General features: G+C 47.4%; 3 protein-coding genes across 4 annotated transcripts; 2 read left to right on the top strand and 1 right to left on the bottom strand.

The window, feature by feature from the left end:
• Window positions 1-44674: 44674 nt before the first annotated feature.
• LOC144174427 (uncharacterized) lies at window positions 44675-65504 on the top strand. 2 transcript variants are annotated; one of them, XM_077703138.1, is made up of 5 exons: window positions 44675-44868; window positions 50534-50680; window positions 53971-54056; window positions 60477-60733; window positions 64962-65504. In XM_077703138.1, the coding sequence occupies exons 1-5, from the start codon at window positions 44819-44821 to the stop codon at window positions 65004-65006; spliced, it is 585 nt and encodes a 194-aa protein (XP_077559264.1). In that variant the 5' UTR covers window positions 44675-44818; the 3' UTR covers window positions 65007-65504. The 2 variants fall into 2 exon arrangements, 1 of the variants encoding a protein (XP_077559264.1); XR_013323471.1 differs by lacking the exon at window positions 53971-54056 and having other exon boundaries at window positions 44676-44868.
• A 6969-nt stretch (window positions 65505-72473) lies between these two features.
• On the top strand, window positions 72474-94749 carry LOC144174426 (piwi-like protein 1). Its single transcript, XM_077703137.1, has 8 exons — window positions 72474-72994; window positions 78201-78848; window positions 79087-79299; window positions 80015-80155; window positions 81701-81907; window positions 87504-87863; window positions 91202-91585; window positions 94203-94749. Exons 1-8 carry the CDS (start codon window positions 72653-72655, stop codon window positions 94662-94664), a joined length of 2757 nt encoding a protein of 918 aa, XP_077559263.1. The 5' UTR covers window positions 72474-72652; the 3' UTR covers window positions 94665-94749.
• An 8169-nt stretch (window positions 94750-102918) lies between these two features.
• On the bottom strand, window positions 102919-137782 carry LOC144174425 (cytochrome P450 3A41-like). The gene is made up of 14 exons (XM_077703136.1): window positions 137671-137782; window positions 133456-133552; window positions 133258-133310; window positions 128264-128360; window positions 126415-126540; window positions 124250-124487; window positions 122965-123095; window positions 120884-120971; window positions 118125-118194; window positions 116285-116393; window positions 114721-114812; window positions 112806-112946; window positions 105972-106134; window positions 102919-103430 (listed from the first exon to the last, which is right to left on the bottom strand). Exons 1-14 carry the CDS (start codon window positions 137727-137729, stop codon window positions 103353-103355), a joined length of 1542 nt encoding a protein of 513 aa, XP_077559262.1. The 5' UTR covers window positions 137730-137782; the 3' UTR covers window positions 102919-103352.
• Window positions 137783-141920: the final 4138 nt, after the last annotated feature.

The raw sequence follows: 141920 nt of genomic DNA, 5'->3' as shown, positions 1-141920 counted from the left end.
GTACCGAACTGGTTCGCGAACCGGTTCGATGAGTTGAATTATCACTGAAATTAGAAAAAAAAACATTTGGTAGTTTAGAACGACAGTCAAATCAAAATAGAAACAAAAATTCAAAATGCTGCTCTTCCCCAAGGGAAGTGGCGCAATTGCTAAGCAAACTTTAAACAATTACGAGATATTAGAAAAACAGATGAAGTGGTGACGATTTATTACCTACTTTCTCGCCCAGACTTTTTGTTGTCGTAGCGACAATGCATAAAGCCGCCGCCAAGAGATATGACGGTTGGATATATTTTCTGCCCTTTCCTTTTTTGTTGAAATCGCAATCGTCACTATACAATCGCCAATCACGCTAACCTTGAAGCCTTAAATTTAGGCCTGCGTTGTGGCGCGTTCAAATACCAGCGCTTAATACCAATGACGCACATTTTTTATATTTGTCACAAAACAGAAAAATTCTACAACAGGCACATAAATACTACCAATGAATTAGAATATTTGGTCATCCTGAATAATTTGTTAGCTGTCACTTTATCGAATCTGTTAGCCACACTTTTGTTAAAAGTAAGCTGTATTTAACGCTCAGTCACTGCGTTATTGCTCTGACCACTGCAATTTCTTTTGTGATAGCTATACCGCATGTGTGCAACTCCTGACGGACAGGGGCCAGGAGTTGCTCGAGACATATGGGTCCCGTGAATAGGGAACCACCCCGTCTGGTGCCTGCGCGCACCATCAAATTTTCTAGCTCAATAAAGTTGATTCTCTCTCTCTGTGCATTACAATCAGTATGTCATCGTACCCCCTGACCTCCGGCCATCGTTCCTTGCGCTACATTGCGGAATCTTATAACAGATTATCCTGTTACAAAACAAAAGGGTAATTAGACGCGCGGAGCATGAGATGGAACTGTTTTGGGTAGACGCTCTTTAATTCGTCCACACCAGTACTCCCCTCCGGAACGAGTAGCAGTAGAAGTAATGTAGCGAGTTGGGCAGTCAGTACAAGTGTACCTTCGAAAAAAAAACAGATCTGAAAGCGACAAAAGTGCAGAACAAGTAGAAAAGATGATCGCTGGGCGAATGGGACAGTGTGAGGTACCAGCCTGCCTTTCGGCACGTGTCATCTTCTTTATTACTGTTTCTGCTTCCAAGACAAGGTCGAGGGCTGCAGTTTCTTGCCAGGGGGTTAAGTGCACACCTTAACAGTTTTCCCTGACATATCTGTTGTTATTTGTATCTGTAAAACATCGGACTTGTCCGCTGTACTGTCCTCAAAAACTGACCACGGAACTTACTTACGTCGCATTGATGACACGTTTGGTTGTGAAAGGCAGGGCAAAGAGATGTATAGAGCAATATCCACAATTTGGTGCGTTTTTTTTTTTACTTATTGGGTTATTTTACTGGCTGCGTAATATTTTAAAAGAACGTGATTAGCCTTTTCTTTTTTGTTGTTTTCCGTGTAAACACATTAAAAAAACTGGAGCATTTGATGCCCCGTTCTATATCTCTGCGCCGAGGCGCAGCTTATGTTGCAGGCCGGCATACTTGTTTTAACCAGCTGGTGATATTAAACGTAGATCAAAATCTCGATACACGGACGTTCTCGATTTCCATCTAGTTCAGAAAAACGGTCGTGGGGAAGGGAGTTCGAGGCCACTTGTGGTCAGCAGCAAACGGCTTAGCCACCGAGCAGCTCCTGCGGTCACACTTGTCAAGTATTACAATTTGCAGGTGTCGGACCTTTTAAGCAAATTATGAAATGCAAAAGTTTCCACACATAGGGTGTGGGCTTTCGCTGTTGCGCAGTGGAGTACTCCTGACGTCTGAGTGCTCCAATAAAGTCGCAGCTAGGGAAGGGCAAAGCCTATTTTATATCGCCTGCAATCTGCCGAGAATGACATTTCGTTTGGTCAACTTGCACTACAGACCATTGCTACATTGGTGCTAATTTATTTCCCCTGTTGTTACATAGAGCGTGATAGTGTTCAATGGTCTGGAGGGGAAAGTTCGCGAACGGGTATGAAGTTTATGGTAAGTGAAAGAAAAAATGCCTGAATTGCATTGAATGTGCAATATCAAGAACGGAGGGTCGAACCGTTCCGGCATGAACCGGTAACCGTTATTTTTTTTTCGGTTCAGTTCCGGTTCGGGTTCAGCGTGCTCAAAAAATAACGGTTCGGGTTCGGGTTCAGTTCCGGCAAAAATACCGGTTCAGTTCTGGTTTTCCGTTCGGTTCGGTTCCGGTTCAAAACCCGGCTATAGATATACGTGTATTATTTTTTATGCTCTCCATTCGGGCTCCTCCGCGTCCACTTCCGGCTTTCCCGTTTTTAGAAGAAGGTATTTATGATACGTAGATTATTCCGTTCGGCGAGCTAGACTAGTCCCCTCTATTATTCCTAAAACACAGACCATAGTTCCCCACTGCCTGGTCTCCATCCTGCTTCTTGCCTACTTTAGCATTGAAGTCTCCCATAACTCCGATGTACTGTGTCTTTACGTTAGCTACTGCCAGTCCCACATTTTCATGGAAGCGTTCAACTAGCTGGTTGCCACGGCTGCATGTTGGCGCGTAGCCCTGTACCACCATAAATTTGTACCATTTGTTAATCCTAATTACAAGACCGGCTCCTTTCGTTAATGCTATAGTATTCGTCTATGTTGCTAGCGATGCTTTCTTAACTAGAAATCCCACTCCCCGTTCTCTTCTGTCCACTAGACCTCGGTAACTATAGGACGAGTATGTTTTTCAGCACTGTAAAGGCTGCACCTGTCCTCCTAACCTTCCTCAGAACTATTATATCCCATTTATTGCCCTCTAATTTCTTGAACAGCACCCCTAGAGTCGCCTCGCTAGATAAATTGCTCGTGTTAAACGTTGCCAGATATAGATTCCAATGGCAGCCTGTCCGGATTCAGTGATCCTTAGCACCCTCTGTTCCGTCACAGGTCTGCCCGCGGCCTTATTCAGTTGCTTCAGAGCCGCTGGGGACTGAGGGCTGACAAATTATTAGCGTATTCATGGGAGGTTGTTGCCATTACTACACCAGGGGGCAGTATCTAATCGCTATAGGGTGCATCTAACCGTACGAGGTTTACAGTTACTCTCCTACGGGGCAGAAACGTGGAGGACTACTCAGCCAGCAATGGAACGAAAGATGATAGCTGTAACGTTAAGGAACAAAAGGAGAGCGAAGTGTGTCAGGGAACAAACATGTGTTAAGGACATATTAGTTAAAATTAGAAGAAAAAAATGGGTGCGGGCCGGGCATATAATGCGAATAAAAGGAAATCGTTGTTTATTAAGGGTGACAGAGTGTATTCCTAAAGAAGGGAAGCATGGCAGGGGGTGGCAGAAAGTTAGAAGCGCAGGTGAGATCAAGTTAGGAGGGGTAAATTGGTCGCAGTTAGCACAGGACCGGGAAAATTGGAGATCCTTGGGAGAGACACACACACGCGGAAAACATTAAAAAAGTAAAATTTTACTGACGTTTCAGGAAGAGGACTTCTATATGAAAAAAAGAAGTCGTGTTCCTGAAACGTCTGTAAACTAGCGCACGCGTTATGCGCACGCATAACGCGTGCGTTATGCGTATTTCCTAGCGCACGCGTTATGCGGAGATGTGGGTTCGACTCCCGCTCCCGGAAAAACGGCGGATTTTTTCTCGACTGATATTTTCGCCTATTTAGCACTGTATTAAAGAAACATGACAAACACACGTCATTCGGCACTATTAAATATCTCGGAAACAGCCGAATAGCACTGGCAATGACGACTGCAACCTTGATATGTATATATATATATATATATATATATATATATATATATATATATATATATATATATATATATATATATATATATATCTATATATATATATATATATATATATATATATATGTGTGTGTGTGTGTGTGTGTGTGTGTGTGTGTGTGTGTGTGTGTGTGTGTGTGTGTGTGTGTGTGTGTTGTAGAGGCACAAAGCTTTGAGAAAGAGGAGCTGCAAGCGCAGTCAGTGGCCAATCCATCAGCAGAGCGACGAGGGTGGCGGCTGGCTGGAAACGAAGGAAGAAGAAGCGAGGAGCTCTTTCATGAGGTGGATAAACACGACGTCCTGAGAGTCGGGCGTAATTCATTGCAAATGGCACAACCGACAAGCCTTCAACCCCCAGGAGACCCAGGCTCCACACCTGCTCCCTCGCGGCTATCCAGTCGCAGGGACGGCCCTCAGGAACGGCCAAGGCCCGGCACACCTTCTATCCCTGCTTCCTGATTTCATCGGTGGAGCCGCGGTCTCAGCCCGAGCGCCGAACGGAGATAACACCCAGCACCCATGCGATGAAGCCTTGGGTGCGTCTTTCGGAGTGGTCGACGCCTTATGGACTCGACACTGCTCCCACCATTTGCGCCGTGATTTCTGTCGCCCTGATATTTGCCGTCGAGAGTGACCAACCCTCCTAATGGCGACAGCTGATGTGAATGCCCGCCACCCTTCTTGGGATGTCAAGGTCCTCACAGAGATGTGTCAGCAGCTTCACGGCACCAATGCAGCCCGTTTCCATCGCCCGCCCGTGCGGTCTTCTCGGCCTTCTGAGGTTTCCAGGACAATGATGTTCCTTGGGTAGAGCTAATCGACGCCCTCGCCAACCCCCACGTGTGGCCTGACCACACAAATTGGTTAGTTGTCGCACAAGAACGCTGGCGTGGTGCTTCTTGAGCATAGAACCTTTAGAAATATCACTCCAATTTGTCCTGCGAAAGTTGGAGTCGAGCGTTAATCGGTGCATTCGGTAACTGGACTTCCAACTATGATGCTCGCTTCATTAAAAGGCGTGCTCGTCGCCAAGGCTATAGCGAAAACATCATCACCTACATCTACGACAAACTGCGGCTGCTGGCAGACTGTCTTCTTCTGGGTGTCTCCTTTTGCGAGGGAGTATGTCATTGACCACCTGGCCGACCCCACACATGCTGCAGTCTTGACCATGCAGCCGCCGGAAGAGAGCCCTCAAGCCTTATCCGCTGGCTTGAGCACAGCCGGGCAGCCACCGCAGCCTTACCTGCAACCCTCACCGCAGTCCCTAGTATTATCTGGTGGCCCCAAGCCGGAGGAGAGTAACACGTCACTGAATTCTCAAGACGGGATCAACGCTACGCCCTTGATAGTCACTGAAGAAGGAACACCGCATTCAAGATCTCTGTGCCAAACCAGTGACTCGCCAATTGTTTCCGCCGTCCAGACGCAGGCCTTTCTCGTTGGCGAGCCATCATCGGCGTATGCAGGACAGGGGCAGCTGGCGTTTCTGTAGAGCAAGCCTAGGCCGTCATGCAACTTCAGTTCACTGGGAAACCATCGAAATCAGGCGGAGGCCAAAGAGACCCAGAACCCCAACAGCTGCGTAGGTGAAGAGGGCTACCCGGAACTTCATCAGGGGAGTTGTACGCAGCTCAGCGACATCCGTAACATGAGTTGCAGTGGCACCAACAATTTGGCGCTTTCCCTGCCGGCATCCAAATGCCCAACGGAGCAGCGGCAGGATGGGGTAATGCTTCCGCTCATCCCCCCCAATAAACTAACCAAGGACAGATGTACCATTTGGTGGACATTACAACGACCGGTACCCGGAGAAGCCCCGCTAGCGGTTCCCAAACCTTCGGTCAGGGACAAGACATCATTTCCGGTCTGTCCTATGAGTCTGAGATTGAGAACATACCGGTATAAACTAGGGACGAGGTACCGTCAAGCATCTTAATGGATAACGAGGAGGGTGAAGGAAACAAGAAGCAATTGTCGAAGACAAGGACTTTTGAGAGACCCTCGTCGAAGTATACAACGGCAAAAAAAGGAGGAACACCCAAGAAAAGATGGTCACTCAGCAAGGGAAAAACCGAACAAAACAACAGCGACGGGACAAAACCCACAGAACATGATCATCCCATAAGCAGCCGGGGCTTTCTTTGCAACGAGAGAAAGAATATCCCCGGCACGAGCTGGAGAGGAAGCGATGAACCACAGAACTACGAGACCTGCCCAACGAGAAGAGACGTACAACAACCCTGGTGTCAAAGTGAAGGACCAACGCGAAGAGCTCGTTGATGCTTGCCATCACAGTTTCGCCGAATGTAGAGGCACGAAGGTTTGAGCAAGAAAAAACTCCCACCTCCCCTCGCGGGAACCCCTATGTAGATGCGACGCATAGACGGAGCGGCGAAGGGACCGCGTTTTATAGCGCGCATAACGTTGAGGGGACTGCGTAAGCCGGTCCCAGTCGATGACGACGTTGGCGTACTTGTAAAGCGGCGTGGACTGTAGGTGTTTGAGCCAAGCGTGGATGTTGCTTCGCCGGAGAACGGCACACCGGTTATATGCGCAGCGCGCCCGAAGGAGAGGAAACCGCGGAAGAGAGAGTACTGCACATGCGCCGGCCCCAGCGCGTCTGCCGCGGCTATGACGCAACACAATCCAACACAATCCACTTTAATCCAATCCAATCCAAATCCAATTCAATCCAATCCAATCCAATCCAAGCCAAGCCAAGCCAAGCCAAGCCAAGCCAAGCCAAGCCAATCCAATCGAATCCAATCCAAGCCAATCCAATCGAATCCAATCCAATGCCCCTCGCGAGAGAGTGTTCGCTATCGGAGAGGAGAGGGGGTGAGCGGCGGAGAGCGCAGCTGGCGCGGCGAGGAGAATGGGGGAGGGGCGGACAACGCCGACGACGACAACGACGACGACGACGACGACGCCGGAGGGACAAGGCGAGTGAATGAAATGCTCTGCATCTAAAAGCTGCAAGCCCAGTCAGCGGCCAATCCACCAGCAGACAGACGAGGACGGCGGCCGAATGGAAGCAAAGGAAGAAGCGCGGAGCTCGTTCAGGAGGAGAATGAACATGACGTCCTGAGAATCAGGCGTAGTTCCCGTTCCCGGGCGGTGGTCGCTGATCTATCTTCTCTTCCCCACTACCCCTTCCTTTTCCTACCTCAACCCATATTTCTACCCCCTCACCTTCCCTTTCCCTCCCTGCGATACATATTCGGTGCAGGCTGGGAACCTCTTTCCCTCTCACAGTCACCTCACGTCACCTCACACACACACACACACACACACACACACACACACACACACACACACACACACACACACACACACACACACACACACGCAAGCACGCGCGCATGCACACACACACACGCGCGCGCACGCACATACACACACACAAACACACGCACGCACGCATGCACATACACACACACGCACGCACATACACACACACACATACGCGCACGCTCACGCACACATACGCGAACGCACGCGCGCACGCACATGTATATATGCAGCGAATCAGAATAGGAGATGCGGTGCTCGTTGAATGAAGACAGAAATAAGGGTGCGGGACTGTATGTGGGCACAAGGTTTTGAATAGGTTAGCCGCGGCGTGGTTGAGGAGGAAGACAACAAACAAAATACAGCCAACGCAAGTATTTTGTTTGACACCTTAGTTAATATTACTGTCAAGACGTCAAATTGGCCAGATTTCTAACTTTTATCCCCACAACAGCTTGCACTCAGATGGTGACGCAGACTTCCATTGCAGGTGTGCTTGGGTCGTATGAGGTCATAACTTAATCAGCTGCCCAACTCTGGTGGTGACACAGGCACTTTGGTGACACGACGCCGCCGCAACACCTTTGAGATGTGTTCTTTCACCATCACACTGACCATGACTACATTAGTAAACGTACTAAAGGAATGTCACTAAGGGCAGCGTGAAATCATTGAAATGCGGGCGACAGCTAGGCAGAATGCGATAAATTTTGAAAGACGAGACAGCAGCCTTGTCCTATTGCGCTTATGATGGTATTCTTCCTGCGGTGTGAACATTTCTGACATGGAGCTCGGTACCCTGCGATGCACTAGCGTTCTAATTAGCTATTTGGCAATCTACCTTTGGTCCTTCCTTTTATTCCTGCTTTTTAGATGCGACTGCATCTCATTCACTCGCCTTGTCCCTCCATACGGCGTCGTTGTCCGTCCACACCCCTCCCCCATTCTCCTTGCCGCGCGAGCTGCGCTCTCCGCCGCTCACCCCCTCTCCTCTCTGATAGCGAACGCTCTCTCGCGAGGGGCGTTGGATTGGATTCGATTGGATTGGCTTGGCTTGGCTTGGCTTGGATTGGATTAAAGTGGATTGTGTTGGATTGTGTTGCGTCATAGCCGCGCCACGTTGCGTCATAGCCGCGGGAGGGGGCTCACGGCACGTTTCACGCGATGGGAGAATCAACCAAACAACGGAACACCCTATGCCTCGCATCTACACAGGAGTGCCCGCGAGGGGAGGTGGGAGTAATTTTAATTGGATGATATTAGAAGATGACCTTCAATGACACCGACATCGACACGAATAATAAAAACCCAAGGAAGACCAGAAGCAAACCAATGCGTACCGGTGGTGTATGAGAGGTGAATAATGATTACTACAGTTAATTGGTGATTGATTTGTGATTGGGAGTAGTGATTGGTGTAGAGGATTAAGGTGGGATTATGGTAGATTAAAATAACAAAGATGGACTAAAATGAATTAAGATAAATGTAGGTGGCCTAAGATGAATTAGGATGGTATAATATTTGATTAGTGAGTGATAGTGGAAGAATTCAGGTAGGCTAAGATGAATTAAGGACGGTAAAACATCCTGACTGCTGTGCACACAAGTGGCGTGTATAAAGAAGGTACCCATCCCAACAGTACGCCAGGCTTTCGCTTTCAACTAACGTAAGCAGACTGTTTTTCCCTTCCGTACACTGAAGTTGGGTTGGAAATTCCACCCAAGAGAAAATACGGGCTGCGAAAATTTTCCGGTTTTTTTATTTGAAGAAAGACCCCGGCTCTTTTTCTCTCTGTGTGGGAATTGCATTGCTTCTGCCTTCAAAATAGAGATACAGCAGTACGGAATCAGCGAAAATGGGAGAAAAGTTATGTAAGCCACACATTACCTTTTTTTTTAACTTTTCAAGGGATGTCGGGCGTTTGCGCAACAACTACGCAGTTTCTGCTCTCAAAATTCAGAGCGGTGCTGGTTTACTAGTATTTCAGCCTTTGGGACACCAATGCTTTGAAATTTGTTTAAAAAATGGGCCTAAAAATTTGAAAGAGCAGGCGAACATATTGTCACGGCATGGCCTGTTGCACGCGCCCGGCCACAAAGAACAAACGAAGAAAGGATTCCTCACGGAGCAACCAACCAATCAACAGCGGCCAACCAACTAAGCCACGTGCTGAAGAAGAAGGGACACGCGTGGCGGGCGAGAGAGAGCTCGGTGGCAGCGGAACTTGTGCCTCACAAAAAGGAACGCCCTAGTCCCGCTGCCACCGAGCTCTCTCTCGCCCTCCACGCGTGTCCCTCACAAACTCAAGAAGATGACGTTGGTGGTAAAAGGACAAACAGATTTATTAAAAGGCGAGCTTGTGCCTCACTAAAAGGAACACCCTAGTCCCCCTGCCACCGAGCTCTCTCTCGCCCGCCACGCGTGTCCCTTCTTCTTCTTCAGCACGTGGCTTAGTTGGTTGGCCGCTGTTGATTGGTTGGTTGCTCCGCGAGGAATCCTTTCTTTGTTTGTTCTTTGTGGCCGGGCGCGTGCAACAGGCCATGCCGTGACAATATGCCTGTCAGAAGCAAGCGTGCGCGGTTAATAAGCACGGTTAAAGCAAAAGAAGAAATTATAATATACGTTTGTCGCGTTTGTAACTGTCTCTTTGTTTGAGCACGTAGGACTGCTATTTCTGCAAAAAAATCTGTCTAGCCCCAGCTGTTTTTTTTTTCAGTATCGAAAGATGCATCATGTCAAAAGTGGGGAACATGCACGTGGATACCTGTCAAATTTGACGTTTGCGTTTTCATGAGTGGCAGAGGTAGGAGTACAAAAACATGACACACCGTATGTGCAAGCCTACTTGGCGATTAGAGTTCGGTGTTTTTATGGTTTTAATTAAAATGTAAGAAGGAAAGTCGCTGGAGTGCGCCGCAGGTGAGGTTTAGAGCTGAGACCTTCGCAACCCATGTTTTTTTTTTTTTTTTTTTTGCGAATGAGCTCGGCTCCAGTCTTTCCCGCACTGCTGAAGCGCCTGCCCACCGTTCTACGGGACTTCCTTGAGACATCCGGCGTACACAACTTTCTTAGCCTTGCTACCCCACTGAAGCCATTGCTTTATTTTTTCCAAATTCCCAAAACTCATTTCTGTTCCGTGGACACCCAAATTCGTCGAAGCGAAATATGGCGTATTTTTACATCTATACCTATAAAATGAAGTGCCCGACTCACTGACTGACTGACTGACTGACTGACTCACCAACGCCCAGCGAAAATTGATACATCTAGAGACTTGAAATTTCGGGAGTACATTTGCGACATGGCGTAGAGGATCACTAAGGGGGGACTTTTGGAAACTGTACCCCTGACCGAGGTAAAGGGGGTAATTGGGTTTTCTTAAATTCGTGATTACCAACTTCACCCGTGCACATTTTGAAGCGCTTTTTGCTGATATATGTAGCCCGTAAGAATAACTAAAAAGTAGTTTTTGGATTTCACCCTAACCTACACTATCGAGGTGACTCCGCATTCCGGGAAAAAATTGGAGTTCCTAAAGATTTTCCAATAAATCGTTCACTGATTTATTTATGCAACTGATTTTTGCTAGCATATAAACTCATACAGATGCAGCAAGCCGCTTTTAACGATTTCGCCCTGCGACGGCGCTAAAGGGGCCAAATTGTTTTTTTACAAATGACATGGATGACGAGACAAAAAGTCCTAACAGGTGATGTCCACGCCTAGCCAAACTCCTCTTTCAAACGGCTACAGATTTCGTGGGCACATTGCTATTACGGTGTTGGAGGTCAATATTGCTAAAAACGTTTTAAATTCCAACGTGGGGAGAGTGAAAAGCGGTAAAATAGTTTTCAAGATATCAATTTTTGTATTGCGCGCCATTTGAGATATTGAACTGGTTTTTATTGAGATAGGTAACTTACTCAGGTATCTAAACGCTGGTCTACAACATTTTTCTATGAAACCCACCAAATAGAGGAAAGCAGGATTTCGGTAAAACACTGTGTTTATACACATTCATCAATAACCACACAGCCAGTTGATATATCCCATTCGTTTCTGCTTGTAAATGCTGCCCATCCAATAGCCCAAAAATCAATTTCATGATTTTGTCCTAAGATGCGGATAAAAAGGCAAGCGAGGTTTTTTAATTCGCACCGCTCTAGACGTGGAATTCAATTGAATTTTTCCGCGTTCGCATAGCGCTCGCCATCTGTTGGCACTTTCTGCAACCACGAGCCTCCCGTCTTAGCCCTGACCTCTTAGCCTTAGCCCTTAACCTCTCATTTATCATAAATCTAAAAGAGAAGGCGGACCGCTAAAAAGTGCAAAGGTTAGTGCTCGCCATCTGTTTGGACTTCCTGCAACACCGCGCCTCCCGTAGTGAGCCCATGTCAGCTATGATAAAACTGTACCGATTAGCATCGTTCATATCTGCTGACATAGCACTTCTCATGAGGAAGAATACCCCTCACCCAGTCGGCCTCCATCGTGTATTCCCAGCGCAATCTCCTGCCAAACTCAAGTTGTGCTTACAACCTGGCCCTCTTCCTTATATCATATTAAGAGGTCAAGCAAAAGAACCTCCCCCTTCTCGCATCCACTCTCCCCGCCCTTGAGCTGTGGGAGAACCTGGTGACTAGCAGCGATCTGGATTTCCAGACAATTCTTCCTCCAGAGCGAAGGCTGCCCGCTCATCACATGGCTTTCTGAAATTGGGAATCACTCCCACTTCAGCGGCTCAATAAAACGTTTTTCACTCACTGACTCACTCGCTCGAGCGCTCGATCTTGGTGCAATTTGTTAGCGAGAGTTGGAGTAAAACACGAGTGCCAATCGTTTCACACTACCCCAACGCGCCTGCGGTTATAGCCCATGTATTGGACCCGCCGCTGTGGCTCAGTGGCTGAGGCGTTGTGCTGCTGAGCACGAGGTCGCGGGTTCGATTCCCGGCCGCGATGTCTGCTTTTCTGATGGAGGCGAAAAGCAAAAATGCCCGTGTGTCCGAGATTTCGGCGCACATTAAAGATCCCCATGTGGTCAAAATTAATCCGGAGCCCTCCACTACGGCGCGCCTCATCGCCTGCGCTGCGTCGGCGCGTAAAAGCCTGCAATCAGATCAGATCATCATCAGCCCATGTATTGGCAGCAGTCAGAAGCTCCTGAGCGTGTACCACTTCACGATGAACTAGCCAAATGTGACAACTAACAAAAAAATGAACACGTGTTATACCATTAGTGTCATTAATGTATACGCCCACCCGGGCACCGCCGTGTACTACCGCTAGTTGTGTAAGTAAAATAGGTGTTACCACCACGCGAACGCCGCCAAATCGCACGAATTTCCTGCGATGTTTCTGGTAAATGCACGAGAGTTGAGCGATCTGTTGGTAATACATTTTTTCTCCGAAACAAACGAGCTAAGTAGGACTAGACGGGGTACTTTTTTAAGGCGAAAAGCATTAAATGTCTCATAAAACGCGAACTGTGGCCGTCGTTATGGGCGTCAACACGAATGGTTCCAAAAGGCATGTGGCCACTGTTGTAAATCGTGTTTGAACCTCGCGCGGAAAGGTCGCGTAATTCCGAGGATCCACACAACGAGGCGGTCAAAGAAGGGCGGAATGTACGTGCAGCACGCAGCGCGTGCAGGGCATTTGTGCTTTTTGTCATCTTTAAAGAACAAGACGCTCGCTGATATGGATGCCTGATTCTGTGTCTTCTTTCTGCAACGCCAAGGGACGCCCAAGCGCAGTTTTAGTGGAAGCGATTTCTAAGCTCTTGGTTGCGCCATTTTGGAACAGAAAAAAATAGCAAAATAGAAGGCAAGTACTGAGTTCACGTTCGCGTGCGTCTCGTGAGGAGCGCCCGGCATCGTACAGGCTTGCGCGTAGGCCTGTGCACGTGAGGGGCTCACAAAAAGAAAAATACCGAGCCCACGTGAGCACGCGCATCGTGACGAGCGCCCGGCATCGTCCAACTCCGCCTTCGAAAAGTCTGCCCAGCGTGAGTGGCGGGATCTCTCGCGTGTTCATATGTTGCCTGTTTACGCTTAGTTCGCGAAGCCGGTTGCAGCGAGTTCTAGCCCGTGGTGGAGGAGGAGCTGGAGGAGAAACAGCGGAAAATGCTGTTCTGCGTGGCCGTCATAGTACGCATAGCCGCGATTCGCGGCAGCTGCTCCTAACTGCGACACCAGGTTATCCTGCATCTCTAGCAGACAGCAGGTCAGCTCGCACCCCCACTGCTCCAAGGAGGGGCAAGGAATAGACTTTGGGTGGTAGGGGCAGGACCAGATTATGTGGTATGCGGGACGGGGGGTTTTACAGGATGGTAATTCGCAAGGAGTACATGGTTTGTGATATATTGTGCAGAATTGTATGTCTGGGGTTGTAGTCGTTGCCAAAGGCTGCGTAGTTGGTGTTGAAAGACGGATGATGGGAGGGGTAGATGAGACCATTTCGACGGTAGTGGTATAAGATGTCAGTGTAACGACTCGGGACTTGGCGCACATTCCCACCAACTCCGAACGGCATATGAACACCGATACGTTCCGCAAATTCTCATACTAGCAACACCCTTAACTTAGTGGCATTTTTTTTACTCAAAGTTCTCTTGTACGTGCTGTCTAAATCTTCGAATCTGCTCCCCTTCTCGCCAACCCACACCCCTAATTTAGAACAACTAACTTTTCGAGGACACACATCAAGGACTTCATTCTACTCCTAGAGCACACCACGCAGGCCACGGACTCGTACGCTAAGATATAGTCAAACGAAGCAATTGAGGAAAGTTTTCCATGACCTTGGCCAACACACGCTATCTACGACAATTATGTTTTTGCTTTTGTCTCTGTATCCGTGACGGCCCGTAAAGACGTTATTCAAGATAGCGTAGTCTGAATTGCAATTAACCATTGCGACAGTTACCTATAGGCTCTTTGCGTCCATAATTGAACTTCGCATTGACTAAGCTTGCCTGCTGTTTGCAATATTTTCTTTGGCAGTGAGCAGTGGGCTACAGCATTACAGCACGCGAGGATCTGGCCAGCTAGAAATAAAAATGTGTGTTTATAGTCAATAAATGGCAGGGATATGTTCTGAATTAGGAGTAAAAGGAAGGTTATATAAATTCCTGGAATGACAATGTGCGATTATGTTTGTGGCCAAAAGGTTCGCCGGAATATTCCGACAAACATGTGCACGTATAGATATGCTGTATACGAGAAGGACGTCAAAGTATGATCGAGGTACATTAGCTGGATGCACATGAATTAGGCGGAAAAGAATTTTACAGCGAAAGCTTGCATCCTAATGCATTCGCGGACATAAAAAAAATGCTTGAGAACTCGACACCAATAATGTTCAATGCATCGCAACGCGTCATGTCATTCTTACGTGTACGGCTTTAATAGAGAGAGGATATGTTCAAAGTTCATATATGAACAGGTCTGCTTTATTTATTTACACATCACAGCTTATGCAGTTTTTTTTTGTTTAGGTAAATCCCTAATGTAAACATGCATACGTTATATTTTTTCGACACGTCAAGATTGCTGGAGAGAGCAAATTCCTGGGTAAGCTGAAACGGCATACTAACTATCACTTCCGGGTGTAGCATCCTCCTCAAGTCGGACGAAGTCGTAATAAAGTTCATTGCATACAAGAAGAAAAAAGACGAGGGGCTTGAGACTAATGACAGAGAAAGAAAGAGAGGGAATAATCTTTAATGATACTGGTGAGGCGAGCCTGGCCATGACGCCTAGCTTGCTACGCCAGATGAGGACGGAGGGAGAAAGAAAGCACGGAAATGCCGAGAGGTTAACCAGGTGTAGAGCCTCGTTTGCTACCGTGCAATGGGGGAATGAGGTTCAGGTGATAAAAGAGAGGGCGGGGGAAGAACAAAAAATTGGAGTGGGAAGGCGCACTCTCTAGTCCTGTTTTCGGCCCTACAGTATTTCTTGCAAATTCGTTTCTCCCAGGAGAAGTAAAAGGACTTTCGTCGCCTTCTGTGAAGTCGATGGTGTAGACCGGTGACATAGGATAGTCTTTACTGTAAGTGGTCGATTGTACAATCTGCTGAGCGCTATGGAAAGCACGCTTCGATCCGAAGAGTATTCGGGGCAGCGACACAGCACATGCTCTATAGTCTCTCCCACCGCACAGGCGTCACATTGGCCGCTGCTGGCCATCCCGATGAGGAAGGAGTAGGCTTTCGTGAAGGCCACTCCCAACCACAGTCTACAAAGTAAAGTCGACTGGGGTCGAAACAACCCATACGGAATACGGCGTTGAAGAAGTGGATCTTGAATATAGAGACGGTGATTCGAGAAGTCCAGAGAGTTTCATTGCTTCATGCGGATTCTGCGAGCAAAGGAGCGAAGCGTCCTTGCGGCATCGGTCTTTGAAAGCGGAAGCAGGATGGTACGTTTACTCTCGTGGCCTGTAGGAGCAGCTTCATGCACCAATACGTTACCGATGATTCCGCAGTCATCTGGAAGCCACTGGAATATTATGTCATGTCCGTTCGAGATGGCTTGATGGAATTTTTCTCTGATGTCTGCACCAGTTGGTGGAGGGAGCCGTAGCGCAGTGCTGCACGTAAGGTTTGTAAAACAGCTTTGGAGTCAGCAAAAATAGCCTACTTTTGAGTAGTAGCTCCGATAACGCGATGAGGAACCTCACGAATGGCTGAAAATTCTGTAGCTTTTTGTAGCAACACGGAATCGAGTTGCGGTAAAATCTGCTGGAAGACCCACCGCACCTGCCGAACTCGATGGCGTTACTGAGCCATCCGTGTACATACGTGCAGTAACAGCATTTTAAGCTTCTAAAGCGCCAATGATACCAAGGCGGCCTTTTTCCCGGTTCCCGGAGTGGTGAGATGGATCTCAGGCTGTGCCAGACACCACAACGAGGAGGACGATGTAACCGCAGGGGCGTACCTCGACGGGATTTCAGCCGTGTGCGTTGTGACAATTTCTGAAAACGTAGATTGCGGTCGATTCTGAGTGAGCTATGTCAGATGGTGATATCGCAGCCTCGTGAGGAGCCTGATGTACAGGTGCAGTGTTTGAGTAGCCGTATACGTCGCTATTGGGTGTTTCTGAGTGATGCAAATGGTACCCACTGTTGATGCACAACGCAGCAAACCAAGACACGTACGCAGAGCCTGCGCTTTGGTGCTCTGTATTACCCGAAGGTTAGTGGAGCAGGTATTGGAAATTGAAGGCGAGATGTAACGCAGGGCTCCTAAAAACAGTGCGGAGTATAGACCCTTTGCAAAAAGGCGGACAACACTGAGAATTCAGCGGTGGTAACACTGGTGGTGAACTCGACGACGCCATTAGAAAGGAAGCAGGTCGTAGCAACGCCGTTGCGGTTGCACGTTTTCGCCCACGGCTTCACGAGTCTGTTGCCCCACGACGCGTATGCAATTACGTGGACGGTGGACGGTATACCTACCCCATAGAAACTCTGTACTCGCAGCCTTCTCGCTTCCTTTCTAATGGCGGCGCAGCGGGTGCACAGTGTTGCCAGAGTGGCTTGCTGCTTTTCCGCCAACGATTTGGCCATTTTGCAAAGGGTCTATAGCTGCAGCATTCCTCTTACCGATGTTCCCCGCGTGTTTCCAGCAAGAAATCTGATTATGTGAGCAATGTCGGTGAGTTCATTCTTAAGGACAGTCACATGTGCTCTACATGAAATGTCTCTGTCGACGATAATGCCGATAAATTTGTGATTCCTGGAGTAGGGAACCAACCTTCCATCGATGTTGATTGAATATCGGGACATAGGCTTTCGGGTAAATTGGATAAGCGTGCTCTTGTCTTCGCAGAAAACATCCCGTGACATTAACCGCCTTTTGAAGTCGTGTCGGTAGCTGTGGTCGATTGATACCCGAAGCCCAGAGGCAAATGTCATTGGCATAAATGGAGAGGCAGACATTTTAGAGGAGAGCGGGCACAAGTCCGATGATCGCTAGATTGAAAAGAGTTGGGTTTAGCACCGCACCTTGAGGAACACCACGTTGGATAAGGTGCTGTAATGTTGGGCTGTCCTCTGTCATGACATAAAAAGATCTTCCGGACAAGAAGCTTTCTACCCATCGGTAAACTCACTGACCGAGTCCGAAGGGCTCCAGGGCGCCTAAAATAGCCTCATAAACGACATTGTCATAGGTGCCCTTAAAGTCAACGAAGAGGGCTGCGGACAGGCATTTCCGACTTTTTTCTTGCGGTGCAAACGTTACCAGGTCCACCACGCAGTCTATGGAGGAACTCGCGCGTCTGAAACCGGCCACTAACTTCAGGAGATATATTGTTGTATTCAAGGTACCACTGCACCGCGTGAGTATCATTCTTTTTATGACCTTGCAAAGGCAGCTTGCCAAGGCAATGGGACGAGTAAAGTTTGGTTCGTGAAGAGGTGGTTGGTGTCGTCGTGGAGGGTGGTGAAGGACCCGATGACGAGACGAGGCCAGTAGGTGATGAAGAAAAGTCTATTTACACGTATTTACAAGAGACGACGAAACATAGTACAAGACAAGAAAAACTGGATTAAAATTAAAAGGCGCCGCAGCGCGCAAGGGGGTATCGCGGCACGATCCCTGGTAGGGGCCCGGAGGCAAAAAGTGTGCCGAACCGCCGCACGGTTGGCGAGAATTTCGTGGGGATCTGGCGCCCAGAAAACCACCACGGGAGCAAGTCTTGGTGCGACCACTCTGGGCCGCAGCTCGGAACAAACTCGTCGAAGCGTGTGCGCGCAGGGCGCGAGCAATGCCGCCTCCCCCACAGCAGCGCACATGCCAAAAAGGGTTTTGACCTCCGCTCCCCCCCGGCCGTCCCCGAAGGTCAAGATGAAAGGAAAGCCTCCCCCGACGCCGCACAAAAGCCGCCGGCGAGGCCCAACAAAGGGTGCGACTCGCCTGCGTCGGCGGAGGCCGCCCAACATTCCGACACCGGATGGGGAGACCCAGCAAGGCCACGAGAAGGGAGGGGGGTCATCGTCAAGACGGGGGTCCATCGGCGCTGCAATCATTACAGCTCCCCTATCAAAAGCCTGTGTCAGGACTGCTTGGCCTACTACAGGCAACCCAACCAAGTGATTACAGCGCCGATACCCTCCCAAACAAGAACACTCGCGAAGAATAACACTGAAAATTGGAGGAATATCTCTTGAGGACTCAATGCGGGCAAGCGAAATTTCCGCGTGCAGGCAAAGCACCAAGACAAAAAAAGCACAAATGATGCATAACACGCCCGGGGCACATCATGCAAACCAGAAAAATACCCGCGTACGGGATACAACGACAAAGACAAAATTAAGACTGACTCGCGACAACAAGGGCAAGACATGAGCAGCGCAATCGTAAAACGAAGCAACAAAACACAGGGTGGACCGATAGTTTCCGCCCCAAGTACAGAGAAGAAAAAAAAAGAAACAGCAGCGTAATGAACCGCACACGAGCGTTCAATCAGTTCACCACAGTTCCTCCTCCATTTCGCCCGTAACACTCACTTAATCGGGCGCTGCTTCGAGGTGAGAGCCCACACCTTGGTTGTTGCGCCAACAGCGATACTTAGCGTTCGACGAGGCGCCAGGTGATCCGCCTCTGCAACCAGTGAGGGAAGCCCACAATGCCAGAACCACATGCATGGCCAGGAGCCGAAGTTGTAAGACGCCTCCGCTCTCATGCCCGCGTTTGACACTGTCCCCACCAGCGCATGCAACGTTGCTTTCCGCTGCCCCTTTGTCGACCCTCGCTCTCATTTCGGGCCCTCTATTTACTGCGTCCGCACACAGCAGTCTATCAGCGTTCGACGCTGTGGAGCTGCACCTAGACTTAGGAGACCCCAAAAGCCTGTCCAGCTCAACACTAGAGCCATTGCCACAGCTTGCCGCCGGCCTGTCAACGCTAATAAGCACTGGCGGACCGTGCTGAGGACGCGTACCAGCCAGTGCGGACAACGGCTCAGTGCCGTCGGAAGCCATGTCGCTCGCCAGGGCATCAACTGCCCGCGTTAGCCCGCTGCATACCGCCGCCTCGGTGCATGCCGTCTTTCCGCAACCGCAAATGCCTGAGGGCGCTACTGCCACCGGAAGCCCGTTTGAGCAGGCTCGGGCTTGATTCGGCAAAGATTCCCGAGCAGTGCGGTGCTCAAACACGTTCGACGCCACTGCGCCTCGTCTACGCCTGGGGGGACCAAAGAAGTCACCCGGTGTACGACGCAAGCCTCTCATTCTACTGTACAATGGCTTGTCGAAGCAAGGGAGCACTGGCGGGTATGCCTGGGCGCGAGCACCGGTTTGAGCGGACGGAAGCTGTATGGCGTGCAAGTCTGGGTCTCTCGACATGGCACAACCGTCCTGTCCCCGTACTCTGCCGTCAGCAGCCGTGCCTGCAGGAGCTTTATCACCGGAGCCGTCCGCGGTAGCGTCTGTCCCAAGCAAACCCTTTGGGCAGGGCCGGTCTTGATACGGCCGAGATTTTGAAGCACCCAAGTGCACGTTGGCTGTCTGACCGACCGCCTCTATTCCTACCGCCGTGGATCTCAGCGGAGCCGCCTCGGTATTGCCCGGCTCTTTTGCTTTGCCCGCACAGTCGCCGACCAAGCCCGCCACCACTTCCCCGGCGCATGCCTTCGCGGCGAGCGTGCCTGCCTGACCCGTGGCGTGCGCTGTCGACTCCGCTGCCCTTGGCTTTGTAGCCGAAGTGCCGCCTACAATAGCCCTCGACGGGATAAGAACCGCGGGGCTCGCGGTCGCGCCTTCACGGGAAGCCAGTGAGACGGATTTCACCGGCCTGGTCAGCTGATCAGGGGTGAAGATCCTTTTCAACACCGCAATTTTGTTCACTGCGTCGAGGCTCAGCTTGAAGGGCTTAGCGGAGACCCTAGGCCCCACTAGCCGGCCGTTCACCTTGTATGGCCGTCGTTTTGCGATTCCGGAAACCGCCGCAGTGACAAGATGCGGCTTTTCACATGCCTCGGAATCGGCTACTTCGACCAACCGTTCCCTCTGTGGGGGTGGACTGGCTTCGCGATCGAGATAGCGGTAACGGCGGCAGTCAGCGGACGAATGTGTTGTCTGACCACAACTGCAGCACGGCCGCACAACGTTCTCGTTTCCCGGACGCGCTAGGAATTCCGCTTCTGCCAACCTCACAAGCCGCTCCAGCTCTCGCGTTTTTGCGCGTTCCGCTTCGAGCACTTTGTCCCTAGCCATGCTGGGCTCTGGCAATGAGGATATCCCACCAAAAAAAAGAAAAGGTGCAGAGACGGACCACTCACCGTCGATGATACGGCCGCTCCGCTGCACCACACACGTCAGTCCCACACGTCCCGCGGGGATCGAAAGGTGCTGAAGTGAAGTTTCCCCGGCAGGAAAACTAATTCATCCGTTGTCTCGTAGGCGGCGCGCAGCCGCCCTGCTTCGTCGTTGTCCTTGCGTGTAGACGACTTTTTTCTTCTACTCTCGCGGTCACCTTTGGGTCACACTTCGTTCACGAGTTCGTCACTTGAAGCGACGAAGATATCCACGACGCTGTCGGGCTGCGCCAGTAAAGTTTGGTTCGTGAAGAGGTGGTTGGTGTCGTCGTGGAGGGTGGTGAAGGACCCGATGACGAGACGAGGCCAGTAGGTGATGAAGAAAAGTCTATTTACACGTATTTACAAGAGACGACGAAACATAGTACAAGACAAGAAAAACTGGATTAAAATTAAAAGGCGCCGCAGCGCGCAAGGGGGTATCGCGGCACGATCCCTGGTAGGGGCCCGGAGGCAAAAAGTGTGCCGAACCGCCGCACGGTTGGCGAGAATTTCGTGGGGATCTGGCGCCCAGAAAACCACCACGGGAGCAAGTCTTGGTGCGACCACTCTGGGCCGCAGCTCGGAACAAACTCGTCGAAGCGTGTGCGCGCAGGGCGCGAGCAATGCCGCCTCCCCCACAGCAGCGCACATGCCAAAAAGGGTTTTGACCTCCGCTCCCCCCCGGCCATCCCCGAAGGTCAAGATGAAAGGAAAGCCTCCCCCGACGCCGCACAAAAGCCGCCGGCGAGGCCCAACAAAGGGTGCGACTCGCCTGCGTCGGCGGAGGCCGCCCAACATTCCGACACCGGATGGGGAGACCCAGCAAGGCCACGAGAAGGGAGGGGGGTTATCGTCAAGACGGGGGTCCATCGGCGCTGCAATCATTACAGGACGATAGAACCGAAGGTCATGCCGAGATCTGCCAAGCTTAAGTATAGGAATCCGACGGCTTGTTTTCCCCTCCGGTGGAACGACGTCATTCATCAACGTCTTGTTAAAGATGTCCAAAATCGTTCGACGTGCTTGAAGCCCAAGGTGGCATAGTGTGGAGTATAGACCCCATAGGGACCCGAGGATGAGCTACGCCTGAAGGATGCCAGAGCTGCCTCTAACTCTTCCATGGAAAAGGGTACGTCCATGCGTTGATTGCGTGAGGTGGAAACTTCACGGATTCTTGTAGAAAGTTTGAAGCTAATGGGGGAGGAGCTTCAGCCTAAGGAAACCACAGGGATGTAATGGTTGTGCTTTCCTCTAGACGGCCAAGACGCAGGTAAAATCGAGGCGCATGAGGCACTAAGTAACGATAATTTCAGTTAGTTAACTCTTACATTTCAACAGCAAAACGTATGCTAAATATGTATTCATGTATTCAATGTCTATTCGCGGCGTATTCAACATGTATGTTGTAAATTGTATTTGCGTGAACCGTTTTAGGTTATAAGGGATAGACAATGAGTGGAAAGTGCAATCTCTAGGTGCAAAGTGTATAGCACTAGAGCTGCTGTACCCGTTAGAGGTGGGGGAGTTAACTTTGTCGGTCGCGGAGGATGTTGAAAATTGTATTTGAACCTCGTACCGACGAGGAGGATGAAGACGAAATGTACTTGACGCACGGAGCGTGTGCTGTGCCTTCTGGTTTTGTCATTTGGAAAAAACCTGACGCTCGTTGAAATGAATTGCTGGTTTTGCATCTCTTTTCTTGGGCGCCACTAACAGTCGAAACGCGGTTTTCCGGCAAAGTATATGTATACAATCCATTCAAGCTATATATTGTTGCCATGACGTAGCTTCATCTCTGAATTCCTGAGAAAAACTTTTGTGTTCCTGGTTATTCCTGATTCTGGAAAGATATTTTTCGCCTCGAACACTCGCTTTTGTACAGCTTACAGAACACCCTCTGTGCATAAAACAATGTATTGCTGCAGTTTAACAAATGGTTGCTATGCGCTTTGCCTTTCTCTATAAACTTGAGAATGTTAGTGTTGTTTTTACTTTTCTAACCAGCAGATGTGTATGTAATGGTTGAAAGGTGTGTCTGGGGTTAACGTAAACTAAAGAAATATGATTAATGATGGTAGAAAATTTACGCACCAGAAAATAAACAGTAGTTGTAACTATAATTATTCTATGATGAATAAACTGCGAAAGGGTAACCAAGTGCGAAGAATCCTGCCTGCGCATGAAGCACAACCTGAATAATGACGAAAATAGCTTGCTCTTTGCACACAGCATTTTCTATTAGCGTACAGCCCTGCACGAGTACCACAAAGCATTTTTTCGTGAAAAAAACCAGAAATACCATTATTAACTTGGCAGGAGGGCGATAACATACACACGAATTTATTAAGTTGTCTCTAAGAACATGCGTATTTTTGCAGTATGTCTACTGTCTACAGTATGTCTACTGACAGGGTGGAGTCAGTTCGTACAGGCGACAGTGAAACATGACTCATTTTTTAAACAATGCCTGGCACATGCGTGAGAACTGCGCTTTTCCTGCTTTCGAAAAAGAGGTCGATGTGAGGTTGCCGGCGTTCTGACGTTAGTCATGCTTCATCTTTAAAGTTTGTTTCAAAAAGGGGGTCCTGACGGCTTCCAAACAAAAGAAAAACAACGATGTTGTGGCTGCACACGCGCACGGATAATTGAGCCGGCCAATTCTCGTAAAAAAACGAAAAAGAAACACAATGCGCCGGACAAGTGTGCTGCGTTTTTAACAAATTGCCTTTGTGCGTGTAAGGCTGGTATTTGCGGGAAAAAACGGTCACTGTAGCTATATTTGTGCTTGTGGAATTCTTGCTGCATGGAAGAACGCATAGTGCCGCAAAAGGGAATACACGTATGTGTTTATCTGCAAGCTTTGACGTTGGCATGTCAAGGATGGTCATGAGTACCAGTACGGGAACGCAAGGATTGGTATGCGCATATAACGAATGGCGATCAGCGTATGCAGCAATGCATTTTCTATAAGGGTAGTCCTAAGTTCCGTAAAATTTTATGCTCTTACTGCCTGCTTTGCTGGCACGAAGAAAAGTCATGTGAATAAACATACACTACATGCAGTCGCGACAAATCACGCTGTGCCATTTGCCACCGCAGGCAAACCAAAAATGATCAGTAAATATCCCTGGTACCCCAGGAAATGTATTTTAACACGATATTGCTTTATCCTAGGGTACACCAAGATCTGAACGGCGTCATATCCGTCACGAAAATGGCGCCGCCAGAAAAAGCTCCATTGACGAGGCTTCGTTACAATTCCAGCCACGAACTCTGACACCGCAACGGGAGGTACCCAGCGCTCTGCCCACTGCGCTACGAATCAAGCGAAAGTATGTCTACGAACGTGCCTCATATCTTTCCCACTACTTTCTTCATTCAGATGGTGCTGCCGTCTACTTTATTCGTTCAAATGGGGCTGCCGTCTAGGAGATGTGAAGCGAAGTAGTTCATCATGGCACTAATGAGCGCCGACAATTGGCGCCTCGATGCCAGCGTCTTCGTGTACGCGTGGCGCGGGTGAAGTGAGGCACCCTCCAACACCTACTGCTTTTGCTGTCGGTTTGAGTTCAGTTTCGTTCGCTCTGTTTTTAAGGGGCTGTGGTTGATTGGGATTTATGCAATGTTTCGGCGCGTGCAATTCAGTATCTAACGTGAATGCGTCTAACCGACGTAATATAAATAGCGATGTGTAAGTTCATATGCATGCACAATAAACATTTAAATGCTCCTGTCAAGGCACATTTTACTTTCGTGTTTTACCGATTCCCATGAAAGAAGCATCAACCACATTTTTAAACTAAAAGAAAAACATTTTGTCTTCATGGCACAAGCATTCCCGTCCAGAGAAAATGTCTACTGCAGTCCCAAACCCTTAAGAGTTTGAAGACCATGAAGTAGGCATCACTATCAAGGAATCAAAACGGCGTACAATATATGCAGAGCCGACACATAAGTAGCCCTGAATATTGTACGAGTGGAAGGACATGCTCCAAAACAATTGGGACTCACTTCTGTTCAGTCGCCGTCTCGTCATTGTTATGAGCAACTGATGGACTATTCAATTTCACGCAGTTCGCCTGCCTTGAGATACAGCTATTATGAAGGCAGTTCGATCGCCAACCTCCATAGCACCGGTTATACAGGGCGAATAGCTGTAATTTAGGAACTCGAGTACGGGAACGGTAATAATTACGGGGGCGGTGATGACTAAGTGTGTGAAAAGGCAAGATGGCTGACAGAAAGTAGCAATGTGCGTGAGTTGTTAGTTGGCCTTAAATCGTAATATCTGCGATTTGCTGCTGCAGTAAAGACCTAATACGCCTCTACACGTTGCTTATTCTAAACAAAAGTTTGCTTGCAAAAGTGTAATGTGACATGATTTTATCGTCGTGGAACCTAAGCAGGTTTGCGACTATTTTTACGCGAGAGCCTTAATTTCTGCTTTCGTAACGTATTGTGCTACTGATGTGTTTTTAAAATTAGAAATTCAAATAAATAAATAAATAAATAAATTACTTTGGAATAATTGAACACGCAATGAACCGTTAAGAGCGCCAGCACGTAATGACAGTCATATGCCCTGGTGTGGCCACCTCGGAAGATTTACTGCGGCATGCTCGAGCCGAGAACGAGTTGACATCGCGACAAGTATGATGGTACTGAAGCTTGCACTGAAGGAGAAGTAAGTTCTAGCTTATTAGGATCTGGCCCACGTTGAGGGCGAAGGGGATTCCAGAAGGAGTAGTTGATGCAAGATTCAGTGCAGGAAGTCTGGACCTAAACTGAAATGAGTGACTAATACCTGCAACATTGGAGTATTGCGTCTTCACCGTATGCGGGTTGGGATATAACACCCGAAAACCCTTTAATAACAGGCTTTAAGATAACCGTAATTGTAGCTTCATTGCGTATAGACCTGGTTATGAGACCAGTTTAAAATTTAACTAAGCTTCGCACTTGGACTAGTTAGTCTTGTTGCATAAGACGAAACACAGCGCCTATACGTGGAGAAACAAACGGAATTTACAAACACCAGCCTTGTGAATCCCTTTTCTTGTCCTTGTATACCCGCTGTTTTTCCTATAAGACGGGTAACACAAATAAAGAAACAAACAAACAATAAAATTCCCACTCGCTTATTCAGTTCCAATCAGCTGCAAAAAGTTATATCCTAATGCTTGGCTCAAGAACGAAGGAGCATGTAAATTTCAATCTCCGCGGCTCTCTCCACGAACCCATGTATTCCCCCTTTGTTGCGCTTGCAGTGCTCTCATTTTCTGCCGCTTTAATCGCGTCAAAGGAAGCGAATACCGTACGGGTCATCCACTTTTGAACTCTAAGGCGTAATAACCTCTGCCGTCATTGATTTGAACAATGTGAAAAATAAGGGGGAAAAAATGCTTCGACGGCCACGCGAACACTGACAGGCATAAATATTAGCAAAAAGAACATACTAGCGGGCATTGACGCCTGCATTTAGTGTTGCACATAAAAGAGCCCGGAAAAAGTTGTAAGCGCAATTAACAACCGTCGGGATGAGTTCGTGGGTTGTAAAGGTATACTGTAGAGTCACTTGCTTACAATGTTCACAGATTAGCGCGAATGGGCAGCACAGTAAAAACTACATTAGACGCATAATCGGTGTAAACACGACAACGCCAGCTGCACATATTCGCTACCAGAGTCACAGTGGTTAGCAAATCGTATTGAGAACACTTTTTGTGAGTAAACAGGGAATGGCAGTGTGTAACACCGGACGTACCTGTTTTATTCCTTTACTCCTTGTTTGCTGTTGCTGTACTTCTTACCAAAGCTTCTCATTTTGTTATTATGGCATCCTTTAATATTGAAACATTATTGTAATTGCTGCAATAGGGCTCACGTGTAGGTGCATGAATACTGCTAGGTATGCGCGCACTTGTATTTTGTCCACCTGCCTCTATTTTGTGATGCACTGTGGGGTACAACACCACTGTCAGCCCACCCATGGTGCAGATTTTTTCCCGCGTGTTAGACTATTTGTTTGGGGTGAAACAAGTTCTAGTGTAATAACAAAGATGCTGCCTCACTGATACATCACTGTTTAACGCAAACGAGAAGGCGCGAAGACAATAAATATACAAGAAATAAAAGGCGTATTTAATAACCTTAAAATACTCAGGATTTTATCTTTATTAATGCGTAGCATTCTTTGCTGAGTGCCACACAGCCATGACTGTGTAACGCCCTGAACTTCTACAATAATGCAGGTTTCACGGAAGTTCCACCGTTAATCGTTGTAATAGCGTGAAAAGAGTTAATACAGTTGGTAGAGTTCGTCAAACACAATTCCGAAAAAGAAAAAAAATAAGAAAAATATACAAAAATTATGGTTTATCCTGATTTCATAGGAATCAGTAAAACAGGAAAGTGAAATGTACATTCACAAGAGCATTCGGATGATTACTGTGCATCAATATGACCTTGCACATCTCTATTTTTATTTCATCGGTATGGCACCGTTAGACGCATCAACATTAGACACTGGGTTACACGCGCCGAAGCATTGCGTACATCCGTCTGAAAACCCAGGCGCTTGCAAACAGTGCGAACAAATCCGAACGGGTTGTCAGCGAATCGTTAGGTGAAGTCACAGTACGCTACATCGAAAGGAGGATGATTTGCGGGTCGGCAGTAGTCTTGTGGGTGTGCTTGGCGAGCAACGTCCTGCTGGCGGGTCGTTTAGGCGAAGGTGCGACCACATTGGCCCTGCTCCGTGTTGTGTACTCCAGATTCCTTCGTTGCGACGAGCTCAGCTTGTGGAACGCGACGACGGCGTTCCACAAGCTGAGCTCGTCGCAACGCAGGCGTCATTCCACAAGCTCAGCGGCGTTCCACATAAGCGGCGGACGTGTAAACACAGCACCTTCGGCTGCTACACGCTGCCCTATCGAGGCAAAAACTATCGGCCCCCATTAGCGTCATGACGCCCTACTTGGCTTCACCTCTCCTAGATGGCAGCACCATCTGAATGAAGGAGTTAGAGGGAACGACATAGGGCGCGCTCGTTCGTTTATGGCTCAGTCGGTAGACCGTTTGACACCTCCCGATGCGGCCAGAGTGATCGTGGCCTCGAAACCTAGCGCTGCCGCGCCAATGGAACTTCTTCTGGTAACGTCATTTCTGTGATAGATATGGCGTCGTTGAGGTTTGTGTGCCCCGGCATAAAACACATTCGTGTTAATATACCAAAAAAATGGCGAACAGCGTAACGCCCTGCATTTCCACAACAACGGAGATTTCGTGGAAGTTCTGCCTTTAATCATTATAATAGTGTAAATGGGGATAATCGGTGGAACAGAATTTCGAAAAACCAAAAAATAAGAAAAATATACTAAATACTGAATGTGGCGACCCGTGTAACGCCCTGCGTTTATACAAAAATACAGATTCGGCGGAAATAACGCCCGTAATCGTTATGACAGCGTAAGTGGTCGAACATAATTGTGAAACACCCAGAAATAAGAAAAAAAGCTAGCGAAAATGGCGACCGTAGAACGCCCGGTATTTCAAGAAAAATGCAGATTCCGCGGAAGTTGCCCATTTATTCGTTATAAAGGCCGGGAGACAATTGGACAGACAGGATAACAAAAAAACAAAACGCAAAAAAATACAACAATAGTGAAAATGCAAGATAGATATAGCAAGAGATAGAAAGAACGCTTTAATGAAAACTGAAGAGGTTACCCGCCAAAGCGGCTTGGCTTGCTACTTCCGATGTGGTGAATTTAATGAGGCAAAAAAAAATAGGGGGCAGAATAAGAATGCATCAGAAAAAGGTTCGGAATGTAGAAAACTTGGAGCATTAGGAGAAAAAAACTGAGGATCTCGAGGTGACAGAAGCTAGAGTAATCCCGAGATAGACGAAAAAGTTAAAAGAGGCTTAATCCCTTGCGCAGCATCAGCGTGATTTTTCTTCGGACCAAGAAAGTAATGTAGTTATAAAGTGTCTCCGCGTTGAAGTCGCACAAGAGTTCTTTTCGCTCTTTCGCGTAAGGTTGCGTGATGCGGGCAGTAGCACAAAAGATGCGGTATTTGTACTTTCACAGAGCACGCCGAATACAATGGCGAGTCCGCCCAGCCGATCTTGAACAGAAAACTGGGAATGAAGGCAACGTTCGGGCGCAGACTGTGAAGGACACCGACAGTTTGTGTTGGTAGGACTCGCGGGAAGTGGAAATTGCACTGAGGTTCAATCGAACGCAGAGACAACGGAATCCTAAGAGGGTACTGCCAAGCTTACAGCTGCAGTTTCCATCCCAGTGCAGAGACGGCCGTAATGCTGTCTTCTCTGGAACGTGGGATTCGAACTGACACAAGCATATTGCGCGCCTTTCCTACTGCGTCAGAAACGTTCCCCTGGATGCCTGAATGACCTGGCAGCCACTAAAGCAAATTCGTTGCCAACCTCGTAATACAAGTGACTGTACTGTACACGGGTGCGTTCCTCGTTTTCATGATATCACCATCCTTTCTGTGCACGGCAATCAGATCAGTAGATAATTCATTGAGGCCTATCCTATTAGAAAAAGGGGGATGTGTGTATTTGCGCGCCGTCGATAACACTGCATGAGAAAGTATTTCGGTTTTTGGATTAATTCTTGTGTTAGTGATCAGTTTGTTATACTCTAGTTGTGCTTAAAGATGTAAAAACACGCGAGCTCGGTCGTAGTACTTATGTTTATATTGTGTTTTCAATAAAATTAGTTGTGAGTACAGCGTCGTCCTGTCGTCTTCTTTCCTTGTTGTCTTTTTTTGTACTCTGCCGTTCAGGATGTCCCACATATCTCCCACGCACTCTATGCGGACGATATTACAATCTGGACCTACAAAGGCTCTCCAGGCCTCCAACAAGACAATCTGCAGCAAGCTACCGACACCGCCACTTCATATCTCCGCACATGTGGTCTTCACTGCGCACCAGCCAAGTCGGCCTTCCTAATACTCCGAAGTATAACGAGGGGCCGCAAACGTATCGGGCCCGTAAAGGCAGTCCGTAAAGCGGAGCGCAGTCTTGGTCTGGCAACCATGGTAGCCCCGCGGAAAAATGGCGGGAAATTTTGCGGGTACGCCAGCCGAAATGCGCCTGCACAGCGACCGTGCGGCGAGCTCAGTGGGCTTTTCGTGCCTCCGGCGCGTTTTCGCATCCAATGGTAATATACAGTAATAGAAACAGAGTGCCTGGAATCGCTGTAGAACTTTGGTCGCGGCCAGCTGCCCAATTAGCTGACGAAATCACGGCGCCTCCACCGCCAACGATCGGGTCGTTCGTTCTCGAGAGCAGAAGCTCCGCCCTCCGGCCCTCCGATTGGAGCGGCGAGCAGGGCGAGCCGGCGAAAAACGCCGGCAGTGCGGAAGCGGCAAACACAAACTCGTGACGTATTTAAATGTTGTTTATTTACACCATATCCTCGGGATGTCGATTGCGCGTGCTCCTCTGCTGGCTGCTCGGTTGCGTTTCGCACACTTTAAAATTGATTTTAAATATGTTCTAGGCTGTATTCGCCGCTGATATTTTGCAGATGATGTATATGTGTTCCCACCAATCTATCTCCGAAGTTATCTCGCCTTCAAAATTTTGTGTCAGTGCCCTTTAAAATCGGGGGGTCTCCCAGGATGGAGCCCTGTGCCTCGGAGGTGTTGGATTCTGGCGTTTCTAAGACCTGAACAAGTCCACAACAGGTGTTCAACGCCAGCTTCTGGCGCAGGAGTCACACAGAAATGGCAGGTGTCCGCAAACGGGGCGTGGTATCGGGCAGGCCAAGCGTGAGTAACTGCTGGGGATAACGCCACCCCAACTCGAAGCCTTCGCAGCAAGACTTCCTTTTCACGCGGTGGAAGTAAAGCACGCGCGGCGCGGTGGAGGTTCTCTTTTTCTACCAGCAGTTCTTGTAGGGTAGGTACTCGAAGTAGCGGTAGTGGCCGTGGGAGGTCTCTTCGGTGGCTGGCGCGATCTACCGCAGTGTGGGCAGGAAGCATGTTGTTGAATAAAGAGAAAGAAGCGCTCCACGAGGTGTCTGCCAGCGTGGTTGCTTGCTAGGACGTAGTTTCGCCCTAGAGGTTTGGCGCTGCAGGTGATCGGCCAACCGTCAGGCGGTTTTTGTTTCTTTGGTAGTTTGTCGCTTCTCTGTGTTGCCTTCCAGGTGCACTTAGCTGCGCAGGGATGTCTCGTGACTCGCCGGGCTGGGGGAGTTCCCCCTGGGCGGCCTCCATTCGACCTCAGGACTTGCCGGTGGAGACTCTAAAGCGCAGTGGAGTGACTTGCATCCCGGTAGCTCTGGTCCCAGTGAGCGGCGTAGCCATCCGGTTAAAGAACCCCCGGATCATGCCGAGGTTCGGCCGTTTGGAAAGGGCGGCATCCTCTGTAAGTCATCAGATGAGACCTGTGTGGCAGACCTCCTCAAATGCACAACATTCGCTTCTCACCAGGTGAGTGCATTTGTTCCCCCCCCACTTGGCATGCGTGAAGGGCATTATTCGCGGTGTCGATGTCCAGATGACTCCGCACGAGATTCTCGAAGAGTTTGCGGTGGCAGGAGTGACATCAGTGTACCGTTGCAGCCGCGTTGTGGAGAGCAACAGGGTCCCAACAGAGTCCGTGATCGCCACATTTGTGGGCTCCTCATGCCCCACTGAGATTAAAGCTTGGCCTCTGGTTTACCGAGTCGAGCGCCTCTCTCCTCGGCCTCTTCAGTGTCTCAGTTGCTGGCGTTTTGGCCACACTGCAAAGGCGTGCAAATCGTCTACCCGCTGTCGTTCGTGCGGTGACAGCCATTCTGCCGACTCGTGCTCCTCTGAGAACGTCAAATGCTGTTTGTGTGGCGCTGGTCATCCAGCAGATTACTCCAATTGTCCTGTGAGGGCTCAAGAAGCCCAAGTGCTTGATATCATAGAAAAGCGCCGCTGCTCACGTAAGGAAGCGTTCGGCATTTTTAAAGAAAGGGCGCATGGCTACGCTGGAATAGCCGCCAAACAAACTTCATCGCTGACCGATCCCGCTGTGTTGAACGCCATCGGTGCGGCAGTTGAAAAAGCGGTGTCCAAGGTTCAACAGCCTTCGCTAGCTGATCCAGCTTTTGCTTCGCTTATAGCAGCGGCTGTAGAGAAAGTGGTGTCCTCAGTGGTGACTCAGTTAACAGGTAGCATCACGGAGTGTGTGTCCCGGACAGTAGTGGCTCAGATGGCGCCATTCCTGCCGCTGGCTCCGGCCACTTACAACTCTCCTCCAAATAGCATTCCACAGGTGTCCTCTATTGCGGACATTTCGTTACCGCCAGCAGAGTGTTCTGCCCCCAGCTCCGCTAACGAAGTACCGGTTCTCACGCCTCCAAGAGATGAACCCGCGCAGCTTCCTTGTTCAGATGCAGGCTCCTCGTCTTATCCCAAAACTGGCTCGGAGTGTTTACCTCCGGCTTCCCCCACTTCAGATTCGGACATGGAATTTCAAAGTTGGCCTCTGGGTTCAATCTCTCACTCCAGTAAACGATCGGGCTCCCCAGGTACTGGGCCCCTAGATACTCAACCGAAACCAAAGAACAAGAAAAATAAACCGCGAACAGTGATCAAAGAAAGCATATTAGACGCTGCAGTTGCAGCGGCTGGTCTCCCCGAGTCATAGGGTCCCTTAAAGTACTCCAATGGAACTGCAGATCTGTTACAGCCTGATTCGCGGACTTGCTTTGTCTGAGCTCCCAGTTCAATCCAGATCTAATTTTGCTTCAGGAAACCTGGCTCAATAGCAACCAAAGCTTTAGCTTATGTAATTACCACACGTTCAGACTAGACAGACTTTCACGAGGGGGAGGCGTTTTGATTCTAGTTTCAACAAAATTCGCTCATAAGACCAAAGTATCCTTCCAGCTTCGAAGATCAGATTGTGAAATTTTGGTAGTGGAGATCAGACTCCCTGGCTGTCTTCCTTTCGCTTTGGCGAACGTTTACTTTCCACTTGGGGTTATTGATTCGGAACCCCTAGATCTCGCTCTTGCTTCGGCTGTACCTCCCGTCGTTGTTGCGGGAGACTTTAATTCCCATCATATTTCTTGGGGCTACCGAACGGATTCCTGCGGTCTTCGCTTGTTAGATTGGATTACGGACAACAATTTGGCATGTATAAATTCAGGTTCTCCTACTTACATACAGGGAATAACTCGATCTGTTTTAGATTTAACTATTTGTTCTAGGGGTGTTAAAGTTTCTTCATGGTCTACTGTTGACAGCGGGACTAGCAGTGACCACATTCCAATATTGTTTGAGATTCAGTGCCCTGTTCGCTCTCTCGTCCGGCGAGGTTGCACTTTTGTAGATTATAAGAAATTCCAAATCTCTCTGAAGGAGGCCGTATCTTCTCTGCCTGCAGAAGACACAACTGAACGGGCGACGGGTCTTTGTGCTGCCCTAACCACTTCGGCGCAGTCCTCGTTATTTGAAGTACGGTCTAAGCGAGCTGTGTCACCTAGCCCCTGGTGGAATGAAGAATGTACACGCAACTTTAGACGCAGGAAGGCAGCCTGGAAGAAGCTTTGCTATAACCATTGCCCGCTGAACTGGAGCAATTATAAGTATCATTCCGCGATGTTCAAACGAGCAGTTTCTAATGCCAAACAGGCCTATGACTATCACCGCTGCTCAATTCTTTCTGAACCCACTAATAAGCGGGCCCTTTTTCGATTTCTTCGGTCTAGGAAAGCGGTTCTCCAATCTGATAATTTAGACTCTATAGTGTTATCTTCCAATGAAATCTCCGAGTCTCTAGAGTTGATTGCTAGGGGTCTGCAAATTCGTTTTTCGTCTGCTCTAGCTACCTCGCCTCCTCCACCTATAGTGGTAGAGGACTTCACAGAAATTACGCATGCAGAGCTTTTTGATGCTATGTCAAAAATGCCAGCAGCGGCCCCTGGTCCGGATCACATTACTACTGAAATGTTAAAACTACTATACGATCATGCACCGGATGACATGCTGAGTATGATTAATTATTCTCTCAGGAATGCATGGATTCCCGATGTGTGGCGGATAGCTAAAATACTTCCTATACCGAAGACTGTTGGTCAGGGCCTCGCTATTGATAATATCAGGCCTATCTCTCTGACTTCGAACGTAGTAAAACTAATTGAGCGGATTTTACTTCACCGAATTATGGAATTTTTGTCTGAGTATAATATCCTCAGCCCAAGTCAAATTGGATTTCGCCCAGGTTGTTCTATTTGGAGTGCCCACATCGACCTTGAAAGTCGTATAAAACTTGCCCGTCGATATAAACAGGTTGCGGCTCTAGTGACCTTGGATATAGCAAAAGCATACGACAGCGTGGAGTACCCTGTGTTAATGTCTCGCTTGCAGAAATTAAATTTCCCTAGATACATTATAGCATGGCTGCGTGAATTCCTAAAGGACAGGCAGTTCTGGTGTGTGAGGGGTAACATTTGTTCCTCTCGGCACTCACAGAAAAGAGGTGTACCACAGGGAGCTGTCCTTTCGCCGGTTCTTTTTAATATCCTGTTAAGCTCGGTCCCTGTGGTTTCGGATGTCCAGACTTATGTTTATGCCGACGATATCGCGTTTTTCGCGTCAGCTTCTGACATACACGATCTGTATGTATTAATGCAGTCATATCTGAATTCTTTAGATTCCTGGTTAGATAGCATCTCTCTCACAAAAAATGCCAGCAAATGCTCTGTGCTAGCTTTTCAGTCCACTTTTTCCTTTAATATCACTCTCTGTTACCGTCAGCACATCATACCCCAGGTTGATTCTTTAAAATACCTTGGGGTAGTATACACCAGCCAACTTGACTGGAGTCCACATATAGAGCGTATAGCTACTAAAGGAGCACGTGCTGTTGGCATGTTGAGGCGCCTCAGCCATAGAAAAAGGGGAATGCGCCGTGAATCTCTTCTGATGATATACCGTATGTACGTGCGGCCTATTTTAGAGTTCGGGTGTGTTCTATTCTCGGGTGCTGCTACGTATAAGCTCCATCGCCTAGTTCTCCTGGAACGCCAGGCTCTTCGCTGCTGTTTAGGGCTACCTAAAAATGCATCTAATGCGTTACTTTATTTGGAAGCCCGAGTTCCTCCTCTGATACACCGATTTAGAATACTCACTGTGGATACTTTCCTGAGAGCCTATGGCGCGGGGGTTAACAGGGCACAATTTATCTTTGTAGATGAACCAGCTGTGTTTTTGGCGGCCCAGTGGCCCAGGTCCTATCGACCGCAAGTTACTCTAGCACAAAGCTTGGTGTCTCCATTAGGGGTTGCGCTCAATAACGTACTTCCATCTCTTGATAGGGGTCATACGATAACGGTCAACTTCCAGAACAGATCTTTCCCCAAAATGCTAAAATGCTATCTGCCAGACTGCTCAATAGTATCCTACAAGATCATTTGGCCTCAATTCAGCAAGGTACTATCATATATACAGATGCTTCTCAACGAGATGAAAAATCCGGAATAGGTATAGTTTCCCCTTCCTTAAATTGGTACTTTTCGGTTCGTCTGGTGGATTTTATCCCTATATTCTATGCGGAATTCTTGGCAATTGTCTTGGCAATACGAAAGCTTGACATATCGGTGTCGTCTCCACTTATAATTACAGATTCCCTATCCGTAGGTTTAGCCCTTTCTTCTCCGAAAGACTCACCTCTTCTACGGACGTTTCGATCCCTTCTACCACCTCATATTACTGAAATTGACCTTCTTTGGGTCCCTGGGCATGCGGGAATCACCTTTAATGAAACCGCAGATTCACTGGCAAGGGTAGCACTCTCCGGGCCTGTTGTCGATGTCATTGAGACAACGCCTTTATTAGCCGCTGTAAGATTCCGTAGATTGTTGAAGCTGCAAGGGCAGCACGAATCAGTCTTATTGTCAATGCGAGATTTTTCTCATCTAAAATTCTCCTGGAATCCGAATTGGTGCCCCTCACGCGACCTGGAGGCGATTGTAACGAGCCTTCGATGTCGTGTGCCCCAGTTGAACAGATACCTCCACAGGTCTCGTCTGGCGCAGACTGCCATGTGCAGTTACTGTAATGAAGAAGAGTCTGTCGACCATTTCCTTTTGCCATGTCGGCGATTTTCAAGCCTCAGACGTCAGCTCCTTGAAGTGCCGCTTCATCGCCTGGGGTTGGTATTATCAGTGCCGGCTCTTTTATCATTTGGGGCTTCAGAAACGGGATATTGCCGCCGGGATGTTTGTTCTGCTCTTCTTCGCTTCATTGAAAATTCCAAAAGATTTACAACCTAATTCGTATCTTGTTCTGGATCCTCACCTGAGCCCTCCAAAAGCATCCATTTCTGATTTTTTTTATTCTCCTCCTCCCCCTCCTTCTTCTTCTTCCTCTTCTTATTTTTCTTTATTTAATTATTTATTTACTTATTTCCATTTTTTTTTTGTTTCAATATTAACCAAATTCCAAACTCAATTCCTCCAACACAAGAAAAAGAAAAGCTTCCAAATTTTTTATAATTTTCTTTGAATCATTCTAATTTTCTAATTTTCTTTGAATCTCATTCGAATTAACGACTGATGTTTGGCCGATCCCCTGATTGGGTATGCGTCAATATTCAAAGGAACAACAACAACAACAACAAGGCAGGCAGCGGGGGCTCGCTCCACGAGCGCGGCTCTCGCGGCAGTCGTTCGTAGGCATCGTTGATAGCCGGACGTCTGGTTTTCTGGTTCCCTTTCGCTACACATTTCTCTGGTGCCGTGAAACCCGGGAACGACGAACCAGCGTACTTCACAGCGCAACGCCTTCAAGGTAGTGCGTGGCCTCACGTACGTCGGATCTTCTCATTTCGGAGGCCTCACCCTTGAACGGTGCCTGCCATGGCTGCGTGCTGGACGCAGACCCCCAGCCTAGAACCCGGAGATGAGCCCCACCCATCGGACAATCCCGACCCTTGCTTCGCTGCGCTCCCTGGTTCTGATGACTGGCAGGTCGTAGAAAGACTTCGAATTTCGCGGGCCATCCTCCGGGCGGACATAACTGAATTAGCCAGTGCAACTGTTCGTGCCTTGCAATCGTCAGCACCGAATATCAGTATGCTTATGGATTTGTGCCGTGAGGTAGAACAAAAACAGGATTAACTTCGAAAGCTTGACGGGCTGATTCAGAACCTTCTCGACTTTGACACCTTCGTAAAGGACTTAGAAGAAGCCGACGAGTACTCATACACGGTCAGTCGCGCTAAGATTTCGCTAAAGGAGCGAATCTCTGAGGAAACTTCGAGAAAGGTGGGAACCGTGACGAAGACTTTGTCGCCACCTCAAAAGAAGAGGGGCCTCTCAGAGGTGGCACCTCCCTGAAAAAGGACGCGGCCAATACAGCACTCTCCTTCGCAACACGGGCTGCTTTCGAAACCGCAAGTTCGCCGTTTTTAGTGGAAGAGAGGGCGGAGCAGCACAGCGTCCCTACATTTGCAACGTCGTCGGTGAACCAGGCGGCGGGACGTAGCCGCAATACCGAGTTCGACGAAGCAGCCGGCGCCGTGCCATTCAGCCCAAGTGAGGAAAATACCATCCCAGACTCGCATGCTCTCGGGGTCAAGCCCAAAATGCCATCGCGCACGCGCAAAACTCAGATGAAGTCAACGGATAACAGAGAGAGGGAGAGATAAAACATTTATTATCATGTCCAGCAGTAGTGGGGTGGGGAAAGAAGGGATGGGGCGGCGAGGTGTGTGGTGGACCTCCCCGCTAAGGCCGCCTACTCACTGCGCGTCCCGGTGGAGACGGCGTTTTCGGCCGTTGCCGCGCGAGGATGTCCATCACCTGCCGGACCATGCCGCGTTGATGGCCGATGTCGTCGCTTCTTATGGCGAGTGCCATGCTTGGTGGCATTGGGTCTTGGGTGTCTTCTGGGGGCCTGCAGTCCCATAAAAGATGTGGTGTTGTAGCCCTGCCTGCGTTGCAGTGTTGACAGTGGTCGGTCGGGTAAACCGTGGGGCAGATGTGCTTGGCGAATACGGGGGTCCATTACGCTTCCGTTTGGAGTTGACGGAGTATCGTCGACTCCGCTCGTGGGAGGTCGGGGTGCGGCGGTGGGTGCTTTCGTCTGGTGTCGCGATACCAGGCTAGAATCTCACCGTATCTGAGGAGCGGCGTGGGTTTGGGGGGGGGGGGGGGGGGGGGGGGGGGGCTGTTGGACGGAACGTGCGGGGTCGTGTACGGCTGCGCGACTGGTGAGCGCGCGTGCCGTAGCGTCCGCCTCCGCATTCCTGTTAACAGTTCCGCCGTTCGGTAGGTCGGTGTGGACCGGGAACCATGTGAGCCGGGCGAGCTTTGCGGGTGCCCGGGAGGGGGTGCAGATCCGTAGGGTGGCGGGGGATAACTGATTGGTGGCGAAACGGAGGATTGCTAAGCGAGAGTCGCTGAGGATCGTGGTGCACGGAAGTTGGGTGAGGGCCAGAGCGATAGCGAACTCCTCGGCCAGAGTCGTGTGTGTTGTACGTATGCTTGCAGCTGTCTTGAGGGCTCCCGTGGCAGCTGATATGACGGCGACCGCTTATAACAGGTGTCCCGCGTGCAACGAGAAGACGTGTGCCAGCGTTACGAAACGAGTGGCTCGGCAGTAGGTCTCTGAAGACGCGAATTTAAGCACCTGAAAGACAAGCGTCCGCTCGACCGACTGAAAACAGAAAACGCAGATCCATTGCGACGATACAGATGCAAGTGGTTAAAACTCAGCCAGTGTGCAGAAAGGAACGTCGAAAGCGAACAGGAAAAGAAAAGGGCACCACTGACCAGAAGGTTCAGGCTGCATTCCGAATACGATTTGTCCATGTTCACTCGAGGACTAACTTTACTGCATCATTTATAATACAGCCCGACCCAAGCAAAACTTGGGGCTCCGTCCTACCCAAGAAAGTATCCAGAAGAAGGCATCGAGCCTCGAAGCATCGATGGAGGGTAAAGCAGGCGCAAACTGCCACTTGTCGTCTTCAAAGGAATGACACTGGACCACCCATCTATGGCAGAACCTATACTAACCTGTTCTGAACTTACCCAGTAATTAACAGCCGGCCCCTTATGTATATCTCGGCAGACGCGGCTGAGCCATACCCGCTGACCCCAGCGCACTTCTGGCTGGGCAAAAGCAACACGTGCCTGCCTCAGCAACTCGGCCTTCCAGAACCGCTGTCCACGGGCAGCGAGCTACGCAGACGAGCTCGGCACCGTCAAATCGTAACGGAGCGTCTTTGGCGTCGATGGAAACGAGAGTACCTCCTGTTGCTCCGATCCGTACACGAGGCAACAGCGCACCTTCCCTCCAGGCTGCAAGTGGGGGACGTAGTGCTCGTACAGGACAATTCGCCGCCGGCCTTCGGGCAATTTGGGCGCATTCTTCAACTATTTCCCGGACGCGACGGAGTTGTGCGCTCGTGTTCCCTACGCCTGTCATCGGGACGGGAAATACGTCGTCCAGTGCAGCGGCTGTGCTTTTTTGAAGCAAACCCCTGATCAACTTGGGGCCGCGGGAGTATGTTGAATAAAGAGAAAGAAGCGCTCCACGAGGCAGGCAGCGGGGGCTCGCTCCACGAGCGCGGCTCTCGCGGCAGTCGTTCGTATCGTTGATAGCCGGACGTCTGGTTTTCTGGTTCCCTTTCGCTACACATGTCCCGGTGAATCCACATGACACGGACAGTGCATGGGTAGGTGTCCATAATCGCATGAATGCATGCAGCGAGGCTTGTACACCACGCAACGCGACGTAAATCCCAAATCGCTGCCGTTGAGTCTGTGAAATTTTCTAGCTTCACCCCACTAGTCACTGTCGATGCAAGTGCCTGCAGACCATCCCGAATGGCAGTAAGTTCTGCTAGCAGGCTAGGTAGAGCACCGAGGGTCTCGTACACGCAGCGTTGATTCAAGGCTGGGTAAGACGGCCACGCCAAGGCCCTGGTGACGATCTTGCAATTTTGCGCAAAACGGGTGCAGTGTTGTACCTTCCCTCTCAAGCCGTAGGGCAATCTCTCGCAAAAAGCAGAAGAAGGGGGAATAAATGTTTAATGGAGCAGACAATGTTGTTCGGTTGACCGCCAGGTGGGGGACCCCTTTAGTCCAGGAAGGCCTGGGTCTTGGCGGCCTGTCTCGCCTGGTCTACCAGATGGTGTTAGTGATCCGGGTTGGAGCTGGTCAAGACCAGCTTCCACTGCAAAATTTCTCAAAAAAACAAAAAAACAAAAAGCGGACTGGAGCAGCTGCGCGTGACTGAAAAAAAAAAAAAGCATTTACCATAGCTTTATTTTACACGGTCTGGCGATACTCCACCCGGGTCTGCTGCCGTGATGCACTGAAGCGGAACAGAAGTAGTTTTAACAGAAGCACAGTGAACGAAGTGGCACGTGCCAGGATGTATGTCCTCAAGATCTTGTTCCTTTTGTCAAGAAAATGAATGCCTTGCTCTGGCGCTTAGGCCTGCTTTTGGCGCTTTCTGTGTTGTATTCCTGTACTCTCTTTCCTTCTTTTCTTTTTCTTTTTTGATAACCGTACTTGCGCATGGATAAAGTGCCTCAACGAACGCCGCCGCGTTTCCCAAACAGGGGAGGCATTAATCAGGGCACCCGCCTCGGTGGCTCAGTGGCTAAGGCATTGTGCTGCTGAGCCCAAGGACGCGGGTTCGATTCCCGGCCGCGGCGGCCGCTTTTCTGATGGAGGCGAAAAGCAAAAACGCCCATGTGTACGAGATTTCGGCGCACGTTAAAGATCCCCAGGTGGTCAAAATTAATCCGGAGCCCTCCCCTACGGCGCGCCTCATTGCCTGCGTTGCGTCGGCGCATTAATAAACCCCACAATCAACTATAAGTTAATCGGGGAACCTTAGTCACAGGGATGTGTGCAATGCCAACCACTCGCATATTTCGGGGTACATTAGTCCTGAAGTGCTTTGAGCTGATAAGCGCCCGTCCGCAACGTAACTAAAGGCCTTCATATTTAATTGGTATAAAGCTGGTCATATTTCTCCTGAAAAATCGACTTCCTAGCTATGCATTCGAGCGTTGTAGTGAAACCGACGTTAAAGAATGTAGCAGTTACCACCTATAATAACAAAAAAACTATAATAACAAAAAAAAGTATTTTGTGCCTAATAAGTTTTTGTGCCTGCCCTAAGCATCGCTAGCATTAAACCAAGAGTAAAAACATAGGTATATTATTCCTTTTGGTAAGATTACAAGTCATCGCCCCGCTACAAAGGGGAAACCAATAGCAATCATCATCAGCAGCAGCAGCTCCGGAGAATAAACGTGGGAGGCGACATTGGCCAGCGAGGCCTTGGAAGACCAGCGCCAGCTGATCGACAGGGCCTGGGCCCGGGCACAAGCTTCTGGGGCCCTGGAAAGAGGACTCCACCCAAGTTTTTCCCTTTAATCCCTTCCCCTACCTCAATAAAGTTTTACTGAACTGAACTCCCCGTATGAGTATCAGAATTGCTGTCTTCTCGCGCCAATATCCCTTTATCCAGGTTTGGCGGCCTGCACCAAGCGCCTGCCACCTAAGCAGTCATCGTCACACGGCTGGTACCCAAGCACCTTGCGACTTCTTTGGAAAAGTTGCGTAACCTGATCCACTACATTTGTCGTGACTTTAGTCTCAAGTTATTCGGCGAGAGCGTAGACTTTCAAAAAACGCGCTTGTGCGCTTAGAAAGCCTATCAATACCCAATGACAAATAAAAAAAATCAGAGCTATATTAACTTCAAACTATGCTGGCCTGACCATAATGTAATGCTGCTAAATTGTAATGGACATTTCTTTTTTATTCTGGGGCCCTATTCTCGACTTCACAAATTGCCGGCAATTCAGGCAATTTTCCGGAAGTCTTTTCTGATTGGCTTTCAATTTTGGTCACGTGCTTCCGGTTGACAAAGCGGTTGTGTGTGCTGTCGTCATTTTGACGTTTCATGTCGTCTACGGACACCAGTTCTAAAGTTTGCCTTATTTCTCGTTACTAAAGGCGCATAATTCTTGGCCGGGAATGAAAAACCAGACTAAATGCAGCGGACATGACAACGTAAGCCTGTCTTTGCTATTCAACAACAATACTGCTTGTAATTGGCGGTGAGATGTTTGAGTGGCGCCCCCTGGCTCTGACGTCAGCTTAGGGACTCGCGCCGCTGTCGTCTGCTACACTCCGCTTGTGAGGGGCAGCAATGTCTGTGCTAGAAATCTCCCGCTTTGTTGCTGTAGTGCATTAAAAAAGTGCATTTCTATAGTGCTTCAGTTACTTTGCCAGCTTCTGACGCATCTGAATAATTTGAAGCTGTATCCCCCACAAGTTTGCAACACATGAGGAGATAGAGAACAACTTTCTTCAGAGCATCGGTCAGAAGATCGCGCGTAACTCGTCCTTTCTGGCTTATTCGCGAGGATCAACGCTCAGAGCCCCTCGATAAGTATTCAAAATGCGAAGTCTTCCCTGCAGAATTTTTGAGGTGCTCTTATGAAGACCCAACAGTCTAATGCTGCCTACCAAGCAGCGCGGGCCCCTACACGCGCATCGCACGTACAGCAGGAAATAAAACGGCTGTCTTCTATTTCTTTTGTTGTTGTTTTCTTGTATCAGATTAATGTATCTTGTTGTTTTTTTGTGCCCGACGCATTAGTTTTTCTGCACCATCTCAAACGTGTTATTGGGAGGTTTGGGGGTGTTCGGGAGTCTCACAAAGATACTGTGGATATTTCGCTTAGGTTGTATGGCATACATTCCCTTTTTCACAAACTTGCTTTCACTACGGCTGCGTGCAAGAATGTGCATATCCGCTGCGTGCTTTGTTTATTCACATGGAAATACAATGAGGAGGTTTGTGCTGCGCCACCGTGATCGCGCCCCAAACAACGTTGTCCACATTACTCGAAGGCGGCTTTTGTGCCCCGAATTTGTTATCATACCATCGTTATCATAACGAACTGACTCTCAACCCGAACAATGATGACATGATTACGGCGTTGAAGGCATTATATACTCGCTAACTAACGCAATAAATAGTATACTTGCAAATAACACAAGAATCGAAACCGATGAATATTTCTAGGCAGGTCTTTATTGTTTTCCAACCATTCCAGGCGCAAAGAACAAATCCTATTCTACTCGGGATGGCGTTCTAAGAATTAAAGAAAATTGCTTTTACTCTCTTGTCCTTGACTGAGGACCCGGCCCACTAACCAGCTAGATATCATTGTTGGATAAAGTTTTCTCCTCCGTTCCCCCCCCCCCCCCCCCCCTCTTGAGGGCAGTTTTCCTATAACGCATATCCGAATATCGGGAGGATATGGCTGTGGAAAATGTACCGAAATATCCCTCCAGGTCTGAACAAACAGAGTGTTATTGTATCTTTAACGTAGACGGGACTCGTTTTGCTCAATGAACCTCCTACTGGTTAGAAGCCTCGTACAAACCAGCGCGCGCCTATAGACACAGTGGGTTATTTGGAACTCAACCTATAGTTTTTGCAGCCTATAGTGCAGGTCGGCAAACTTGCATGTCATGACAAAGTAAAGTGATGTGATACAATAAGACGTGGTACTTTCGAGCGTTCGGCAAGGTCGCAAAAACTGTTTTTCCATACATATGATTACCGGGAATCATAATGCCTTCTGCCAAAGCCGATAGCCCTGAAGGCCAGAATTTGTTTTGGTCTTTCATTTTCGCTGCTGTCGGTTATTGCTTAATACAGAAGCTGACGCCTAGCTCCGACTCGTCGCGTTACGCACACGACCGGCTTCGCAAGGAAGGGGGCGACGCCGGCAATGTTTCTTCCGTAGTGGTATCTAAAACTATACTTTAACTCACACTTTAAGCCTATTATTATGATAAAATGTTACACACACGCCAATTCTGGTGCGGTCAAGCATCGGACGTTGACCGAGCGCAAAGAAACAGCAGGGAGAGCGAGCCTGAGTGAAGCAGACGACAAATGCGAGAATCCCTAAGCTGACGTCACGGAGGCGTGCTCCGCAGCGCCGCCTGTGTTCGCGCTCACCGCCAATACACACCCCCTCTATGATTGGCTGAGAAGGCGTGACGTAATTTAAACAGTTGGCGGGAACGATTGCGTCATGCATTGGCAACTTCAGCCTGCGTAAAAGTGACGTAATGCTACGTAACAGCTTGAAAATGGCGGCTGTTTTTGTGGCAAAATACAAGCAAAATAGGGCACAATATTGCCCCGGCTTACGGCGCCGCGAAATGTGCGGCAATTTGCAGCAGGCGCAGTTTCGCATGCGCGCTGTTTAAAGCATGTTTCCTACCGAAACAAATTATAGTTTCAACTGCTTCCAAGTCAGCGATCATGGAACATACAAATAAAATGCAGTATTTTGCTTTTATGTTTGGCAATGAAATAAAAATTATTTGTTTGGCGTAACCGCAACATAAGAGGGCAGTACAGGCCTCTCCATGACAAAGAGAACCCAATGCATGACATTTGTCCATACTTGTCCTAGTGAGCTGTTGGGTCACATGATCGAACTCAAGAGATAAATAACAATGAAAAGTGACTATTTAGTTCATTACAGCGCTGATTGCAGTCAAGCTTGACGAATGAGTGAATCGGCGACATCGGTGCGCTCCGCGGTTATCAGGCGTAGCGCTTCGCTGCTCTTCTGTGTCATAGAAGCGATGGTCGCGGCCGTCTTTTTCTGTGATCACGCCATGTGATCACGCCATAAACATAGCAGCAGACGATGGCGTGGCGGCGGTGGCAGCAGGGAAGGTGATAACGCAACAAAGCTTGCATTGAAGCAGAGAGCCCAGCTATGTTAAAAAAAGCGATTGAAAGAAATAAATAGATACGGTAAAAATTGTGTGATGTTCTTTAGCTCGACATCCGCCTTTCGCTCGCTTTTGGATCAAGGTTACTCGATCGCCTTGTGGTGTTGGCGCCAAATTTGGCCTCCAGAAATGTGTTTTTCTTGTCAGCCTCAGCTACCGTCTTAATTTTTATAGTACATGTCAAGTGTTTTTATATCTTTCTTGCACAATACTTGATACCTTGGTAGCGATCTTTATGAGTGACTCGTCAAATTACACTGCATGTCGCAGCACGTCACTGATTGCTTACGTCGTGCTTACGCGAAAAACATGGGCGAAATGCCGGCAATTTGTGCAGTCGAGAACTCTGGTCGAGAATAGGGCCCCTGAAACACATTTTGAATTTTTCGCAAAATAAATCGGGAAGCGACAAATCCATGCAATGCCACCACAAGCCTATCCGGAAGCCGAGCTGTAGCCGAACGCGCTTGATTTCAGTGCGCGCAGTTGATCGTGCGTTTGGTTAATTTGATCGCGCACTTGCTTGCGCTGCTTCTTTACCTTTTTCCCACCTTCCTTTAATGTAGTAGTTGACATCGTCATGTTGGGAGCTACTACCGAAGCAAAGATGCCGGCGTCGGAAACATTCAGGTAAAAAAAAAAAAAAAAAAAAGCTGGCACCAGCTTGTTTGGCCCGACCGCGCGAAAATCCTCCTCCAAACGAACCGTTCAATCGTAACTGGTGTTTGAGTTACGGAGGTGGGCGATTGTTTCTGAGCGATCTGCCCGAAATAGCTGTGCGGGTATAAAAACCACGTCTTCGTAGGACGAAAAGCCGGGATACGTGCAAGAACCCAAACAAGTAGCGCCGCCGGGAGCGAAACGCAAGCGATGCATATTTGGCGTAAAATACGCCCGGTTGCATTTTCGGTAGTTGAAAGATCCTGAACTAACGGTGCCGAAGATTTCGGTGCACGTTAAAGATCACCGGGTGGTGGGAATGGTCTCTACTACAACGTGCCTCGTAACGTAGGCGCAGCTTCGACGCGCGAAGCCCACAATAAGACCCCTTTTTATAAGGCAGACGACTGCGTAATACCGGTCTTACAGACCGACGACAAAATAAACGTGGCCTTCAAGGCACCACAGTCAGCCGAATGCGCAAGAGTGATTTTTATTATTTGCAAAGCAACACATGTACTAGTCTTTTCAAGCAAGTTTAGTGGCCAACAAAGTTAATAAGCCTTTGGCCTACCATGGCAAACCGAATTATTTCCGCCGACTAATGGCGCGCAGTTTAAATGCCGCACGAGTGAATCATTTGGCGTTACTATACTGTATTAGAATCACCTTTTTGACCCAAAGGCTGCCCAAAAGTTCGATGACTATCAGCTTAAAAGCCCTTTATGTCTTGACTGCCCGTGCAGCCTAGCTGTCAGACAACCGCAGCTTTTAAACACGACTAGGCTGCTGTGCTTCTGTTGATGGCTGGCAGATGAGGCAGCATAAGTTGCATGCGTCATCCGTGTCTCAATCTATAGCTGCAGATTGCAAGAGATGTCTGACCTAAAAGACAACTTCCCTGTGGTGGCATGAGTTAACTTGCCAGTCCCAGACACTAGAGCACTGCACGGGCCGGAATTTCTAGGCCCGGCCCGACCCGGCCCGGTAGAGACACGGCCCGGGCCCGGCCCGGGCCCGACAAGTTTTTAAAACGGGAGCCCGAGCCCGGCCCGAGCCCGACAAATTTTTATAATGTGAGCCCGAGCCCGGCCCGAGCCCGACAAAAATTTAAAATAGCAGCCCGAGCCCGACCCGAGTCCGGTAGAATTTAAATGAAATAAGGCCGTGCCCGCCAGACTTTCTAAGTATCAGCCCGAGTCCAAAAGGCTATAAACATGAGCCCGAAAACGTTTGCTGTTTTTAACCTAAAAGCGTAAGCATAAAGCGACTACATAAAGCAATGAATGGGAAATACTGTGATCACAATAATATAATTAGGATTTTGTTAGTGTTGACTCAACAGACTACGTTTACGTACATTTACTGCTGGATAATTTGACAGCATTTTGCTTTTACTATCTGTTGCTAAAGGAACTCGGAGATTGCGCCACGGGTTCAATTCGGGTTCATACACGAACGCGCCTGAAATTTGAGCAGATGACGTGTCCGCTTTCATGACTTCATTTCTGTTTTTTCCTTCAGTGATGAAGGCAGCATTATTTTGTCTGCGTTTGTTTTCTTTTCTGCCTTGAATCATGGTTTTAAAACTTTTTATCCGAAACATTGGCTCTGCTTTGAAAATTGGTCCCCGAAAATATATGCACGGTTGTGACTACCGCCCATACGAAAACATGTGGGCGTCCGGCGTTCCTACTTTCAGCAAAAGAATGGGGATGTGCGGACCTTGAAGGCAGCAGCTGATGGCAACAAATCTTGTCTGCCTTGCCTCGACATTTTTGGGTGACAACTTGCTTTCCGAAGTGGAGGAACCGCTTCAGTAGGGTTTGGTTTCGCCCTCCACGGACCCGTACCCATAATCTAGTAACGTTGCCCGTACCATCCCGACGACGCTGCGGCCGCGCATGTGCGCTGTGACTGATCCATTTATTTTGTTCGACGACGACTTCGAGCCAGCCCGCCACCACCGGGGGGGGGGGGGGGTTCCGGCAACCGTTCGAGACAAAGCGACGACGCGGGCCGCACGACCCTTCGTGGAACTTCTGTGAGGCGGACCCCGGCGACGGAATCTTTACGGCTCCCAGCCTCAGGGGATGTGTTTGTGTTGTTTTGTGAATGACTGCTTCTCCCCGCGTCTCCTCTCTCGTGCCTATTCCACCAACCCCCATCCTGTACACAGCAGTGTATTCGACGTGTGCACTCAAAATAAAGAGCTGTACTCCCATTCTTCAGTCTCCCGCTTCTTGTGGAGGCCCAGGCGCTTGGAATGCAGGGCCACACGTCGTGACCGACGAGCCGCTTGCTACCACAGAGGTGGCAACAGTAGACAGTGCGAAGTCTATATTGCCATTGTTCTGTTTGTTTTATTTCAAAAAACATGTTGTATTGTGTGTCTGGAGTGCCCTCGTCTGGCCTGCTCTCTCCCACTATATATGCTGCCCAGACTGTCTGTTTTATAATTGATGTGAAGGCTTTCTGAGCAGAATCGTCTATTTATCATGTTTTTTTAACGGCGCCATAGCGACATTGCACTTCGCTTTTTTTTTTCTTTTCACTTAACCTCAAATATCAATGGGAAAACTTCTTGCTATCAACAATTTAGAATTAGCGTCACAACACTGCCGTGCCTCAGGCACTGCTCGGGCCGGCTCGGGCCGGCAAGGCCCGAAACATTTTTCGTTCAAGCCCGAGCCCGGCCCGGGCCCGAGAAAATGTGTGCTACCCGGCCCGAGCCCGGCCCGCGGGCCGGGCCGGGCTCGGGCTTTCGGGCCGGCCCGGGCCCGTGCAGTGCACTACCAGACACTCCACTTGGCCTGTTGTGTTTGGCGCAGCCCTTTTTCATTAAAAGAGCCAGACATCAAGCGGTGACTTTTGTCTGGACTAGCTGCAGCTTGATGTGGGACAGTTGGTGCAACACGACCGAAAAGGTTTAAAGGCACAACAAAACACGGACACGGTGAGCTGAAGTTCAACGGTGATTCAGTTTGATGATTTATTTATTTATTTAATTTTTGTGCAGCGCCACAAGATTTGTATAGGGTCTGAGCTTGCGCCCATTTTATCAGACATGTTTCTGAGTGCTTTTGATCAGTGCGGAAGTGCCAGTCTGGGTGATGGCAGCGACTAAACAATTATTAAACATGTGTATGATTTTGTTGTTATTGTGAATGGTGTCGCAGTGGAAAATGCAGGAGGCACTGTGACCAATCTGTTGACTTGTTTAGGGAGTTGTCTGATGCGCTGAAGTTTTTCAGGTGGGAGATGCCAGTCAGAAACGAAATTTGTTTTCTAGATTTGCTGATTGCGATTCAGGACACCTACGTGTGCTGGCAGGATCACCCGCACGCCAGCAATCGACTTATCCCCTTTGACTGGGCACACTCAAAATTTATAAAAAGAGCCGTAGCTGTTAATTGCCTGACGGCTACATTGAACAGATCGTGTACAAGCCAAGTACAATCCAGCTTTCACCGTCAGAGTGGACGACTCGACGAAGCAGGGTTTCCGTCTTTGGTTTTGTCTGGCATATGTGAGGCACTTTTGCAGGAAGTGAAGCACAAAGGGAAAAATTAAAGGTGTTCCACTCAACGTGAAAGCTGTCAGAAGTGCAGAGCAGTGATTCGCCATAATCGGCTGTAGCGCCGTTGTCCGCCCACTGCTACCACCCAATGCATTTCGAAAATCCCACCTTCGCAGTGCCCGTGCGCCCCTGCCTGAAACAGCGCCAGCAGGAGTTCTGTTCTTTTGTGCTTGCTTTTCCTCCCGCGCGTGCCAGCGTTGCACTGCCACTTCTTTTTGCTTGCTATAGTAAAAACCAACCCAATGAGCGTTCCTAACTAAAGGAACACGGACGCTGCCGGTTAATTACGTATATTTTGCCTCAAATGTACCTGCAGTTTTCTTTGCTCTAAACAATGGGGAGATGTATGACAAGCACCAGCGGTTCACGAGTTTCGAACGCTTATGACTATATAAGCCGCTTGGTTTTCGAAGCCTCTGTGGGATGCCGCAATGACAGCCGCTACGACAGAACGCCATGTGGCTCTACTTGGGTCCAGCGAGTGAGCTACGACGACAAGGCAAGCCCCCAAAGTGCTCTGCACATGAAAAGGAGGGTGAGCAAGGAAAGATAGACAAAAAAGAAGAAGGTTCACGTTATCCCCTACAGGAACCGAGTGTCACATGGCATAAAAAATGTAGCGCAGAGATATGGTGTGAATGTTGCCTTTAGCACGCGTGGCAAGTTGTCAAAGATTTGCCCGATATTGTGAAAGACAAAGGCCCCACAGTCCTCAAAGAAGTATGAGACGCAGACTACTGAGTGCGCAAAGAATGTTTTGTATCAAGTCCCATTCTGCTTCAAAGTTTACATCGGGCAGAATGGTTGCTGTTTTAATAAAACAGCACGGTAACACAATTGGGCTGTGAAAAATAAAGCTGGAGGGCACATATCTGACCATTGTAAAAAATGCAAGTGTGTACCAAGGTGAAAGCAAACAAAATTTTTCCACGAGGCTAGTGATGGGCTTGAGAGAGAAATTACCGAAACGTTCTTAAAGGAGCACTGACACGAAAATTTTATGTGACACTTCTATTGCTTTTATTAATGCTTAATGGCCTGGTGAACCTGAAACAGCACTTCAAATACTTCTTCCCGGCCGCGGCGGCCGCTTTTCTGATGGAGGCGAAAAGCAAAAACGCCCGTGTGTACGAGATTTCGGCGCACGTTAAAGATCCGCAGGTGGTCAAAATTAATCCGGAGCCCTCCACTACGGCGCGCCTCATCGCCTGCGTTGCGTCGGCGCGTTAAACCCTATACAATCGAACTTCAAATACTTCAGCGCGCAATAGTTAATGACATTGAATGGCCTGAAAATCGTTTGTTTCAAATTCCCGCGCTTTCATCCCGAACGGCGCATATGACAGAATCCCTGCCTGACCTCACCGCTTTGTGCGGACGTCACCGGCGCCCGCTCGCCGCTCGTCGGGACGTGCGCATGAAGTGACGTCACGAGCTTTTGACGAGCGCTGCCGCGTTACTTCTTTTGGCTCTCCCTGGATGATGTCACGCTGATGTCCATTTGCAGAGTGCCGCTCCGCGCGCTACTCCGTCGGCGCGATAACTGAGATCCAATTGAACTATGTTCTTCGCGTCGCAGGCAGCTCATATTTCGGCCAGGGTATTCTGTTGAGTGAAGGAAGCGAATTGTGCAATAATATTAACGCTGAAAATTGGTGTCAGTGCTCCTTTAACCAAAAAAACCGGGCCACAAGTGAATAAGCAATCCATCTAGTATTGCACTTTTAGCAAGAGAGACTGAATTCCTGCATAGCAGACCAGAATGCAATGGGTGACGTTATGCGTGAATAACATATGAATGCAGTTTTTTCATTCATAAATTTCAGTTGGCAGTGGTACCTTATCTGTCTCATTTGCTTTCTCGTCGTGTCCTCGTTTTGCTGCGCCTTTAAACCTTCTCAGTCATGGCTTTTGTCATTTGACGCATTCATTGGTTTGAACATTTGTCTGCTTAGAACAGGAAGGGCTGCAAGTTTTTGTGTCAGATGTGTGTTTTTGCTCCGTTTTCGCAACAACCGATCTGACTGTCCATTGCATGTCCTCATGCTCTACCAGGTGGTGCATCAGAAGGCAGATGAAGCAGTCAGGCATGTCCAGACGGTACGGATGGAGTCAAGACTCAGGGCAGTCACGTTCGAGTGCACGTGCGGCGGCCCCTTGGAAACTAGCGTCAAGGACTGCAGAATTTGACTCTAAGCAAAGGTGAGAACACGGAACTATGCAAATCGCAGGGGCAAAATCAAAGTAAAATATTATAAAGGTGAACTGAAGAGACCATCAAAAAATATTCGTTCAGCATGTCGGATGCTCGACCCCAGCGTTTGAAACGTGTGCAGCTGGTTCGGAGTTCCACAGAGGAGGACGGTGCCAAACCTATTTAGGGGACCCGACTGGGTCTGAAGGACAACTGTTCGCCCTCCCTTATTTTCCTTGCACTGGTTTGATGCCTTGTGCTGTGAGCAAAATAAAAAAAAACTTGAAACACTTGCACAATGTACAAGTTGAGTTACAACTGCAGTTTGGTCTTGTGAGAGACGTCGTTAACAAGCTTAGCAACCAATTACGCATTGCCATCCAACCTAAGGTATGGTGAAAAAAACCATACACACTGAAAGCAGAGAAAGACGCTCATTCACGTCACAAACGAATGGGTGAGAAGTGGGAGGGAGTATCGCCATCTTCGGAAGGCTCGACAGTCAGCTCAAAAGAGAATCAAATACCAGTGCCACGTGAGGAGTAGACTAATGCTGTATTGCAAATGTAACTTTATGCCAACACATTGTTACGGGAAGCAGCACTGGACACTGGCACATAGCTCCGAGGATCCCATGCCGCCGCCGAAACACCGGGTGGCACGGATTTACTTCGAGCTGTCATGGCCGCATTGTGAATAGATTCCTTGGCGCTGTAAATAGATCGTTTCACCACTAACCATCACTCGTCTTTTCAGTCCTGCCACCGGGTAACAATATTGTCGAACCAACCACCCTCGACATGTGGTCAGACCTAAAGTGAGGTCGACAGCATCCTGTAGCATTATCTGCAAAGTCAATTGGTGGGGGAAAAAAATGACAGTGACCGTGTGGAAGCTAGGTAGCCTTTCTGGCCTTTAGCATACCCCTTAACCAGTTCGCACATCCCCTTGTCCCTGTCCTGCCAGTGTGCATGTATCGTCCTGCTACAGTAATACCAGTACCACATGTACATGAAAAATGACATTGTTTAAGGCCTTCAGATATCAAATGACATTATTTGGGCAGCCCATGCTACACGTGAAAACGCAAAGGTATTCAGTGTGTTAGGCATGATGGTGGTAATGACCAAAAAGAGAAATGCGCTCATATTTTGGGAGTTTTTAACAAAAAGAAAAAAGTCTTACAAGGGTAAAAATGTTTTTTTGTGAAAGAAAACGTTATGAGAAGTAGTATTTTCTAAAAAAAATGGTGTGAGCCATTTCTAAAAGTGGCTTCAGCAGCTGCATGCCATCGCCTGCCAGCGGTAGCCATATCCGAAAAATTCAAAACGACGAGTGACACGATGTTTTGCCTCTTGCCGCTGTTTTAGTGAACTTCATCTTTCTCAGAAATTCACCACCAAGAGTGCACAAAAAATCGTATAATTTCGAAGTTCAGCTACGTTTCCGCGTCAGAACTCTAGTGCTGAGAGTGTCGTTGGTTTCATTTGGTGCTCATCACCGTTCGAGAGTAGTCAGATTTAAGGCGTTCAGGCGTATGAGTTGTGCGGAACTCCTCAAACGAAAAATGACATCAGAGCGAATGGCATTAGATTGTTGCAGGTAGCAGCGAATTAATGGCATTAAAGCTTAAGGCTTAAGCACTTAATGTTATTTTTCGTGTACGTGTGGCATGGGCATAAACTTCTTTCTACACGTGCTTCCACAGTGTTCGCCGATGCTTGGCCCATCGTTACATCAAAGCATGGGACACATAAGTGGTGACTCCCATTGGGTGGGGCCTTTGTAATTCAGTCACATGGGCAATATGGATTAACAACCTATAGGTACGAGCTGGTTGGTACTCCATTATAACTCTATTAAGCACAGCAAAGGAAACACAGGTCATTTCGAAAGCACAGGACACGCTCAACTGACACTTAGCAGTCATTCGAGCATGTTCTTCTTTTCTATTTATATGTCCCATTATAGTTATTAAAATTCAGTTGTAAGTAGCGTTGGTCCTTATCTCCCATGTCCTAAGTTTTTTTTTTTTTTTTTGCTGCACTTAAAGGGGCACACTGATGGGCTTAAACCAAAAATGTTTATTTTTTTATTTTTACAGTTATGATGATAAATATTGGAGGACGTATGTAGTTTTTCATTATGATTATGGGTATAAAATTTGTTTTTGTGTAAAACGACTACATTTATATTTAATCGGATTTTTTTGACAGCTTTTGTAAAAAAAAAAACTGCTGGAGTGATGCAGCTGAACAAGTCACCAGTGAAGTGTGCACGAATCAAGGAGTGCAATAAGGCTACCAGTATCGTTCTATCTGGTCTGCAGCAGAAGTTACGACCATTTGAAGTTTGGGCTTGGAAGGTGGGAACCAGAAAAACCGGTTTTGCCACGAGACAAACCGGTTTTGACAAAACCACGCTACCCGCAGATTCTATGGGATAAATATTCCCTAAAAAGCCACCCATGCAGCTGCCTCCGTAGCGCTGTGGTATAGTACTTGGATTCAAACGTGAAGGCGCAGGTTCGAGTCCGACATTGCGATGTTCTTTTGTTTTTTTAGCTTTCGCAATTTTTCGGTCATTATGATTTTTTTAATGTTTTTCTTACTCTGATTTTTACTTTATCAAGAGATCGACGTGCAGGACTTCTATAATGGGTTGAATTACGTTTAACATAGATGTGTTCTGTGTCAATGGGCTGGGTTAGATTACCTAGGTTTGTTGCAGTTGGGCTGGATTCAGGTCAGTTACGAAGCGTTCGGTCAGGTTACGTTAGGTTCGGTGAGGTTATGTTGTTTCAGGTTACGTTGGGACATAATATTATTCAGTAAATTTTAGGCCAGCCAGCTTTTACGGAAACTGCCGGGAGAATTTCTCGTTGCCGTGAGATTGGATGCAGCCTATTTTTAATGCCTTTGTTACCAAAACTCAATCGCACCATGCCTAAACGTCAATTTAATTAAAGTTTTTACAAGAATGCCATATAAACTTCAGTGTTTCAATTCAATATAAGCCAAATACAAACTTATCACCCCGATATTGCTCAAACTGATGGCCTAATTTTTAATTACTCGTGGCCATAAGCGTCCCCTCACTCACATGCCAAATACATCACATAATGGCTTTGATGGCGTTGCATTTAGGTCCGGTAACAAACTTCCACTTGTTGCTCAAATTCGCGTCAGGTGGATCTGGCTCATTTCGGGGGGGGGGGGGGGGGGGGGGGAAAACAAAACAAAAAAAAAACACTCGAAGTGTTCACTCATCCTCATCGTCCCGCTCGTGTACATTTCAGGATGAAGGCCTCTCCCTCATTTCTCCAGCCGTTCCCTGTCTTGCAAGTACCCTTGTCCAGTCTTGACCTCCAATCCCTCCTTCTGGGTAAGGGTCTTTCTCTGCTTCTAGCTCCATCTCTTGGCAGCCACTCGGATACCCTGGCGGTAGTCGGTTCTGTGAATTACATGCCTAGCCCGAGTGCACTTCTCTTCCTCAATTTCAACTACCGCAACTCTACGCGAGTTTGTTTTCTAATACAGAATGCTAAGTGTTCCTCCATCCCCCTTCCCTCCACTGCCCGAGTTTTACTTCAAGGCGCTTAGGCTTCACATTTTTGCCCCATAAGCCATCCCTGGCAGTATGCATTGGCTGTATACCTTTCCTTTCAGTGGTAGATGCCGAATTTCATTTTCGCAGTTGAAATCGGCACTGTCAACTTGTTTAATATAATTATATTCATCGACCTCTTCAAGCATTCCTTTACCTACACTGAAGATGAGGATTTCCGCATTTCCGCTTATTCGAATCATTCATGTGCTCTATTTAAATGGTGATGGTTAAGGGGGAACACGGGTCTTAAAACAATTTCTTTTAATTTTCAAGTAAACTTTGTGAAACTCGTCAGCCTTGCTGTTTTTTTCCCACTGATTTCGAATATGCCATTGTTTTTTTTCAGTTGGTCAATTAGTTCCCAAGATAATTAGGGATAATTAGCCATTTTTTATGAAACAATAGACAAAACAGTGTTGGTCATAAAATTGTAATTTTCATATTTTCCAACAATATGAACCCTGATGAGTGTAGTAATCAAAGAAAATTTTTGATGCATCTCTTGGAACTAATTTTAGTGCTCATTAAACTTTGGTGTTTGAAATGGGCACTCAAAATGGTTCCTTGCTACTGGTGCCACCAAGGTTTAATGAGCTGTAAAATTAGTTCATGAGACATTGTGCAACTTTCCCATTTTTTGTGGCAGTATGTATCTGAGCCTGAATCACCAGATGGCCTGGCAACCTCCGAGGGGCATCTGAAGTGGACGGCACCTACGGAAGCACTCGAGTTTCGCTGCCTGTCACTGTCGCCTCTGTAAGTGTTCCCGTTTTGTTCTTACTGAACCAGGCAAAACCTACCCTGGACAAGGAGCATCTATTACCTCCAAAGGAACGTGGCGCCTTTTCCTAAGCAGAAGTTCTGTGCTCACTACTCAAAAAGACACAAACGCAGGATTCAAGTTCAAGGGAACTTCCGTTGTGTGAGAGACACAGCCGCTACGGTGCATGAAGAAGACATGCTTTGTCAGAACTGTTTCCGCCGTTTTAAAGAGGGTACCCGAAGCACGCCAGAGGAATTTCACCTCGCAATTGACAACTTTCAGCCTGGAGAAGTTGTTGTCGCAAACCTAAATGACTTCGTCAGCAGGCGCTTAGTAGTCTCGCCACTAAAGGGACCAAATGCTGTGCGGAAGCGCCTCAGGGCTTCCTACGTGAAGAGGAAGCAGGAGGAAATTCATGATGACATGGTCACTGAAATCAACATGAACATTCGGGCGGCGTATAATGTCCCAGGCACATCCACAATGCCACACGGAAGCTGCAATGACTGTGACAAAAGGCAGCATGCGCCACGCACCTCCTTTCAAATGCACCTCCTTTCAGGAGCGGTGCCGCTTGCTGACTTTGCTGCCACCCGCCATGACCGCAAAGGAAGTGCAAAGGGTAATCCCAGAGGCATCTAGGCGCATCATCAAGAAGTAAAAAGAACTCGCAGATTCTCAAGGCGTGCGGTCTACCGTGGAGGCCTACAGTAGACACAGAGTGAGTGAACAAGACATCCATACAGTGCTCTCTTACTACACCGCTGATGAACTGGACTGCTCAAGGCGAAGCCCCAACAAAAAGGATGTGGTCCGCGCTAAGGTCGACGGTGAGCAACAATGGACGTCTAAGCGCTTCATGACATGCTCCTTGCAAGAAGCTTACTGTATATACAAGCTCGCTCACTCTACTTCCAGAGTTGGGATAACTAAGTTCATTTCACTGCGTCCTAACTGGGTAAGGTGCACTCCATATTGCCAGGTACGTGTGTGCATATATTGCACCAACTTTCACCTGGCCCTAGTAGCCCTCCAAAATGCAAGTGGACGTTTGTTTTCAAGTGAAATTGTGCAGGACCTTTACACATGTCCGCAGCCTACAGCCACGTGTTTTGTTGGAGATTGGGAACGCTGCCTGAAAGCGGAAAACTTGACCTTGGACAAGCTCTGTATTGACTTTGAAGAGGAGGTGGTCATGGCTTCCTGGGAATCTGGCTATCTTATTAAAAAAACGATGACCACCCCTACATACCTTGAAGAGCACCAAAGGTTGACTGAAAAATTGGTGCCACACAACTTCACAGGATGTGTGCAAGCCAGAGCAATACGTGATGCGAAGCAGAACTGCGAGAGGAGCGCGGTAGTGCTACACTTTGAGTTTGCTGAGAACTGGACGATTGTGCTGCCCGACGAAGCACAAGGTCACCACTGGCACAAAAGGCAAATAAGTGTATTCACTTGTATTGTAATGTCCAGAAAGACGACAAGGAATTTTGCCATCATTTGCGACGACCTTAGTCATGACCTTACCTCGGCAAAGTTGATGCGGCTCACTCAAACTCACTAACAAATTTTTTTCCGAATCACCACTCACTCAAACTCAGACTCATCGCTTAGCAGCACATCTGCGCTCACTTAAACTCAAACTCACAGTGCGCGCAAAATTCGGAACTCACTCGGGCTCAAAACTCAAAATGTACTCAAACTCAAAATGTACTCAGCACTCAAAATGTGCTCAAAACTCAAAATGGACTCAGAACTCACTCGGTCTCAGGCGTACTGAAACTCAGTCGGGCTCAAACTCACCATGCTACACTAGCCTCACGCTCACTCAAACTCAAACTCACGTGCGAGTTTGAGTCCAAACGAGTCTGAGTGAGTGGACTCATGAGTGAGTCCGCCGACCTCTGGTCATGACTCTGCGCATGCGTGCTTGGCCCTCATCAAAATCAAGCAGCATCTCGAAGACAACGCACCATTATACATCATGCTTACATATGTAAGTGATGGTGCTGCTGCCCATTTTAAAAACAAATACCGGTTCCACGAGATGCAGAGCAGTGAATGTAAGGAGACGAAGTGGATTTTCACCTCCACTGGACATGGAAAAAATGCGTGCGACGACGTGGGTGGCCTTGTGAAGCACCAAGCTACGGCGCAGAATTTGCGTTCAGCGGCCGATGAAGCCATACAAAGCGCAAAGGAGTTCGTGGACACGCTTGCAGGAAAAGTGAAAAATGTCATCCTGATGCATATGGACAACAGCGAAATCGCCACATTCAGAGAGATGAACAAAGAGGAGTGGAAAAGTGTCAAGCCAGTACCCGGCATCCAGTCTTCTCACATGTGGAGGAGTGTGACACCACATGAAGGAAATTTTATGTATACAGCACGCAACGCGGCAGGGTTCGCACAGGTCCTTGAAAACCCTTGAATTTAGAAGTGTCAATTTCAAGGCCTGGAAAGTCCTGGAATTTTTAAATGGTCCTTGAATACCCTTGATTTTTCTGGAGAGAATCAATGGCCCTGCCTTTTCACAAGAATTTAAAGTGTTTTTCATGGATTTTAGGTGTTAACAAATGTAAAGAAACATTGTAACAATCAAGTGTCAGTGTATTGCGTGAAATTACAAGTTTGGTGGATTTTCATTATTACAAGGCAACATTGGGAGCAGGCACTTGTCAATCCAATCCATATCATGATACAATCCAGTGAAAGCCAGCTTCTGTTCTCTATCTTGCATCTTCCATCTAGTCTGTGCCTCATACGCTCCATCTACGTTTGCTTTTACGTGCAAATGGTGGACGTGCACATAGTTCATCCTGCCTTGAAGCAACACTTGCTCCAGCTGATGCTCTTGCTGACAAAACGGGAGATGCAGGCAACATGAACTAAGTTTCGAAATCAAACAGCCTCAGAAAAACACAAAGAAAAAAGAAAAACCTGTAAATACCAGCCATGAAATAAAAAAAATAAAGCTGGGGGAGCATTCACGAACCTGTTAGCGCCTATCTAAATGTGCACTAATGTGCTTAGGAATTGGGCAATAACGGAATTTTGCATTGTGTTGAAAAAGTTGTAAATAATCCCGTATAAAACATTAGATGGGGGACTTGGAAATGTGTTTTCTGGTCCTTGAAATTCCTTGAATACCCATGAATTTTTTCTTTTGAAGCCTGTACGAACCCTGCGCGGACTGAGTGGCAGCGACGATTTTGAACAGAGGTTGTGGACGCTTTCAAGGACCTTTAAAGGACCAAGCGGCACCTTCCTTTTAACATTTATGGATCCTATGTTAAAGTACAAAGTTTTGTAGGGGTATAAAAGTTTGCCTTTCTTTCCCTTTCTGAGGACACAAATCAGGATTTTAAAAAGCGAATCATTCTATAATTCTCGGCAGCCTAAATGGCGGATAATTGAAAAAGCTTGTCTTTCAAATTAGAACTTGACACGCAGCAGACAAAATGAAAATACACCCTGACCACGACGACTGCCTGCCCCACCTATGTACCTGCAGTGTGGCTACTTGTTTGCAACAGGGCTAACTTTACATTATTTGTGATTAAGCAAAATCAGAAATGTAAAATATGGGTTTCGGACAGGAAATTTATGAAAAAATGGCACATTGTTATTGCCGCAGAAAATTGAACATATAGGAACTGTTGAGTCAGCATGAATACTAAGAAGTTGTTTTATGAATACCGCAATTAACAAGTTGAAGTATGGCTAAATATGATTGCACAGACCAGTTTTTTTTGTCATTCACATAATATTTTTTGAAGCTGTAAGAACAGTCCCAATTATTTGCTTGTGTTCATTGCGCGCTGCTATTCTCCTATCGATCGGACAAAAACTCGTGTCGGATATGACTTCATTTTCCTAAGTTACAACAAAAATAATGCAATACATTTTTACTACTTCAGAATATTCATTCATTGAGGCACAGTTTGGAAAAATTTCAAGAAAATTGAGACAAAATTTTTTTTAAATCACGTCGAAAGTTTGCTTTTTTTTCAGATTTTCATTTTTCTGTGTACTTGGCAGCATTTCGAAAAGTTTGGTTTCTACAGAAATGAAAAGGGAACAAAATGTTCACCTGCCTTTGGTAAACTACTAGACAAAAAAATTGAGAGCTCAGACTTTAAGCCAATGTGTAAATTTTTTTTTCAAAAGTTCCATTTTTGAGAACGACATTGCTTTTCCGACTAATTTCGGGATGATATTTTCTGAAGATATGCGAGTACGAACCAGTCAAGCTTACTGAATTCAACAGAAAAGTTTGCAAATATTTGGTGCAAGAAATATGAAGATTCAGAAAATTTTTCTTCTTGTTTTATAGGCCACCAAAGTTGCCACGCCAGGCACACTGAGAAGTGGCCTTGCCCAGTCGTGTCCTACTATTTTTTCTCTTAGTTCACCAAGTATGGTGTTCCTCGCTGAGATAGTGTCAGATCCTCGGTGAGGACACAATATTGTGTGCACGCTAAAAGCTTCGCTCGAAACAAAAATTGGTCATGGCACCACTTCGGCTGTGCTTATGTGAACACACCCCTGAGCAAGAGCAACCTTCTGTCAGTTAATTTGGGTGGTGCACTGATTAAATTGGTTGGCACTTGGATTAAATTCGCTGGCGCCTGGATTAAATTGTATGGCGATCGGACTAAACTGAGCGGGCAAACCTGCAGTAGTTTGGGTGAAATGCTTCAAGCACGCTGCCCAAATGACTAGTGATGGCTTGTCACACGTAAACTGGGGCTAAGAGCTACCACTTGCATCAGCCAAACAGCAGAAAAACTGCCCCTAAGCTCTGCTAAAATCTGGGTTCGTAACTTGCACCTAGCCTCGTCTCAATTCAACAGCAGAGCTCCGGTTTTTTAAAGTGCAGAGCACTTTAGGGGCCTGCCTTGCCGTAGCTCCCTCGCTGGACCCAAGTAGAGCCACACGGTGTTGTGTCGTCGCAGCGTAACCCAAAGGCTTCGAAAGCCAAGCGGCTTATATAGTCATAAGCGTTCGAAACTTGTGAAACGCTGGCGCTTGTCATACATCTCCCCGTTGTTTAGTTGTTTAGCGCAAACAAAACTGCAGGTACATTTGAGGCAAAATATACGTAATTAGCTGGCAGTGCCCGCATTGATTTAGTTAGGTACACTCGTTGGGTTGGTTTTTACGATAGTAAGCGAGAAAAAGTGGCAGTGCAACGCCGGCATGTGCAGGGGAAAAAGCAAGCACAAAACGAGCAAAACTGCCGCTGGCGCAGTTTCAGGCAGGGGGCGCGCGGGCACTGCGAGGGCGGGAAATCGGATTTGCATTGGGTGGCAGCAGCGAACGGATAACGGCACTACAGCCCATTATGGCGAATCACTGCTCTGCACTTCCGACAGCTTTCACGTTGAGTGAAACGGCTTTGATTTTTTTTCTAAAACATTTTGCAGGTAATCACGGCGTGTGCCATACCTACAGCAATACGTATCATGACTCATGTGGAGGGAGAGACGTGATCGGTCACTTTGTGTCCAACACTGACCACACTTACAAGCTGTGGTACTTGGGGCCTCTACTCACCGGTCAACGGGAACACACTGGCTGTGAGTCTGCTGTACAAACCAGACTGCTCAACGGTGAAGATGCTGCCCCCCTGAGGAGATCTGTGTCTTCCGCAATCGTCACTTTGGCGATGAGCTCCTGCAAGGTATGGCCATGTTTTCTTGTGTCACTGCCTGGTTTATTTCACCACATTTTATGAGTGTGCCATGTTTGCTGGCTAAAATACTGCTGCAAACGAGATAACAACAGCGTAAAGAGTTGTCTTATCATCTACTGTCTCGTACCGTTAATTTTAGCGGTACTTGTGAGATCACACAAAATGTACAGCTAGGCTAACAGAGCTGGCATGACTTATATAAGATTTCAGGTTGAAAAACCAGACCGACAAAGTCTGGTTTCAAGAAACCGCACGGCGGAAAGAAGGCAGCTGATGAGCTACAAAGCTTACCATGCTGAGTGTCAATAGAACGCAAACAACAGGACCCAAGTGGTGACTGATGTCATTCTGCGGCACCGTGTGGCTAAAAATTATATGGAAATCGTGATGCGAGCTCTTGGTACGACATTCCAGTGCTTATGGGTGACCTGGCTCTGACAATTGCAACTTTTTACAGAAAACGCCAGGGAAGACAGCAGTAGGTTTCTGTGAACACGTCCGAAATCCATGGCAGCCCGGTCTGGCTTTTTTGAAGTTTAGCAGTGATCAATGCTAGGTGTCAAGCATCGGTAAGAGAGAGTGAGAGAACAATTTTATTTTGGATCCACTTACAATTCGTACTGAGTAGCGCGGTCTCCCAAATCATCGGTTTTGTTATTTACATCGATGAAAGAAGCCTTTGTCACTCCTTGTATTGTTCTACGATTCTATTCACGCCCTCATCCCACACATTTTAACACGAAAGTGTTTTTTGCCGGGGTCCACCAGATCTAACTGACGTCATATCCGTCAAGGAAATGACACCTCCAGAAAAACTTCAATTGACGCAGCTGCACCGGGATTCGAGCCACGAACTCTTTCATCGCAATGGGAGGAACGAAACGTGCTCCCGACTGCGCTATGAAAAGACGTGTCAATAGGATGACGAAAGCGCCTATATCTGACTGACTAAACAAACTTTATTGAGGAGTAGGAAAAGGAAAGAATGGGGTAGGGGATAGAGGGAGTGGAACTTATGGGTGGAACCCTAGGTCCAGGGCCCCAGTGGCTAGTGCGCGTGTCTTCGCTCTCTCCAGCAGGTTGAGTTGGTCCTGTCAGGGCCGCTTGCCAGGGCCGCCTTCCGCGTATCCAGTGTAGTAGGCTGTGTTGAGGTGTTGCTGGTGCCTGTTCCCCATATTATTGGGGAACGGGCGCCATGTGGTGTGGAACAGCGTGGCTGTCTCGCCGCATTTCTTACAGTATTCGTCAAGGTCTCGATTTTGGCGTCGCAGCATCCTGTACCATCTGGATCTGTGTATGTATGTATTGGTCTGGATCTTTTGCAAGATTTGCGTTTCCGAGGCCGTGAGGTCTTTGTGTGGACGTGAATATTGAACCCTCAGTTGCCGGGCTATGCATAGAGTTTCACCATAGGTGGGCGCCGTGTAAGGACGCCTGATGGTCCCGTCGGCTGCGTGCTATGTGAGTGCACATGCAGCCGCATTGGCCGCCTCATTCCCTTCCAGTCCTTCATGTCCCGGGGTCCATGAGACATTGTGGAACTTTCCCATTTTTTCCGGCAGTATGTATCTGAGCTGTTTCGGTATTCTGCTAGTGGTGATTATAGTCTTACCGCATCTTGGGAGTCCGTTACGATGTTAAGGCTTCTTTGTTCGTTTTCTCCCAGCCGAATAGCCCAAAGTATTGCACCCACTTTGGCTTGTTTGACTGTGGCGTTTCTCTGGGAGAGGCAGTCTAAAATTTCTCCTTCTTTGGTGGTTACCACCGAGACCATCGTAGTGGCATTGTAGCTTGCTGCGTTGACATACGCTGTATTGTCATGATTGTTAAATCTCCGGATGAAGTCCGTCCTAGCCTTCCTTCTCTCTTTGTTAACATCATCATACGAAGTACCTACAAGGGAGCCCTAAACCTTCCCCGTTTCACCGCAACTGAGAAAATGAATAAACTGGGCCTTTGTAACACCACTGCAGAAATAAGGGATTCCACCCTCTCAGCTCAGAAACGTCTGGGGAAGACAAAAGCAGGACGAGCCGCACTGTGGGCAGTTGGAGACCCACCGGAACGAGAAATCCTAAAGCAGGAGCGCTATCTAGTGCCAGAGCAGTGGAAACACATAGAGACCTTGGCCCTCCCTACGAGGATTCCCCTTATACCCTTTCTTTCAGATGGTGCAATCTAGAAGAGGTGAAGCGAAGTAGTGCATCATGACGCTAATGAGTGCCGACTGTTGGCACCTCGGTGATAGCGCCTACGTGTACAAGGGACGCGCAGCATAAGCTGCGGAGAAGCCGGCTTGCGGATGTCGCGCTCGTGGCTCGTGATGCGGTCCACTGCTCTTTTCGCTGCAGCGAACCGTGTGTTCACCAAACGATTCGTTGACAACCAGTTTGGTTTCGTTCACACGGACGGTTTGCGAGCGCCTGTGGTTGCAGTCAAATTTATACAATGCTGCGGCGCATGCAATCCAGTGTCTAACGTTGATGCGCATAACGGTGTCATTCTGACAAAATATAAATAGCGTTGTGCTAGTTCATTGATTGATTGATTGTAGGGTTTAACACGCCGACGCAACGCAGGCGATGAGGCGAGCCGTAGTGGAGGGCTCCGGATTAATTTTTACCACCTGGGGATCTTTAATGTGCGCTGTAATCTTGTACACACGGGCGTTTTTCCTTTCCGCCTCCGTCAGAAAAGTGGCCGTCACGGCCGGGAATCGAACTCGCGACCTCGTGCTCAGCAGTGCCACGCCTTAGTTACTGGGCCACTGTGGCGGGTAATGTGCAAGTTCATATCTATGCACAATAAGCATTCAACTGCTGCTGTGAAGGCACATTTCACTTTCGTGTTTTACCGGTTCTTGAGGAAGAGCGAACAACCACATTTTTTTTGCTTCCCCCCCTGTAGTGCACATGTCGAAAGTAAGCTATCACTAGTCATTTCTGGCTGCCCACTTTTACAAATTGCCTCACCAGCAACTTCATGTTTGCGCGTGTGCCCTTTGAGTTGTTAAGCATTTCAGCTTGAAGTAATTGTAATTCCATGCAGGGTACCATAGCTCGGTCAGACTGCGGAAATTTATCCAGCTGTTGTTGGACTGTGGAGATAATCCAGCTCAGGCATGATACGAGTGTCTGCACATCACGAGTAGGCTGTTCAAATCCCAACTTCTTGAAAGAATGAGCATCATCGTCAGCTGAGTAAATCACTGAACTTGTCACCCATTCAGTAGCAGAGCACAAACATACCGTTGTCACTGCTGTTGCAGCAACGGTCGGATCTATTTGTGTTAGATCCACTGTTATATTCGTGCCACACGTACACGAAAAATGACATTAGGTGTTTAAGGCCTTAAGATAACGAATGACATTATTTGGGCGGGTGTGCTATACACGAAAACGCAAAGGCATTAAGTGTGTTAGGCATGATGGTCATAATGATCAAAAAGAGAAATGCACTCATATTTTAGAAGTTTTTAACGTAGAGAAAACTGTCTTGCAAGGGTTTGAAATGTTTTTGTCAAAGAAAACGTAATGAGAAAAAACGTTTTCTGAAAAATGGTGTGAGCCGTTTCTAGAAGCGGCTTCAGCAGCTGCCGTTGTCTGCCAGAGGTAGCCAAATCCGAAAAATTCAAAACAGATGATACATACCAGGTTTTGCCTTTTTCCGCTGTTTTAATGTTCTTCGTCTTCTTCGGAACTTCGCCGCCGAGAGCACAAAAAATCGTCCTATTCAAAGTTCAGCTACGTTTCCGTGTCAACACTCTGGTGCTGAAAGTTTCATGTTTAAAGCGCAGACGGACGATACACAAGAAGAGGACAACGTCTGTCTGCCCTTAAAACATGAATCAGATCCAACTAGCTCAACTTTGCATTCTACTGAGATTTTCGTTGGCTGCATTTGGTGCTCGTCGCGTTTGAGAGTAGGCAGATTTTTTAATATGGCGTTTGTGATGGCGAAGGAGAGTTGTGCGGAACTGCCTAAACCAAAAATGACATTAAAGCGAATGGTATTATACTTTTGCATGTGGCAGCGAATTAATGGCATTAAGCACTTAATGTCATTTTTCATGTACGTGTGGCATGGGTATAATTCTTTCGTGTGCCCACAATGCTCAGTTTTTCTTGTTTCCAGTGGGGTATCAGGCATTATTTGGCATTGTTACCTCGGACAGACAACCAGAATTCTTTTCATTGTTTTTTATGCACCACTGCAGGTTGAGAATGTCCACACCGTGACAACACTGCAAACGACGTCCTAGGACCAAGGACACAAACTGGCCTTGGTGATCATTACCAAGCACGCTTCAATGTGCCTCCATTGCGATGGCGTGATCAGGCAACTTCAACAATCCTCAGCCATCGACTGTGGTCGACAATGAATGAATGAATGAATGAAGACAGCCCAGGTGCTGCGCATACTTTCCAAAGTCTAAGAGCTAACGGCAAAACACCTTGACCCCCACTCTACAGTAGACAGCCAGCCACAAGCTGGATTGCATGCAACAGCTGTTCTGCAAGCCAACACCTGCCTCTATATCAGCTAGCCAGTGCATCTACAAGTTCCAAATGCAGTGCTAAGCTCTCTTCTACCATCAAACTGTTCGTTCCTATGAAGTCACCTTGTTATCACTGCCTGATCATCAAGGGATGCTTTTGTAGGGTGCAACAGTCAACAGTTGGGAGTGCGTACTGTAGGATGCTGGTAAAATATGTCGCTTTGTTTCACAATAAAGGGAAATTTACCTGCTTTTGCGGAATATGCTCACTGAATCAAACTTTGCCGGTCCAGGCACTTTCCTTGCACTTTGTCAGGCATGTACATTAAAGGGATATGGACCCAAGCAGGTTCGTTGCATAGTGGCATGTTTGACAAAGGAAGTGAAGAAAACAAGACTTGACAGAATTTCTTCACTAACCTCATGGTGTCATTTAAGCTGGGCTTAGAGAGTGCAAGTGAACAGTCTATACCACACTTGGGCTGTCCTCTTCTCCCGAGTTCTTCAACAGCTTCAAAGCTACTGCAGTGCTTTGCTATTTGCCTCAATGGGCTTACTGTTTTCTGCATTTAAATTATTCTAAACCACCAATTGTTAAGTCAAGTTTGGAGGTTATTCCTGATAACTTCCTGATATGTGAATGGCAACCTCTACGGCGCAACCCAGCATCACTCTGCCAAATCAAAATGTAGGCCTGTGAATTGCGGCTCTGCATAAAATGGTAGTTCACGATTTTCAAGGCTTGCCCCCCGGTGGTGACCGTGATGTCGTGAAGACTGTGCAGACTTTACACCTAGCAACAAAATCTTCACTCTTGTGGATCTCCTGCTCGAGGCATGCTGCTAGAGGCATTTCTTGGGCGGCAATGCAACCTTCTGTAGTGGAGCCCAAGCCATGCTATTTTAAAGAGCCTGCAAAACCCAACTTTTTAAAAAGGAAACGTCAATCTCTGCTGCTTATAGTTGCCCAAAAAAGATCTGGCATATTCAGCGTGGCGTGTTTGACTGATGGCTACAGCAAAAGGAAAAAAAAACTCGGATTAAGAAAGAAAAGGTAGACTTGACCTGGAAACGTAATGGAACGAAATGACAACCCATGAGCCAACAGGATAACAACAGCTTCCAAGAAAAGGGACAAGTTAGAAGTAGTAGATTGGGTAGTTAACTTGACAAAGGAACGAAATAAGAAAATTTAGGGGAGAAGAAGAGCCTTAGGTAGCATAAGACAGGGGTCTACGGGAGAGGCCTTCTTCCAGCAGTGGACATAGGCTGATGATGGTGGCTGGCCATTGCTCATCCACTGTCTTCATTGGCAGTGTTGTTTCATTGCCGAAATCGGCAGATGCTAAAGAGGGCCAGAGCTGTTCGATTACGTAGATGCTTTCATAATTACGTAACTGGACACACCTCTGTGGTTGCTCTTGCATTTTCACAATCGTCGCCACAAAGCCACCTGGATTATATATTTTGCAACCGACCGTGCCACACTCCGCTGGCATCACACTCGATCATTCTTTTGAGGCTGTCATCACAGTGGTGCATTTTTTCCAGAAAAGGGAGAACCAAGGACGGGGGCAAAAAGGAGGGCAAAGCTTGAGACCTCACGAATCACGGAGGGGAAAATGTGTGTCACTTGATTTTAAACACTACGACTTCAACGCTGGCCAGGTCACCTCGCTTCTAGTGCAATGCTGCGGAGGATGTGGACGCTGAGTCCACCTTGGTGTCTGGTTCAAGGCGGTACTACTGGAACCGGCACTCTGTGACACCGCAACTGGTAAGCCCCCTCTCATGAAGTCATCCACTTAGTCCCGGTATTGGAGGTCCAACGTATGACCCATCACTTCTATTTTGTGGAGCCAATTATGCACGTGGCAAGGACAAGAACTGACTTCGTTCAGGCCCCTTTTACTCCCAGACAGGACCAAAAGGCCCTGACGTCACCAGAAAGCATGACTGCACCCAAACCTTGCTTGAGTCTTTCTAGGGGATCTTAGAGGGCAGAGCTATGCCGAGGCAACGAGGCGTACTGTAGTGGATTGGTACAGACTGATGGTATATCACCTAGGGTTACTTAAAGGGGCCATGCAGACAAAATACAAGCTTGTTTTAATTGAAAGATTTTGTGTTTTATAGTGCCCCCAGAACTTGTCCAGCAGCAAATGGTGGCGTCAGAAATTAATCAATTTAGGTTAAAATTTTGATTCTCGTAAACAATATTTTTTTTTAGCACACGGAAGTATGTGCTGCTGCTCCTCTTTAATTTTTGAAGGTCTGGGATCCTTTGTCTGTCGATAGACAGTGTTAAATGTAAAAAAAAAAAAAAACACGAACTGCGAGAGAAAAAAAATATTGTTTGAGTTGTTGCTCCTGACCAACACTGGGCATGAAAGGCTTAGGTCACACTTGTCTTCAGCACTTGCCATTCTTAGTCAAGGGTTCTCATTTGTTTGTTATATCCAGATTGTTGTGCTTATCCTGAGTGAACCTATTTTTTTGTCCTTGTTTAGTGGATCGTTTAGTGAAACATGGTGCTCGCTCGACAAATATGGTCACGTAAGACACCGTCGTTTGCATATATCGGTCAGTGCCATCAGAGACAACCCCAAAGCTCTGCAGTGCTGCACATCTAAACGAAGCATAGTGCGTTCAGTACCAACAGCACTATGCATCGGTACTTCTATGCATACGTGCGCATTCGTAACTTCCACTGTTTGTCCCACCATTCTTACTGATATAAAAAGAATGTGCCCTAAATTTAAGCGCAATAGCTCGTTGGCAAGCAGCTCTGCCTAATTTGCGTTCGCTTTTTCCAGCCTCCGCCAATCCCAGAGCTGGCTGGTATGACATCATAGGTTCTGTTGCGGGAAATGAGCTAGTGGGTCGTATGGCCATTCCCATTTTTCCCCAATTATACAGCTTATTTGAGAGAATTTTACATTAAAAGTGGTGTCAGCATCATTCCAACGAGGCAATCTTTTGAATGAACCAAACTTGCATTTTGTCTTCATGGCCCCTTGAAGCCATGTGTTACTGCTAACTTAGTGAGGTGGAATTTCAACCGTTGCTTATTTCAAATGTAAAGTTAGAGCAAACCTAGTGTTTGGACACAGGCTGAAGCCCACGAGCTAACTTTGGATTTTTAAGAGTTTTAAGGACCCAGTGCCTAGGTACAAACTTCGAACATTCTAGGGAATGCGGTGTTAAATCAGTGTAAAACCATAGACAAAAGGGCGTAAGCAAGTGGCTTCTGGTAGCTCTCGGTATAAGCCCTTCTTATCCCCTTTTGCAACCTTTAATATCGTGCCCTATTTTTACACCCAAATAATAAAAAAATTATCAAGGTAGTAACATTTGGAGGAAAGGTTAGGGAGGGTCTTCGTAGTGCGTGGCCAGAAAGGAGTGCCAAGCGCCTAAGGTTTAACAGTGCCTGATCAGAGGGCGCTTGGGAGAAGCGATTCCTAAACTATCTGTGAGGGCTCATTTAGGTTCTTGCGCATAACTTAACCCCCCCCCCCTCCCCCCCACTTTACCCCATTGTGCTTCCGGCCACACTGCATGCAGTAACTAGTGCACTATGCGTGTGTAGTGACCTGAATAACTATCCAGAATAGTTTTTTTTTTTTTTTACACATGCATTGGTCGTTGTCTAAAGTAACAGCATCTCGAGAGACTGAGCGATAGGAATCGAGGAATCTCCAATTAGTATGATGTTTGTTGTCAGGAGTGTCTTTTTTTTTTTTTTTTGCGGCAACGATTATTTCCCGAGGGTAAGCCATCTACACAAAATGTTTTTCGATTTTACTAAGCTCGATTTTTGCGAAAAATTTTGATGTTCCTGCGAACTTGGTAAGGTAGACTTCCCAGTTGCTTATTTCGACGGAAGAAATTTTCGGCCCATGGCATTTTCGGCACATTTTTTTTAGACCACATGGCATCTCGCGAACGTAACCTACGAATGCCAACTATTTACGGTTTCAAACTTCATACAAACTGGCAAAAGGGGAATAAACAACGGGCACGGCCACCCGCTCTCGCCAAAATCGTCAACGCAGTTCTTGAAGGAAGGCAAGCGCGCGAATGGACGGACGTACACACTTGTACCAAACGTACGGCTCCGACGGTTGAAACGCAGGTTGAAGTTTGAGCCGCTGAAACTCAAACTCGTCGACGAGTCGAGAGAAAGCGGGACAACGTGCGAAGAAAGCGAACAACAACCGCACCATTCCGAGCGCAAAGCGTGCGCAACCGCGTAGCTTCCTGCGTACGAGGGTAGCAAAATCCGCCAATCAGGAGCCGGAAAGACAACTTTTGAATCGTTCAGACAGGTCGTTTGGGAAAGGTGGCGAATATTTTTTTCGTCTACTGTTTAAGCGAAAAGAAATTGCTGCATGTCAGTAATTTATGTTCACACCGTCTCAAAAATCGCTGTGGGTTTCTGCTCCGGCGGCGTCAGCCGTGGCGCGAGCTTTTGCGCGGAAGGTTTGTCCGGAAAGTCTGTGCGGAAAATGTCTTCACCCATGCCTGCAACGTTCAACCAGTTCAACGGAAACATCGTTTTCTTATGGAGTTACAGTCCGGATGGTAACGACGAAGGATTACAACCGCCGAAGGTTGTGCAAAGTGTGTGTGTGCGTGTGTGTTGGAAGTGGATACGGTGAAATGCCGTGGCTACATTCGACGCAACAGTCATGCAAGTACCGTTAGTTTTCAGACTTTATTTTCTTTTTGTACGTTTTGTAAAATGCATGTGCATATAACGCCGCAGGTCCTGCGGAGTTACGAGTCACTTGTATTTTACGCATTCTTTTGCGTCTTAGACGTGCGACGTGTTCTTCGACAACATTACGGTTGGGTGACGCGAAAAGCCGTTGCGCCAATGCGTCTTGGTTCTTTACAAATACTAGCTGGTGCGGAATAATTGTTTCAGCGGAAAATCAGTTTTTGGCGACCGCCAGAGTAACTGCGCGCCGATTTCACGCGTTATTGTAAGTTGTCAGGCTCGGATAGTTTGCACGCTAAATGTGCCTTTACAGGCGGCTTCCCTGCAACACATGCTGCTGTAGGCGAAGGCTACTTCCAGGCAACGGCTTTCTTAGTTGTATTGATGGCGTTCTGTCAAAAATTGATGCATTTCCCCGTGGACCGGTTGGTCGACGGGAAAACTCTGGTAAGATCTCTGGACACGCGGCGCGTGCGTGGTAGGGGGTTTTGCATTGTGTCAAAGCGGTTACTTGAAAATTGCGAAGGAGTAACCAGGTTCAAGATAAGACAACACACCCATCGACCACGAAGGGGTACAATTTATACATTTGTCTCATAAACCACGTATGGGTCATAAACCACGTATTTACATCGCTCGTAGATACGTTTACTTAGTGCGCGAAAAATCGGAACGTGGGTTCGTTTTCGTTTGCTATTTGGGTCTTTGAGGCTTGAGAATTAACAGTGACTCTGGCTAATCAGTGAGTTATTGCTAGTGACGCTGGCTACCCAGTGGGCGGAAGCGGTTTGGCCGATTGCGTAAAAATCAAGACAGGCTGCTTCCATCCACTACAGCAAGCCGTCCTCGTTGGTGCCGTTTCGCGACGGCAAATGACCAGTCTGACTTGATTTTGCCCGCCCAAACAAAGCGCTTCCGCTCACTGACTAGCGAGCAAATAATTAACAATGATTCTGGCTAGTAAGTGAGCGGAAGCGGTTGGTCCCGTTGGGTGAAACCAACTATGGCGACCAAGAGGCGACACTAATTAGACCACTAATTAGCCTGTATGGCGTTTCCTCTCTTTACCAGGCGTGTTCTGTCCACGAATAAACGTTTCTTTAAAGATGGCTCTGAATATATTTTTTTGCGATGTGGGATTTAGAGATCCGAGTTCGTTCAGCGAGCTTCTCTGTCTGCGTTCGGCGTAACGCGAACAGGAACTTTACCTTCGCGTTTATTACTCAACAAACGCGCGTTCCTTGGAGGCGACGTTCGTTTTTCAATGCCCCGAAAGAACCATTCGGGGCTTCTGTACTTTGAAGGTCTACTGCGTTGCGGTTCCTCCTCAAATTTCGACGAGAACGTAGCATTCTTTATAACCGTAACGAAGGAGGCCATGACAACAAATAGTGGCGTCCGTTCGTCGCCTCATTGCCAATCAAACGTCCAATGCACCGAAACAAACATCAGGGGCTTCTGTACTTCGAACGTTTACTGCGTTGCGGTTCCTCCTCAAATTTAGACGAGAACGTACCCTCCTTTATAACCGCAACAAAGGAGGCTATGGCGAATAATCGTGGCGTCCATTTGTCGCTTCACTGCCAGTTAAACGCTGTTTCATCAGCTGGTTTTCCGGGCAGCATTATTTTTGCTGCGCGCTTATGAGAGCTCTAGTAAGAAATCGAGAGGAGGCTCTTTTCGAAACCTCGTGCCCCCTTATTCCTCGCAGTGCTGTGATCGTGTTTCTTAGCCGAAGTGACCGAGGCGCGTTCTGAAAGCGGCCCTAGGCGCCATATTTGTAGACGGCGATTTTGGTGACCCCACCCGAAAAGCGACGTCACGTTATCGAGTGCCTCGCGACTACAACGGTTGTATATGAGGCCGTATACAACCGGTTGCATACGAGTACCTTTGCGGGTGTACTAGCGGTTATAGTCCAACCTGCCCCACTCGTTCTTTCCACCCGAGGCGTAAATATTTTGTTTTCGTTTCACTCATTTGTTGCACAAGCACAGCTCTGCGCGATCGGTGTTAGAATTAGCCAGCCTGTTATGGTGTTTTACGTGCACGCAAAACTATGCAGCCGCTGACTTGCTTACCTCAAATACTACCAGCAGTTCGTGAAACCCACCCAGGCTTAGAAGATTTCTCGCAGTATATGTATCAATAGGTGCCTTTCGGAACGAAAAAAAACGCTTTATTTCGTAGTTTCGAGATGTGTGAAGAGGTATCGTGCACGTCCCAACGCGGGCAGCTTATTGGGGTGTGCGCGTTTCGATCTTGGAATTGCGTACGTGATTTCGCTTTTTTTTAACCAAGGTTACGAATCTGGCAGCCATGTTTGACTACACGGCGGCTTTCTCCCTTCTTGGGTCCGACCACGTGGGGGGGTCGGACCCCACGTGTTCGCACTTGCCGTCCGTTCATTTGCCGAAGCTCACGCGCAACGTTTGATTTCTGCCAATCGAATGGCGTTGAACTTTTAATTGGATGATTTTCGCGAGCGCTGCGCCTCCTAGAAACGTCGTGTGAGCTTGCGTCGGGCGCACGGAGGCGTTCAGATTCGTCCAAGTCACAGGAGCGAGCAGACACACATCTTGCGTTGTCCGAGCACCCTTCTTGCGTCGGTCTAGTCGCGTTGTGTAGGCTATCATTTACCCTTGTGTAGGCTATCATTTTCCTTTTCTCCGGTCAAGCTTATCAACATGGCAAGTGGGGATGCTTCCAACCCTGGACGTGTTCGTGGTCGGGGCCGCTCTCGCGGCGTCCGCCGCCCTACGGATCAAGAGCTCGGCGGGTTGTCGTCAGCGTCGGCATCGGGGTATGCGACGGCTGCGTCGGGCTATTCGACGCCCGGAGCCGTGGCGATGCCGCCGGGAACCCAGCAGACTTGGGCGTACGCGCCGCCGCCACCCGTCGCTCCGTCACCGGCGCCGTCGACAGGCTCGGCGATGTCGATGTGGTCGACGGGCACAGCAGGTCTGGCGCCGGCCATGGACGCTCTGTCGCTCGGCGACGGGCCGGGCGTGGGCGCCAGAATGGTCGAGGTAAATGGACTCTCTTCATCTCTCCGGAGTCCTGTATCCTCCAGGCCTTTTTTTTTTTTTTTTCGAGCGCCTTACTTTTTTTCGCGAGGATAGCAGCAATCCAATATGGCGCTGCGAGGTTGGGACCACGTGGTCTTTTAGGCTTGTTTAGACGGGCTGGCAGCCATGTCTAAAGGCCTATGCCTCTTTGTTTGCGAGCCTTGGGTTTGGGTGGCTAGGCTTAGGGTTGAAACGCCATGCCTGCGCTGCAAGGACGGCTTGGCGGACTTTTGGAAATATTGAGGAAGTTCCGCGATTCTAAGAATTCAGTTTGGATTGCTTTTTAACAAGGCGGAAGTTCCGCGTTTTTTTTTAAGAATGCAGTTTGGATTTGTATTTTTGACGGACTTTTCGCATTACTCCTTTGCTGCGCGCGCACGTGGCTTCTTGTCAAATGGGGAAACGTAACTGTATTTTAATCTCCGTTTTGCAATGAAGTATCTAGTTATTTTCAGCGAATTTTATTCGCATGTTCGGTTAAAAAAAATCGAGTGGCATTTACGCGGAGATTTCGCTTCGATACTGAACAGTGTCCACTTGTTTTCGAACGTTTTCGCTTGCGAGCGCAGCCATACGCGCACTTCGAGGATGTGTTCGATTCGATATTAGCAACCTCCCCGAGCATTTGATAGGATTTGAAAAGTTTAGTTCGTTGCAAGCAGCTGTATCCGGGGTAGTTCGACCACGTGGTCGATTCGACATTCGAAACTTCCCGAATATTCGGCATGTTTCGGAAAGTTTCGCTTAACGCATGCGGCCGTATCCGCGGTAGCGATGACTTGTCCGATTCACTCACTGGTGAGTACTCTCATTAGTACTCATTTGTACTCACGAGTGGGCGCGATGATGAGGGAGTGCAGACCCATACAAAAAAAAAAAAAACTTGTTGATTCCTCCTGTCATAGGAATCAGTAAAACACGACAGTGAAATGTGCAGCGAAATCTGCAGCTGAGCATGATTTGCGGGCCGGCGGCTGTCTTGTGGGTGTGCTTGGCGAGCAACGTCCTGCTGGCGGGTCGCTTCGGGAAAGGTGCACTGGCGTCATTTCCGTGACGGATATGACGGTCAGTGAAATCTTGGTGTATCCCGGCACAAAACACTGTTGTGTTAAAATATAAAACCCGAGACAGGGGTGAGACAGCTTTTCATATTGCGCAGTTTTGATACAAATGTGTTTCCCTGCGCCAGGCTGCTCCAAAAGCTTGAAAATTGCAAAAACTGCGCCAAACTGCTCCAAAACAGTCTGAGAGCCAAGGATCTAAACGCTCCCTTCAGTTTCAGTGGGGGAAAATTGTTACTGACGGCACACTTTTCCAGCATCTCCAAGTTGATGGTGTTTGTAAAGGTTCAATTAATTAATTGAACATTCAATAAATGATAATGAATAAATCTTTATTTGTCAAGCTGGTGCAGATGTTAGGGCACCCGCCCGGTGGGGGGCTTCCCTATTCCGGTATACCCTGAGCTCTGCTGGCGGTCCAGGCCCTCTTCACTTGTTCACGCTGGATCTCAAGGTCCGGGCTCGTCAGGCGGTTCACCCACTGTTTGTAGAAGGGGGAGGTTATTGGGGCAAGGCCTGGGGTCTTCTGGCACTCCCAAATCTGGCGGTACAGTGTACCGGGCGTTGGACAGAAATTGCAGGTAGACGGGTATTGGGTGGGGTAAATCGCATGGGGTAGGGTTATGTGGGGGTACGTATTTGTCTGTAGTCTTCGAAGGGTGGTGGCTTCTGCTCTTGTTAACTGGGAATGCAGAGTCGGGAAGTTTCTTCAGCCTTGACGGTAGTAAATGAGAATGTCAGCATACCTGACAAGCGGTTCTGTTTTGGGGGCCGCAAGTGGTGTTTGTCCCTCTATGGTAATGGCCCGGTGTATAAGCGTGCGGGCAGCGGCGTGAGCCGCCTCATTACCTTCGAGAGATTCGTGACCAGGTATCCAGATGAGCGGTGTTTCAGGTATGTGGGCAGTATTCTTAAGAATTTGAAGTGCCATTTTGCTGATGCGGCCTCGTTGGTAACCGCAGCACGCCGTCAAAATTGTAATTGCATCCTTTCCCGTCGTGATGGCCAGGGCAATAGCGGCTTCTTCAGCAGCTTCTGTTGATGTTGTGCTGACGGTGCGGGCGGTTGTTACTTGCCCTGCTGCATTGGTGACACACACGACGTGGGCTGGCTTGTTTCTGTATGGAGACGCGTCCGTATACCTTGTTGTGGGATTGTCGCCGTATTTATTATTCATGGCTCGCACTCTTGCTATGCGTCGAGCTTAGTTGTGTAGTGGGTGCATGTTTCTTGAGATGGGGGCTACCCTGATAGCTTGTCTGAGTTGGAGTGGAACCCGCTCCTTATGGTCTTGCAGTGGCGATATGGCATATCCCTAGGCATCAATAAAAACCCGCATAAAATGGTCCCTGAGATAGTTTTTTTAAAGTCACAATGTTTTGGTTGCACATGTTATATTCTGTTAGTTTCCTATCTAAAACCACTGCGAAGTCCTGTAGAAAAAATACTTATGTGTGTGTGTACTGAGGCGACAAGCTACTTGTGCAAGTTGATGAAAAAACAGCAATTTTCGGAGCGCCGGATCTCCAGAACATTACTGGGCGCCGCCATCTTGGTGTGGTAAAGACTGGGAAACATGGCCGCCAGGCGAAGCAGGTGCTCATGGCTCAGGCAGAGTGTTCTTCGCCGATTTCTACCGTGGTTCTGGTTATCTGGAGTGGCTGGGTTTACATTTAGTCGTTTGATAAATGTGGTGCCCGTGAATTCACCGTGTTTCGGTCTTGAGTGTGAGGCGCAGTGCTTGCTTGATGGGAAATCTTGGACTCATTGCAGGAGTTATTGCTGCCTTTGACTGAGAGCTTGCGAGCGGTGGGAATGGGACGATTGGCACTGCAGAAGTGGCGGCGCAGGCTACATCGCCGTAGAATGTTCAAGCAATGTCCGATAGCGGGACGGGCGCTATTATCGCACGCTATTAATAATGATTCATCTATCTGAAGTGAAATTCAATGCCAAAGGGAGGGGGCTAAACATACTAACGTTACTCAAATTACGATCGTAGTGAACGCGCACCTTGGGGATTGGTATGGGAGCGCTGCTGGGGTGCGACGACTGTCACCTTGCTAATTTCGGCATTCACATGGTAATAAAAATGCCTTTCGAGTGCATAGTTTTTCAATTCGATATTTTCAACGGAAGTAAAAATGCCCTTCGAGTGCATAGTTTTTCAATTCGATATTTTCAACGGAAAACCACGCTATCTATGCAAAAATGGTGTGTAAAAAGGTAGTGCAGTTTGTACCTTGTGATATTCTGGTAGAAGAAACTTTATTAAAAGCATGTTTCAGTGTTATTTATGTTCCAAACCGTTAAAAAGTGCACTTTTCCCCCAGAGTTGCCAAAAATTTGATATTCAGGCTCCTAAGGTGAGATAATGAATGTCGTTCTACTCCACATCAAGGTTTTCTGCTCCAAAACCGAGATTTCGCTGCTCCAAAAACTGCTCCCAAATCTGATTGAGCTGTCTCACCCCTGCCGAGAATGAACAACCCTAGGTATAATGTACTCTAGTATTAAAGGTTGCTTTCCCGCAAGAAGATCCTGTGTGCAGGGGTGCACCCTTTACAGGCCGCTTGCTTCGTTGTACTAGCGTCACTTCCGTGACGGATATGACGTCAGCGAAATCTTCGTGTATTCGGGAATAAAACACTTCTGTGTTAATAATGAGTATGATAAGAGTACGGGCCCAGAAGAGTGCGATGATCGGTGAGTACAGACGTGCGTACTTGCACTCGCGATTACTGAACTCGTGTTGAGTAGTACTCAACAGTACACTACTCGTGAGTACAAACTTGCGAGTGATCGCGTACTCGAATCGCTACATGCGTGCACGAGACTCGGGGGATTTTGCAGCGGCCCTCTTAAGGAGGGTAAAATGACGTGATAAAGGGGAAAACTGCCGTTGTCATTCCCTCTTCCACGGTGTTTCTCTACTCTGCACTCACCACGGAGTTGCCGTAGTGACACTAAAGCAAGGGCAGACATGTGGCTTCACTGGAATTGCTCCATTCAAATATAGGTCAGTTGGCCCAGTTCAGTGCATGAATTAGTAGAAACTTTTTACTGCGAGTAAATTTGAGTACAGATTGAATACGAGTAATTGTGAGGACTAATGAGTGAGTACATATTGAGTATAAGTGAGTACAGATGAGTTGAGTACAGATTGAGTACGAGTACTTGTGAGGACTAATGAGTTCGAGTAGATAGTATGAGTGCGAGTACAGATGAGTTGAGTACGAGTACTCACGAGGCACAGCAGTTTGAGATAGGTGGCGAGGCACTGGAACTGGTAAGCGAATATATCTACTTAGGCCAAGTTGTGACCCCAGATCCCAACCATGAGGCAGAGATAATTAGAAGGATCAGAATGGGGTGGGGTGCATATGGCAGACATTCTCAGATAATGAATAGCAGCCTACCATTGTCGCTGAAGAAGAAAGTGTATGAGAGCTGCATCTTACCGGTACTCACCTACGGGGCAGAAACTTGGAGGCTCACTAAGAGGGTTAAACTTAAATTGAGAACGACTCAGCGGGCAATGGAGCGGAAAATGATAGGTGTAACATTAAGGGACAAGAAGAGAGCGGAGTGGGTCAGGGAGCAAACTGGTGTTAAAGACATATTAGTAGAAATTAAGAAAAAGAAATGGACGTGGGCAGGGCATGTAATGCGAAGGCAAGATAACCGCTGGTCATTAAGGGTAACAGAGTGGATCCCTAGAGAAGGCAAGCATTGCAGGGGGCGGCAGAAAGTTAGATGGGCAGATGAGATCAAGAAGTTTGCGGGGATAAATTGGTCACAGTTGGCACAGGACCGAGATAATTGGAGAATAATGGGAGAGGCCTTTGCCCTGCAGTGGGCGTAGATAGGCTGGTGATGATGATGATGAACTCACGAGGACTAATGAATGAGTACAGGTTGAGTATGAGTACGAGCGAGTACAGACGAGTTGAGTACGAGTACTCATGAGTACTAATGAGTTTGAAAACAGATGAGTATGATTACAAATGAGTATTAGATGAGCGAGTACGAGTGGCTTGAGTACATCGTTAAGGGAAAAAATTGTGATTGAGTTTGAGTGAGTTTACTGTTTTGCCTACCTGCAGCCCCAGCAGTTCGATGACCTGCCCCACGTCGGTGGGGTGGAGGTGGCCGTGGCGTGCAGCGGCCGCGGGGCACGTCGCGGGCGGCGCGAGGAGCTTGCCCTGCTGTGCACGCGGCCCTCGCACGTGCAGGGCGACAAGTCGGGCGCTGTGGGCCAGCCCCTTGAGGTTCTGAGCAACTACTACCGCCTGGAGTCGATGCCTAACTGGTGCGTGTACCAGTACCACCTCGACTTCGTGCCCTCGGTGGAGTCTAGCAAGATGCGGCGCGCGCTGGTGCTCGAGCACCGCGAGATGTTCGGCAACGCGTATGTCTTTGACGGCATGTCTGACCTGAAGATGACCAAGCGGCTGGACAGCCTGGTGACCGAGGTGCACTCTCGACGGCCGACGGACGGCACGGACATCACGGTCCGCATCAAGCGTGTCCAAGAGCTGGCGCCCAACAACCCCGAGATCCTGCGCCTGTTCAACACGCAGATGCGCCGCAACCTGGAGCAGCTGGACTTCGTGCAGATCAACCGGCACTTCTTCGACAAGAACTGCGTGTCGGCCATTCCCCAGCACGGCCTCGAGCTGTGGCAGGGTGTTGTGACGGCCATTGGGCAGCACGACGGCGGCGTGCTCATGGTCATGGACACGTTGCACAAGGTGGGTTCCCACCAATGACTTGTGGTGGGACAGCTGGTAGCATGTAGTTTGCCCCCCACCCACTGCGTTCATCTTGAAACCTAGTGTGGGTTTTCTTGCCGCGGGTTGCGTCGGGTGGAGCGGGGACGAGGGGACCTGTGTCGGCAGCAACTCTAGGCTATTTTTGCCAGCACCCGCGCGTCGACAAGCAGTGTGCGTGAAGTGAGTGCTGTTGTTTTTGCGTGGTCCTCCCTCCCAGGTGCTGCGGCGGGACAGCGTCCTGGACATCTTCATGACCATTCGCTCGGCGGCTGACTACCGTGGCGAGGCCACCCGGCGAATCGTGGGCGCCATCGTCATGACCCCGTACAACAACCGGACGTACCGCGTGGACGACATCGACTGGGACCGCACCCCCCGGAGCACTTTCAAGCAGGACGGTCAAGATAAATCGTTCATCCAGTACTTCCAGGTGTGTGGGCTCGGGTTACCAGGAGGGAGGGTTGATTGATTCATTGATTGATTGATTGTGGGGTTTAATGTGCTGACGCAGCGCAGGCAATGAGGTGCACTGTAGTGGAGGGCTCCAGATTAATTTTGACCACCTGGGGATCTTTAACGGGGGCCGAAACCTCATACACACGGGCGTACCAGGAGAGAGGAGGCATTCCTGAACCTGGCAGCCAGTGCTGAGCTGAGCTGGACAGCCAGCAACTACTGGTTTCACTTAATCTCTTTGACTCCTGGTGATAAAGTTCTCTTCTACTGCTACTACTAGAAAGCGTCTGGGTTTTTGCGGTTCTTCCAGCCAGTGCTGTACAGGTTCAAATGTAAAAGGGTTTGGTTTGAAATCCTCCTGTGTGATGTGGTGAAAGGCACTGTTGTGGATTGTTGTGAAGGTCGGATGTTTTTTAAAAAGCTCCTTCGGAGAACTAGTGGGGGTAATGCAAGTCTTGCGAGAATGTGGCATTTGCGGTCAACCTTGGTGGTTGGTGCCTGTGGCTGAAAATGGGCCCTGGAGGGGTTGGTTGACTGAAGTCAGTTGCACCTTTCTCGTGACTATTGTGCAGTTTGCAGAGGCAGCACTTGTGTGGTTTCGGAGAAATGAGTAGCGGAGTCAGGTGGCCCGCATTGGCACCTCTTGGCATCCAAGCTGTGACAGTCACAGCCTGCGGTCCCCCTCGCAGGAGCACTACGGCAAGAGGATCCAGGACGCGAACCAGCCGCTGTTGGTGTGCCGTCCCAAGGAGAAGGACCGTCGTGCCGGTCGCACCGAGAACACCTTCCTCGTGCCCGAGCTCTGCGTGCTCACCGGGCTGACCGACGAGGTTTGTCTCCTGTGGCCCGGCCAGCTGGCTTCGCTTGGTGGCTTCGCTTGGCTCAGTGTCTTTCGCTAGTTCCACTGCAATCCCTGCACATTTGGCTAGTCCACTGTTTGAGGCCATCGGCAGGCTCCTTTTTGTGATGAAAGCTTCAGGCAGCCTCTGTGTTATTGGCCCTTTGTGCTGTTTAAAAATTAAGGCAATTTACAATGGCAAGTTATTAGAACAGCAATTCAATTCCTAAAAACACTGTTGTGCGCTGCAGGGGCGGGTGGTCGGCTGGTGTGCCGTCTTTTGTTTGCATTTATCCCTGCGATGATTCGCCGTTGTAATGCAAAACTGGCCCGTGGCAGGCTAGCCAATTTTCTACTGACGACAGTTTGACCTTATTGGGCAAGGTTCTGCTCCCTTGTGGGTACGAGCCAGGCATTTCCTGTTCGCACTCAGTGCCATCTGCTGCTTCCCTTGGAGCACTAATCTTTAATGCAACTGCCAAAACAGCTCCGCTGTTCTTCCTTGGTAGCCTGGGGGTGCAATCGTGGGTTTCGAAATGAACGCCCCAAATTGGAGCCCCACGACTTTCTTGTTCTGTTTTGGAAAACATCCTCTTAACTATATTCTGTGCTTTCATTTTTGTAAATAAAAGTAGTTCGTTACCCTTTAGGTAAGTGTGGGGCACAGCATGCGAACATTTTTAGAGGGGCCATGCAGACAAAATACAAGTTTGTTTTTCTTGAAAGTTTACGTGTTTTATAGTGCCCCCAGCGCTTGTCTGGCCGCAAATAACGCCGTATTCACCCAGAAATTCATCATTTTAAAATTTTGATTCTCCCACCAAATAATGTGTTTTTTTGACGTCTGCAATGAAGTCATGAGGGCAGGCATTCAAACGAACTTCCAGTGCGTCATTCAGTTCTGCAGCCTCCCTTGCCATCAGTTCTCCCAGGTGGCGCTACCATACTCATCCATAGATCAATGTCTGCTGTTGCTTTGTTTTTGACCATGTTTGCAGCTGGGTTGTTCTTGTTACTGTAGAAAGTAATTGTTTCATGAAACATGGGGTATCCCCGACAAACAAGGGGACGAAGACGTCGCTTACGCCAATCGGCGGCCTGCTGTGTAGCTTAATCAATCATAGTGCACCCAGTGCCAACAGCAGTGCACATTGTAACTTTCATTGTTTACCCCACCATTCTTACTGATATAAAACGAATGTGCAATTTTATTTAAGCGCAAATAGCTCGTTGGGCAAGCTTATAAGGCGTGCCTGATTTGCGTTTGCTTTTGGCAGCTTCCGCCAATCGCAGAGCTGGGTGCATGTGGCATCATAGGTTCTGTTGCGGGAAATGAGCTAGTGGGTCGCGTGGCCATTTCCATTTTTCCTTATTATACAGCTTATTTTAGTGAAGTGTGCATTGAAAGTGGTGTCGGTGTCATTGTAACGAGCCAGTCTCTCGAATGAACCAGACTGTGTTTGTCTGCGCGGCCCCCGTAATGTGTATTGCACTGCACTGGAAGCGCAGAATGTGGGGCGGTCGTTCTGGTGCGCAGATGCGGGCCAACTTCACGGTGATGCGGGACCTGGCGACCCACACGCGGGTGGAGCCACCCAAGCGGGTGAAGAACCTGCTCGAGTTCATTGCCCGCATCAACGGCTCCGAGGCGGTGCAGCGAGACATGCAGGCGTGGGGCATGAAGTTCAGTGACGAGCTGGTCTCCATCAAGGCCCGCGTGCTGCCTACCGAGAAGGTCATCCAGGTGGGTATCGAGGAAGTCATCAAGCCTGTTGTGCTGGTTAAAGGGGCCCTGCACCACTCTGAATGTATTTTGGGGTAAAATCTATTGTCCCAGCAATCTCTTCCCGCAGCAATTATGAAAATCCATTCTCTATCACCGAAACTACGCGCAATGAAAAATCGCACATAATTGTTCCCTCTCAACTCGACCGCGGACAACGCGACGAAAGCTGTGCGCTCTCTCCCGGAGAGGGGGGCGGCTCATGGCGTCTTCTCCGGCGGCCTTCGATATATGACAGGCCGGGGAGTTTTCTCCTTTTTTCTGCAACATGGAGGGGTCTATTTCCGGTCTGGTGCCACAAAAAAGCAGGCATTGCTGCCTGCTCGCAAGCGCACGCTCAGGCTAGTAGGGCGTCTTTGAAGCAATAAACGTTTGTTGGCGAGTGGTCTCGTTGATGAAAGGGGAGAATTGAGTCCGCCACTCAAGCTCTGCGTGCACTCAAAACACAAAAGAGAAGCCAAAACTCTGCGTACAGGTTCAGGCATAGAAGAGGTTGGTACACAGCGCCGATGATCGCGGATCATCGCAGGTAATGCAGGAAACAAGCCGCGAAGTTGACCAGCGGCTGCCAATAGGACAGCCATGGCCGCAATGACGTTGTTTATGTCATACCAAGGGTGCACAATGAGGAAAATTGGAGAAAGCACAGTTGGTTTTTCTGGGTCTTTCACAGCGATTCAAGCGCTCACCTTTTCCTGTGCACATTTCTGACAACAGATCTTTAACTAATTTTATTAAAAGATTAACAAACCAAAAAAGTAACAAACTGATTAAAAAATCAGTGCCACTTTGCACAGGTCGGTTGTTTTTGGGTGGTCCAGGAAGTTTGATAGATGCCAAAGTGTAGGTTATGATATGATAAAGGGAGAATGGAGCTTTCCAACAGTAATAATTTCAAACAACAGATACATTGGGAATTTTATCAAAAATTGTGAAAACAAAGAAAAAGCAAAAAGAAAAAAAATTGATAACCTCACTGCTACTTTGCACACGGTAGACGTTGTGGGAACCCTTGTTTCCTTACGCCTCGCCTGCACATGTTTCCGCGAGCTGGGTGCCGCCATTTTGGGTAGCCGGCGCGTCACGTAGGTCGTGTCCTCTTCATGACCCCGCGGGATGCGCCGAACCGGCTTGCCGCGAACGTGTGCGGAGAGCGAGGGGGAAGGAGGACCGGTTGTCGCCTTCTCCCTCGCCGCCCTCTCCTCGAGCGCCTGGGGAGACCTCCTCTCCCCCCGAGCCGACCTGCGGGACGCGCGAATGGTCCGCGTGGACTCTGCCGAGAGATTCTGTCCTGATCGGTCGCCTCGGGATGCCTCCCCTGCTCCCGCGGCCGTGATGACGGCTATCGAGGTCTGAGCCCAGCGGCTTCCCTAGCAAAAATTCTGATACAAATTCTAATACACGTATATGCTTATTGCCACTAATAGACCTATCAGTCTGTATTAGTCTATTAGGTCTATCAGTTTGTATCAGCCTATTAGTCCTATCAGTCTGTATTAGTCTATTAGGTGTATTAGTCTGTATTAGTCTATTAGGTCTATCAGTGTGTATTAGTCTGGTAGGTCTATCAGACTGTATTAGTCTGATAGGTCTACCAGAGTGTACTAGTTCTATCAGAACCAGTGCAAGTTCGAACAAAGCAATGGAACATGGCAACACATTTTATTATCAGGGTACACAGGCAAATTCCTCTGGCTGACAGAAATCTGGCTGAATAATTTAATGTTACATAGTTCGTAACCTGATTAAGAACGAATGAATAAATTGCAATGCGAATCCACAAAATAGCTGCAGCATGCAATCAGAAAAGCTTGTCAAACCTGTACGGTCCAGCCGTAGGTACATATCGAGCGCATTAATGGCCGATTGAACACCATTCCCATTTCGATTCAACTTCAAAACGGCATTCACCTTTCCGCAAAACGCGATTCGAATGGAGTCTTTTCTTCGTGAGGCATTCCGTTGAGAATGAACAAAGGAGTCCGAAGCGGCGAGGTGACGGGTCAAAGATGGGTCGGGCGGCGGCCCGGATCACATTTGTCAATGTTCGGCGGGCGCTAGACACATCGCCAACACTTCTGGATGACGTGATGCACACGCTTTCTTCGATGTCAGGCGTTCGTTAAACAGCATAGCAGACAGAGCAAAGATGTCCGGAGCCGCGAGGTGACGGGTCCATGATGGATCGCGCTGCGGCCTGGTTCATACTTGCCAAAGTTATACGGGCGTTAGACACATCTCCAACACTTCTAGATGACGCGATGCACACGCGTCTGATGTGAAATAACGCTAGAAGCCGCTTCCTTCTAACCGTCTTCTTCCCGAACGTACACACACGCCAGCCGCACTTTGATACCGTCGCCATATTGGCTACCTAACGAAGACCATTGGCATGGCTTGGCTTGACTTCGTTGCAGTTTTTTCGGCTTCGTTAGATTTCTTGCTGCTCTTCTTGCAGCCTCGCAGGTACGGTCAGGTTAAAGTCCTATCATCTGCTTTTAACGCCGATCAAGGGCCTTTAGGTCAGGTTAGCGTCACTAAATAAAGGCGTAGCTTATTTAGTGACGCTAGGTCAGGTAAGGTGGCTTATCGCTGGCGCAGCACTCCCAGCTCCCATCAGCGCTCTTAATGTAGCGCATTTTTTAGGAGAGAAAATGAAAAAAAAAAGTTGAACTATTTTGCATAAGAATTTGGTCAGAGATTTACGGAGATTTGTTAGTGAACAAAACGCTTCATAATAATATACCAAATAAACATTATTGCTCAAGGGCGATCATTTCAACCTTTTTTGGCTTGTGATTTTCCAGAAAAAATAAAAATTCAGGAAATCGCACTTTGCGGGTCCATTTGTATTAGTTTTTATTAAAACCAATACGTCTCTATTAGTTCGTATTAGACTCAGGTCTATCAGATCTATTAGTATTTGTAAACTAATACAAACTAATAGGTGTATTTGTATTAGACTAATACAACTTGTATATGAAACTTATAAAACTGATACAAGTTTGTATAAGACTAATACATGTCTTATACACCTAATACAAAAATGTATAAGACTAATACAAGTTTCTATCAGAATTTTTGCTAGGGTTGAGCGAGCGACAGGAGCCACTGTCTCCCCGCGAGCGATAGTCGTGTTGTCTGGTGTATGCACTGTACCTGCCAGGCAATAAAGCCTCACTTTGGATTGCCGGAGCCTGTCTACCGCATGTGAGTACTCGAACCCGTGCGTGAGTCTTCGGATTCCGCAGGGATAGTGTACGGCACGTAGCGTTCTCTAGCAAAGCTAGCCGGGGTCCTCTGCTATCCCGTACGTTAGCCCACAACATAAATACAATTTGAAATATACACTTTGAACATAAAACGCTTATATGCAAATATGAGCGGTGTAAGTACAAAAGTTGTTTACGTACAAAAATATAAATATAAACACTGCTAAACTGTAGGTTATGATATGATAAAGGGAGAATGGAGCTTTCCAACAGTATTAATTTCAAACTACATATACATTGGGAATTTTAGCAAAAATTGTGAAAACAAAGAAAAAGCAAAAAGAAAAAAAATTTATAACCTCACTGCTACTTTGCACACGGTAGACATAAATACAATTTGAAATATACACTTTGAACATAAAATGCTTATATGCAAATATGAGCGGTGTAAGTACAAAAGTTGTTTACGTACAAAAATATAAACACGAACAGCCATGCGCTGTTTTGGGGCGCTACGCCGAGGTCAATTCCGGGCCGTCTTTGTGGAGAAAAGTCGACTCTGCACAGTCGGCGTGAAATGCTCTTGCCTGAACGAAGTCGACACCCTGCAGATAAGAGCTGTCGCCTTTAGAACAGGGCTGGATTTGTTTATAACACGCGCCCGCATTAGAGGGACCGGAGAAGGAAGCGAAACTCAAGGGCGCACACCTGGTGATGGTCCCGGGTGGCTTGACGCACTTTTGCTGACTGTAGGAAAGTCTGACAAATCGAAGTCGTCTGTAGTGTCTGTGCTGCTACCATAGTGCACAGATTCAAGCTCAGTTACATCGAAATTCGTCGTTCACGCTAAGCATCGGTGAGCAGTGGCAACGCCAAAACTGAAACCAGGTGAGCTCATCTCCCCGGCAGCAAAGGACATTTAAAAATCCCCCACGCGGTGGAAAAAGGAAACTCAGAAGCGCTCGGAGAGCGCCTAAATTTGAAATTTGCATTCATCGATGGCATACTATCGACGGGAATAGTCGCGGTCACGAAAGTGCTAAAGCGAAAGCTTTCTCGGTGGTACGGACAGTGTCTTGTCAAAAACTAATGCATTTCCCCACAGACTGGTTGGTCGACCGAAAATCTGACATCTCTGGACACGTGGTGTGGGCGTGAAACCGGGCTTCCATTGTTGTGTCAGAGCGGTTACTTGAAAAAAGTGAACAGTTCTAGATAGACACACATCAATCGTGAAGGATATCTTTATCTTGTGAACCACATATGGGTGTGCATTTAGATCGTTCGTAGATGTATTTAATTAGTGAATTAGTGCGTGAAAAATTGTCGTGTGGGTTCTTTCCCCATTTGGCAATTTGGCTCCTTGAAGGTTCGATGACCGATGGGACGCACTTTCAGTGAAGGTTTGATGCGCTTTTAGCAAAGGTTTTGATGCAGTTGTGATGTCAGAAATCTTTCGCAATTCTCTCAAGTTTCTTTAGGAAAGGATGGTGAAGTTTTTTGTATGCAGCACACATTGTCTCCCAGACCCAGTTCCTGCTACTCAAGGCCTTCAGTGCTGTCGACTTTTTCTAGTGGTTTGGTGTGTTTTTTTAGGGCTTTAGCTATTGATGTTGCCTCGGCTGGATTGCCCGTATAATCTCCAATATGTCCAATATTCTCAAATTAATTTACTTTGTAATCAGAATGTTTATTACGATTCCAATACCTACTGAAATATGTTACTCCTTACAGCAGTTGCTGTTTTTGTACTGGAAAACTACGCTGTTTTTCAGGCGAAGCTTGCATTGGTGGTGGCATTTCATTAATGGGTAAAGCTCAGTGAAATAACAGGGTTTCGTTTTGGTGGATCAATGGCTTTGACTTTGGTCATCGGATTTCGATTGTATGCGAAGTGTTTTCGCTTTCGCTGAGCTTAATTGTGCTTCGCGAGCGCCCGCATTTTCAGAGGGAAAAGGTTTTGTCACCGTTTTGCTGAGTGTGGCACTGAATTTGATTGATTGTAGGGTTCAATGCGCTTACGCGGGCAATGAGGTGCCCCGTAGTGGAGGGCTCCCGATTAATTTTGAACACCTGGGGATCTTGAACGTTCGCCGAAATCTCGTACACACGGATGTTTTTGCTTTCACCCTCCACCAGAAAAGCGGCCACCGCGGCCGGGAATCGAACCAGCGACCTCGTGGTCAGCAGCACAGCGCCTTAGCCACTGAGCCAGTCTTTAGCCCTATAGTTCCCCCCCACAGGTGTCGCAATTCGGACAGGTAGACAACTCGTCACATAGTTAAAATTGCTGAAGCGTGATAAGATCCCCGGTAATTCATCGTCCGCTGTTTCCATCCTTGCAGGACAGCGCTGTGCACCGGTACAGCGCGACGACGGCGGACTTTTCGCGCGAGATCCGTGACCACCAGATGCACGTGACGGTGAGCATTGACAGGTGGCTGGTGGTGTGCCCGCAGCGCGAGTCGCGCGCCTGCAACGACTTCATCAAGCAGCTGGTGGACGTGGGCCGCCCCATCGGGGTCGCCATGAGCCTTCCCCAGACCGTGTGGCTGGAGGACGACCGCACGGGCTCGTACGTGCGCGAGCTGCGTGACAAGGGCGCCAGCATGCAGCTGGTGCTGCTGGTGGTGCCCAACAACCGCAAGGAGCGCTACGACCTGATCAAGAAGCAGGCCTGCTGCGAGATCGGCATCCCCACCCAGGTCTGCTCGTTTCTCTCTGCTGGATTGAGCTTGTGCAGGCGTCTGAGGCTGCATTTGGGAATGCTTGAATGGGGTGGTTGGTTGGGGCGATGAAGCGTGGTACAAACAGCGCAGCTATGGACAGGACGCAAGGACCAGCGCTGGACACCAACGGAGTAAACTTTACCACACACGAAAAAGGTGCGTGGTAAAGTTTAGTCAGTAAAGATTACTCACTTGATGTCCAGCGCTGGTCCTGTGTCTTTCTTCCCTTGTGTCCTGTCCCTAGCCCTGCTGTTTGTACCATGCTTCATTGTATACATTATATTTGGGAGTTGTTTCTTGTTTTGTATGTTTTTTTTTTTTTTTGGAAAAGCAGCATTTGGTTATGTGGGTATACAGTGGAATCTCGGTGATACGAATATCAAAGGGCGATAAAAATATTCGTATCACCAGAAAACGAGAAAACTGTCCTCTGCACGTGGAAACGTGTAGTGCATGCAACAGGCGGTGGCAGCATGGCGTCGGCTCCTGCCGTGAAGCTCCAGTAGCTCCAGTGACCGCTTCTAAGCTTTTGTTAAAACGCAGCTCAAGGCAAAAACTGAACTGCTAATGCGAGGAAGGAGTTGACGGTGTGGGCGGAAACTGCACTATAAAATGTCATTTGCCCCACATGTCCGCCGCAGAGGTGCCCAGCCAGCTGTTGTGAGTGTTTCGAAATTGCTGCTATTAGATGCGTGTCTCTCCATCGGCTCAAGTCATGAGGCCTCCCACTGCCACGTGCAGCAACTGGAGCAAGCTTCCACCACGGTGCCAGGCTGAATCGCCAATGCAGGCGTCAAAAGAACACGCTCATCGCCGACACGCACGAGTATGGTGCAAAAAATGTGGCTGATGCTTCTTTCATAGGAATCGGTACAACACGAAAGTTACATGTGCCATCATGGTAGCATTTAAAGGTTTATTGTGCATCGATGTGAACTTGCACATTGCTATTTATATGTTGTCAATATGGCACCGTTGGACGCATCAACAGTAGACACAGGATTGCACGCGCCGGAACATTGCGTAAATCAGACTGAAACCACAGCCCCTTGAAAACCGTGCGAATAAAATATAACCGAAACCGAAAGCAGTAGGTGGCGGCGGGTGCCTCAATTCACTCGCGTCCCACGTACACGGAGGTGCTGGCATCGAGGCGCCAACTGCCGGCGCTCATTAGCGTCATGATGAGCTACTTCGCTTCGCCTCTCCTAGACTGCAGCGCCATCTGAATAAAGAAGGTAGTGGGAAAGACATAAGGCGCGTTCGTAGACCTACTTGCGTTTGAATTCATAGCGCAGTTGGCAGGCCGCTGCGTACCTCCTGTTGCGGTGAGAGAGTTCATGGCTCAAATCCTGGCGGAGCCATGTCAAGGGACCTTTTTCTGGCGATGTCATTTTCGTGATGCCTCCTACGGAGGTGAGATCTTGGTGTACGTGGGCGTAAAACACTTTCGTGTTAAAACGAGCCATGTGGTTTGCTTTGACGCGCAAGTGGTGTAGGGAACGCAGCGAGGCAACGACAGGACGGCCTAAGTGCAAGGCATAGAGGGAAGGGAGGCATGTGGAGGAGGCGAAATGGCAAGAGTGCTCACCGTCAAATGAGGGGGAGAGCCTGGTCACGACTCCCGCCGTGGTTTATTCAAAAAGGAAGCTCGAGGCACTCGAGCTGCAGCCAGCGGAAGCAAATGGGACAGCGAGGAGAGAATGTAGCAGATGTGGGGAGGGAGAATGAACAGACGTAGAGAGGGTGAAACGTTCTGTTTGTTCGGAGCAGCACCTTTCTTGCCGCTATTGTAAACTCCCCATGAAGAGGATTACCATTGGTGGGCGAGGACTAATGCCGTAATGCTTGTGTTCCTGCGCGCACAAGCAAGGCCTTGATATGCAAGGCAAGCAGCTATACCTATGCAAACATTTGATGTGCAAGGTAAGTAGGTATACCTACTTGCCTTCAAATAATCTCCTGTGCCTAGTCAAGCTCGGTGCGTCCCTGAGAGACCGTCCCATTTTCTGTGCGCTTTCCAGAAAATAAGTTTCGCCTGTAATGTGTCAGAAGCTGAAGGGAAGCTGTGTGCATTGCGATTGCGGTAAGGAACCTCTGGGTTCATTTTGGACTGCGACGTATACCGGCTGGCGCCGTCTAGCGGAGGAACGTTGTTCAGCAAGCTGGTACTTGGTTATGGTGCACGTAACTGTACGAAAGGGAAATGAAGGCTTAGAATACTCGGGGCAGCGCCTTTTCCAGTTGTCTTCAAAATCTTTCTTCACTTTTCACGCAGTTTTGTAGAACCACAAGTGCTCGCCGGTATGGGTGCTGTTGCTCTGAATTGCCACTTGCTTCAGGCACATGTTTTGGCAACTAAGACAAACGTTCATGTCGTCTGTGGTGTGCACGTGCACATTTCAAACTGTAAAACTGGATGTACTGTGAACAAGTTTGGGTGTGCCTGGAGCAAATTCACCAATGCCGAGACTGTACATGGCTGTTGAGTTGTTTCCTGTCTTCTCCACGAAATTGCATAGCCCTCTTTGTTTAGCGTCCGTAATCTGTCTTTTCCATGGGCTTGCTTCAACATTCACCAGGGTTACCGAGTATCCCCAGTTGTGATATTTTCAAGTGGAAATTTGAGCGCAAAAATTCGACAGACACAGAAAGACCAGACGGGACTAGCGCTAGTCCTGTCTGGTCTTCCTGTGTCTGTCGAATTTTCGCGCTCAAATTTCCACTTGAAAACATGAACCAACTAGCCCAACAACAAGTTCTACCAGTTGTGATACTCACCATAGGCCCCATGTAGCAAAAAGTCTGCGGTTGGCCTGCCTGTCCTGAAAGCAAACAGGGCAAGTTGACTAACCTGTTGTGTGTTGCCAGAAGTACTCGAGTGCTTTTGGCTGCTGCCGTAAGTCATAAAAGAGAAACCGTGGGAACATGAGCAAGCAGTACCTTAGGGGGGACACTGGTCTTGAAACAACTTCTTTTAATTTTCAAGTAAACTTTGTGAAACTTGTCAGTCTTGGTGCCTTTTTCCCACTGACTTCGAATATGCCGTTGTTTTTTCAGTTGGTCAGTTCCCAATATAATTAGGGATAATTGGCTACTTTTGGTGAAACAATAGACAGAACAGTGTTGGTTACAAAAGTGTAATCTTTGTATTTTCCAATGCTATGAACCCGGGTGAATGCAATAATCGAAGCATTTTATTGTTGCATTGCTCAGAACTAATTTTACAGCTCATTAAACTTTGGTAGCGCCAGTGGCAAGGTGTACACTGGGGAACTCTGGACGTTTGGGTGGGGTGTTGTGGTTTCGCGCAGGTGGTGCTGGCGCGCACCATCTCGAACCAGAAGAACCTGCGCTCGGTGGCCACCAAGGTGGCCATCCAGCTGAACTGCAAGCTGGGCGGCGAGGCGTGGTGCCTGGAGATCCCGCTGAACAACACCATGATCATCGGCTACGACACGTACCACGACTCGGGCAGCAAGGGCCAGTCGGCAGGCGCCTTCGTGGCCAGCATGAACCGCACCTTCACCCGCTGGTACTCGCGCGTCGCCTTCCACAAGACCCACCAGGAGCTGGGCAACACGCTCGCCAAGAACCTGCAGGACGCCATCGGCCGCTACAGCAAGGTCAATGGCGGTGCCGTCCCCGAACGCATCATCTTCTTCCGCGACGGTGTCTCCGACGGGCAGATCCCACAGGTGCGTGCTGTTATCACCCGACTGGTACATACACTGGGTGGTTCGGTCTGCGCCACGAGGATTGACCTGTTGGCACAACGTACTGAATGCACTTTCTGTATACTGGTAGTATTTAGCCTGTTGGCCCCACGTACCTTGACATGCTTGGTCTGTACAGGGTGTTACGATAATTGGAACACTTCGAATTTTTTTCCTGAGCGAACCACTGCTTGGTCCGTGCTCAAACTTCACACAAAGGTCGCATTTTGTGGTCTCTTTTGTTTAAACGGGAACAACGACGGTGCGTACCTGTTTATTCTGAAAATAAATAAAAACAATTTTCGTCTCCGGGGAAAACGGCGGCCGATTTGGGCATAAAAGGCAGTACAAGCTGATCTTCGAACGACGGGCCCACCTGGGGCATGCACAGCGGAACGGACGATGGGGATTCATGCTCCTTCTATGGCAGGATGGATCCAAATGGGGTTGCAGGCGATCAGAAAATGTGAAAGCAGGTGAGGAAAACAAGTTTGGGGATGTTTTATGATTGGTATCAGCTGTTATTCAACTCTTTGTGATCATACTAAATGGGGATGAAAGGGATAGTCTGCTAGCTCATTTGGCTACTTCCTACCATGAATCCCCATCACCCATTTCGCTCTGCCTGCATGCCCCAGGTGCGCCGTCGTTCCAAGGTCAGCTTGCACTGGCTCGTCCGTCCAAATCGGCTGTCACTTTTCATATAGGCGAAAATCGTATTTATTTCCAGAATAAACAGGTAAGTACCATCATTGTTTCCGGTGTCAATCAAAACAGGCCACGAAATGCGACCTTCGTGTGAATTTTGAGCGGGAACAGAGTGGTGGTTCGCTCAGGGAAACTTGTGTTCCAGTTGTCGTTGTAACACCCTGAATACTGGTAGGTTCGTTGGCCCAATTTATCTGACATGGTACCAGCATGCTTGGTCTGCGTACCGAAAGATACCGTATGTGCCAACAAGGTGGACCTGTTGGTCCAAAGCACCTGACACAGCCTGTATATCGGTCTGTTCCAACAAGATTGCGACCTGTTGACACACATCTGCACTTTGGCGGATGCCTAAACGGCTTTGGTGCTGCCCACACGCACTGTTCTATTGGCGGGCATTTTTAATGTGGTGTGAAGACCACGCTGTGGTGAGCAGTTTTAAAGTGAAGCTTTCAGCATCTCGCTGCTGATGTCCGTGCACAGAAATGTGCTGCAGTGAAGCCCACTTTCTCTGGCAATGATAGCATGGAAAAAGTAAGACGCTTCCATGTGAAGCTTGGCGACAACTCCGTTAGCCCCCTCTGCCAAATGCAGAGGGAAGAGGGGATGCAGGCGTGAGATGATGCAATGTGTATAGGCCTAACGTCATGTTCCTATCTGACGTTGCCCTGCATGCTGTAAGGCCGTTAGCCACAGGACATTGCATTCTGAGATTTAGGACATTAGGCCTAGCATCATATTTTGAGGTTTACACTTCAAAGGGCGATGCTGCTTTTAAGATTCCTTTTAATTGTTAAGTAAACTCTCTAACTTGTCGGTCATGTTGCTTTTTTTCCCACCGATTTCAAATATGCCATTATTTTTTGAGTAAGTCAATTAGTGGAACAATTAGCAAAACAGTGTTGGTCATAGCACCTTACATTTTCCAATACTATGAACACTGGTGAATGCAATAAGAGAAGCGGTTTCTTGATGCACCGCTTGGAACTCGTTTTAAAGCTCATGAAACTTTGGTAGCACCAGTGGCAGGGAGCCATTTCGAATGGCCATTTCAAACACCAAATATTAAAGAGCTTTAAAATTAATTCCAAGCGGTGCATCAAGAAACCGCTTCTCTTATTTCATTCACCAGTGTTCATAGTATTAGAAACTGTAAAGTTTACAATGCTATGACCAACACTAGCTGTTTTGCTAATTGTTCCACCAAAAATGGCTGCCCCTAATCTTGGGAACTAATTGACTTACTCAAAAAATAATGGCATATTTGAAATCAGTGGGAGGAGAACGCAACACGATTCCCAAGTTACATAGAGTTGACGTAAAAATTAAAAGAAATTGCTTTAAAGAGCCATATCCTCCCTTAGACAGACACCCACTCGAAGAAGTACTCACTGTAAGCCAAGCAGCGGGCACCGATTCACGCCGTAGAGCCCAAACCCAAACGCAAAGCCTATGAAGCGCATGCCAAAAAGTTGCTGCGATTATTCTAGAAAATTGGGGCAAACCTTCAGAGGCGAACATAGCCGCAGTGTGGGATTGGACATCATGAGAAAGCTTCTTAGACGGGGGGTGTGCATCATTTTTGGAATGCTGCAATGATTGTAGTGGCTGGCAAAAAAGTTAACTTTCTCTACTTTTCACTTACTTTCTCTGTCACCCGCTGCTGTGGCTCAGTGGCTAAAAAAGCGTTGTGCTGCTGAGCCCAAGGTCGCGGGTTCGATTCCCAGCTGCGGCGGCCGCTTTTCTGATGGAGGCGGAAAGCAAAAATGCCCATGTGTTCAGTGCCTGTTAAAGATCCCCAGGTGTTCCAAATTAATCTGGAGCCCTCCACTACAGTGCGCCTCATAACCTGCGGCTCGTTGAACCCCACGATCAATCAAATGCCACGCAGGTGAGGGAGTGGGAGATCGACCAGATCGTGTCGTCCATGCGAGCGCTGTTCCCGGAGACCCACCAGCTGAAGCTGGCCTTCGTGGTAGTGACCAAGCGCATCTCGACGCGCTTCTTTGCCCGCCCCAACCAGGCGGGCACGATCAGCAACCCGCCGCCCGGCACGGTAGTCGACTCGGAGGTGACGCGCCCCGAGCGCTACGACTTCTTCCTGGTGTCGCAGAGCGTGCGCCAGGGCACCGTGGCGCCCACCCACTACAACATCATCCACGACACGACGGGCCTCAAGCCGGACCACATGCAGCGGCTGGCCTACAAGCTGACCCACCTGTACTTCAACTGGCCCGGCACTGTGCGCGTGCCCGCTCCGTGCCAGTACGCCCACAAGCTGGCCTTTCTGGCCGGCACCAGCCTGCACGCCGAGCCGCACAACAAGCTGTCCACGACGCTCTTCTACCTTTGATTTCCTCCGCCGAGTTGTTTTGCTAGTGGGGCTCAAATTGGGCCGGTGTATGCATGCTCGTTTGATTTGCCAATAAAGGATTTGTGCCGGAGTTCTGTTTTGGCCAATCCCCCTACCCCCTGTTCACTTGGGAGGAGGAAGAAAAACTTTATTTGACTGAAGAGCTGGTAGGTGGGCGGGGTCGTTAGTCCAGGACTCCATCAATTCTACCCACCCACCGTCTTCGCTCTTTCGGTCAGCCATAGCTGCCTATTTGGGTCAGAGCTGGCAGGTTCACTCTCCCACTGCTCGTAAGTAGGGCTGGGAATTGGTTTCAAGCCTGGGTTTCTCTCGCACTCCCAGATAGAGTATAGGGCACTGGCTGTAGCAATTGCACAGGGGGGTATAGAGTGTGGGGTGAATGGGACGGGAGGTCACTTGTTCTTGATACTGTGAGGATAGCCTGTAGTGTTATGTCGCTGAAAGTAGTGAAAGGGTGATCCTCCCAACAGTCCCCGGTTTTCAGGACATTGGGCGAACGCATGGGCTGCTTGATTGCTGCGGAGTAACAAATGGGTGAGCCGTCCAAATTGATGTCTTTTGGGGGGCTTCTGGGCTAGAACCTGCATTGCTTTTTTTGGAAACTTCTCCCGCTAGTACGCACAAGCGGCTTGGGAGTCTGCGATGGTACTGGCTTGAGTCTGCACAATGGCTAATGTGATCGCTGTCTCTCCCACTTGGAGGGTGGTGCACTGCGTTAGACTTGTGCTTGTGCAGAGGGCAGTGGGGAGGCTTGTTGGTGTGAGGAGCTTGTTTTTATGATGTCACGAGGTGATACATTGGTAAAGGTGCGCCACTTTCGGGAAAATTTGTATTACAGTCAAACCTGGTTATATCGAATTCGCAAAAAAAAAACAAAAAACGCCCATCAGTTTGATATAGCAGATAATTCGATATAAGCAAGCTAAGTTGACAGCTGCTATCCCAAAATGGTGATAACACTGGCCAGTTTCTTCATTGTTAAGTTTTCCTGAGGCACTGCCAATAATGCTAACAACAATTTTATCACAAACTTCAAATAATGACCAAATTACATCTCGGGGACTTTGTGCAATTGCAGCCACTGACCTAAGCTATGTATACCACTAAGAAACATTAGGCTTATGTGGTGGGGCCTTTGGTTTTGTTCAATCATATCACAAGGATGTTAACGTGAACTTGAAACACTGATCACATTTTTAGTGCTGGCCTCTACTGCATCACTGCTGCCAAGATTGCGCCACTGTAGCGTGATAATTTAATTTTTCAATATTTCTTGCATTTATTCAGTTCAAAAAACCCGTTTTGGATAGAATGAAGCTGAGTGAGTTTCCGAAACCTCATTCTTTCATATTGAAGTTCCTTTCTGTCCTCTCTGCCCCTTCCATTAATCGAAGACATTAATAGTTTTTTTCTGCCTTTCTTATTTGCCAGTCCTTGTGCAGTCGAGAATTCGAAATATAAATTCAATAGAAAACAAGGTCTTAAAACAACGTTTATTAATTTTCAAGTAAACTCCGTGAAACTTGTCAATCTTCCTGATTTTGTTTCCAGTGATTTCAAATGTGCCATGATTTTTTTCAGTTAGTCAATTACTTCTCGAGATAATTAGCCATTTTTGGTGGAATAATAAACAGCCATGTCGGTCATAACACTGTGATCTTTAAATTTTCCAATACTTTGAACCCTGGTGAGTGCAATAGAAGAATCGGTATTTTGGTGCACAGCTTGGAGCTAATTATACAGCTCATTAAACTTTGGTGGCACCAGTGGCAAGGAACCATTTCAAATGCCCATTTCAAACACCACAGTTTAATGAGCTGTAAAATGAGTTCCAAGCGGTGCATCAAGAAACCTATTCTCTTATTGCACTCACCAGAGTTGATACAAAGATTGGCACAAAGGAAAATACAAAGTGACCAACACTGTTTTGTCTATTGTTCCAGCAAAAATGGCTGATTATTGCTAATTGTCTTGGGAATTAACTGACCAACTGAAAAGCTAATGGCGTATTTGAATGAGTAGGAAAAAGACAGGAAGTCTGACAAGTTTCACAAAGTTTACTTGAAAATTAAAAGAAATTGTTTTAAGACTTTACTTAAGACAAGTTTAACACTTGTTGAAGTTTTTTTTAAGACCTTAAGGGGGGGCTGCTCACCGGGAAATCGTTATATTAACATTGCTCTTTAAAAAAAACTTCAATTTTTAAGTAAAGTGTTAAACTTGTGAGTCTTGCTGTGTTTTCCCCACTGATCTCAAATGTGGCATTATTTTTTCATTAGGTCAATTAGTTCCCGAGATAATTACAGATAGCCATTTTTGGAGGAAGAATAGACAAAATAGTGTTAGTCATAGCAGTGTAATCTTTACATTATCCGATACTATATATGAACTAGTTTAATACCATTTTTTGAGTGCCCATTTCAAACTCCATTTTATTGAGCTTGTAAAATTAGTTCCAAGCAGTGCACCAGAAAACTGATTCTCTAATTGCACTCACCAGGGTTCATAGTATTGGAAAATACAAAGGTTGCAGTTTTTATGACCAACACTGTTTTGCCTATTGTTCTACCTGAAATGGCTGGTTATTGCTAATTATCTTAACTGACCAACTGATAAAATACTGGCATTTGAAATCACAGGAGACAAGTTTCACAAAGTTTACTTGAAAATTACAAGAAATTGTTGCAAGACCAGTGTTCCCCCTTAAAGCAGTTGTGGGCAGTAAAATGACACCAAACTTAAGAGAGCGAGCTTTGTACAAGGGTCGCTTTTGAGCGGGATGGGCGCATCTGCATCAGTGTAGGAGTACTTTTTATAGTGAACTCATCGCATGGCTGGTATGCTTGGCAGTGACAGCTAGCTCAGGTGTTGGTCTGCCGGCAAAGTCATGCCTGCAGTCGACACTACCAGCTTTCTTAGGCCTGAATAGCTCTAGCAAAAATGGGTGATTGCATAAAAGGGCCTTGGTAGTAGCTACTGGAATCCACCGATGGGAATCCTTTGATGTGCAAGGCCACCATAGCTGGAATTGCTTTGTCCTCAAGACGTTCGGTTTTTTGTCTGCAACCAGGACTATGGTCGTACAGGTAAGCAGTGAAGTGACCACTCCAAGAAATGGCGAGCGCTTCTTTTCCCAGCTCCGGCTAGTTAACCTCTACGGTTGTGAAAGTTCCCCATGTCAATTCCAGCAGCTCTGAATCATTTTCAAACCCTGGTGACAGCAGCGCGCCTCCCCTGCTGTTGCATTGCAACTAAGCACCTTCAATAGGTCAGAATGAACATGCGTGTTAGCTTGCAAAATGACTTGTTTACTTCTAACAGTGCCAGAGAGATCATGCTTCCATTTCCCTTCAGCAGTTTTAAGAATCCGAACTTCTCGCAAAGATCAGCATAGGCAGCCTTTCGCACTCGCAGAGCCTAGACAGTCAAGTCCAGGCGAAAAAAACAATTGGAGGACCATTTGGACCTGTCGAAAACACAACTGGTTCAAATGGAACCATTTGAAAATGCAAATGGTTCCATTTGCCCCAATTGTGTATTCGGCAGGTGCAATTGGGCCACCAATTGTTTTTTTCGCCTGGGCTACATTATTGGTCTCTGCAAGAAACTTTTTTTCTACCACGCAGCGTACTACTGCTTTTCCCATCCGGGTATTTACTCAAAGCGATACGTTTGCCCTCATCCTGATAACACTGACTAGAACTCGGCGTGCATGCTCTCGCCTCGAAGGTATCAAAAAGAGGTCACAACGAATCAACAAAGCCTTCCAGAGAGCTCAGAAGATCTACAGCAGTTGAAATGTTTAGGCCTGGTTTCTGAAGTGCTACGCTCGTTTTGTCAAAATGTTCCCAAGATTTCACACCAGAAAATCGCCATGAATGTCGTCTCCAGTTTTGCCATTTTCTTAAGGAGCGAGCATGCTTCATTCCTATTGTCACTGTTTTCTTCCTTGTTCTTCGCGATTTTTCATAATAGCCTTGCATGATTCAGCATGTCTTGACCACCTGGTTTGAGAAAGACTTTTCAGTACGAGGTGTTCCCCAGTGGAATCCATGCTGTCCAGAAGACATTTCCACTGCTTGGGGCCGCGGATCTGTCAGCCCGCTCTGGTTCAAACCCATACGCGCTCGCGCCGCGGGCTCGAGCTCGAGCTAGGGTCACCACGAGCTTTGAGCTCGTCACCACGGGAGGTACTGCAAACATATTTGGGCCCGTAAAGGCCGCGGATCTGTCAGCCCCGCTCTGCAAACAAACCCCTGCGCGCTCGCGCCGTGGCTCGGGCTCGGGCCCGGCTTCCTTCTTTTTTTTTCTCGCTTCGTCCCTAGGGGAGGTACTGCAAACGTATGGGGCCCGTAAAGGCAGTCCGTAAAGCGGAGCGCAGTCTTGGTCTGGCAACCATGGTAGCCCCGCGGAAAAATGGCGGGAAATTCTGCGGGTACGCCAGCCGAAATGCTACCCCGCCCCCCTACAACCAACACCAGGCCCCGAAATATCCATCGATGGCCAACCAGCCCCTAAAGTACCCACACTACTCATCCTCGGAGTGCAATATCACCACGATGGAACGGGGGCAGCATTCCTCCCACGCCTGCAGAAAACGGTGGCTCAACTCACGCACCAATACAACGGGTATGCTCTCGCCGCCACGGCCTCAAAGAGGCAGACACGTGTCGCATACTTCAAGCCATGCTCACAAGCCGCATTACTTACGGAGCACCTTATCTGGCATTGAAACGACAAGAATCAGCAAAGATTGACATCCTCATACGCAAAGCATACAAGTCAGCGCTAGGCCTACTGGCCTACACATCCACAGATCTTCTCCTCCAGCTTGGGCTCCACAATACCCTGTCGGAACTGATTGAAGCCCACACTACCAGCCAGCTTCAATGACTTCAAATCATGGACAACACCTCCTGAAACGCCTGGGCCACCCTACAGCTCCCACCCCCGAAACCTTCTGCAGCCTTTCTACACCAGCCCGAGATGCTATTCATGTTCTTCCACTACCCAAACATATGCGCCCCGTCTACAACGTAGGTCGCCGACAACATCGCGCACGCCTACTCCTCAAGAAGTACGGCGCCGTCCCCGATACCTACTACACTGACGCAGCCCCATACCGCACATACCCGGCCCATGCCAAAGCAGTAATCCACTCAAGCAACACCACCACAGCCTCTGCCACAATACCGACCACATCCATCGATACCGCAGAGGAGGCTGCAATCGCTTCGGCCATCATCAACGCAGCTTCATCGGACATCACAGTGCTGACCGACTCCCAGTCCGCTTGCCGCCGCTACGCCACGGGACGCATCACTCGCATCAGCTCCAACATTCTAGCACGCCGATCATCGCTCCCAACGACCCGTATAGTGTGGAACCCTGGCGCCCTGGCCACACATCTCTTCCTGGGAACGAGGTTGCACACGCCACCGCCCACGAACTCACTTACCGGGCATTCCCAGAAAAGACCAACGACGTACCGGCCAACGAAGACCTAACCCTCCACCCCCTGTCCCCAACGTTCTCCGACATCTTAGTCCACTACCGGAATTCCCGACGACTCTATCCCCCCCCCCCCCCCCCCCCCCCCACACCCCTATCTCACAACCACCGACGCCCGCATATGGCGCCACCTATAAACACAGACGTACCACAATCACACTCGCCTTCACTATGTATCCCCCACCCTCTACCCGCTCAACTGTCCACACTGCAACTCTCCCAACACCACCACCCACCTAGTTTGGACATGTCCGTCCGATCCCCCCCTCCCCCCTCCTCTCTCCCCCTCTCCTGAGCATTGGGAGCGCGCGCTGCGCCGCAGCCAGCTCGAGGAACAGGAAGCCCTGATTCTCCGGGCGAAGACTGCAGCCACAGCCCGCGGCCTACCGGAATAGGATGGCCACCCAGTGCTCTACTTTTTAACCCAACTCGCCTCCCCTCTTTTGTTAATAAACGTTTTCAACAACAACAACAACAACAACGTTCAAGATGCCTAACTTGTATCAACTCATTCAAATGTCGATCCTTTTACGGAAATGGTGAACCGTGTAACGCCCTGCATATACAGTAATGCAGATTTCGGGGACGTTCAACATTTACTTGTAACAATAGTGTAAATGGAAATAATTGATCCAACAGAATTGTGAAAAACCAAGAAATTGAAAAAATTACAAAAAATAGCGGCAATGCAAACCGTGTCGCCGTTTATTCACACAAAAATGCAAATTTGGCGGAAGTAACATCTGCAATCGTAATGACAGCGTGGACGGAGATAATTCGTCGGTCAGATTTTAGAAAAACTAAAAAAAATGCGCTATAAAGAACGCACACCAAGACAAGCGACATGAGCATGCTACGCATCAGTGAACAATTATCTGAAGTTGTACAGATTTTTCTACAATTACGTCATGTTTAGAATTCCTCACAATTTATCTCATATGATGTGTTAGTACAACTGCAGATAGTGCGCAAAAGTCATATGCTAAACAAAATTTATTAGAGGGCACTACTAGTAAAAATGAAGATAGAAAAATAGCTGACCGTAAAGCAGCATTGGATGGGAACAATGCCTGTCGTCGTAAATCGTTAAAATAAAGGCCGTGTTACATGCATTTTAAACGTATATTAGCACCGGTCTAGATACATTGATGTTGCAGTAACGCCGCATGCATAACTTTGTCTCTCGCGTCAGCGAATAATGACGAAACAGCCACTTTCCTGCTGCTGTTTAGTGCCCTTATCCGCAGGCTAGCCTTTCTAGGTGCTGCCAGCCTGATTACTGTCCGCCAGGCAGCGCCGCTTCACGAAAATTATAAAAATTGCTTTACAGGGTTCGTCGAACCTTCTAAAACTGGCGGTCCTGGGCCTTCATCAGCGGCGGAGCGCGCGAGCGCGCGCCCCCGCACTAGCCTGGCCGCTGCCATGCCCGGGCGCGTAATTTTTCCGCTGATCCGCGGTGTGGCGAGCGCCGGCGGACGTGTTTCAGGCATCCCTATCTGCTCAATTGTAAAGCGGCTGCCGCGAGTAATGACGGGCCAAGTTATACTGGTGGCGTTGGTTGGAGCTCAGTCTCTTCTAGAAACATCCAATCACATAGAAAGCATTGCCTATCGTGCCAGAATAACCTCACTGAGTGTGGAGCGCGTTACGCTCTTTCCTTTTTAAACAAGATAGCCGGGCGCGGTCTGACGCAGTCGAGGATCAGTGGATGTGTTTTTGTTTTCTGCTTAAGGACAGATAAATGCCTGGCTAAGCATTGGTAATAAAGCAATGATAAATGAAATTCGAGGACACCTCCTCACTGCTGAAATGCCGATGATGCGGAAGAATTAGGGTTGATTAGTGGAACATATATACGACGTGTTGTGTGTGGCTACACTTCACTCCTGCTGTTGATATAGACGATTAAGAGTTAATCACCGTATCACCGCAAGGATGAGATGTACAGAAAAAATTGGAGCGTGGGGGACGACGCGGTGGATAAATTTTCGCGGACAGTTTCTGAACTTCGCGTTGCAACAGGCGCCACTCAAATAAAGAACAGTTATTAATGAGTGGAAAAGAGCATTTCCAACAGCAAGAATAACTCATCCATAAATAACAAGTTCAAAGTCTAACTGTGTCTACGAGTTACTAATGCTTCTTATGTTTCTGTGTTTACACATTAGGCGAAACGGACGCAAATTTTTTTACGTGAATGATGCGTTCGCTTACATCAGTAACAAAGTGCTGGCGAAAAACGAGGCCTGAGTTTCATAGCTATGCCTAGTAAGATAAGCAGATCGAGCTGAAAAATGGTCTTTGACTGGCGATGTACTATCGGCGTCAAACGAAACGCGAATGCGAAACATGAACCTAAACACACTAATAGCGCGATTTCTTTACATGCATGCCAAAATGACGCGCGGCTTAGTTACAAAAACACAGTTGGGAAAAGTGGATATCCAACCATACCAATGGCAAACCATTATATGAACTCTACGAACATGTAGTATTTTTGAATTTTCCACGTTCTGCTTCATATTTTCGTGTTCGCGTTTCATTTGACGCCGATAGTACTTTCGTTAATAATGATGTGACCAGCGGTGGAAGCAGGGCATAATGTGTTACGCCGGACACCTGACATTTTGTGCTGCTTGTTTTTTTTTTTTTTTTTTCACAGTTCTCGTGGGACTGTTTTGCATATTACGAAAAATAAACGCGTGCGTAGCAGTGGTACATCCATAGGCAATGGGAGAGGTTGGACCCTCTACGTCATCTCCGCCTGCCGCGTATTTAGCATAATGTTAGCGGGAAATACTACGTGCGTGTCATTAAACCTACAGGCATGATGTGCTCCTGCGCATCCACAATGTGATATGAAGAAAGAGCGTACACCTAAGTTCCATAGAATTTTATTACACAGCCCAAGAATGTAATCTTACAACTCCTCTATCAAATGGCACGGGCCATGCGATTCTATTTACAATGATATTAAAACGAGAAACTATGAACACAGTATGAAAGCAGTTTTGTGCACAATTCAAGAAGAGTTGTGGATATGCAGGCAGGTCTTGACGGGTTATCCAGATTTATTTTACATCACTTCGATATGCAACATTCTTTATTTACACTTGTTTACTAGAGACAAAAATGTTTAAGCTTGGGTAGTTTTCTTCACAGTCGGTGAAGTACAATCCACGGGCCTCTCCCTGGTTTCGACACAAAACTATGTGAACCCATCTTCATTTCACCCTGAAAAGACCACGCACAGGACACATTACGCACGATGCGAGGCAGTGAGTTCTCGGTTTTTCACGTGTGCAGAAACAACTCGAAGAGACACCTCCAAGTACGACATGTAGTGTTTCAACCAAAGAGGCGATCTGCCGCGGTCCATGTAGGCGGAAAGTAGTCCCTACCGACCACATAAGCGGTAGTTCTGGAGTAAAAGGCAGTGCCGATTGTTCTACAGCGCCGCAAAACATCAACTCTCGCAGCCGTAGGAAGGCGCGCGCGCAACTAGTCGCACGGATAATGCTTGCGTGTAAATGTAACTACAGGCAGCTTTGAGTTACAGTGTAGCCCGGTTATAACGAAGTAAGCGGGAATCTGAAATTTCTTCGCTATAACCGCTTTTTCGCTATATCTGGACTATTATAAGACCGCTATAATTGGGACGGGAAATCAAGATCACTTCGTTATAACCGCTATATCGCTGTAAGTGGGTTCGTTATAAATGGGCTACACTGTAGTTCCTTATAGGCGATAACAAAGTATTTTGACCGAAGAGCGGGAATTTGTTCTCCTAATGTATTTCCAAGAAATGGTGTTGATGAGCATGGGCGATGGAGGAATGCTTCGTGGACGTGTCGAAATGGCACGCCGTGTATTAGAGGCACACACTGTGCTTGTTTTCTGTTGTAAAGTTGGGATAGGAGGAGGTGTGAAGCGTGCGGCGTTTCGATTTTCTTTTGTTTTTATGATTTTTTGTTTATCTTGTCCTGTATCATCTACATAAATGTGTGTTTTATTGCTTCCTTTCTTACACACCGAGCTGCAGTTCTAGCGCGTGTTTCGTCCCATCTTTGACTTTGACCCGTGAAATGTGGGCTACTGCGATAAATTGGGTATTATACCTTCCATTTGCATATATTTTCATCTTCAAGAAGTATAATCTGCAGTAATTAAAAAGTGCGCTTCATAATGCAGTAATGTTTCAGAAGGAATGCACCGATCTTTGAACTGTTCATGCTAGAGGAAGAACTGCTTGTATAATGCAAAACCAGCTAGTACACGCCGTACTAATATGTACTAGCCTCAGAACAGTATAATTATGGCACGTTCGCTTGTTTTTACTGCAAAGCGTCTATAATTATCGCTCGCCAAACAGAAACGAGCAGCAGAGGGAGACCAGGGCGAAAGTTGAGGTTAATGCTGCATCTCCATTCTTTGAGAGGGCTTGAGACCGGAGGGAGTTAGTAGCTCCTTGCGTATTTCGAAAACCTACATTTGGGCTCTGCTATATTAGGGGCCTCTTTGAACAGGAGCAAAATTGACAATATTTTCCGTAAAAGAACATACTTTTAATGCAATGTCCAGGCTGCATTGGCTACATTATTTATAGAAAGTAGTGGGATGTGACGCATAGTCACAACCGGCTATGTGCATTTGGCGAAAGGGAAAAAGGCGGAAGGGCGAAGCGTTTGCTAATCGAAACATTTCTACCTACCGAGGGATGTTGCTAGCACGGCGGCATCAATAACTACTTCCCAAACAGAGCTGCAGCCTTTCCGCGCATAGCGACTGCGGCCTACTTACTAGTTTCAGCCCGTTCAAGAGCAATCAAGCCTCATGACGACATAAAAGGGCCAAAGAAATGGCTTGCAGTTTGTAGTATATAAACTTTTTTCCCTCCGGAAATAAGCTAGAGCCAATCGTTTCTGACACACCGAACACAAAACGTATTTTGAACTACGCGCATAAAAGAGACGAGCCCTGTTTTCTGAATTTGTCAGATGTGTTTTATCTACACTTTGAGTCACAGATCGAACTAACCTATGTTAACTCACACCAGTAAGACCAGTCTGGAGAGTGGGTCATGTCTGACACCTTCCTTCACTGAGCGCTCACGTTCACCTTGCGTCCTTGTTCACATCTCAAAAAATAGCTCGGCTGTATCACAGCTACAATTCGAAGGAGCAGTTCTTAAATTACAGCAACCCTTGCTGCCGAAGGACAGATTTTTAAAAACTAACTTTGCAGCCGCCTTTAAGGAAGGCTTATGCTGCTCAGGACATGAGGACAGAATTAGAGTATTTTACCCATCTACTCATGCTGGGGCTCTTTAGGGCTCGCAAGATTTTGGAGCTTCTTCTGTAAAAACATAGCCAGGTTGACCAAACCGACGTTCTTTAACGGTTTTTGTGAGCATCTCAAGCCACAGCTTTAACACCTCACGTTTCTACGGTTCGCGAGTCAATATTGCTCTCAAAAAGAACCAGCCTTGAAGATCATAGTGCACGGTCACACGCTATAAGATCTAATGTAGGTGCAAAACAGTCGTATGCTACAAAGTCAACAATTTCTGCGAAATTTCACTACCGGAACTTTGCACTCACTAAGCGTTCACTTGAGAAAGGCGTGCCAAGATATCCTGGTGGAGCGTGTTTTAACTGCAGAGAGTCCTTGCTGCCACCAGGTCGGCCGTGTGTTTACCTTGGTTGATCCGTTATACATGGACACTGTGACTAAAACTAAAGTTCTACTAGATCCATTATCGCAATTTTCACTCACCATTTGGGACGGTCCCAGCTCCAGACGGTATTTCTGAACCAACCTGGCGATAGTGTATTTAAGCATCAGCATACCAAACCTCATACCGACACAGTTTCGAGGCCCAATGCCAAACGGCGCATGGGCAAGCCTCTTTAGCGAAGCTTCATTTTCTGGAGCAAACCTGTAAAGAATAATAAAAAAACGCACAAATGTAACAAATTATAAAAACCAGGTGGAAACAGTTTCTACTTCTGGAGTAGCTCGCAATGCGCCGAAAAGAAACAACAGTTGATGTAACAATCTCTCCACCTTTTCCTAAGGCATATCATACGCACTCAAATAAAGCAAGTCGATATTTATAAATTAAATTTCTGCTGAGAAACAGTAAGAGAGATAGAAAATTATAACCCCTTTTTTTCGGAAACACAAGAGAACACGCAGGTTTACCTCAGTGACAACGAAAGCAACCAAAATAAAACGTGATGTCCGCCAAACGAAAACTAGGACATTTAAGTCAAAATCCTAAGGCACTGACGTAAATGAAAGCGCAAAACTATTGACCGCTCAAAAACTAATTTCGTCATCTCGCTGAGACTAACCCGAACGCGAATATCGGCACAGTCGAGCTCGCATATAAGGGTCCCACTTAAAACGAACTTTCGCTTATAGCGAACAAAACTCGCGTGACCGTCAAAATATACGTTATTCCAATGGCATAAAATACCACGTACAACGAACGCCTTTGAGCCCTGCCGATCGGTTACAGCGTGCGGCCACCGCCGCGATGTGGGTTGAAATGACGGCCTCTGCCCAGCTCTGCCGGCGCAAGTCGCTTTCCAGAATTTCCTCGCAGGCAAACCGGGCGAACGGAGAAGTTATTTCAAGCTATGCGACATCGTGACGTCTATAACGCGGATGAAACTGCGTTTTTTTACCAGATGTTGCTGGTTTAAACGCACGCCATGAAAGGCAACACATGGGCTGCCGGGAATCATAGCAAAGTGCGCGTCACAGCACTTCTGTGCACTAACATGGATGGCAGCGACGGGCGCGTGCCCTGCGTCCCCGGAAAATCGAAGAAGCCGCGTTGCTTTAGGAGCTATGTGCCCGTGCGCTACAGACACAACGCTAAGGGGTGGAGGGGTGGATGTCACGCGATTTATTTGCCGAGTGGCTGAGCGAGTTTGACTGTAACATGCAGAGGCAAGGCAGGCGCGGGGCCGTGATTTCGGGTGAGACGATTTCGTTTGTGCCGATGAAGATGCTGACACTGCGGAACCATGCACGGACGAGGGTGTCGTTAATGAATTGCGGGGCAAGAGCGATGCGGAGGAATCGGACGCGGATGACGACGAAACTTCTGAGCCTGCGCCAAGTGCACCTGTTAAAAATATTAGAAGAGGAAGAGGTGGCTATTCGCAGCTGCCCTCAACTATCACCATCATTGAAAAGTCCCATCCGCCATTAAAACGAATCACCCACGTCCCGCGGTCCCCGCCTCGGTTCCTCAGCAAAATGGTGCCGTGACCAGGATGGGAAGATCTACACAGTTGGAGAACAAAGTGTGCGGACCGCCATCAACGATGACGCGAGTGACACGGCTGCGATGGGACTGAACGGTGACCGCTAACCACGGGCCGCAGGCGGACATAACTACCCACGGATCAATTGAGGGCTCACAAGACAACTAACGACCAGGTGCCCTCACCAACGCTACCGAACGGACTCCTGCGGGGACCAACGAAATCAACGGCTTCGGTTTCTCGCCTACCATGACTCTTCTCGGCGACCTACAGATATTAACGACGCCGAGCATCGACATGGAGGCCCTGTCCGAACGAAGAAACCTAATCCGGAACGACGCCACCACACTGATCAACAACATAAAATCACAGATGAATGCCGAGGCGCCATCAATCGGTAAGCTAATTTTCCTCAAGAAGAGCCTGATGGAAAAATATGAAATACTAAAGAAACTGGACAGTGAAATTGAACAGCTCGTCGAACTGGATGATTTAGAAAAAGAATATGAAGCCGCCTATGAATTCGAAGATCTTATCCTATTGACGAAATTTAGAATGGAGCGATTGTTCCCGGAATTGGAAAAGTATTGTACCGATGACTTTGTTACAACAGCCTTGAAAAAGCAGGATTGTATCGTAAGCGTCAACGAATCGACTTTGGAGAACAGTCACCTTCTGAACGATAACAGAAATTTGACGACGCCTCTGAAAGAACCTCATCATAAGCCAGAAATCAGTGAAAAAGCTGTTTCCTTCAAGCAAGGGATTAGTTCCTGGAATAGCCAAGTGGAGGCACCTGTTGGCGTTGTTCGCTCAGACGACGGCGACCACAAAGATAAAATGGCTAGCTTACCGACCACAAAAATGACGAATAATCGGATCAATGAGAACGCTGAGCAGGAGCCGGCCGAGCCGTCTGGTGTGCAAAGTTTTAGCGACAAGACAACAAGGTCAATGCCCAAGAAGCGGCCTAATGAAGGACCACACAAACCACAGGTTGCAGAAGCACTGCAGAGCTATCGAAACTACAGAAGGAACTCTGGCTCACCCATGGAGACGCCTGATAGATGCCTTCACAGCAGCACGGCTTCAGAAAGAATTTCGTTTACCATGGTAGAGCGTAAGAAAGACCTGAATACCCCTATGTCCAAACGAAAGCCGCGAAAACGGCCAAACTGGAAGGGCCTACGATGTGAACGCGCAACTTCCCCAAACATGGTTTCATCAAAGCACGTTACCAAATACCGACTGATCGGTACAACGAGAAAGAAAAGAGCAGCCTCACGAAGGAGCATCGTTCTACGCATGGAAAGAGCCAGGCAGCGCTTGAATTCCTCGACACGACAAACGATCCGACGCGCATGCCACACGAAGCGTGCACGAACACTGCCAGGTCATCCAGGACAGACCACGGTAAAGACAAGCCGCGTGCGCTGGTCCAACTCGTGGAAACATAGGTGGAAGCAGAAGAATGAACTATCAATGTGCAGCTTACACGGAGATGACGTCGGTTCTGATTACAACGGACTGTTTAGTGAACTAGGGCAATAGGTTTTTGGGGTTGGCTCCAAAAGTTAACTCTTAATTTTTAGTGAACCTTCCTCCACTTATCGGCCGGCCGGGAGGATGTTAAAAATATTAGAAGAGGAAGAGGTGGCTATTCGCAGCTGCCCTCAACTATCACCATCATTGAAAAGTCCCATCCGCCATTAAAACGAATCACCCACGTCCCGCGGTCCCCGCCTCGGTTCCTCAGCAGCACCTATTGCAATGGGCTACATACGGAACCTTAAACAACTTATTTACGCCAAGGGCCTCGGTGAAGAGCCCGCGGCTACTCTAAAAGTGGAGACCAGCCTCATCAAGTCTGCACTGCAGAAACAGACAGCCATCGCGGACATCTTTGCGAAAAATAAATTGTGTTTGACTTCTGGTTTTTTACTGGGGTGCATTTACTACGAACTTCTGGATATACGGAACGGAGGCCGCGTGACGCTCAAGTTCGTTATAAGCGGGCTCGACTGTATACCTTATTGTAGGTCATAGCCGTCCGGTAAATCCTCCGCCAACCGTGGGGGCAAGGAACCATCTTTACAGATTCGAAGTCAGCCCTCCAAAGCGTACATTGCAACGACTGTTTCAGCATTCACGAACACTCTTCTCGTGAAATAGCATACTTGCACCACCTAGCCAAAGACACTGGGCACCTAGTGGCATTTTAATGGCTCCCAGGTACCTGTGGTTTTCCAAAGAACGAGAAGTCAGAAGAAGCAGCTCGCAGGGGCCTTCAAATGCCCAATGTGAGGAAGGTCTTCTTCACCAAGCAAGATGTATTAGCTATGACGAAGACACGCGTTTTAATGGAGCAGAATCGTCTCAGGTCTCTTCCAGAGCACCATTCTGCTTTCTTGCACTATAGACCCCGAGTTCAAAATTAAGCTGCCAGAGCGACTTCCACGCCGACTCGAAACCTTATACCACCGATTACGCCTCAATGCAACGCTTACAAAAACATACCTGTTTCGACTTCGTGCGACCTCGAAGTCGAAACAGTGATAACTGCGGATCGCCGCAAACTGCGAAACACGTACTGTTAGAGTGCCCCGCGAATATGTTCGCAAGGTGCCGTTTGGTGCGGAAGATCCAGAACCTACGCCCAGGACCAGTCAGCTTAAAGGTACTCCTCAGTCCATGGCCCTCCACTTGAGCCCAACGAATAGCAGTAGTGGCATTATTCAAATATCTGGACGACATCACCGTCAATGAAATGATTTAAAATACCACTTTTATCATGGTGTTCATTGAACTGTTTACACAAACGTTATGATACCTGTGTTTTCTTTAATTCTCTTCGCCGATTTCTCCTGCCGTGTTACCTCTAGGGCATGTATATCTTCCCCCACCCATTCCCCCACCAAGTAGCATGCCCGGTGTTGAGATTCTGGCAAACCAATCAGCTTTCTTCTCTAATAAAGAGCTCTCCCTCGCCCCCCCCTCTCTCTCTCTCTCTCTCTCTCTCTCTCTCTCTCTCTCTCTCTCTCTCTCTCTCTCTCTCTCTCCCTCTCTCTGTCTCTCTCTTCTACGGGAAGTTTACTTTCTTCAAGAGCTGCGCGGTCTTGCGTAGAGCGAGCTTTGCGCCGCCTCGGCATTTTTCGCTAGAAGATGAACTGCCCGACGAAAGCGGGCGACGGCATCTGTGATACGGCGTGACGCGACCGACGACGCTAATTAGCACCCACTGTGACATCATATATTCCGACACTTGTGCACGCGCGTACCGCGTCACCTGCGAACGGCGAGCGAGAACTGCGCCCGATAAGGGGGAATCCCTGGGAGGGTTTCAATTTATAATTCAATCTTAAGCTACAACAGGGGCGTTGCGAAAACTTCATTAAGGCCAATCCCTCCCACGAGTAGGTAGGTACCTGTAACACTTGAAGGGCAAATTTACCATCATCGTCACCGTCGTCAATAGTGCACGTGCATAAAGCTGGCTTTGCTCCTGGGAGTTTCGGCGTACGCCACCAGCGACAGCGAAGGTCTTCACACACAAATTTTGCTCGAAAATCATACATTTTCTTCAGTCACGAAAAAAAAAAAAATATTTCGGATGTCATAAACGTCAAGCAGGTAGTGCCGTCGTTAATACACATGGTGCGCAATACCTATTGTAAACGTTTCCGCGATGTTCTTAGGTGTAAACAATCAGCATAGAATAACAGCATCCGTGGAACTCTAGGCCCTAGCACAAATACTGTGACAAGCACTTCATGGTCGGCACGTACGGTTCAGTTCTACACGTACAGGCCCCGTACTGGGTTGCATCAGGGCCTCCTTGAGTTTTCTGCTTGCGATTATCAGAAGCATTTACGTCCATCAACACCTGCACGCACCTCCACGAAGCAAACCACGCACCGCTTACCCATGCCGTGCCATATAGTGAACTGCCCGACAAATGCGAGCGACCGCTTCTTTTAATGCATAAACACCTTTACGGTGAGTTACAATGGGGACCCTACAAACGTAGGCCACAATGATTTGAATAAACCTTTACTAGCTAAACCGCAAAACGGCGTAATGATACAGATAAGCAAAGTTGAAAGCTGGTCACAGTAAAGTGCACGGTAACCAGCGAGCGCGGATACGCGTATGCAAAGGGTAAAAACCCGGCTGCAGCTTTTAATCAATCGCATGCTCACAGCTAGCCGTGATCGTTTGCGCGTTTTCTGTGTTCGCATTGGTAGAACATTTCAAACTCTCGCCGCATAATGGCGCCTATACTGAGTAGCATTGTGGGAAGACGTGGATCCAGCTGTTAAGAGGCAAACACATGGAAGCTTTGCTCGCGTCTGCATGCGGCCGTCGGCGTCTCCTCCTGGTGGCGACGCGAAAAACGCCGGAGAGCACAATGTACTCCACCAACATCTGCCACATTGTTTTTAGTTAAAAACCACCTAATTGGTCAATGTGGCTCTTTATTTTTGTAGATTTTGGTCTCTTCCACGTTCATTTCACGTCGCCGCTAGGAGACGCCGCCTTGGACATGGTAAAACGCGCACTATACGGGTACTGAAGAAGAGCCAGTGACACGGGACGAGCGCTAGTCACTGTCTCTTCTTCTGTCCCCACTAGTGCGCTTTTTACCATGTCGAAGTCGTATCACCAACTAGCTTAAATTTCAGCGTTAAATAGACACCGGCGGCCGCCAGACGCGAGCAAAACGCTTCATGTGGTTGCCGCTTTGGGGGCAAAACACTTTAGGGGCTCGGGCTGTCGGCTTTTTATGTCGTCGTCGTCGTTCGTCGTCGTATTCGCATGGGGTCACGGCACTAAAACACCGGAACACTCTTTTTCTAACGCCTCGCGCTAGAACGTTTTATCTCCGTGGGCAAAAATGCGTATAAGAGAACACACCGGGACACTCGCTTTTCGCTCGCGCTTTCTTGCTTGCTTCTATTTCGCTCCGTACTCGCATTATGTTTAAAATTATGGAGTTCTCCGTTTCGAATTTCACTTCTGCTCCATCGTCATAATTGGGATGTCGTGTATATCAGCGCGCACTATGTGGCAAGAGAGAGACTTACAATCTTTGAATACATTAATGCTTCTCCCATTCCCAATTATCCCGTCAGTGGAGAGGGCGCCGTTTTTTTTTGTGCACTTAAAAATGATCTTTTTCAACCAACAATGCAACAAGAACACCAACTCCTTCGGGATAAAGCGTCAAGAGGCATGTGCACACGCGTATGTTTGGAATTGTGTTTGCAATATATTTGGAATTGAATTAGGCGTGATGACAGATCTAAACAACTCAGTCACCGCGACGTACCGATCGGCGTCAAAGACATCAGGGCTGGGCCAAAATCGCGGATCCCTGTGGAGGTGATACTGAGACACCATGAAGCAGGTTCCAGCCTTGAACTTAATACCCTGGAACTCGAAGTCCTCTTTCGCTTGCCTGTTTACCGATCTGTGAGTAAATAAGAAACAGATATACAATGCGAGCATAGCCACATCATTTCATAACAGCAGTTGACGCGCATGCCTCAAACGGCGTACTGTGGCCTCCCTTCTGTCACCCATAACACGTGCACTCAGGATTTATTCCTTCTTTACATAGCCAGGAAATTAATTATGTAAGTTAAACGTAACCCTTCATCTACAACTAACACTTAAAAATAACCCTTCCAGGGTCCCTTCAAAGTAGGCTGGAAGGTCCAATTGTAATTTTTGGAAAACTGGTGAGAAACACAGAGTCTTACATCGTCCAAATAGGCGGTAATTGATTACTATGCTAGGAATATTTTGGCTAAACTCCATGATAGTATCCTGTCGCTTTTGATGCGTCAGCTTCCCTCTGGAATTTAGTGGCTCATTTTGCAAAATCCTCGTAAACAAAGAGTGAAGACAAAATCTGACGACAAAATTCCTATTCACCGTAAACGCAGGTACGCCCGGCGTCCCTACTCGGTTGGTTGCGAAACCAACTATGCGCGAAACAGATTTCTCCATGGAATGAAAACATTCTGCACTGGGCGGGTGTTTCCGTTGGCTGCGACACAAGGGAAAAGGCGATGAAACAAAGTGATCCCGACTGCTGATGCAGCACAGAAAGGAAGGGCGGAGGCTTTGGGGCGGCCTGTCGAAAGTCCTAACGTCCAGTGTGAGGTCTGACCTTGTCAGCGGGTATGAGCTTGACGCACAATAGATTTGATGATACTTGGCATGTCATTACACTCAACTTTAGGACACCCAAAGCTAACCCTGAATATGGGTTTAAAATGGGCGTTTGGTCACGGCTCTTAGTTGCAGCAAGGAAGAAGTAGGGAAGAGGCGTATGAACCTTTTCATGCGTTACTCTTTCATAAGATCAGGACATGTCCCGGGCTGTGTTGCGCATGCACAGTTACTTATTCCTGTCGACTCCACCAATTATAGAGTCTCTAGCACAGCCCACTGATAAAATGGCAGCTCCCAGGACGAGGAAGTTGAAATGGTCTATAGGAAATAGGCAAAAGGTGATGATGAAAAGGTAGAAAAACTCAGTGATTTGACTAAGCGAGAAGTGATTCTCAGGCCTCCTTACATCGTCGGTGAAAGCTTCGGTGCCCTCATAGTTTTTTTGTGCGTCCTTTTTTGTTACAGAAAGCATTTATGCCAAACGTTTAACATCAATTGCGGGTACATACACACAAAGAACTCTTCCATGTGCCAACACGGGTGGGGATGTTCCTTGTTCATACATGTTAGCAATGTTTCGTGTAGGCTTTGTGGGTTCACCGAAATGCTCCAGAACACTGCTTCCCTCATTTTGACTCTAATCGCATGCTTGGCATCGTCATTCGCCGAATTCGCACATTTTGGACCGCTGATTGGTCGTTCTGAAGCAGTTCGGTGAACCCCTTATGAGTAGCCTAACTTGGCAGTGTCCATTTATTTCCTGCACAAATTGAGTTTGATTTTACGGAACGAAACTAAAACCACCGCTTCGATAGCCACAGAACGTTTACTGTTTTTTACTCGCCTGAGCGCCCTCCATAGCGTGGTGCAGGGATGCCGCACCGTCAATTTGAGGCTTTTGCAAATTATCGTACCGACTATTTTTATTAAATGGGACTGGAGATCACTGATGGTGGGTACCTTCGAGTGAATCTGCTCTTTGCATACTCTCAGGAAACCTCGGACAGGCCACCTCTTTTTTAATACTTGTGTCGTGGTGAACAAGGTATTGCATAAATACTTACGTGAGGGCCGGAGGATAAAGTCGCAACGTCTCGTCCACGACCTGTCCTAGGTATTTCAACTTTTTATTAACTGTTTCGTAATCCAGATGACCCTTGAATCCAAAACGAAAAACTTCGTCACTATTGAGCATGTTCCGAAAGCGATCACAGACATTGGCAACACTTAATTTACAACTTTTGAAAGGCGAAAGTATCGATTCGAAAGCACCAGTTATCTCGGTAGGTCGAAAAATCTGCGGCTTTTGACATACACAAGGCGCATAAATAAGCCGGACGAAGGTCCGAAAAATGACCTACGGATCACAATATTAAAAAAAAAAAAAAACACACGGAACAACTCTTTGAGGGAAGAAAAGTTTATTAGAAAAGCTCCTGTAAAACCAAGGTAAATCACTCAGTTAAAAATGAAATTGTGCAAGTTAAGCTCGTGGGAGATCTTGACAAGTGGTCTTCAGAATGCGAGACGAGCTCACATCCCCACAGCTCGGTGAACATAGCAGCGTAAAATAGAACTACTCAATGCTCGAGACGCGGAACTACGAAAACGTGTGACAGAGATATGTGCTGGGGTGTAAATGGGTAATCTTAGATTAGTAATTTCACAAGTAGCAATTACACGAGCATAACTGCGTTCTCAAAAATCTGCTTTTTGCTTGCCGCTTCGAACGCGAATATGTACCGACCCATAAGAACTAAATGAAGAAAAAAGGCGCTAAGAAAAAGGATGATGAGAAAAATAAAATGACTTGTTCCGCAATTCGGTACTAATGCTGCAACCACTGCACCACAAGGAAAGTTTGTGTGCTCGCCAGGGGTCCTGAGAAAGCTTAAGCGTCTCATGTATTAATTTGTTCAAGGTGAGTAAACGCTTTGTGCGACCACCAAATCAAAATTGAGCAGATATTTTTGACCAAGTCCCTGTGAGGTCACCAATATTCACCTTGTGTCACAAAGGAGCTACCAAAAGCACACGCCTCTCTGCTTTATCACGCCAGTATATGTGCAGCTTTAACTGCAGCTCAGAAATCTGTGATGGGTCCCTACGAATGCTGATGTTGTAGATGTGCAATACTAAATTATATCCTGCCCAGACCATTGTGCAGAGTGAAAAACTTAGTTTTGCACAATTCGGAAAATAGAAGCCCCGGCCCACTAGGTGCTGTACCATATCGGTTTCCCAAAAGAGAGCGGGTATTTTTCAGTGACCCTGCCCTTGCGAACGCGTAGTGAAACGGCCATATTTTAACGCTGCAAGTGCCGTTCGGGCGGGGAAGAGCTGGCATATCTTGAAGTGTTAGCAACGCCTGATCGAATAGCAGGAACAACAAACAGATATGTTTGAACTGTTTATTCAGCATGCTAGAGGTGTATGAGAAACAACGGTCAACAAATTTTTGAATGCGTTAAAAAGAAACCAGAAACCAGTATTTTTTGCTCATTTTCAAGTACACAGTAGTAAGAATTTAGGTTTAGGGAACCCCTCTGTGACACCGTTATTATGGATATGGATATACAGCAGCTGTTATACAGGCTACTGCGACTCTAAACAATGGAGTTTACTTACCGAATTCGATAAGGCCTCCATCACTTCTTCACGAACCTTCTCTTGAACGTCCTGGTGCTTTGCGAGAACAAAGGTGACATAGCTCAGCGAAGTGGCTGTCGTCTCAAACCTGCATAAAGTGTTCATTTGAGGAACTGAAGCAGCACGAATATTTAAGGAATACGAATACGGTGTCATCGATTGGAGAAAAATTTTCAGTGAGTAAAAAACAGTATATATAGCATGTTTGACTGTCCCCGCAAGGTAATAATTCCTAAAATTTCCGTTGAGGTAATAAATGAAGCCTATTTATTAGCCAGCAACTGTTTGTGAGCATTGTTTATCAAAAATAGTTCTATTTGGCATATTTAATGATGTTGCAAGACATTTATTACGTTCGTGCAGACGCACATTATGTAGAAAAATCCTGCATTCTTATACAGTGGAACCTCGGGGATACGTCCCCCGGACTTACGACGACCCGCTTTTTTTGACGGATCACCGCAGTCCCGGGAAACTCCCCATAGAAACAATGCATTAAAAACCCCGATGATATGACGCTCGGATGCACGCGGTCCTCTTCATACGACGACCCTCGCGCGGATAAACCGGGGCTTTTCCCGTATTTTACACCGCTTCGCAACCTCGTACCGACCTTCTGCATTCCTAAACGCCATTAGACTCTGCTTCATGTGCAAAGTTGCGCAGGCGGGCCAGACCACTTACTGAACATACGCAAGCAAGCAGGCGGGTAGTCGTGAGTGGGAGTTACCTTGCGACGCCCCCACGCGGCAGCAGTGCGTCAACGCGCCAACCGCGAGAAGTCGAAGTTCAGGTGGCTGGGGGACGGTGTATTTGAAGCTCCCGTCGAGCCGCTGACGAACGCGAAAACACATACGACGCAACCCCACGGCGATGACCGAAGAGCCGCTTTCCCCGCCCACTCGATCCAAGTTTCTTCCTTTCACAATGGTCTCACTATATCTCTGCTCGCTGCTTATCAGAGTGTTCGAAACCCGCGTTGTCAATCCACTTTTTTCTTTGCTTGAGTGCCTGAATTCACGCTCGTCCGCCGCAAGAATGTAGACACGCACCCGTTGGCCCCGCCATTGAGGGTCACTCGCTGGCCACCGCAGCAAGTGACTGTAGCAAAGCCGTGTTATAATTTTCTCCGCAGCACGGTTTACTCATCAAGTTTGAATCGCCTTGTCTATTTCGCGTTTCTGGGTCTTGTGGGAAACAAAACAGCTATGTGTTAATAACTATGACCCAATACTGACGGCACGGGACCGTTCAAAGGGTGTATCCACAATGTACGGCAATGGCATTTTGTTCATTTCCGCCTTGTACTATCGTTCGTTTCGCTTGGCCTTAGCATTTTCACACTCGCGGTTCCCTCTCTCACTTTGCTCGACCACGTTGGTCTTATCTCGTGCGCGGAAGGCTCGGGGCTAGCGGCACTGGCGGGCTAAAATAGCGCCAGACGGCACGGGTATCTCGTAGCGCGTGGCGCTTGGCTTGCGAGCTAGCTGGACGCCATGAAGTGGAGGGGGGCACAACATATGCGTTCTTATTTTTTTGTTTGGGATTTCAGCTAAAGGTTCACAAACCACGCGATAACGCGCTTAGTATAGTAGTTTAAATAAGTTCTTAGCCCACCCGCCGGGTGAGGCCGTCTACTATGCCGGCCTTTACCCGCACCCCGGTCATACGACACCCCGGTCATACGACGCTTTCTCGCGGTCCCTTGAAAGTCGTATTATCGGGGTTCTACTGTAATTATGATATTCAGAAGCTCTATTCTCCATAAGGCAGCAAACCCAACCTGTCATCATCCTTCTCCTATAAAATAAAACCTTACCCGCCAACAAACACGACAGTTGAGGTGGTTGTTATTTCCTCATTTGTGAGTGCCCTGGCCTTGAGAGATCCTGCACAAGGAAACAGAGTATTCGCCGCGAGCTCGACATGTAGGTGGCGACAGCGTCGCGCTGCTAGTGTGGATGCTCCGCTGAGCGGCCCGTAAGAATGCACACTGTGGGCGCGCTTCGTGTCTTTTTCTCGCCGTATGTCCGCACGAATGGCGCAAACAAGAGTGGTATGCTGTAGTTCGGTTACTCAACGTTCAATGTATAGCATGGAAGCGGCAGTCAGTTTTCATTAATACGCCAAAAAACGCGACGACTCATCGGGAATCTCAAAATGGCCGGAATTGTGACAATGAACTTGTACGCTGTGGCTCGTAGCAAGCTCGATCTTTCCAGACTATGGCTTTGAGCCTTCAATAAAAGCATAAATATAAACAAATCAGGAAGCCTCGATCTCTGAAATTCAGTTTACAACGGCAATCTCAATCGCTTTCACTGGTAGCATACGCATTCTTGCATTTGTGGGATGCTCTGAAATCGTAATTACAACTTAACTGTCCCGAAATTCTTCCTAAGAGCTTACGATATTTTTTGTGTGTTCAAAAGGCAACATAAAATTGCTGAATTTTGACCAGCGCAGAGATATATAAATGTAACCGCTCTAACGGGTCTTTTAAATGAAATTTCAGCGACTCTGAGGAAGGTTTCATGAATAACGGTTTCGGATCATATTTAAAGCTTTCGTCGCAAGTGAACTTGCGAATTGAATTGTCAACGCACGCCGTACAATCAACATTTCATGTTTAGCTAGGTTTTCGCAAAGTGACAAGCAGGTTTACAGTGTGCAAACCAAGCTTCTGGGACCTCACAGTGAGCACAAATTTTCTGTGACGGCTGCTCTGTTGACCATTTGCGTCCCTTTTAAAATCTAACAGGTGCCTGCAACAGCGAGATGTGTTTGCATTCTTGCGTATAAGGTCGCTTACGAACCTTAAAGATGGCCATAAATGAAGTTGCGCTGTTGCAGATGTAGTAAAACATTTCCTATTTTTTTCTCGTTGCAAATCAGCGTGACGGGTTCCCGGTAACTACTTTGTTTTATAAACTGAATATCGCCTTTGTCTTGGCATTTAATTCTTGAGGATTGGTTAAAAAATGAAATTCTGCGCATTTCATTATTTTTTCGGGAAGGGGGAGGGGGGGTCCTGCCAACGTTGCAAGAGCAGCGAGAAGAGAACGCATGCAATAACGCGCGCGAAAAGCCAAACTGTGGGTATCAGTATTACTTACAATCGAAACTACACTAGGCGTCGTGTTCTGTAGCGGTGAAAAAGCAGTATTTTCCAAAATGATTAACCCCCCTTTGGTCCGAGATTGTCCAGGAATTGTGGGACGCCTTTTTCAAAATTGTATTGAAAGCAAGCATTGTGGGAAAAAATTAAAAAAAAAAAACAGCGAGTCATGGCACACACCCCGCACACACATGTGGGCAACAACGTGCATTATATATTACGCGTTTTCTCCTCTTTCTTTAAACTTAGGTCCACCTTAAGAGGTTAAGACGTGACAAAATTAGGCATTTGGTTATGCTGAGTGAGACACGTTTCTGGACAAGGTGATTCATGTCGGATTTGAAAATGATATATAGGAAAATGCCACGAAATGCCACATGACTGACGCAAGCTCACAACGGCTTAATTTTACCGAAAAATACCCCCTAAATACTCTTGCGCATCCATAGAAACGTATTTTAAATAATACGTAAAATTAGTAACTCGATACAGTTGAATAAATGCTTATTCCTCCTCCTGAGTATAACCAATGACTGTCCAAAAATGGTATTTATTTTAGAAAAGGTACGGGAAGGACACGATCACACAGGCGCTTGCGGTTGCAAAATACATGTCCGGTAATGTATGGGCGATAGCGCACGGGTCGTGTGCAGTGTAAATGTTTTTGTTTGTTTCTTCTTTCTATAATGACACAGCGCAATTTTACAAGGGTGTGGAATTTGCACGCGTATGCACAGGTCTTGTCGCTTCTTACCCGTTTCGCGTACTAAACGTTTATCCTTTAAATAATCGCCACGCCACCTTCAAAAAGCACCCTTCGACGTTCCCGAAAAGGCAGACGACTGCACTCAACAATAAGAAAAGTGCAATGTGTGGAAGCACTGTTTATAACACGTTTCACACTCAAGCGGTGACCACAGCGAAGATGTTTAGTGGAATTAAACCAGCACATTAACCGCAACGGCCGCTGATTATTGCGTTTCTAGAGGAAACGAGCACGCAGAGGTTACTATGCCATTGCTTACTGCCAAACGAGCACACATATTGGTTGTTTTGTCGCGTGCAGCACGCGTCTTGCGCCGCACGCAACGTGAAAAAGCAGACGACGCGAGAGCGCCATCCACACTAGGAGCGGTTCGTCCCGCCGCCGCCAGGGGCCGACTGTGTTCGCGCTCGGGGCGAATAGTATCGTTGTTGCCTGTAAAAACAAACACTGCATATTACCCATTCCGTATATTATGAAGTGCAAATGTATTGGCATGTGCATTTGTGCGTCAGCGTCTTGAAATTTATTATTATGGAAAAAATATTTGGAGACGCAAAACACAGCTTTCCTTCGTTGCGGGATTACCAGTGTTCTTGCTGTAGAGATTTCCCGCTGCTTGTTCCCCGTGTCCCAGGAAGCCGACGTTACTCACTACCGTGAGCGGCTACACAGCGGCTATTTCATCTCAGCGTACCGTTCTGGCGTCGTGTGTCCTCTTCCAATGTAGAGCCTTCGACGTATTCTGCATCCATGAGGTATTGCAACGTGTCGGGCCTCCTCAGCTGGAGGGAGAGAGAAAAAATCCATCAATTGCAAAGAAAAAACGAAAACAACCGTGCACATCATTTTTTGTCACATCTAAGCTCCGTCAATGCGCGATGCGCAGGCCAATACCGATCCTTAAAAAAATCAACTGACAAATCCGAATACTGCAGGCCGGAAATTGACTGCAAAATGCAAATGCAGGCCGAGAAATGGACTGCACCATAAGCCCACCATAAATTACAGGTTCCTTCGCCAACAAAACCCCGCAATCTCCATCAAAAACGTCTCAATTTTTCCATTGGTGAGCCGCTGTCACGACATAGCCAATATTGAAGTTCGTTTCTTGTGAGGGCGATGAAAAACATGCTGATAGAAAGGTGACCCATTTGATCTATCTTGTCTGCTTCAATAGTTTCGCGGGTAGGCTGTTCACGGTGTTTAGAGATGATCGCTTTCGTGAAACCCGTCTTCGATATTTCTCAGGTCGAGCACCAAAGCCTGCCGTCTGTCAGGTGCCTTCCCTCATCGACGATCGACGACCCTGTGTGTCCACGATGACGCCACGGCGAACTATGCTGCCTTTCAACAATGCTCCCTTTTCAGCGACCTCATGGCCCCTCAAGCACCAACCGGCCAGCGGAGACGCTGACAAAAGCATCGCTCTGCGCATCGCACGGCAAACTTCGGCGGCGTGCCTCGCATCATTGTCATGCCCCTTGTGCCGTGTCTGGCGACGCTGAAGATGCCATCTTCAGTGGGCCAGAGCTTGAAATGGGGCTAGTCGGTTTTTTACTCGGAACATTGCTGGCGCTAGGCGGGAAAAGGACGACGAAATACACACAAATGAAGTGCGCTTCATTTGTGTGTATTTCGTCGTCCTTGCCCCGCCTAGCGCCAGCAATGTTCCGCGTTCAATGGGCCGCCCGACGAAGATTACGAGAGAAGAACGCAGATGCCTTCCCGTCACTTCAACATCGAAAGGACAAAGGGGCTTCGAACACCGGCGGATTGCCTCTGCGGAGGCAACATAACGCTCACCTGTGCAAGAGAGAAGCATGTCTCTCGGTGGGTGTATGTGTGTGTGTATGTGTGCGCGCGCGTGTGTGGGCGTCGCTCCCAGCGCCAGGATTTCGGGGATTGGTGCCTTCCTGACCACAACAGAGAGGAAGGAAAAAAAGGGGACGGACCCTACCCATTTAGTTACTCTCTCGCGCGCAGGAGCGCACTGCCGGTTCCCTAAGATCGAAATGTAACTACTTATACAATTTTTTCTTTCTCCTTCTACTTCGTCATCAAGAATGTCCATGCGCGACACCAACCACGGTCCACTTGGACCACGCTACCCAAGTTCGCAACGCCGTACATTCAAGAAATTCAGTAACACAACCACAGCCTCGGCAGTGAGTGCCAACGCGGCCTTGAGCGGCTTTGTTAACGTTGTAATAGTGATAATTAGTGCTATTTACTAACGCTATATAATATAAAACTATTACCGATAGTTACCTATCACACTTACTGAGACAACACGCCCATCATAAGAAGTCGTTTGAGCACGCAATCTAAAAATAATTTGCTTCGAGGTATTTTGAATAACACATGAAATGCAGCCAATTCCCCTAACCACATGGCTCCGGAAGGAGCCCATGTGTTGATAGCAGGAGGTAGATCCTAATTTCTTGCAGCTCCACGTGGAAGAAATAGGGGAACTGCGCAACACAGGCAAAACACAACAACAAGAAGGGGACAACCACGAGCGCTCGTGGCTGTCACCTTCTTCTTCTTGGTTTTATCTGTGTTGCGCTGTTCCCCTATTTGTAATCATGCCTGAACTCGCCCAAGCCTTAACCCTTACGGTGAACAAACCAGTCGTGACACGTAACAAATAATTCGGCATGTATTATACCCGTTAGTGCCATCACTATAGCAACCCAACCTGGCATCGCCGTGTGCTACCGCTAGTCTTTCATCATGCCCACTCACACTTGAGTTGTTTCAAAGAATCATACATACCGATGGGTTCTTCCTCCTCATTTCGACAATTTTCTCTGTGTGCTTAGTCATATTAGCGAATGTGAACTCGCCAAACGTGCAAGATAGCCAGTAGAAGGGTTTCATCAGTGCTCCCAGTTTCGTCGTGCTCTCTGAAAAAAGGAGCATGCACGTATTTTATTGTCATTGGCTTCCACATATTACAACCATAAGGTAAGGAAGCTAGCCGTTCAGTTAAAAACCTAGCACTGTTTCAGCAAATTGGTTGAATACTGCATTCCCTAAATATTTCCAACATGTTCGGTACACGAAAAGAGTGGTCGACACGACGGACGTTAAAGAAAGTTTCGACCGTTTAACACGTTTGCTGTGGTACGGAGAACGTTTAACTCATTTTCGCTTCTTTTCCGGGAGAGAAAAGTCTAAAATATCCACTTTCAATATCGTTTCGGCCCTTTTATTTAGGAAGCTGAAGGGGGCTGGTTGGTGATATATAATTGGGCACTGAACCGTATTGTTATTACTAGAAGCAGGAACAGCAATACTACAAAAGAAAAACAAAACAAGCTAACAATTTAGTGTTTTATGAAATATTTCCAGATAAAATATATAAAAAACGTGAGAGCGTTTTTAAAATACTCGGAACCTGAAGGTTATGCACAAATGGTTATTTTGGGTTTGATGCCTAAAAACAAAAGAAACAGACATAAAAAACTTTTTTCGTACACTTTCGCGATGTAACATGCTTTCAAGGTAAACGCGTAACAATTATCAAAGGCTTCTTCACGGTTGCGTTGTGTTTTCGAAATTTCCTTCGCTTTCTTTTGTTCCTCTTTGGATGCGAATTTCTCCGACAGGCACACTTACGGTAATCCACGCGGAAGCTTCGCTACACTCAAACCTGCACCTTTTCTACTCACGGGCCGTCAGGCTCACCTGTGACGCCTCATGCACCCGACTAATTCTTTTTCCCTTTTGGCAGGGGGCCAAGTTACCACAAGTTTGGCGCTACTCAGGCATGCTCCAAAGAACCGGGTTCAAATGTACAAAAGAATTTAACACCATTTCTACACAGTTATTTTCGTTTTACATCGGCGGCCATTTTCGCACCATTCGTGTTGCCACGACGATGACAATGACGACGATCACTTTTTGCGCCTGATGAGGCATCCAAGGCTTCCGCCTTAAATTGTGAAGAAAATCAAAAATCCAGCTATAACATTCCTTAGCGCAATTGTGAAAATGCTTTGGGGCTGTTTTTAATGCGGTTGTTCCATGAAAGACGCCATCATTAATTGAGACTCACGGGCGATCCAATGAGAGGGACCCTTCATGACGCCGGGGAAGACAGTTTTGGCCACGGCGAGCAGTGGGTGGTCTGGCTTTCCCTGGAAGCGCTCGTCCAAGCCAAAAGACCCTCGTGCCACGTAGTCCATCGACAGCTCCTCGTACTTGCGCAACATGTGCACCTCTTCACCCGTACCGGCGTAAGCTTCCAGAGACTTCACAAAAATGTCAGCGTCTTCTTCAAATCTCGTTAGCATCTAGGCGGTGAGAGAATGACAAAACTTCAAATACGACATTACTCAGTGACTAAATATTATTTGTATTACGACCAGAACATGAACGAGGTACATCAAAACAGCACGTGCAAAAAGGCTGGTCTCCTGAATTTTCTGCAACAAGCATCTTCCTTCGATATGGAAATGGTGCCTGGAAGCTGCCGTTTTATAGTTTTTTATTGAACGCCGGGATAAAAGAAAAAAGAGAGTGCCCGTCATTGAAAGGTTGGGAGGCCAACCATATGAGCCCTAAAGCCTGCTACGCCGGATTGCGCTGAAGTATGTGAGACGGCAGATAATTGAATGGAATGGATGCAGCGAGAATAAAATCGAAGACAATAAAAATTTGAATAACAAAATTTTGAAATCAAAATATGAAGGGAAGCACTACAGAGCAAAAAATGAAAATGCTGCGGAGAAAGGAGTAAGCAGCAAAATACTGCTACTGGCATGACAGCGCGACAAATACCCACGCAAAAACAAACAAATTGTTTACGTAATATCTGTGGTGAGCAAAATAATGGAATGGCAGTACAGTAACAGTGATTTTTTTACGACTCATTGTACATCCATCTCTCGGTTTGACCCACCTTAACCTCATAGTCGCAGTACTTAGGAAATTACGCTCTCATCACGGGCAGTTCGTCTGTTGGACTCTCGAATAATGGCAACCTAGTGTCACTTTATCTGAAAACGCAGTGAAACTGTTTTATCAAGGTAATAAATAGTTGAAATCGTCGAATCTCTTATGCTGAATTACAACTTAGGGAAATTTTGTAATATTGTTGGGATATTTATGCACATTTTTGTGAAATGTCGCTGGCCATAAAACACCCTCATTGTTTCCATCTCGCGGGAACCAGCGGAAACCATTCTTAATACCAAACCATAATCCAGGGTTCAACTTAAATGCTAGCAATGCAATAAATCTTTGAAGAACACTAAAGAACATCTCATATGTTTGCTAACAAGGAGTGGCACTTCTCAAAATTTTGGACATGATGTTTTAAACAGCAACACTCCACCATCAGTAACATCTATGTACGGAGGGTAAATAATGCCTGCTTAATATAATCAGTTTTTCATATAGCATGGTGCACAAGTGTGCGATTCTAGCTCCATGCCCTTGTGCTCAGCGGCGCCAAAACCACCGTTGAGTGCAAGCTTCCCTATCAACCCCAAACACCCTCCCACTAATCCAATCTGTCTCACAACCACATGCTAGGACTTCAGCGATTCTGTACCTGCGGAAATATGGTATACTGCATTGTACAACTGTAACAAAGTTCCTCACGGGCGGCAAGACAGCTTAAAACCTCAATTTTTACAGCTTTTTACTGGCAACATCTTTTTAATCTCTCAAGAAATAAATGGGTACAGTTAATACTTTATTGCTTATTGGATTATTTATCATCAATTAATTATTTAATAATAAATAATTATTAATAATTATTAATTAATTATTGGTTGGATGATTGATCGATTGATTGATTGATTGATTGATTGGTTGATTGGTTGGTTGGTTGGTTGGTTGATTGATTGATTGATTGATTGATTGATTGATTGATTGATTGATTGTATAAAATATGACAACAAGAGTGGAATAAGAACCGAATACAATCTGGGTTTGTTTTCGGCCGTTTTTGTTATTATGCAGCTATCAGAGGTAGCCAAGGAAGGCAAGCCTCGACACTGTGGATCAGGGGAGGCAGCGAGAGATAAAAAATGTCTGAATACTATGCCCTGCAGTACACATAAATAACAGCGCACTCGTTCAAAATGAATCACTGTGGTTGTGGGGATGCGGCTGCTGCTTCTTCGTTGACTGCTTCTGCTGGGGATGCGATCTTTTATAAAAGATCATGCTTATTGGCTTTAAAATTACTGCAGCGTGAATGAAATATTTTACCTGCTTCAATTTGGTAGAAGTGAAGGCGTAGGCCAAGCAACTCCGGATGTTTTTCCATTGAACCCCGCGGGCGTGCATCACAGATTTTGCCAAAACAGGGTGCATTTGGTCGGTCATCATTGTCAACTGGAATAAGGTATGATGTCGTTATTAATGACGATGATCCTGGTGGTTTGAGCCATAAGCAGAATTTTTATTCAGGCCTGCCCCTTAACGCTCTTCCTGTTACTAATGTGCATACAACCGATGCAATGAAACTCAGAGGATCGAATTGAAACTTTACTCTGAGATTTTTACGTTTTCAATTAATTATTGGAAGATTTCCAGAAGCGTTGTCGTGATTTACGAGTACGCATCCGCCGAACCAAAGTAGCTGTCACTAGTCAGTATGAGCTATATTATGAAGTGTACACTTTACTTGTAATATTAGCCTGTTGCTGCTACATACACATAAACCTGTAAATGCTGTCCGCACAAGCTGTAGGTTCTAGATAAACCACGGTTTGATGGCGTATATTTGTTGTCTGTACAGGTAGTGCACCTAATCACCAAAAAGTACCCCCTGTTTAATAAAATTGTGAAACATGGTAAAATAGCACTAGTCCTGTGTATTCTCTTTGTCGTCCCATGTCTACCGCGCTGTTAAACCATGTTTCACTGCTCCAGCCAGCTAGCCCACATTGCATTGATTAATTAAATGGTTTTAATTTACCCTTTAGCTTTAACATTTTCACAAATTTTTATAATCACTGTACATTCTGAAGCCACTGAGAGCTCAGTGCTAGTCCACTATATTTTCTTCTTTGTCGTCCCGTCTCTACCGCGCTGTTTTACCATGTTTGACTGCTCCAACCAACTAGCCCACATTGCATTGAATAATGAACTAGTTTTATTATAACCCTTAGCATTACCGTATGTTTTGGAAATTTCTATAGTGAGTGTACATTCTGCGACCGAACATGCAAAATTTTTACATGGTCACGCGAAAGGAGTGTCCGTCAATCCCACGTACACAAACAATTTCTCTAACGCAATCATATGCACATGAGAGAAAGAACCAGGTTGTAGAGGTGTGAGAAATCAGAGGAGAGAGATCGCAATGTCGCGTCAGCCTACACTGGTAAGTGGGAACATCACATCGGACGGAGCGAAAAAGTTTCTCTCTCGCAGCAGAGCCCGAGCGCAGTGAGTTAATACGTGAAACACACCTCAAGCGACAACGTGGTATGAGGCGGCGGGGCGAGCGGCGCAGCGCCAACAGGACAATGGCCACCACCGTCCCTGTGTTTCAGCTTCGCTGGTTAACTATTTTTACTGAGGGCATGGGCGCATATTCCAGCTTTTTTCCCCTCACTTTAGCTCGTTAGCTGCTAAATAAGAAAGACGCCTTTTTTCGCTGAAATATAACATAGAGCGGGTGTAAACTTGGAATGTGAAAGACAAAGATATGCTTCTGCAGAAAACAATGTCAGTACAACCACTACTGTAACCTAAGTGAGACGATTCCGCACGCACACTTGCTGGCTCTATACAATGTGTCCTTACCTCCAGTAAAAGTTCGGTGGTCACATTCTCATCGAGATAAAAGTGCTTAAAACCAAAAATCGTAAGCTATTTCTCCGAATTCAAGAAAAGCAGAACAAAGTTCAGTAGCGTGATCTGTCGCTTCCAATAAGTTGTACGGCAAATGTTAGGCCGTCTTCCTATCCAGGTCTTGCCTGACAATGCCGGTCTTGAATTCTTGACGTACAAAGCGCTGTAGCGTGGTTAGATGTTGCTGCATCCCCTCAGTAGTGTATTTTGTGTGGTCTTAAATACTAATGCCTTAAATAAGCAGCGTTTAACTTACCCCGCGGTCAGTGAAGTTGGCGAAATTCCGGACGTACACGTGTTCTATAAAGGCGAGGTCGTTCAGTACGACGAAAGGCACATCGCCGTTAAAGAACCTGAAAGAAATTAGGCCACAAAGATGTATTTCTTTGTAAAGACGATATCGTTGAAACATGAATACAATTTAGGCTTGGAGGCTGCCTTACATATTTAGCGCCATTTGATTAGGCATTGATCACTAACAACCTGAGGTGGTCAGTCAGTATTGCTCCGACAATGCTGGATCCGTTCGCTGATAAGTAAATCTTGTGCAAAGTGTGCCATTGTTATCTGTAGTTTAGATAAATCCTGATGGATATACGAATATAAAGGAAATGCAAATGTTGTGATTCACAGACTGCGGGGAATTGTCTCGTGCACTGGCAGCGTTTGGGAACAGACGTTCTCAGTTTAGAATGTGAGATGTGGTAATTATCATTTCTCTGTGTCCCACCGACGCGATATTCAGTTCCCAGATACACACAATCCTGGCCATTCCAGTACGCACCCAGCGCTGGTCCGCTGACAGAGACACTTCTATCCTCCTTGCCAACTGCTAAAGCTGTTTGGCCTCAGAAGACCGCGGGGTGTGCTGGAACGACGTGGGTTTAGTCACAGCAATATTAGCCCGGCTGAGTTTCGCCCCAGACCTTTATTTTTCAATATAAATATTCGCCCGGCTAAATTATAGCATCCGTTTTCTAACAGCGAAACTGTTGTAAAAGCCATAAGTTCGCTCTTGCAGAAAAAAAATACCAAGAAAATGCGGAACGCTCATGAGCACGTGCCCGCTGCGACCACTCAGTCTCCGGCTCGCGCTGTGGCTTTAGTAAGAAAGAAAGAAAAGTTGAGCGCAGTCGTCTACCGCTGCCACGCATGTTATGCTCAGCATGAGGAGCACGATGATATCAATGCATATGACGACGACAGTGGGAAGCAACGACGGAGCATGCAAGTAAACAACTTCAAACTTGTACAACTTCGCGGTGACGTGTGCTTGAGTGCTCATGTATAAAGAAATCCTGCAGCTTCGCTATGGTTCAAGCCTTGGGTGACTTAGTGCAAGCTTCGCCAGTTGAGCTGGTGGAAGTCTGCAATGCTGAGCATGACTTTGCATCTACCACTCACCATGAAAAAAAAAAAAACTACCTTTTGATGCATATGGCGACGATTACTAGCCCCGCAACTGTGCAAATAAACAATGATACTGAAACTTAGCTTGGTGTCCGACCATGCTCACCAACAACAGCTTCGCTATTCAAGGCTTGCGCTACAGTGAAAGCTTCCCTGAATTTGTTCTAATGGTGGGATATTTGAAGTAAGTTAAGAAACGGTGGCGAAATATCAATACGTTCAGTTGAAATCCTGCACCGTACCGGAAGTGCCGGATTTTACCTATCTTGGAACGGAATGCCGCCTCACTGACAGGTATCTATTCATCCAGCAGCCGTGTTTTCGTTGGCCTTGAGAGAAGTTATTTCCGCCGTACGTGAGGTCTTTGACGAGAACCATCGTTTCATTTTGCCCCGAACCGATTTCTTACGTGTCCAGCACTTGCATGTCATGTTCGCGCTGTACGACGAATTCACAGCGCGAGGTTGGACAGATATGGAGCTGGCGTAGTAAACGATGATTGTCTTCAAAGTAAGACGGTCGCAGGAGCGTAGGTGTTGCGACCTTGACGTTGGTAGCAACTGTGGCCAAAAACAAGTTGGCTAAAAATTGCCATTTTTCTGTCGGTAATACCAAACAGTTTCCCTAAAGTTGCTTGTAAACTGGGAGTAGGGTTAGAGGCACAGAATAAGAGAATACGATTGGTGAAATGAACGCAAACGCAAAGCTATCAAAAACTACAAAGTTTCTTGTGCAGCGAGCTGGCTGAGTGCAATTTGGCGCAACAGGAAACGCAGCTGGAAAACAACAGCGGAAAATAATATTTTGGGGCTCTTGGCTCATTTGTTGGCCATCTGTCACTAAACCAATAATCATCAACAACGGTGGAAGGAAGTAGACATCACCCAATTTATTAGCTCTGATTCCCTGTGCGATACCTGAGAATTTTTCGGCTTCGGAATAAAGACGAGGTAAAATAATATAATAAAAACGAAGAGAAAATTAAGGAAGAAAGTAACCATGAGCAATCCTTGTTACGGGTTAGCGCCGCAAACCGACACACTAAAATTTTACTCCGAGGGCTTTAAATAATACCTTGCGTTTGGTTTCAAACTGTCGATACATAAAAATGCGGCTCCAGATTTGCTGACAACGCAGGGGTATTCACTGATTCAGTCATGCTTGCCGGTAATTGCCTTTTGTCTTTCGCGAGAATCTCTAATAGAATTACTGTAGTGTAGGCGGCCTTCTGTGCAGGCCTATTTTAAGCTTCAATTTATTTTGATACGTCTTTTCCGTCGTCTTTCTTTTCTTATTCTTTTTATTTTTACCTCTTAAGTTCACTGGCGCCATCTTAAAGTTTGTTCACTCAAACCGCTTTTCCTTTATTTACTGTTTGCCTTGGCTTCAAATCATCGCACTAGACGTAGGCAATGACGAATTCAAAAGAGCGCGTGGAGTATGTTGGGGGAGGCATCACCCTTCGCCTTCAATTTCACCCCTCCCCCCCCACCCCATTATTCCTCGGGGAACCTACGCCTGCTTACGTGGCTTGATTGCAAAACCAGTAGGACTTCGTTCGCGATATTTATGAAGGATTTTCATGGTGCTAAATCGTGCTAGCACGCGTGAGTTCAGAGAGGACACTCCTGGATTAGCACCAAGTTACGGGCCTTTGGCTCTCGCCCTTGCGTTGTACCCCTCCATCGGTTCAGACTTGTTGCCGTGGTTGCGTGGTGGATCACGTTTACTCGACGCATAAACTATCGGCACACCTGACGTCGAAGTATCTCTCATCACGATACACGCCTATGTCCTTCGAACAGCTCCGACAAACAACAATAAGGCTGGCGGCTTCCCTTTCTGCGCCAGGCGCGCAGCGTAGCAACGAAGGGCGCGCACTAGTTTGGCGCACCCGTTAGGCACAGCTGTCGTCAGCAAGAAACAGGAGCAATCGTGGTGTAAAAATACAGCTCTCGTCTCCCACCCTGTGGACCCTGGTGCTATTCCCACCCACTCTGAAATGCAGAAAATTTATTTTACTGTGCCGCCGTATCCAAGGAAATTTTCGTGCCCGTGTTAGCAGAAAACTCCCAGGCTAGTACTGGCTACACAAAAATCCCAGGCTACTACTGGATACTGGTTCTACCTAGGCTACACAAACTACTGTCACCGCGAGGGATCGCACCCGTGCTCGAATAGAGAAATGGAGCGAGAGCCCGTCGTCTTGCCGACTAAGCTAGTCCCACACGTGGAGACGGGGAGACAGACGGTGGTTTGGATTCAGCGTCTGGGAAGGGGGAGGGCGCTTTTTGGAGGCGACACAAGCAACAAGAGTGAGAGAGAGGCAGTAAGAGAGATGACGCCATAGCCAAGAGTGCCACCCTCTTCATCACCCTTTGAATGCCGCTCCTCTCCGTTTAGTTTCTGTCGACGCTGCTGCATCGGGACGCCGCACCCGCAAATCCCAGGTACCGGCTGGCAGAGTCTCTGATTTTACTTTTTGCAGAGCCACGCGTGTGAATTCAAGTGACGCCGCATGGGTAATGGTTGTGGGTGTACCTTACAGCCCCGCAGTCCAACCACCGTCACAGCGTGGGTTGGAGCCATTTTTTTTTTCAGAACGGTTGCTTAACTTTCTTTCAAAGAACCTGCCTGAGAAATTTTATGTCAATTCAAGCATTTTCTTCGTGTGTTTATTACTCTCAAAGAGTCGTTGGCCATTTTAGTAGCATCGCTCCCTCACGCAACCTCAGAAGCTGGATTTTCTAGTATTGAGGCCCATGCAGCTTACGAAATTGATAACTCAGTATGAGTCAGCAAAGCTTTTGGAAGCACCTAAGAACTAAATTTTATTCAATATTCCATGATTTTGGGCAAGCCTCGGCACGGATATGAGCGAGAATGAATGGATCTGCGGTGTGCATCTCCGAAATAGCATTTGTGCAACGCGAAGACGACACTCCAAGTTTGTAGATAACATTGTGCGGCATTATCAAGGGTTTCTTATATATTTCCTGAACACTATCAGATGACGCACGTTCGTCACTCAGAGTCACATATCATCAGAATCCCACTCTACGGTGTAGCGCCAAGAACGTCGATAACGCAAGACCGCACTTCACATGTCTTTGTTCTTTAAGAGCGAACGCACGATCAGACTATCTCTTCCGGTCTCGCAGAAAATTCGTGAAGGCTGTCTCGTGAGGCCTGTTTCATGAAGCATCATTCTTGTAACCGCATTATTGAGGCCTCCAGTGTTTTTCGGTGTATACCTGGCTTGTGTAAATGTTGAACACGTGAATGAGGGGACGATGGGCCCAGGTGCCGCAAAACATCACATTTTCAAATCTAACGTTATCAACTAATGTCGGCAGTGCGACGTACAATCAGTAGAGCACGTCGTTGCTTGACATGGACCTTAGGCTCAACGTTAAGGCTGCCTAACGTTAAGAGTTAACATTTTACATTGACGCTCACGTCATGCTTTGAATTTTAAAGTTGTGAACGGGTACCCATGAGAAAAAAGCGGAACGCATTCCAGTTAAAGTTGCGGATACCGCCTGCCCCCGTAAGACTCCCAAAGCGTTACGCCGTGAGTGTGGGACAGTGTTACTATAAGAAGCCCACACCTACAATGATGTGTTGGCCAACGCTCTAAAACGTAGCAAAGTGCTACATGCTTTGTATGCCCTCAGGTCTGCTGCTTTCATAATATTCCGCGACTGGCAAAGCCAAAATTTCCTTCATTTTTTTTTCTCGTGCACGATGTAGTACGGCTTGCATCTACTCTTGTTTAACGATTTCCTTCTGTATTAAACTGGATAAATTGCAATAAAGAATGAAAAAGCAAAGTCTCACCCGAAAACATTTCCATATTTCTCCATCCACCTTCCGATGACTTTATAGTGTTCCTGTTTCCCACCCAACAGAAATAAGACAAGTGTGGAGGTTAAGTATGGAATACTCATAATAATACAACAGTAGTTACTGATACGCATGATGAGTATAAAAATCAGTCAGCTGAAAAGCAAAGGAAGTTAACCGTCTTTTTCTTACCGTCGAATGGTACTCCAGAAGGTTACCGCATATGAGGTTTGGTTGTGGGCCGGGTATTCCCAACTTTTTGAAGTATGAGAAGTGATTCTTTCTCCATCTTTAAGAAAAACAAAAAAGAAAACACCACAATGACGCTCTATTAGTTGAAATACAAGGTGTTTCAGAAGCCCACAGTATGCACAGGTACAGTTTACTGCACAGTCACTGATTTTAGTTGCTAATTTTCTTCAAACTAGTTGGAACTATATGTTTTGTCAATCTACATGAACGCAGTCAGAAATCGTGCGCTATAAACTTCATATATGAGGGTAAGCACTAGTATTGTTTAAAGGGGCTGGAGTGGAAGTTGTTGAATTAGTTTTCAGGTAAATAAATTTTCTAAATGTGAATATATTCCGTACAGTGCGAACTCTGTAAATCCTGTTTTTCGTGTCGTCACTTTCAACTTGATTGCGAAAAGGCTCCAAAGCCGAAACACTCAATAAGAACGTCGACTCAAAAAATGTTGTTCAAATAGCTCCCGAATGGCCGCACTAGCTTCACTTCTTGCAGGAATTTGGTAGGTCGCAAAATGCATTGAGGAAGTAGGAAAAATAGGTATCATTTCACAACGTCAGGCCATAGAAGCCAACTCTTTCATGAGTGCGCTGACATTTTTGCGTTTTTTTCTTCTCCAAAAAGGCATGGTTGAACAAGAGTTATGTTGAGTAATTGGCCTAGTTGCGAAAATACCTTTTTCGAGGCATAGCCAACGCCCTCCCCTACATAAAAAATAATTCTCGACGAAAAGTAACTGTTCCCAGAGCTAGAAGTACCATCAACAGGTGTCTGTTCGTGTAAAGGACCCTTGAAGCAGACGCCCGTCACCAAGCTCTGTTCATAAACAGACGGACGCAGACTATCGGTACGTGTAGGGATCAGGAGGACACCACGAGGGCGTAGAAGGTTACGTGAATAGCAAGTTCTAACGCTCCTACGCACTTTGTCGCTGTTTCAATGGTAATTCGCAATCATCTTTATATGCACCACCTTCCCCCTGTAAATTTGCCTAAAGCCAGTTGCAAGTTAAAACTGGATCTCTTTCAAAGCGGAGCTTTAGTGTGCTCACTAATGCCGTTGTACTCCGATACGCCCTGCACAAAAGCCAACTTTATCTGATGACGATGTTGAATGATCGTGGGTGATGGTGGTGGCAAAACGTTGAGCCAAAGGGAACGGGTTGAAGGGCGTGGTTAGCCTCCTAAGTCTAGGAGGCCTCTTGTCCGGGCTGCCTCCAAGGTCGCACCAGGGCGACCTTGCGCGCCGGTGCGGAGCTGGTCAGCTGGGACTCCCACTGCTCAGGGGAATGAGAGGGGTGGGGATGTGGGTGTTGGGGGCAGGAGAAGACGAGGTGGTAGGTGTTGAGAGGGATGTGACAATGGGGGCAGTCGGGTTGAAAGAGAGAAGGGGAAATGTGGGATAGAATGATGTGGTTAAAGTATGTTTCGGTCTGTAGTCGGCGGAGGATGTAGGCCTGTTGGGCGGTGAGGGAAGGGTGGGGGGGCGGGTATCGCCGTCGGGAGTTTCTGTGGTGGGAGAGGATGGAGTTGTACGTGGGGTCGAGAGGTGTCAGGGCTGCTGGGTCTGGGGGTGGGGGAGTTATTTGGTCGAGGCTAGGCGAGGGAAGTGCCCGGGTAATAAGTGCGCGGGCTGCGGCGTGGGCCGCCTCATTCCCTGCCAGGCCGGAGTGGCCGGGGGTCCAGACAATGGAGAGGTCAATGTCTTCAGGGAGGCGTTGAAGGAGGTGAATGGCTGCTGGTGGGGCGAGGCCGGCTTGGTAGAGGCGGCACGCTTGCTGCGAGTCGGTTATTATGGTCAGATAGGGTTGGTGGCAGTGGGTCAGGGCAGCGTGAGCGATGGCGAGGGACTCGGCGGTGAGCGTGGGGATGTGGCGGTAGGAGGCCGCGGTGGGGAGGCGGCCCTCGTTGTTAAGGACTGCGATGGTGGTGCTGTGGCGGGTTGAGGACTGCGCGATGTCGGTATAGCGGGTGTTGGGCATATGCCGTAGCGTTTTTCGAGGAATCGGACGTGGGAGCTGCGGCGGCCCTGGTTGTAGAAGGGGTGCATATGCTTGTGGATGGGAGGGACGTAGAAAAGAAAAAAACGCTTTCCTTGGCCGGAATCGAGCCTCGGTCCCTCGCATTATGAAGCCCGCGTCTATCCGATTCCTCCATTTCGACATGGCCAAAACGAACGCCAAGCAGCAGGTACCGGTTCGCGCCGTACACCCCAAAACACAAACATTAGCTCGACGGAGTGCACACCCTAGAGTTGCTGTGGACATTCTAGAAACGTGGTGCATACCTCCAGAGATGCACATATTGAGCAGTATGGAATTAGCTAACAAAAGAATTCATCACGAAAAAGGTTCGTGTTTAACCATCGCCGTCGTGACACGGAAGAGTGCATGTTCTGATTTTCCTGATTTCTCGCATGATGCAGTGGTCATGGAGCATTTTAAATTAAAAAAGGAATGCTCTCGAAGCGATCTGCCCGCTTTGTAGATTAAAACAATTCACAAGGGATTGCACTTTGGGAATGCGTATTGCCTGGAAAGCTTTTTGGCGCACGACATATCGTTGACACAAAAATTAACTGAACGATATGGACACCTTTTTTCTCTTGATGTACGGTGCGTCGCTTCACTGTACCATTCACGTATTATCTCTGAAGTCTTGTGTCTAGAGTATTATGTCTGGATTATTATGCCTGGAGGGTGCGTTCAGATAAGTATTACCAAGACAGACCTGTTCTTGCCCCTCGGTCTACGAGCCTCGTGGTTAAATATAAAGAGTTAGTCAGTCAATTTCTATTGAGCTTTGACGGCTGGCATCTATACGAAAGATTCTTGCATACACGCAAACACTTCTGTTTGACTCTACTGATCTTGAAAAGGGTGCCTAGTGATAACTATATTCAATTCAAAATAAATTACAATTCATGAGACGTATTATCTTGAGGTCGATGTCATGTTTTGAACGGCGTGACTTCGGTGGTGACCGCGTGCTGACAGGACACACACACTGGACATTTTTTTCAGCGCCTTGAGCGACAGAAATTTTTGCGGTTGAAGGACACGCGGAGCCTGCGAATTTTTTGTTCGCCGATATAAAAAAGCCTGAAACCCGAGCCGTATAAGCTTTACCTGAAAGAGAAACAAAAAGTCCTAACACATTGTCGAGGTCGGCTTTTTTGTGAGTATATCAATTCGAATGCGCACATGGACTGTGCAAGACGTCGGCAGCATGAAAGGCGCCAGCGCTTTTCTGTTCTGCTTAAAGCTCATATATTGAAACTGCAGCTATGCAGCCGCCACAGCCCGAAAAACCACAGACCTGAATGGTCCTGGTCCTGATACACCGCAGCTGCGTATCACCGCGCTTTTCAATGAAGTGAGACTGCCGTTAGGACTGCAAACGTAGGACTGCCGTTAAAAGTCGCTACCAAAGCGCAAAGCATGAGTGTTACCTCGATCCATGAGCTGACGCACACAATCACAAAATTCCTTGCCTGATATCTCCAGCCCTCAAAATCCAGTCCTTGCCTTGCGTGGCTACGGCATTACAGGTGAAACGGAGACAATAATTGGAAGTATCAGCCCGTATGCAGTAAAAATTACGCAGGTTTGTTTGCGCTGCTTAGTGCGTACTGCTAGAGCTTGGCATAGTTTCAAATGGCCGTAAAATTTTTTTTTGACCAAACGCAGTTTCCTTACTTTGTGTATCCCTAATAAGGTTGTCTAACACTTCTCCCTCACTTCTATTTGTAGATTAATTCCCCCTGGCGCTATAAACGGCTTGCCTACTTTTAAGTTAGTTGCTGAACCTATTCCCCTAGGTCCGGGGTTCAAAAGCTTTGATGACGACGAATTTTTCTTTAAATGCGAAGTTTCTTGAGCAAGCCTTAAAACTTCCCTTTCAATCAATATGGCTGCTTTTAGAGTCAATGTCACATATTAATTTGCCGACACTTACTTCACCTTGGAAATTAAACCATGACTCGTTGTATAGCACACTTTCAAATACTCTTAAGTACAAATGGCAGGTGAATCTAAAATACGGCGTGTAGATAATTTTTTTTCGACCGTCACGCATGGTTACATGATTATTAAAGAAGTCAAACGTTTATAACGGAAGATCAGATATCATTTTTGAAAGGCGCATTCTTTCTACTCACAAGATCACCGCAGTGGCAAGGAATGCCGAGAGGACCACCAGTAGAGTAGCCACGAGCATTTCGATCCCTCTTTCGCGTATGGAATGACTGTCTGCTATAACACTATCGCTTGTCGCGCTCCGTACAAATATATTAATGTTTGAGCTTATCAGTCGCTGATTGTCAACAGTCCAAGTTATACATTGGGCGTCATGGTATCCGCAATGTCATGTTGTGTTTGCATAGCTGATAACCGTTTATGGACATTGGAAGGGCTGGCTGGGTGTTCTGAGGGCCCAATCTGATCACTGTATAGGTAATAGGAATTATCACTCCACAAGGATGGCGACGCAAGAATTCTTTCAGCGTGACCGGCCTCCGCGAATGAGTGCTCCACACGAGCAATGAATATGTCAAGTAGCGGCACACGACAAGAGAAGGGGGATGTTACAATGGACGTTAAAGTGCACCAAGTTCTGTTTGCCGGGTGTCAGGATCGCTTTGTCAATTCCTAAAGGAAAAGTTTCTATATTAGGCATAAAATGTCTGAACAAAAATCACGCTAACAGGTCACCTGAAGGGACCAGTTGGTGCTGCACAACTGGAGTGGAAAGCGCTTATACTTTGAATAGTAGCTACAAAGACTACAAATAAAACAACACTGGAAGAATCGCAACAAACAACTGATTTATTAACGCACAGTGAACACATGTTACCGTAACATTATATACGCGTGCTTGTATAAAAGAATAAGTAAAATAAAAGGAGTGGGGCAAAGCTAGCACATATGCTTTGGGCTTGCCCGCAGGTGGTTCAACCGGCGTACACATTCACTGAGGAGGGGATATGGGAGATCGTGTTGCCAAGTTCCGACCCAGCGGATCAAGTCTGGGCCATCCAGCTGACCGAGGACACTGCTAGAGCCCATGGCCTCTTGGTCGACGCCGAGGTTCACCATCCTCTTCCAATAAAGTTAACTCTCTCTCTCTCTCAACTATAAAGGAGCTTAAAGCACGCGTGATAACCACCGAACACTGGTTTCATGAAACGCATGCTGAATTCGTTCTGCGACAGGAATTCAATTTCTCTTTTTGATAACGTGATCGATAGTGCGCTGTCGTAATCTCCTTCTTTTTTGGACACCATACAGTGGGCTTCCCATATCTCCCGCTGCCTTCGTCTCTTGGCCTCAAGAGGACTGACGTTTTCTTGTAGACCGGCGGGCAATCAGATCTTGCCCAATGCGTTGCGAAATTGCTGGGCGCATTTATCTACGTGCACGTGTAGTTAGCCTTTTAAATCATGCAGCCTTACAGTTTCACACCACGATATTACAACATCACAGACCACGAATGATAAAACTTCTAAACGTTTTACAGAGAAACTGCATAAGCCTAGGATTTCAGGATTGGTTCTGCCCGTGGTCACAAAACCTTAAAGCACGGGCGTCGAACACGGGAGAACAAACAATAGCAGGGCAGAGAAAAAAGTTAGACTGTAAACGAAAATTCCATCTTCTGTCGCTTATGCAATCACCACCCTGCTATCCTTTTCGTCACATAGGTGCGAGACGTGCTTTGTGCTTATTACAAAACCTTACAAAACATGCTGTATCCGTGATTCAAACAGGCACCGTGGCAGTTGAAATCAGGGTTCCTTGATCAGCGCTCTTTTTTTCTCGCAGGTCAAGTGTACGGTGCTCTTTTTTTTGCTCGCTACACTTTCATGCGGCCTGCACAACACGGCGTTTGCATTATCCGGTTTTCGGCGCACGGATACGAATAATCCCGTAATACTAACCACATGCAGCTGCCATCGAAAAGGCTGTGTCTAGAGTGCCGTCCCATGGTACTATAAGCACACCACCAAAGCGGCATCCCTCGGCACTGCGGTAAAAAAAATGCAGCGTCTGGCACTACTTCACCCTTTATTAACGTAACGTAACGTAAGCTAACCTAACACAACCTAACGAACTCAATCCATTATTTAAAACACCAAAAGTTAACCTAAGCCGAGAAAGTTATAATACAGTTTCAGTTTCAGTTTTAGTTTCACATTATTATACAAACAGATGAAATAACATAGCATTAGTATACAGGCAGGGGTCCCATAGTGAAGAACACTGCAGGTGGGGACCCTGATGGTCAATGACAAAGTGAAAAATAGGTGCAGTCGCTCAACAACAAATAATGCATAAGGATCATACAATTGAAAAGCAAATCATTAAGCCACGAACTCTCAGAATAGTGTTGACATGCCGCATAAAAGCAGGAGTAAAAAATGCTTATAGTGGGCGAGAAACTAATCTACTTACAGATGCAGGTACACATGTGGTTACACGCACATATACAGAAATACACATATCTATAGTTATAGGGTCCAATGTATTTTCACCAGCTAATACAGATTTTTTTTTTCAAATACATGCCCACATACACATATACACATATTCGTAAGATTTAGGATATTGTAAGGTGCACCAAACATGACGTGTTATGATGGGTCAAGTGAAGAACGAAGTACGCGCTTAAATGACTTGTGAGGTCGGGAGGTTTTGATAATGTACGCCAAGTTATTCCACTGCCTAATTGCGGCAAATTCAAAAGTGTGCTTTCCGTAGTTCGTCCTTATTTTTGGGAGTATAAATTATTTCGTTCTAAAAACCGGGTGTTATTATGGATAGCCAGTTCCCGTCTACCTATTATATACAGAAGATTTTGGTTCTTGAAAAGGCGGTATGCCGTAATACTTACACTAAACGTTATAAGCCTATCCAGAGGGAAAATTCCAAGTTCTCGATACAGAGGATTGACATGGGCATTGTAAGGGCTACGAGTGATAATGCGAAGTGCTTGATTTTGGATATGTCGCACTGGTTCTAAATGAACTTCGTAAGTCAGCCCCCCGGCTTCGATGCAATACTTCAGATTGCTGTGATTGAAAGCATTGTAGAGTGTGAGGAGTGCCTGCGGGCGAAAGTGATAGCGGGCTTTGATAAGTACTCTTATGATATATGCCATCTTTTTTCTCAGTGCAGTGGTATGGGCATCGAATTTGAAGAGATTGTCAAGCTGAACTCCAAGGAATGTGCATTGATTGCAAGGAAAGATATATGGTGCATATCAATGTATAACGGTTGCAAGTGGCCGGTTTGGTTCCGAGAACTGAAGACTACGTACTAATTCGTTTTTATGACACCAGCTGTTTACATAAGAGAAATCTCGGGATAATCTGTTCGTCACTGTTTGTATTGATTTATGCGAAGTATAAGTAGTCGTATCATCAGCATACATGAGACATACTGTGGAGGCAGAAAGACAGGTAGGAAGGTCGTTTATGTAGGCTAAAAATAGGAAAGGTCCTAATATGGACCCTTGCGGGACACCAATGTTAATTATTTTTTTATCTGAAAGTGCCCCACAAACTAACTATTAATACTCTGTTTAACAGGTAATTACGAAAAAGCTCCAAAGGTGGTCCTACTATGCCATAAGCAGCGAGTTTTCTGAAAAGGATCTGGTGATCGATGGAATCAAACGCTTTCGTAAGATCCAGAAAAACCGATACAAAAAGCTTACCCCCGTCTATTTCCCGTTTGAATTTGTCAGTAAGTGCTATGAGCGCTAGGGTTGTCGAATAACCAGGGCGAAAACCGAAGTGTCTTGGTGTAAGAATACTATATTTCTTGTTGCCGTGCTTGCGTAGTGGACAATGTTTAGTCGACTCAGCAACAGTCGGTACACCCAACGTCGAAGGGCTTCTCATCACGATACACGGACTATGTCCTTCGAACAGCTCCCATAAACAAGTATACTGGCGGCTTCGTGCAAAACGCGCGCAGTGTAGCAATGAAGTACTCGCGCTCGTTTGTCGCACCCGGAAGGCACACCTATCGGCACCAACAAACAGGATCAAACGTGTTCTATGGGTAGAGCTCCCGTCTCCCACCCTGACGGCCCTAATACTATTCCCACCAAGGCACCGAATTTTTTTTTCATAGCCGTTGGTTAGGTTTCTTTCAACAAACCTGCCCGAAAAATTTATGTCAATTCAAGAGTTTTTCCTGTGTGTTTATTAAATAACTCTTGACGCGTCGTTGGTCCTTTTAGTAGCATCGCTCCCTCAGACAGCCTCAGAAGCTGGATTTTCTAGTACTGAGGCCCGTACAGATTTTCGAATTGATGACTCAGTGGGAATCACCCTATCTTTACCGGTATGCTCAAGCTTTTCGAAGCACCCACACACTAGATTTCATTCAATGTTCTATGCTT

This window comes from Haemaphysalis longicornis, unplaced genomic scaffold, assembly GCF_048455015.1.
Source record: "Haemaphysalis longicornis isolate Haplotype H1 unplaced genomic scaffold, Haemaphysalis longicornis Haplotype H1 scaffold_3, whole genome shotgun sequence".
Lineage (NCBI taxonomy): Eukaryota > Metazoa > Arthropoda > Arachnida > Ixodida > Ixodidae > Haemaphysalis > Haemaphysalis longicornis.
Note: the sequence above shows the minus strand (reverse complement) of the source record. Positions and strands in the feature narration are given on the sequence as shown.

What these genes read in the sequence shown, in the direction of transcription:
- LOC144174425 (XM_077703136.1), bottom strand. Translation starts at nt 137,729, where the DNA reads ATGCTCGTGGCTACTCTACTGGTGGTCCTCTCGGCATTCCTTGCCACT. An exon ending in CCAACTTCACTGACCGCGGG is followed by an intron (nt 126,541 to 128,263) that starts GTAAGTTAAACG and finishes ACCTTATTCCAG; the next exon opens with TTGACAATGATGACCGACCA. An exon ending in AGCTGGGACCGTCCCAAATG is followed by an intron (nt 103,431 to 105,971) that starts GTGAGTGAAAAT and finishes TGGTCTTTTCAG; the next exon opens with GGTGAAATGAAGATGGGTTC.
- LOC144174426 (XM_077703137.1), top strand. Translation starts at nt 72,653, where the DNA reads ATGGCAAGTGGGGATGCTTCCAACCCTGGACGTGTTCGTGGTCGGGGC. An exon ending in TGGGCGCCAGAATGGTCGAG is followed by an intron (nt 72,995 to 78,200) that starts GTAAATGGACTC and finishes GCCTACCTGCAG; the next exon opens with CCCCAGCAGTTCGATGACCT. An exon ending in TCATGGACACGTTGCACAAG is followed by an intron (nt 78,849 to 79,086) that starts GTGGGTTCCCAC and finishes CCTCCCTCCCAG; the next exon opens with GTGCTGCGGCGGGACAGCGT.
- LOC144174427 (XM_077703138.1), top strand. Translation starts at nt 44,819, where the DNA reads ATGTTGGGAGCTACTACCGAAGCAAAGATGCCGGCGTCGGAAACATTC. An exon ending in GAATTTGACTCTAAGCAAAG is followed by an intron (nt 50,681 to 53,970) that starts GTGAGAACACGG and finishes TGTACATTTCAG; the next exon opens with GATGAAGGCCTCTCCCTCAT. An exon ending in TGGCGATGAGCTCCTGCAAG is followed by an intron (nt 60,734 to 64,961) that starts GTATGGCCATGT and finishes GCACCACTGCAG; the next exon opens with GTTGAGAATGTCCACACCGT.